This window comes from Meleagris gallopavo, chromosome Z (genome assembly GCF_905368555.1).
Source record: "Meleagris gallopavo chromosome Z, MGAL_WU_HG_1.1, whole genome shotgun sequence".
Lineage (NCBI taxonomy): Eukaryota > Metazoa > Chordata > Aves > Galliformes > Phasianidae > Meleagris > Meleagris gallopavo.
In genome coordinates this window covers 12,371,252-12,496,045 of record NC_139435.1, presented here as the reverse complement: position 1 = coordinate 12,496,045, position 124,794 = coordinate 12,371,252, and the positions used below count along the sequence as shown (strand labels likewise).

Here is a 124,794-nt window from a genome sequence, read left to right as displayed (position 1 = left end):
CAGGGCAAAGAGACACTCTCTCCAAAACAACAGCTGATTTAGACCCTCTTCTATCCCATTTGACAACCAAACTGCTTTCAAAATACTTCGATGGATGGTGGTTTCCCTATGCCTTCCATTTCACTGACAGTTTTTCATGACAGTAGAAAATAGAGCTGAGGTCTCATCCTTTCTAAAGTATTTGGGTAGACTTCGTGGGAAGAAAAAGTCAGAACAAAGAGAGTAATTACAAAGTCCTTACTAACAGTATAGAGATAGCAAAAGAAGCAATGATTTTTCTTAAACCTTTTTGTCTCATTCACTATTTTTTCTTCTCTTCCTCTTCAGCCCATTGTCATTCAGGATTTTACATATATCTAAAACCAATATAACGATACTGAAAATTAAGAAGGATTATTACTAACATTCCTGGGAGTGATAAAGCGTGACAAATCCAAATTGTTGTACCTCACTTAAGTTCAGAAAGCTAACATCTGTGTGGCTTGATTTATGTTTTTCTGTTTTTTTTCTTTCTTATATATGACTATGAAGAGCAGGCTGCAGCTGGGATAAATTGCACATTTCCACTCACTTTCACAGTGTTTCAGCAATTGCAGTCACCTAAGGCTCTCCTCTCAGCTCGTCCCTTGTACCAGCATTTCTCTGACTCCAAACAAATGGGAAAAACTTCTCCTGTATCTCCACACTAGGTTTTAAACCCTGAAGATTTATAGTTCAGGTAGCAACATTCTCTACAGTATATTGCAGAACCTTAGTAGATGTGCAAATGCTGCCACTATAATAATCTCATATTTGAGGAGACAAAAATTACAATCTTCTCGTTAGAAAATGATGGAACAAAGGCGTTTCTTCATGAGCCTCTGTCATGCAGAGGAGGAAATCAAAGTAAAATCAAAGGAGCTTTATTCCCCACGTGGGGATTAACATTTTTTTCTCTGCTTAATTATGGACAGTTAAAGACAAAATTAATAAATTAAATAGACTCCCTTATGTGGATAAATCTGTGACACAGAGAAGTCACTGGACTTCTGAAGACATTCATCACCTTGTATTCTACTCCCATCCCACCAAATCAACAAAACAGCTGTTCTGTGTTGCTTTGTTTTGTTTGCCCCAATGTTCCCTCTCCTTATGAGTTTACAAGTATGTGTAGAAAACTTTAGCAAGGAATCTAAAACAATTTTTTTTTTTTCTTGTGATCCTTCTCCCACATTTAATAAAATAAAGAACAGAAAGAAAATCTCCAGATCAAGATCTCAAAATGCCCTCTGGCAGGGTGAGGACTCCTCATACAGCTGTAACCATGGCATTTTAAGGGCTGTGCTTCCTTCCACAGCATGCTTTTTTATTTTCTTCTTGTGTAGAGCTCCTTAAATGGTAGTTAAGACTAGCACATCCTTGCTACTTTGCATTTTTTATATATATATATATTTTTTTTCAATTGTGGAAAATATTAATTACACTGCAAACTATCTTTCAGGTAGCTTTGTGTGTTCCTGCTCATAAGTGATATTGGGACATTATTTTTCCTGTCAGAATCAGAGACAATCTGTAATTTATCTGCACAACATCTATTTAATTGGGAAAACATGGGGAAGAAAAAAGAGAAAAAATAACAAAGAAGGAGTTCAGTGAAATATTTTGATTATCAAACAGTGTCTCCTTTCTGCAGGAACAAAATGTTAGAAGAGTCAGCTGGAGTTTAAATATCACTCCAAGTCTTGTGGTCCATGCTGGAAAGTGCTCTTTCATAAAGCAGTGTGTTAGACTGACTGTGTATCTACTAGAGAAGAATTAAGTGCTGTGTGTCGCCAGCATTTCACATGCAGACTACAGGTTCAAGTCCAACTCAGAAACTTAAGACCAAGTCAACGGTCCACGGTGCTTCAAAGCTGATGTGAAATCAATGAGACCCAGCAGCACCTCTAGCAAACAGAATGCAGTATTACTACCAGAAGCAGCAGTTAATTTAGCATTTTCAAGAGTTCCCTGGACATGAAATTTCAAAGGGAGCCCCTGAGGCATATTGATGAAACCATTAAAGCAAGTCTGCTACACTTTGGTCTTGTGTTAAGCATGAATGAGATCTTATTATTTCTACCTTTAAATTTTGAGGACCTGGAATCCATCAAGGACATTAGTCTCTTGTTTAATAAGCAAAAATTGAAATAGGAAATTGTTGAAAATGGCTTTTTAGACTAAATAAAGCTGTCATAATCCTATTAAAACAAGGTTCTCATATGTATATCATGAGCTGCAATGCCAGAAAGTTGAATGGAACGCCACAATCTCTCTGTGCTCTGGCTTTAGAGACAGCTACTTTTAGCCACCTAAGTCAGTATTAATGTTTAGAACACCAGTTTTTAGGGCGGTGATGTAGGATCTGAACTGAAAGATGACCCATGACTAGGAGGGAAAGCCAAAGCATTGAAACAGCAGCTGGAGCTGGTGAATCTATGCCTGTAGGGCCAATCCTGCACGTCAGTGTGGTCACTACTTTCGCGTCCTGTGAATCCTGGTGTGGGCCGTGTGTTGGGGGCAGCCTCTCAGTGCCAGGGCAGGGAGAAAGGTGTGCGTGCTGGCTGGGCTTCTGCATGGAAAGGACAAACGGCTGTAGGCAAATCTGCTGGGTCTGCGCAGGGCCTCCCTTCAGTGAAAGCATTTCACACACACACACACAGATTTTATTAACAAATCTCGAGGAAATAAACAGATCCACGCTTGAGACCGCAGAGACCCATTGCGACTGAAACAGAGCAAGGAAGGGATAATATTTTCCTTTTTGTTCTCCATTGCTGCGCACACCCGCTGTGCGCGCTGCCACCCGTCATCTTCCGAGCCACCACCGCAACACGGGGCAAGTGCAGCTCTAGGGACAGGAAAAGCGAGCAGGAAAACCTCAAAAAAAAAGAAAAAGAAGAAGAAGGAAAAAAAAAAATCAACAACCCAGAAACCCCCTCTCCTGAGGGCCTGGCCTGCCCCGTGAGGCTGTTGCTGACGGCGCAGGTCCCCCGCTATCCAACCCCCCCCCCCGCCTCAGCCGCCTCCGCGCCGCTCCCGCCGGCGGCGCGACGGGGGGTGGGGGAGGGGGAGAGGGAGGGAAGAGCGGGGCGGGGCGGGGCGGGGCGGAGGCGCCGTAAGCGGCCGTGGCGGCTCCGCGGGGTTTTTCTCGCGAGAGCGGGCGAGGTTTCCGGTGTTGTGACTGCGGGGCCGTAAACATGGCGGTGAGCCTCCGCGCCCGCTCGCTGAGGCACCTCCGCATTCGAGGTAAGGTGCCCGGCCGGGCGGCGCCGCCCGGTTTCCGGCGCCCCGCCGCCCCTCTCACCTGCCGTTCTCCCCCTCACCGCCTTTTTCTGTCTTCCCTCGGCTTTTTTCTCGCCGCCCGCCTAACGCTCTCTCCGCTTACTGTCCCCGTCCCCGCAGGTCGCAACGACAGCGGCGAGGAGAACGTCCCCCTCGATCTCAGCCGAGGTACGGCCCGGGGGCGCTGGGGGCGGGTCGCCGCCCGTTCTCTGGCCGTGTCCCGCCGAGGAGAAGCGGCCTGCAGCTCGGGGCCGGCCGTGGGGCCTGGCTGCCGCACCGAGGGGCTCGAGGAGCGGGGCGGGGAGAGCGGGGCGCGGCTGCGGGGGCTGCCGGCGGGCGTAGGGAGCGGGATCGGCCGTAGGCGGAAGCCCGTGCGCGGACCCGCACCCCGAGGAGGCGGCGGGGCAGACCCGGGGGCGCCGCCGCGGCCGCGGATAGAGATGCGGCGCAGCCTGGGACTGGGTGGGAGCCCTGGGGGAGCCCCGCTGTTGCTCCCGCGGCCGCGCGTGTGGGCTTGCTGCGGCTGAGTTGGCCGCTCCGAGGACCTCGCTTCTATGATCGGGACATTCGTCTGCCGCTTGTGTGCCGACATGCCCTGCTACCCGCTGCTCTCGGAAGTACGCGGGGGACGAGAGGAAGGAAACAACAGTAACGTGCTACACATTAACTAGTTCCCGCTTAGACAAATAACAGCTTGTTCTATACCTGAATGCATTGTCTTGCTGCGTGCCGGGCTCTCCCAAGATGCAGGATAAATGCAGGAAACAAACTGCCTTCAGCAGCAGCAAACCTCCTGTGGATAGAAGATCTGCACCTGAGGCAGGGGATAAAGTAGGAGCTTGCAGCTTTATTGCTCGGTGCCGAGGCAGCTGCTCTCATGAATAGGTTCATTTTGCAAGGAGCTACACAAGGAAGTAATGTAATCAGTGAGATGAAAGTGGGCTGTGAAATTTTGATATAATATACCTAGACTTCAGCAAAGTCTCTGACACCGTCTCCCACCGTTTTCTCCTGGCAAAGCTGGCAGCCCATGGCTTGGACAGGTACACTCTTTGCTGGGTAAAGAGCTGGCTGTGTGGCCAGGCCCAAAGAGTGTTGGTGAATGGAGTTAAATCCAGCTAATGACCAGTTACAAGTGGTGTTCCCTAGGGGTCAGTAGTGAGGCCTGTCCTGTTCAATATGTTTATTGATGACCTGAATGATGGCATTGAATGCACCCTCAGTAAGTTTGCAGATTACACCAAGTTAGGAGGAAGTGTTGACATGCCTCAGGCTAGGATGGTCCTACAGAGGGATCTGGACAGACTGGATTGCTGGGCTGAGGCCAATGGGATGAAGTTCAACAAGATCAAGTGCTGAATCTTGCAGTTTAGTCATAACAACCTCAGACAATGTTACAGGGTTGAGGCAGAGTGGCAGAGACACTGTATGGGGAAAAAGGACTTGAGGACATTGATGCTCAGCTGAATGTGAGCCAGGTGGCCAAGAAGGCCAACAACATCCTGACTTGTATCAGAAATAGTGTAACCGGCAGGAGCAGGGAGATGGTCGTCCCCACTACTCAACTCTGTTGAGTCCCCATCTTGAGTACTGTGTTCAGTTTTGGACTCCTCAGTACAAGAAAGACGTCAAGGCCCTGGATCATGTCTAGAGAAGGGCACCAAAGATGGTGAAGGCTCTGGAGCACAAGTCTTAGGAGGAGCAGCTGAGGGAACTGGGATCGTTCAGTGTGAAGAGGATGCTCAGAGGAGACTTTATTGCTCTATAAGTACCTGAAAAGAAGTTTGTGGTGAGGTGGGGGTTGGCCTCTTCTAGGTAACAGTGAAAGGATTAGAGGGAGTGGCCTTAAGTTGCACCCTGGGAAATTCAGATTAGATATTAGGAAAAACTTCTCTGAAACAGTGGTAGGGGCTGGAATGGGCTGTCCAGGAAGACGGTTGAGTCACCATCCTTGGAAGCATTCAGGAAACTTTTAGATGTGGTATTGAGGGATGTGGTTTAGTGGGCAGTGTTGGTGGTAGGTGGACAGTTGGACTGGATAACCTTGGCTGTCTTTTCCAACTGTAATGATTCAGTGTGTGATTCTGCGTAAAGAAAGTATCTATAGTGATTTCGGCTTGAAGTTAGGCTGTATCAACAGTTTCACCTCTAATTCTGTTCTCTTTTTTAACTACTGTTTATTTTTAGAATTTTATTCCTAAGTGGTTTTATGTTTTACCTTGGACTGAAAGCTATCTGTGCCTATATGTATCTTATTTAGAAATGCATTTAGTTCTTAGGAAAAGTTCTGAGTTGTTTCCAGTTTAAAGGAGCAGGTCTTATGTTCTACCTCCTCATCATGGTGTGGATACAATTGCTTTAGAGCAATAACATTAAAACCAGTGTAGCTTCACCAACAGAATGTGGCATGAAGGCCTAAACTGCCCAAACACATGACACAGCTGTTACTGTAAGTAGTGTTATCTGTTTGTGAAATTTACGGAATCAGGATTTTAATGAATGTGTTTAGTAACCTTTTTACATTGTGTAACACTGAGCTGTTCTGATGTGTATTGTTCTTATGCAAAATTTAAATGCTGGAGTGGTGACTTTTAGATCTGTTGGAGATCTTTTACTGAATTCATAAGGCATCTGTAGTATGGGTTTTTCTCTTCCATGAGGTGTTTTAAGCCACCTGTAGATCCAATGAGACTCTTATTGGTAACAATTAACCCTTACAAAAATTGAAGGATTTGGTTGGTTTAGACAAAAACACTGGCCAGTAATGATATGGAGAATTTTGAATATAAAGCTAAAATACGAATGAAAATGTCTCAGTGATCAGCTAATTAAGCTGATTTCCTGATGATAACCTGATTGCCTCACTGAACACAGAGTGAATGTTCTTTTTCTTACTGTTAGAATAGCTACATAAGCAGTTAGTTTAAATATTTTAAATTCTCATATTCCTGTATAGTTACACTGTTTAGATTGACTCTATTGAGCTGATGGCGTAGTTTTCCCACATGGCTCACCTTTTTAGTAACTTAAAATAATATTCTACTGTTTTTCGTTTTCCCAGCTTTGTGTAACCTGGAGTATCTGAGTTGGGTAAAGTAGAAAATTGCCATTAACAAATCATCAAGCATATATTTTAGCTACAGTGATCTCCTTATTATTATGTGAATTCTAATTGATGTTGCCTTGTATTAAGCAGGTTCTTGTGTAGTGAGGGTTTGAGGAAAAAAGACATGGCATACAAATCAGACCTTTAGTTGTCCATAGCTGTGGACTGTGTAAGGGGCCAGTGCTGTTAGTAAGTATTTCAGAACTAAGAACAGATGAAGGGAGGGTGCCAGCCTTGCTTATGTTGCTTTGAGTTTTGCTTCTTTCATTCTGCTTCTTTCTATCTCTTAGTGCAGAGTACTCCAGGAATACCTTGCTGCCTGCAGAGTTGGTCTGCCTTTTCCTTATCTGTCTGTTCCTGTCCACTGCTGTTGTTTGGGGATTACCAGTGCTTCCCAGAACGCACCATGTAGTTTGTTTATTATGTTATTTTTATCATGCCTAGTGTAGTGGATTTCATTCATTGGAGCTCTTTAGCATTCTGCATTTTCAAAAACAGTACTGTAATGTTTATGAAGGGTATTTTGTATTGTGGTGCATTGTGTGTTTGAGCTGTTAAACGTAGTGGTGTAAAGTTTGAGATTTGTTTGTTTTTTGAAAGTTTTCTGTCACTCAGGTCAGGCTATTCCTGTTTGTCTTTTAAGACAATTCTAATGAATCTTATGTGGTGGCAATGGTTTTCTTAACCTTTTTTTTCCTATAAAATCAGTTTTCTGAAAACATGGTCAGATCTGGAAAAATTATGATAAACTGGTTGTGTTTGACTTTTTAAGGCTATATATTGACTCATCTTTTGATTATAAAATTATTAATTGGGATTCATTGTACTCAACTTTTGGCCTTGTGTTATATTACCTTCTCAGAATAGAAAAGGAAAAGGAGGACAGATTCACCACTAGCGCAACTCCCATTGCAGTCATCTGGAAGGAATTAGTGATGGGATGAGGCAGACTGGTTTAATTAGACTCCTGAAATCAAACTCCTAACTACTTAAAGCCAGAGAGGACAATTGGGATTATTGACCAGGTTATCACATTCAGTAGGAATTCTTGCTTTGAGTCTGGTGTCACGTCTGTAACTGTACTGCAAGCATTTCATACTGTTAGCATAATTAATCTTAGTTCCTAACTATTTTGCAGGGGTTCCTAGCTGAACCCCTGAGCTCCTTTACCTCCCAAAGCCCTAGCCGTTCTGCAAGACTTGTGTAATATCTCTTGCTTTGCTCCTGTCTGTTACAGAATTTACTTACAAACTAATTTTGAAAATTGGTTACTGTTTCAGTATTGCCTTACACTGCTGTGACCCACACCCCTGCTTTGGGGCCTATCAACTTCTGTAAGAGCTCTGGCAGTTTGAATGAGAACTGTTCTTTATAGTGCCTTATCTGTAGGCAGCGTCCTTTTTTTGTGCTTTGTTCAGGAGAGCCCCATATTTGTGTGTGTTCCTGTAGTTCTGAGCCTGCAGTGTCTATCAGGAGCTTTCCAGAGGTCACTTATTCCCTGCTGTGTTTGCGAGATAGAAGGGTGCAGATAGAACTGCTGAGGACGGATGAGCCAAGTTCATGACTATCTGTTTCCTTCTTTTCAAGGGTAACAGTCTTCACTTTTTGACATTGTGCTTTTTAATTAAATGAAATGCACCTTCTGCATCTTCAGTTTATAATTGGTAAACATGCATTACAAGATGCTACTTTGATTTAGCGGCTTTTCTTGTACTGATTTGCTTTTGTGCTGAGTCTTAGTTACAGCAAGAGACAAGTATGAATAAAGTAGCTGAGAACTGGCTTTTTTTCTCCTTGAGAGTTAGCTTAATTAATTGGCATGTTGCTATCTGAAAAAATATCCCCCTTCTCCACCATTTCAATGTAACACATAGGAATTCTGTTTAACTTCACAAAATCTGACGTATTACCTTTCTTACTGTGCTTACATTACTTTAAACCGTGTTATATCTGATTCCACGTGCCCACATGGCAAATTACAATGCACCGAATGCAGGACAAAAGTCTCAGGAGGCTATTTGCAATTTGCTGTCCACAAAAATGTTGGGGGTTCGAGGGTTATTTGAGGGGTAGTTAAAGAAGGCTGAATGAATTTTATTTCCAAATTCAACTTGAGACTTGGTGACTGCTTCATTTCCAATTTCCTTCATCAATAAAAAGGAAGCAGGGAGGAATGCTGCCCACCTGCCTAATACTGAGAGCTTTAGTTGTGGGGGAGGGGGTGTGTGTGTGTGTGTGTGTGTGTGTGTGTGTGTTGGGAGGGGGGAATGATTTTGGAGTCCTTACAAGAAGGCAGTAAGGAAGATGTGGAGGTGCTGGTTGGTGTATTCTTTCTTGTAGACTCAGTCTTCTGCTTTAATGGCAAGACTGTTAGAGAGGAACTTCCAGTTCTTCTTTGCGCACAGTTGTGATACATGATCTGGCTTGAGGATATGGAAAAGCAGAGCTCCTCTGCCCTTAAAAACATGATTTTTAAAATACCCAAATAAAATGTATGAGCCCTTGCTTCACAGTCTGCCTTCATTGGTTGGGTTACTGTAATAGGATGCTTGTATTAGCAAATCACACAGAGCAAGCTGCTTTTTACTTCCTTTGAGTATCTGTAACAGAAGCTGTAATAGTAGCAAGAAGGTATTTAGCAACAGCTTTTTGCAGCTCAAGGATATGGAGAGTCAATCTAGGAAGCAGTTGAAGGGTTATCTTATATGCCTGGCTGTCTGAAAAATTCTCAACCTCATTGTTTTTGAATATAGCTGCTTTAATTTTTTTTAAAGCAGTTTAGACTTCAAGAGGGGAACTGATTACTAATGGCAACCTGATAGCTTTTTAGACGACATGTAACCTTTTGGTAGATTTTAAAAGCAGGGGAATTAGGGGGGCTCAGCATATACACTCCAAAATTAAAACATACGCTTAACTATCTACACATGTCCTTTGAGTTGCCATTGTTTTGGAATAATGCAGTAGCTTGGTTAGATTAATAACACTTGCATATTTTTGGCTGTACTTCCTAAAATATTACTGCTTTTACAGCTGTAAGATTTTTCAAAACTACTAGAGTGGTGTTTGCTTTTACAGTATTTTCACTTTCATTTCTTGAAAACAGGAGCTACATCTTCGAGGGGGGGAAAAAAATCATGAAAAGGCAATTCTGAAAACTTGATTTGCATCTATACTTAGCATTAAGGTATCTGCAGGAGCTCAGCATTTCACTGTCTTTGAATATCTCATGTTTCTTGAAAAGTTCTAGCATCACAAAATTTGTTTGTTTTTTATGGGTGGGTTTTATGTTTTTAGTGTGGTGGTTTAAATTGGTCTACAAATCTCAGCACTTTATTTCTGAAGGGCAGAAATTATAATTGCCATTCTAATAACTTGTGATTTCGTTTTGTATTTGACAAAAGAGATTGTTTTGAGATTTAAAATAGTATAAGTAAGTTCTTATGTATTTAAGCAATGCTGTGTTTTCACAACAGTATAGTCTGTTTATGGCCTTTTTTGGGTTTCTAGTTAGAGTCTTACCGAAATCTCTAGTCTGTTACCTTCCTGATAGGAGTGTTTTATTATTTGTCATCAATACTTTTCTGCCTTTCTTATCCTTGGCTTCCTTCCTTCTTTTAAACTAACACAGTGCTTAATTTCTGCTTTTTTTTTTTTGTCAGAACCTACTCAGGGTAGCTGCTATATAAAAAAAAAAAAATGCACAGCCTTCATCATAATTGCAGTAAATAAGGAAGCTATGTCAACAGTAGCCTTCCCAGGAAGAAATACATCGGACTTTTGCCCTATCTTGTAATCTTTAAGCAGTTTACCAATTAGGTAGCAAACTTGAAATTTTTTCCTTTTAAACTTAGAGGAGATGCTCAATATCAACATTAAAAGTGAGAAGAAGCAATTTATAGTTACATTAAAAAATGGCTCTTTACAAACTGGTTAGATCCCATACAAATTCCAGCATTGCAGTAAGGAATTGATGATAAAATAGTAGCTGACTAGTTTTGTGAATCTGCTGAAAAATTGGATATGCATTTTATCTTTCAGATCGAAATGTGCCGCTGCCTGCATCATATAATTTTTTAAATTACATGTTACCTACCTAAAAAGCAGGCTAGTTTTCTTAGAGCTAAGATATAAACATGCAGCACCAGGCTTTGAAAACTACATAATAGATTACATAAAATAAGAGGTCTGCTTTTCACTAGAAGTGTTTTTTTACTGTGTGCAGGTAGGAAGATGTTTATTCCACAACAAAGGTGATTGCAGACTGAGCAGCTCAGGGATGATCCCTTTCACTACAGAAGGGAAGATGTCACAGCTGTATACGAGTGCTGGCCAGTAGCTGACAAACTGCTTTAACTGGAACACTTGGAACTTTCAAAATAAAATGTTTTGATTTATTGTTGCTCAGAAATCTGTGCAATTAGTGTCTTCATTTATACTGCAGAAGCAATGTTGTTTCACTTGTTAACCATTGCTTTGGTAATGGAAAACTTGTGTGAATGGATCAGAAGAAGGAGTTAGCAGAACTTCAGAACATGGCTAGTGTAGAATATATTTACCAACTCCTTGCAGCTGTTAAAGAGGAAAAATGCTGGTAAAGAGGAGTAAATGAGAAAATGGCTTAAAATAAAGAAAGAAAAATCCTTCTTACAATTGTATTTTTGTAGTTGTATGACTGAATTATTTTATCTCTGTAGGACTCATGTTCTTACATTTTTGTTGTATTATTCAGTGGTGTACCAGTGTGCATCTAAATAGTTGCTTGAATATGTGTAAGTATGTATTATGACGAAGTCAATAATCAAAATTCTGGCTGAACAGCAATATTCTTAGAATCCAAATTTATTGATAATTTAGACTGAGTGATGGAGACTCCATGGAAGTTTCCTGAAAGGTGAGCTTTTGTGCTAGTTGCTATTTTGGCTGCATGTGATCTTTTAGTCAAGAAGGTGTTTTCCAACAGTTCAACAATCTACTTTTTATTTATTGTAGAAATTAAATATATTTAATTGCGTGAGACATAAACTAAAAACAACAAAGATTTTGAATCCCATTTCAGTTGGAGAAATGTGAAGTTAAGAAAATTTTAGGCTGCTTATTAGTGATAATATGAGTAACCTGGTGAGTCTTAAGAACAAGAGGATGTCGAAGTGGTGAGGATGGGTTGGGACACTTATCTACCCACAAAAAAAACAGACAATGGAATAAATCTGTGACTAATCTTCTTCCTTTATTACCTCCTGAACAGTACTGATATTAGAAGTGAGCTTTAGCAACCTCAAACTTAAAGAATTTAAAATGCGTTCAGCTCCTGTTATGCAAGCTGTATGTGGTTCTCATGGGTAGACTTACTGGAATTTTCTTTTGTGAAATAAAAAAAAGTGGAAAAAATGTTTATTTTCTGTTCCCATAGATTGGCTAAATGTAGTTTTTTAGGCTAGCAAGTTTCTTCAGCAAGATGGCTAAGATTTCACCATAGAAAAGTCTTTAAATTAGATGTCTTCTGTGCTTAAAAAATTTGTGCTTACATTTTCTTGTGAAATGTATAGTGTGATTATGACTTTTCCTGCCCTTTCTCTAAAAGTAACTGTTAAGAGAGAATAAAAGCTTTGAACAGTCAATCACAACTGTGATTAAATGTCCTCTCTGCAGTTTCTAACAGTCATCATCCTGTGTGCTATTTAGAAATCTTCTAGTTATAGTCTTCTGAGGAGGTAGTTATCACATCATATGATCAGCGTAGTGTAAAGAGTTCCTGCTGCTGTTGGTGCTGTTTGTGAATTACCTACAGTTTGCAGTTATTTACCTTTATTCATGTTTGGATTTGAAGTTAATAGTTTGCTCTTTCTCTGTATTGACAAGTTGCCTCATGTCTTTATCAGCAGATTTGGTGATCCCACCTCAGGGTAAGGGAGCTAAGTTATTGATAATTGCATGAGACCCTGTGGAGCAGAATTTTCTGGGGACAGAGGGTAGCTACAGGCACCTTGCAGTTCATCAGTAAGGGCCATTTAGCTGGACTACATTTTTGTTTTTGGGTTCTTGAACAAGTTAAAACGTTTGCAGACAGGATTAAAGTGCTGCTTGGGAAAATGTTCTTCGATATGATCGAGTTCCTCCCTTTCAGAAATTTTCTGCTAATATCAGTGATAGTATTATTAATCTGCTTGTTAGCTCAATAATATTCAAGGAAACACATGATCAAAATTACTTTGTGTAGTTTTGAAAGAAGATTTGCATGATATACAAACCAAACAGGAGTGCATGATGTGGAGCAGTCAGTGCAGATCTTCTTAGAGCTACTAGAAATTATGGCTGGCCTGAATTCTCCTTTCAGAATTCAGGAAAGAAGAATATTAGTTGGAGGGATTAAATATAAATTTCCAAACCAGTACAATAAACTTTTATTCCCCACTCAAATTGTTACATGATCTAGAAAATATTGATGTCAAGCCATTGAGTGCGGTTGATGCACCGGGGGGGTGGGTTATCATCCAGAGAGACCAAGAGAGCCTTGAGCACTGGGCTCAGGTGCACGTCCTGTGGTTAAAGAAATCCAAGTACAAGGTCTTGCACCTGGGTTGAGGCAACCCCCACTACCAATACAAGCTGGGGAATTAAAGGATTGAGTACAGTCCTACTGAAAAAAACAGGGAGTTCTGGTGAATGGGAAGCTGGACATGAACCAGCAGTGTGCCCTCACAGCCCAGAAAACCAACCATATCCTGGACTGCATCAAAAGATGCGTGGCCAGTAGGGTGAGGGAGGTGATCCTGCCCAGCTGCTCTGTGCTGGTGAGGCCTCACCTGGGATATTGTGTCCAGGTATGGAGTCCTCAGTACAGGAGATGCACCAAATCACGTCCAGAAGTGGACCACAAATGTGATCCAGGGGATGGAACACCTGTCCTAAGAGGACAGACTGAGAGAGCTGAGGCTGTTCAGCCTGGACAGGAGAAGGCTGTGAGGTGACCTGAGAGTGGCCTTTCAGTTTCTGAAGGGGAGCTACAGGAAAGAAGGGAACAGACATTTTAGCAGTGTTTGTGGTGACAGAACAAGGGGAAATGGTTTCAAGCTTAAAGAGGATAGATTTAGGTTGGATATAAGTAAAATCTCCTCTACAGTGAGGATGGTGAGGCACTGGAATAGGTTGCCTGGAGATGTGATTGTTGCCCCATCCCTGGAGATTTTAGCCCTAGTCAACCTGATCTAGCTGTGGATGTCCCTGTTCGCTGCAAGGGAGTTAGACTAGATGACCTTTAAAGGTCCTTTCTAACTTTAAGGATTCTATGAATCTATAAGACTAACTTGATTTCCGTATAACATAACCAATGTTACAGATCTGGCAAAGGGTTATCTTCCAGCTTCTTACCTTTTTACCAACTTTTCAACAAAATAGCTGTGGTACTGGGTTGTTCCTGCCTTGCAGCCTGCTTTTGACAGCAGATAATTGGTACAATAAAGAGAATAGGAGAGCGGGAGCATAGTCACCCTACCACTGAGGTTTTCCTGGCCTCCAGCAGTTCATGATTGAGTTTGGTTTTTCTTCTTTCTTCTTACTTAATATCTAAATTTCTGTGTGTTACAACAAGTTCTTTTAGACTGTAAGTGTATGTACTGTAAGAATTTATTTCAGTATTTTAATAGGAACTGCTAACATCAGGACTTTTGTTTGGAGTCTAATTTCAGCTTGATTTTAATAATTAGTATATTCATCTGTTACTGTAGAAAGATGAAAATGTTTTTCATGGGGGAGAAAAATATGCGGAATATATGAAGATTATATATACACCAGCAATGATTGGTAAGGCTCTTGGCAGTGACATCACATCTTCCTGATGTTTGAGAGCTACAGCAATCCTTCATGTGCTGAACAGACAAATTACTGAATGAATTTTGAAACCTATCTTGGTCCCTTATGTAGTTGTAACTTGAAACTTATTTTCAAAATTGATATTTGAGGAAACTTAGGCAGGACAATTGCTTGTATATTACTCTAAAGAATTTAAAGAATCAGCTGTTTATCAAAAACAAGTATTGGTTTTATCCTTTGGAATGGGTTTTCTTTGGTTATGTCTTGTTGTGTTCAAAGTTTAAAGGTATTTTAAGTTGTCTCTAGCAGTCCAAAATACTTCAGTGATGCAAAGCCTTCAGCTTTGTTCAGTGCTTTTGTTAGAGCAGTAATATTGTAGCTTTAGATGCTATGAATGTTGTTAACATTTTAACTATAAAACCTGTTTTTCTTGAGTTCTATTAGTAAAAGAAAACTGTCTACAAATGTGGCATACAAGATGACATACTGTGAATAATTAACATAGTCCAAGGGTGAGAATGTATGCTTAGGTTGAGTTTTCTACAAACATGATCTCAATGGGTTGGTTTGATGTATAATATTCTAAGAGGATAACTTGGAAAATAGTGCATTTCTTGAACTGCTCTCCCCACTTCAAGCTGAATGCAATGTGAGAGTTATTAAATGTCACAGTATACTTGGGAATCTTTTTAAAAAATATATTTAACTTGCATTAGTTTATATATTGCATCTTAAAGTCTGTACAATTACAATAGGCTCTTAAACTTTACTTGCTTGTTTACTTACAGAAGTATATGCAAAAAAATAAATATGAGAAGTTAAATTCATGAATGTAATCCTGATATAAAGCTATTTTGTTCTGAGATCCTCGCTTTTCCTAGATTCTACTTGTTATATGTTGTTTCTTGTATTGCTTTCTAGACACTTATAAATCTGAAGCTTAATTTCTCTCTGACTGATGCAGGTAGAAGAGCAATTCTTTTGCTTTCTTAGTATCTCTCTAATATCTCTTAATATCTCTTAATATCTCTCTAGATGTGCTTTCTCTATTGCTGTGCTGCTTTCATGTATTCTTAGCCTTCTTGAGCAGCGTGAGTGAAAATAAGCTTAGTACTTCGATTTTCTCTTTTTGTGATCTGGACTTTTGCATTCAAACTAGAGTGCTTTATGTATTGTTCACCTATGGAAAATATAGGAAACAACCTAAGTAAATTTGTGCTTACATCCTGCTAGAATCACTGCTTTTGGTCAACTCTACTTTTATGGGAATGTTCTCAGTTGTTAAACCTAAGGCTTGTAATAAATTGCTGTTTTTATTTTAATTTAAAGTTTTTGGTGGTAATTTAGCAACACTTGCATGTCACTTTATACCAGAGCAAAGCATATGGCACCTTGCAAATTCAAGTAATAGTTTTATCTTCGTTCATAGAGTGAGTCTGTATTTCTTTGTTTTCAACACAGTAGTATGTGCGTAATGTTCAGATGTAGAGATGATTCTCTGTAATTTTTTTTCCTTTAGATTGAAGGTATATTTCAGTATTACTGTGTTTTGTTTTTTGGAAGTTATAGGCTGAAAGTGTACCATCCATACACTAGCTTGTTGTTTTAATTCTGGCAAAGTTTGGTTCTCGTTGTGTCCATATCAATAATTCAGAAGTTATCTCTTTCCTTTCTTATATAGTTGTCATTTCTTCCATTGTTCTCAGAACTTCTTGTTTTTTCTTCTGTATAGTTTCCACATGTTGAATTAGGTGTAAATTAAAAATATTTCGTATTATTAGAATGGTTTACAATGGATGGATATAATTTCTCTTTTTTTTTTGATTTATGGACAAAAAGCATTTTAGTAGATTGTCATCTAGACTTGCATGGCACCACTAAGTAACAGATTCCTAATAATTCATTGCTTTAATAACTGATAACTCATGGTTATTTCAGTGGAAACAAAGAACAGTGTATTAATGTTCGTAGATATTTCCTTCATTTTGACAGCATGTTCATCAACAAGCCACTAAAAGCAACCTTGCAGCATTTGACTGTGTAGCAGTTAGTCTTAGAAAAAAAAAAAATCTGTACTAAACATAGAGGTGCAAGTTAAACAAGGTCATAGAATCATTTAGGGTTGGAAAAGATTGCGAAGATCACTCCCTTAGTATGAGGAAGGTATCTCCTGTGACATTGTTCTTACACAATTACTAAATGCTTCTGTTAAGTACAATTTCCTTCTCTAAGAAAAGTATTTAGCCAAATTTAGTCTCTTATCTCACTTCTTTTCACTTTGATCCTAGTATGTGTGATAGCAGCCATAGTGCAGTCTTTCACTTGAGTTTACTTGGTGTTATGTGTCGTGTTTTGTGTTCAGCCACTGACATAGCATCTCAGAACTAATGTGTATGTAAGCATACACTCTTCAGTTTAACTCATGCCTAACTTCAGAGTTACTGAATTATTTGTATGCTAAAACCTACTATTCTTGTTTGCTTGTTATTGACATATACATAACAGAATAGTAAATTGACATGTAGCTAGTGCATGTTGGTCAGCAATATCTGCCAGGGGAGAGAGGGAGGGAGTCGTCACTCCTGGTAACATAGCTGTTGCTGGTCTTGTTTCATTTCTGCATTGGATGGAACGTTGTTTTGTGTAGCTGGAGCTCTGTGGTGATGTTATTTACTCTCAAGAGAATGAGATCTGTCTGAATGCATTGCGTTTTCTCACTGAGGGGAAAAAAACTGTTACAGTCCTGAAGGGATGAAAAAAATGAGTCAGATGCTAAAAGACCACAGGAGTTTAAGAACAAACAGTAAAAAAACAACTTTGAAGACTTCTGATGTATATACATCTGTGAATTACTTTAAGGTGTAGAGTGGCTGAAGTGTTGAGGCTAGGGTTTTTAAAATATCAAGTATTGCTGTGGGCTAAAGACGATATGTACTGGACTTCATGCTGCACTGTTATTCAGTGCAAACAGCTATGGATTAAGAACTGTGTGCTTGGTGTGAGAATACCCACAACACTGAGATCTGCTACTTCCATAAAGGAAAAATGGATACGTAGAAAACCAGACATTAATGTTCATAAAGCTAAGCTGTAGCAAAACACAGATGGCCTGGCTTGGAAGTTTTGTATATATCAACAAGTTTTTTAGATTTGAGACAATGGCTTTCCATATGTTGATCAGAACAACTTGGCAAGTGTAGGAGCCCAGGTGAAAATACAGTGCCTGACTTATATCTAATGAGTCACTTCAGCTGAAAGGGGTATGTCTTTGTTCCACCACTGTCTGTGAGTGTCTTGGTGTCTGAGACTTGTGTAGCTTGTTGCATGACTTCAGGACTGGATCCAGTAACCCAGCAAAAAAACAATGCAACCAAAAGAATGAGAAGTAGACTGCAGTTAGTTAAGCAGAAGCATTTTTATGTGAAGCTGGCAAATGCCAGAGTAGTGTAAAGGATAAGGTGTATTATATAGTGGGACAGGGCAGGAGGAAAGAAGTAAGGGAAGGAGTTGTGCATTCTGTGCCTGAGAGGAGCTTTGATCGGCTCAGTCATTTTGCACAACTCCACCCTCAGAATCACCATGGGAAAGAATGTGAAGATATGTTGTTGTTGTTGTTGTGGGCTGACTCACAATGAGTCAGCATCTCAGTGATAAATGAGGTAAAGCCAGGAAATAATAGACTGCTGTGTGGGTCTTAAAAGTTTATAGCTTCTCTTCATCTTTTCCAGATAGAAAAGCAGGAGATACTGAAGGAGTAAGGAGAAAGGGTGCATTAATCAAATCTAAGAAATGTCTGCCGCAGTGGTCTGATAAGAGATATTAAACAAACAAACAAAAAAACCCTGTCCTTGCTGACCCCAACATGTACTGTTAAGCTTGATAATGAAGTATAAAGGCCAGGATATTTATTCTCTGGAGGTCATTCTCAGGCTGCGTGTCATGGGGCTTTTTTGTGTGTCAGGGCTAAACTGTGTTCTTTAGGGTTGTTGAATGATGCTTTTTGGTAATAAGGTGTGCAGTGTTGAGTCTGATCTTTGATAAATAGAAAGTACTGTTGCTTGTTTGAGAGAATCCAAAGTACTTTTTGTCTGTTTTCAAGTCCCATTAGAGTAAGGGACAAAACAGCAAAAAACTGTATCTCCACTGATAAAATCACATTATTTTGTTTAAATTTATGTCTACAATGGGTCTACCTATCTTCCTGTTGGTGTTATTTTTAAGTAAAAAACTTGTTGGAATATCTGAATGTACTTCCTACTTCTGGAAATGTATCATCTATTTCAAAGAACATGAAAAAATGGATGAATATCTCTTGAGTTTAAAACATCACATTCTTAGAAAACAAAACGGAAACAATTCTTCCCAAGTTTAAAGCAAGACTTCAGTGGATAAGTTTGACCCAAAATAATTCTGTAACTTTAGTTCATTCTGATGGAGTGTGTTTTTAAGGTGTGTTTATTTCTTTACTGTCTTGGTTTTTGTGGTGTTCTTCTTTTTCCTCCAGTGCTTTGGCTGTTGATATCGTCAAACTGTGAGCAAGATAACTTGCTGTATTAGTACGATCAACTTGATAGTACGAATGCCTGTTGTATTCTCACAATGTTGCAGATCTGTTGCTAGGGTCCCTATCTTGCTTCAAAGTATTTGTATGCTAGTGCTGTGTTCTGGGAAACACTTGGCTGCTCTGCTAAGCACTGCAGAAATGGTTTCCATCAAACCTTCCTGTCTGTAGGAGTTAAGCCATTTCAGAAAGAGAACGATATTAGAAAAGATACTTTAACTGCTCTTTTTCATATGTGTATAGAATAAAATAATTTTGCACATTTAAACTGGGCAGCTATTCTATAGGGGTATGTCATTGCTAGAGAGTTGTTATAATTGGACATGATGACATAATCATGTCCTAGCTTCTTCATTTCCACATTGTCTACTGTTTTGCAGGGCACATGTTACTTGGTTCCAAGTTTTGCCCACAACATCAGGCAACCAAGTAGAAATGTTTATTCCCAGTGGTACACCAGAAATTTACTAGGTGGTCTCATGTCTTTTCTGACCATATGGTAAGTTTAATTTTGGAGGTTTACTTTCCATGTCTAATCATCTGCATTTTCAAAATTTAAAATTACAGACAAGTTTCTACTAATTTAGGAAAGCTATTGTTTCTGCTTATTCTTCATAGAATGTTCTGGAGAGCTCAGAGACTGCTCTTTCTGATCTTTCCTGTGGCATAAATGGGGTTATGTTACAGGTCCAAACCCATGACAGGCCAAGAAGTGGAAATCAGCTAAACTATTTTCAAAGAAATCAACTTATGAAGAAGTTGTTTTCCTCTTTTGTGTTCCCTTGAAGTTAGGGGTTATGATATGAACTATTTGTACTGCTATAACTGTTCCAACCTGCTTATCTTTGACGTTTCTCTGTAAGACTTGATTTGTTGCAAGCAGCTGAAACTCAGTTAAGTTTCTGGAAAAGCAAGCTGTACAGAAGAATCCTATACTTGGAACAGACAGACTAAAAGTTTTTTTCTCTAATTGCTATGATTTTATTAAAGATTTTGCTGTCCCTCTTACAGAGAAGGAAAGGAGGGTCTGAACAGATACACAGAAGTATTCCAGTTGAAATATAAAGCTTATTGCTTAATTTCAATATGCATGATATTTGGAAAGGGAGGGTGGCTGTTCCTGACAGCTAACTGTGTGTTGCTGGTTTGTGGAAGAGGGTATTTTGTATAAAGCTGGTGATGCTTGAGGTTGATCCCCATCTAAGGAGCCTGTCATCTCAAAATCAAGCTGACCCTTTGTCTAAAAAATAAAAATAATGAAAAAAAAATCCTGATTTCGGGGTGCGATAGAACTTAAGTCATTGCTGTCGGTGTAGTTGAACCAATTGATTCATCTTACTCTAGAGAGAACATCTTGCAGCTATTTGAGTTAATATTTTTAGGATACAGTGGCTGATAGATGAGGTCTCTGTGGACTTCAATAGAGCTGTAACATCTAGAACAGGGTTACATACCAGAATCAAGGAGCTGTCATGTAGTCATCTGTCTTTTAAATAAATTCTGCCTAGTATTCCTGAAACCTCTTTGCTATTATGTTCCAAATACATCCTTCAGATTACTAGTTATGTCTGCTTCTTTAAACTTACCGATCATAAACTGGAGAAGATGGTAAAAAAAATTCAGCTTGCTGTGTAGGCAGGTAGTGAGAAGGTGCTTTCTTCCATATCTGCTTTTGGTTTCCTTTAGATACTGAAAAATATACAAATATGCTTGCAGAGTGAATGGGGAAGTATGAGAGTTTTATTAACAAACCACAACTTTAGTTGTAGCTGCCTATGCTGCGGTAGGAAGCAAGTTTCTTTCACTGGAAATTAGCACTGGGCACAACAAACACAGCTTTCCAGATGTTCAGTGTTTGGAGTCCTCTCAAAGCTTTTTCTTAAGAATGTTTTTTTTTTTCTTTTTTTGGCAACAGTAGATTTCAGTTGTTCATGTATGTAGTCTATTCTTTGTATTTTATTTCAAACTATGGTGGTGTTGACAACATTGTAGTGCTTGGTATCACAAAATACAGTGTCTAATCAAAGACTCCACAACAATCTTGCAAATTTTGCAAGATTGCAAATCAAGAAAATTGTTGAAAACTGTTCTAACTGGGTTCTGCTGAATACAAAGCTTACTGAGTTTGACATAGTAGATTTGTGTGTGTCTCTGTGACAGGCCTGTTCTGTGCTTTTTGTCCTACTGTGTGTATCCCCAGTCTTATTCCCAAAGACAGGAAAATATCATGTCTTCTCCCATGTTTGGTAGTCTACTCTACTACTCTGTTTCTCAGCAAAATATAGGACCAACAACTGGTGTCTGAATCCTGTTAATATGGAGAGCAGAAAAGTCTTGTCTTCCAAAAATCCCATTGACTCTATTTGGAGAGGGGGAGAAAATAAAGTCATGTGGTGAGGTAATAAAGTGTTGTCTTTTTACGTCAGTCTGTGAGTTTACTATTTGTCTTTAAAAATACAGAGGGAGTAACAATTAGTTAAGAGATGCTAAACTGGAGTTTGAGTCATTAAATAAATATTTTTGTAAACCTAAGATGTTGATTAAAATCTGCTGTGAAGAGGAGCAAGACTCCTATTATAGGCTTTATCACTTATTTTGAAAAACTTGGGTGTACCTGTCTTTGATCCTAGGCATAAATCCATCTGCTGCTTGAAGGAAAATGATCTGCATGTTTAGTTAGGAGGAGGAAAATACCATGCTTTGGAAACTGCATGTTGGATGCATGTTTAGATTAGATTTTTTTTTAATTGTCTACTAATAACATGTCTTTTTTTCAGAACCCTGTGATAACATGAGAGAGATTCTTCAGAATGTGGCCAAGTTACAAGGCGTATCAAATATGAGGAAACTAGGCCACTTGAACAATTTTACTAAGGTAGGTACTCATATGATGTCAGAGCAAGTGGTGAAATGGACAAAACACTTTGCATGTACTCTTTCAGATGTCTGTAAAATTCATCAAACAGTATAATAAAATAGTGCGTGAAAGTTTACAAGATTTGTGAGTGGGAAGGAATAAACAAAGACAAGCAAACAAATGAATACAAAGTAATGCTGAAATTTGTGCCTGCTGACTGACTTTGTAGTATTGTAATGCTTAGGAATCTGAATTGTCTCCTAATTCAGGGATTAAGTTGCTCGGATAGAGCTAAAGGATTGGTTCATGCTTCACAGGATTGAATAAAATATCTGAAATGTATGACTCTCTGGATGTTAACTGGCAAAGCATAGTGAGTGGGAGGGTTGTATTAGGGAGCATGATAGGGAGTGGCTTGAGCAGTATTAACAGTGTGAAAGCTGTCAACTTCCATTGTTGATAATGAAAAAGATTTAAAGGATCAATTTCACTAAGTGATCTATATTGCTGATTTTTTTTTAGGTGTTTTTTTTTTTTTTTCAAATTGAAAGTTCCTGATCATGGGAATATAAAAGATCTTTGTTTGAAAGTTTGATAAGTATGTTGGGAGATGGCAGGATTCAGTAGTTAATAACTGCAGAAGGAGATGATAGAGTGAGGAAAGAGACTGTGAAAGAGTCAGAATGAGAGCAAGTGTGATTACTTTTTTTTTTTTTTGATCGAAGAACAGCTTGCGTAAGTGGGCAGAGAAGACTGGGAGGTGAGGAGTGAGTTGGGAAAAAGATGTCTGCTGTAGGATAATGAATAGTTATGGCTTAATAGGTATTCCAGATATCAAGGCAAGAGAGAAATGTATTGCTTTAAGTGGGATAGGCAGCAATGGTGCTACAGTGTTTGTGTTACCTGAGCAAATGTACTGACACACAGGACTTGGTACACCCTTCTGGTAGTGTCACATTTAAGGCTGCATTCTTGGAGATGAAACCTATGTCTCAGCCACACAAGATGGATTCCGCAATTGGCAGTAACCAGGAAAGGAAATGGTAGTAGAGAATTTGTGGGAAAGCAAAGTTTAAATTATCATTGTTTCATGTGATAACATTAAGACAGCCAGGAGGCTACTTAACAGTTTTGAGGTGCTCAAGAATGAAAGATCAGGGGTAAATTTGGAGCCAATTGATATGAGAAGGACAAACATTTATCATAATCTTTCAAGTGGGCATGTTTCTTGGCTGTTGAAAGCACTCCTTATAAATTCTACAACACTCCAGTGATAGCATGAGATACATTTGGCAGGAGCGTGAGTGCTGTGAACAAACTTAAGATAGCAAGTAAACTTGTCTTTTAGTGTTCTAATAACAAAGCTTTAAGTACTTCATCGAGTTGCTTCAGAGTAAATGAAAATGCATATCATTTGCTGAGAAACTGCTTATTCACAGTAAAATCTTTTTGTCATTTTTTTAAATGGCATCTGCATCCACTAACTGACAATTGCTGCTACTGTTACTGAGATTCCAAACTAGGTCAAGAAAGCCACTGTTAAACTGCAGTAAAAGGCTCATGTGTGGCCAGTGAGGACTGAGGCAAAGAACTCATTCAGTACCTTAGCCTTCTCTTCATCCACTGAAGCCAGCTCTCCTTTTACATTTACCAAAGGACTTACATTCCCTTTGGCCTGTCTCTTCTGGCCACTGTACCTGTAGAATGTCTTCCTATTGTTTTTCACCCACCATGTTTCCATGGTAGCAACAAGGTCATAAATTTCCAAGTGCATCGTGGTTTCCAATTTGTCCTGCTTATTTCCCAGGCTGTGTGCATTGGTATAAAGGCACTTCAGCTGGGTTTTCCATCTCACCGCCTTTACAGAGGATCTAGGATCCCCTAGAACAGCAGCATCCTCAGCATCCCCCTGCCCTAGTCCATCCCTTTATACTCCACATTTTTTGCCCATCAAGCTTGGTATGAGCCCTCAAATGACCCACTCAACCCCAGCAGCCCTCATTTTGTCCCCTTCCCCCTTCACCTTTCAGTGAGTGCTGCCAGTTCCTTGGCTAAGATCCTATTACTCCTTGGAGACAGGCTACTTCCATCTGCATCCACTATGCCAGGTGCTGAGTAAATTGATGTGTGGTCAAAAAAAAAAAAAAAAAACAAAAAAAAACAAAAAAAAACAATTCCTGTGTTTGCGCCAACTTCTAAGCCATTTGTTTATGAGGTGGGTTTTTTGGATCCTCTCAGTATCCTTCTCTGCCATTGAAGATATAGAAGAAAACATACCTGCATGCCCGCTCCATCAACTAGCCCTCCCACCCCCCCAGTCCTCTGCAGTTTTTCTTGATAGTCCTTAGGCTTTTTTCAGCAACTTCATCACTGGCAGCCTGAACTATCAATAAGGGGTAATAATCAGAAGGGTGAATCAGTCCAGGAAGTTTCCTAGAAATGTCCCTGACCTGTACCCCAGGGAGGCAGCACACCTCCTTATAGGTAGGGTCAGGCTGATATATAGGGCCTTCTCTTCCTTTCGGCAAGGAGCCGCCTACGACAACCGCCCTTCTGTTCTTCTGGATGGAGGCTGTCTTGAGGTGTGGGGTTGATCACTTCACCTGAGGCAACCTCACGTGTGGACCTCCCTCCACACCCCGACTCACCTCTCCCTCGAGTTCCAGGGCCTCATAACTATTGCGCAGAGGCACCTGGGGAGCCGAGGATGGTTGGGATGGGGGATGCCCACTTTGCTGAGCCAGTATCCAATTTCCACTCCTCCTCTCTCAAATTGCCTTGCTCTGCTTGGCAGTGGCAGGGCAGGGGGTTCAGCACTGTCTGTTGAATATCACCCCAGTGCCTTTCTAGGGGTGTTACACTGCTTTTGCCACTGCCGTACACCCCCCAGTTCTTCACTGTTGTTGTTAGGGAGAGTGAGGACGGGGGCTCACTGCAGCACTGCCTGTGCGCCGGCTCCCCTCTACCACCTGTTTGCAGGGCGGCAAGGGGTGATGGTGCTCCATGTGAAGCCTCATCTGTGTGCCAAGATCTTGGGGCTGATAGGGACTGGCACCACCAATCAATCTCCCTCTCACAGTCCTTTATGGTCCTCAGCCTTTCCACCTCCTGCTTCCAGATGACCACAAAGCTGAGTAAGTCGTTTCGATGGTCACATCGTATACAAGTTCTGCCTCCATCACCTGGTACTGCGAAGGCCAGGCTCTGGCACTCATCACAGCCAGTGACCTGCACACTAGCATCTTGTGTTTGGACCTCAGTCTGGGTCTCCACATTCTTCTTGGCTGCAGTCTTCCTTTTATGTGAACATGGGACCTCTGTCTGGGTCTCTACAGTGTTTGTGGCGGTAGCCTTCTGCCAGGGTGCAGGCATGGCAAACCAGCAGGCTCACTAACACTACTAGACAGCCTTAATGGGGTGACTGATCAGTCCCGCCCTGCTCCCGGTAGTGCTGGCTCTGCCCTCGCCCCGTTGCCATGTCGTTAACAGGAGCCCCCGCACTTATCACTCTCTTCACAGTGATAACAACCTTCCTCGCTACGTAGTCCTGTGGATGGATGGCTTACAGTTTCTCCTCGTAAAAACAGCCCACGTGATTCCCACACCCCGACTCATCCTCTCTGTCCCGGAGGCACTTTCTAGGCAGAGGGTGTGGACGCAGAGCCGTTGCCCCGGCAACGCCCATGCCACATCAGCTGTTCTCTCGAGAGCTGCCCGGCTGCTCTGTTGTCTCAGGGATCCCTGGATGAGGGAACGACCGAACCCCCCCTATACCTCCCACTCAGTTGCTGTGGTTCTGGCTGGGACAGCTCTGAAGCAGCAAACCTCAATGATCAAACTGTCCTTGGTTTTTCATTCTAGTGGTTAAAAGTTTGGAGCCGGGGGGAGTTTTTTATTTCACTTCTGCACTCTCATCTGCTGCTATGAATTGACATAGTCTCAGTTCCTTGTTTGTGAAATAGAAGTATGTGGAAGGCAAAAGAATGTTTGATATGTTTGTTTGATAAGTTAACAGCTGAGGATGTCTGTATTCTGTCTTGAAATCTTACTGGTGTTGATGAACTTCGTTTGTCTGTGTATTCTAGCATTTAATGATCCATGTGGAAGTCTATAATAACAAAATAATAGAAAGGCTGAGGTTGACATGACCTCTGGGTCCATCTGTTCCCACTACTTGTTAGGGACTACCAGCAGGGTAGCCAAGATCATGTCTAAGTGGCCTCTGAAGATCTCCAAGGAGGAGAGTCCACAGCCCGTTTGGTCAGTCTGTGCCAGTGCTTTGGCACCCTGTATTTTTATACTGTGGGTAGCGAAAGTAACTCTGACATTTTTAATAGTGTATTTCAGAAAAAATAGTATGAAAAAGAAACCAAACTATAAACTCCAAACTCCTACTATGAATGTTACTACACTAAAAAAAGCAGCAAAATGGTTGAAAAATGTTAGCGTGAAACAATTGCTTCCTGCTGACCCAAATTTTTCCTTCAAAGACTGGGTAGCTGCTACATTTCAAAGTAGTACTGCCCTAGTCTTCTGGTCAGAGAGAGCAGAACACTTCTATTCAGGTGAAAACTAGTAACAAGTTAACATGACTTTCCTGGCAGACTTTGTGGTTGGCTTTAAACTTTGCATTAATTCAGTGGTATCTGAGATAAGTTTAGATTTCTTCCCATGAAAGAGACTAGATTTTCAAGGATTTTTTTCTTTTACTTGTATGTTATCAGGAGTACAAATACACAAAATTATTTTAAAGTTGTGTACTTTTATTTAAAGAATTATTGGACTCCCAAGATTTTATGCAGAAGTTAGATAACTGTTTAAAAAAAAAAAAAAGATTAAAATAATTGTGATGAGCAGTAAGTAGGATTTCTTTCTTTATTTCCAAGAATGATGGTTTAAGGCAGATACTTAGTGTGAAATTAGTGTGTCAGGGTTGGAATTATATTTCCATTTTTCTTTCCTTTCAAGAGAAGTGCAGCGTGTGTAATTACTGTGCGAAGTATGCTGGTATTTTATGGAAAGTTGTATTTCATTCATCAAATATTAGTTAGTATTACTAATTAGTAAAAGCCTTAGTGTTCAATTCCTTGACTTTTTGATTGCAGAACATGAAATATCCTCATCTTACAAGAATGTAACGTTTACATTTTCTACTCAAAACCGTAACATTCACGGTTCTGATTGATATTCAGAGTACTGAAAAGAATATTTTGTTCTCAATTTTTTTTCTCCTTTTCTGCTACTCATCAGCTAGTACTTGAAGCAGTGACTTTGAAGGTAAAATGATTTATGGAGGACTGCCTGGCCTGTACTGGGCAAAAACAATCACGTAACTTTCAAAATGCCTTTATCGCTATTTAAGTAATGAGAATTTTGACCTGAAAACTGAGGATTTGACCTTTTAATAAATGGACGGTTGCACCTGCAGTTATAATAGTGGTTTAGAATGTTATGTGCCTCTGGCTTCAGTGAGCTGTCTTTGCTTAAGCAACTTTGATTTATAAAGCCATCCAGAGAAGGCAACCGCCTTGTAGTTTCCCATCTTATACTGATTAATAACAAAACATGATGGTGCTTTCTGGAGGTTTTTTCCCACCCCATTGAGAAGTAGTAAGTGATGAATTACCGAAAACCAGAAGGAACAGTACAGTTGTATTTACCTACTTGAAAAGATCTTTTGTATTTGAAATATTCATTTAGAATCCTGCAATATATAAGGTTTATTTTCCTGTTAGCATTTGAGAGATTTATACTTTTTAAAGCTAACACTGTTTAAATATTAACAGGGAAAAAAAGAACAGAAACAGATTTTGAAGCACTTTTGTTCATTCACAGACAGTTTCATTTTTCAGGACAAATTGTAACATAATTCTTTTTATCTGGACCCTACCAGCTGAATTGCATAAATAATAGAAAAAAATTATCAGTCAGCTCAAAAACTTTTTGGTTTGTCTTCTAATGAGTCTCTCCTGCTCTGTGCATCTGCTAGCTTTTGAGCATGCTGTTGGATTTTGATGCAAAGTGGGCTGAGTCTGGGGGCTGTCCCAAAGTGTGTGTCTGTCTGATTCATGGACCATTGCATTGTCTTGTTTTTTGCTTCCACTGTCATTTTAGGGTCTTTGTTGTCCCAAAGATCATAAAGTCTGAATGCAGTAATTACTGACTGTAACATTTATCCAAATACCATTATGAACAAAACTTGGTACCTCTATAAAGTATGTAACTGATAGGGATATTTAGCTATGGAACAAACTTGGAAGAAAAAATGGGTCTAAATCAAGAATCTGTAGTTTCCATAAAGTTTTCTAGTAGTACTGTAATCTTCTAAGTGACCTCTTCGTTCATCTTACCATTGTGATTCAATCTGTATTTCAAAAATTAGTGTAATAATAGCATTTTGGACATATGGAATAATATCAAATTTTACTTATTAATTGCTATAGCTGTTCTGTCAGTTTTAAACATGGAAGAGTCTGTGCACTTAGTTTGTGTATGCTGTTGACCTCCTGTGGTTTTGTTTTCAGCTACTGTATCCAAGACATGTTGATGTGTTGCTCATATTGCTATGACTCATCCAAGTAGCATGAAAAACTCATGGCTGACAGTAAACATACAAAAAAAAAAAAAAAAAATCCTCACTGTAATTTAGTCACTGTTTGGCCTAGAGTAAGTATTGTTTCATGCTAGTATTAAATCATCTGTTCATAGATGTTTTGTGCTATTCCCATTAATTTACCATTATATCAAAAACTTTAAATTTTAGATGTAAGCAATTCTAGCATGCAAAATAGAGATTGTGTGCACATGTGTATATTTATATATATGTAAATATAAAAAACATGAAGTGTATTTGATTAATCCTAGGAATTTAAATGGTAGGATAATTTTTGCTGTTTTAGTGAACTGCAGCATTGTCAGGGTAAAAGAAGATGTTTAGTGTTCTGATGATGCTTGTGCCTACAAACTTGAATAAACTGTTAAGCGTTACAGTTAGGAATGTTTCGTAGAATCATAGAATGGTTTGGGCTGGAAGGGACCTTTAAGGTCATCTCCTTCCAATGCCCTGCTATAGGCAGGGTCACCTCCCTCTAGACCAGGTTGCTCAAAGCCCCATCCTGCCTGGCCTTGAATGCTTCCAGGGAGGGGGCATCCACAGCCTCACTAGGTGACCTGTTCCAGGGTCTTACCATCATCACAGTAAAGAATATCTTCCTAATATCTAGTCTAAATCTATCCTCTTCCAGTTTGAAGCCATTTTCTCTCATCCTGTTGCTACATGCCTTTATTAAAAGTCCCTCCTCAGCTTTTCTGTTGGCCTGCTTCAGGTACTGGAAAGCTGCTATAATGTCCCCCTGGAGCCTTCTCCAGGCTGAAGAGCCCCAGCTCTCAGCCTGTCCGTGTATGGGAGGTACTCCTCCCTCCAGCCCTCTGATCATCTTTGTGGCCCTCCCCTGGACCTGCTCCAACAGCTCAATGTCCTTCTTGTGTTGGGGGCTCCAGAACTGAACACAGTACTCAAGGAGAGGTAGTATCTTACAAGAACAGAGTAGAGGGGCCGAATTAACCTCTCTTGTCCTGCTGGTTGCGCTTCTCTTGATCAACCCAGGGTACAGTTGGCCTTCTTGCCTACATTGCAGACTTGTCTTTGTCAGGAATTGAGCCAAACTACAAAAATTACTGCATTAGGTCCAGATTCATTGATCTGCGTAATGTTATTTGAAAGTGAAATGGAAAGAAAGTAGAAAGATTTTTGCCTTAAGTGTATTTCAGACCAGACTTTTATAACCAAGCAAATACCCAAAGCATTCAGACCAGCTGACCAGTATCTTATTTATAGGCAGCCTCTGTAACTTTCTTCCCTTCTAAATGCATATCAATCCAGCCTTACTTTACAGGTATTTTTTTTTTTCTTAGGTAAATTAACTCAATGTATTTTCTATCTCCTACATATATTTTGCTGCTCCACTTGCTCCAGTGTGTCTAGTCTTGAAATGTGGAGCCCAACATTTTGTTCTTTATGCAGTTTTAAGAGCAGCCTGTGAAGCAGAAAAAAAAGTCTTAATCTCAAACGTGATATATGCCTATTGCAAAGAAAACACTCTTAATAGGACTATCTTATGTTCAAGATTAACGTTACCAGTTGTTTAGGTTATATACTACTGTAACTCATAAATCTCATAATTCATAAATTTGAATTCTGAACTTGCTGTTCATCTTTTAAATTATTTTCTAGCTGGTAATCCTGTAAGAGCATGATACTGTGCAAATTCTAAAGAGATCCAGTGCTTAAGTGATGGTGGCCCCTTGGAGTGAGAATAACTAGTAGCTAGTCTTGTTTACTTTTTTTTTCAGCTAGTTTTAACTATTAATTCTCTTGTGAGGGGTTTTTCACATGCATGCACACACTTCACATACTGATAACAATTATCATATTCAGAAATTCATACAGCAGTTAAACTTTCCTGAAGTTACAAAATAACGTCAGTTTTTATGACTGAGTTTCAAACTAAGATCAAACTGTTGAAAACAGTTGGTACCAAGGGGCTAATAGCCACACTGTAAGTGTTTGACAGAGAGCAGTTATTTTGCACTAGCTCTAGTCTAGTCTTGAGAATTGAGAACTGAGTGCATAGTGGCACTTCAGGATACGAGTTTCTCTGCAGCCTGCTGTTGTGCACACATCAGTTACAATGCTGTTTCTAGTTTATGGAAGAATATGGAAGAAAAAATTGAAATCTCATCCGGGTGTAAGGCTTGAGATTACCTGAAATGACAATCCAATGTCATTTTAAATGACAGGACCAGGACCAACTGCTTTTTAAATAAAATCTCTGCATTTGTAATTATAATTCCCTTTGCATGTTAAACAGAACTATGCCTCTGTAGGGGTATATTCTGAGGCTGGTCTGCAGAACCATTGAAATAAGCAGCTTGTTCATATGTCAGAATGTAGGGAAAAGGCTGCTGAAAATGGTCTGGTGTACGCTAAATTCAATTTTCTCATTTGTTAGTGGGGAGATTGAGGGGAGAGGTCTAGATATATAATGACTAAACCTGAATGACTGCTGATGAACTTGTCTGAAGTGAACAAGAAACTTTTTACTTGCTGTCTTCTCACACTGTTTTGCTTACACTCTGCCAGCCAATTTTTACAGTTCATGAGATATCAATAGAAATGCTAAGGCAGCAGTGGTGGCCTTAGGCAGTCCAGCAATATGGCATAAAAACAGATTGGCAGTAGGATTTCACATATTGTCACAACCAGTTAAGGCATGCAATTGCCTAGTTTTATTATTTAAAATTGAGAGGTGGGGGAAGCTGGTTGTATAATAACTTTCCATATGTTTTACTTTTGCTTATAGCTGCTGCTAAGAAAAATGGAAAATTGGCAAGATTACATTTAACTTAGATTATTAAATTGGCCTCGATCAGCTCCATCTTTTGGCTACAATACTCTGTCTCGCTAACAGCTTTGGTTTTCAGCATAGTTGTGCATTTTTCTCAGAATAAAAAAATATTTCTTAATACGTAATGTAATTGCAAGAACTTGTTCTTGTTGAGCATAAAATTAAAATGTCTTCATTTTGAATGACTGTTGTGCTAATAAAAATGAATTAATAGGAGTGTTTCTGTATTTTAATAATTCCTGTGGTATTCACTAGTTGCACAAACACTGACTTTCCTTATAGAGGAAAACTGTTAATACTTCTGTGACTTAGAATTCAATGAATAGCTCTTTCAAAAGAAAGGGACAAACTGCAGAACTATTGCAGTCAGTTATTAGTCACTTGAGTTTTTGGAAGTCCTTTACTTCTAGTGCTTTCACACTTGGCTATAGTACTGTTTTATTATTTTAGGAATGGGCAGTAAATAAGATGTCTAGGAACTTTGCTGCTCATATGAAGGAGAACAGTATCGGGTCTTCTTGAAGAAAATTTTTTTTTCTCAATATGTTAAAGCATGACACGGACTTGATTTGCTCCTTTTGAGACTGGTTACTGCCTTGAAAACTGCATTTATAAAAATTAAGCCTCGTGACTGACAAATGAGCTTGAAGTGTTTAGAAGTTCCTACAGCTTATAGGTATACATTCAACCTTTGCACTTATTTTAGAGGTACCAAAAATTGCAAATCCTATGTCAGGTCAGGCTAAATATCTGTTGAGGGACACATTTTCAGCTTCTCCTTTTTTGTGTGCCTGTGCTGCTGTGGACAATATGTGTCTAGCGCTGCTTCAAAACTGTTACCATATCTGTGTTTTTCAATGCAAATGTTTTACATTCTTCAGGCTTTCTAATCTCTGCTGAGGTTACCAGTTGCACAACAAGCACATGTTCTACAGATAGCCTGAGAGCAGCTGGAGGAAGAATCTGAAATATGGCATTTGAAAGTAGAGTTGAAAAATCTGTCAGTAGGCAATTTATACAGTTGTGCAAGCATTTCTCTTCTAAGAGGAGTATGACTTCTGTATCACATGTATATAGAACAGAATAGTGGCAGCAAAAATAATCAAGGAAGTCTGATTTCTGGTGTGCTTCCCCGTGTGATGAATGAAATTCCTTGCATTACTTGGGAAGTACTACCAAATATCTTACATTTTATGCAGTCATTTTTTATAGAGTTGTAAGTAACATATGCTCTTTTCCTTTTTTTTTTTTTTTTTTTTTTTTCAGCTTCTTTGTAATACTGGCCATGCTGAAGAAAAGCTAGGTTTTACGTATGACAGGATCATAATATGGTAAGTTATATGGAAAACAGGGATGCTACTAGAATACTTTGGTAAAACTATGATACTTTAATTGATTCAAGTGCAATTAAATAAACTTACTTTGTATTTTTGATCCTGATATTTTATAGCTCCAGTGTGTTTAAAATGTCATAACACTTTATGAACATTTTGTGTAAAAAATCAGAAGTAAATAATACACTTTCAGGCAAAGGGGAAAAAAACAGTAGTATGAGTATTTGTTCTATATTTTCTCAAATGCAAAAAGACCTTTAAATGTCTCAGTACTTGCAGGAAGACTTGTATAACAGTCTTTTTTTTTTTAAGAAATTTGGAGCGTACATACTCTGCATTTTGATCTCAGATTTAAAGGTGAACATTGTATTTTCATGTATGTGCATATGCTTTGCAGTGCCACTCAACTTGCTGCTAAGATACTGTGTGTATACTTTCAAGTGGAATTTTCCTATATTCTGTATCAATTTCTGACAGTTAAAAGTAACTACGTGCCTATTTCCATAGCTTCTGTGAATTTGTGTAGGCATTGGCAAATTTGCACTGAGGTTCAGTGTTGATGGTATAAAAGAAACAAGATCCAGTATTTAATGATTTTGTTCTTTCGAATGTAGTCTCCTAATTTAGGAGAGCAATTTTAGAGAAGCTAATCAGTAAAATCTAAGTAAAAGTTAAGTAAAATCAGTGATTTTTGTGCAGATGCTGTAGGTACTTTTGTTTTGTTAAATATAACTGATTTTCTCTGACTAAGCTGAATGTTATTTTAAATGCTCATATTTCTGTGGATGCATATTTAGCTGTTTAAAACTTCAGTACTTAATAATCTCCTCATTTCTTTTATCTGCTGTAGTGTTCTGCGTTGATACAAAACATCACTGGAGGGTATAGCTTCACAATTAAAAATTTACCACACATTTTTAAATACAAATCTGGAAAGGTTACACAAATATTGTTTGTTTTTATAGGAAAAAAAATTCTCAGAGATCTGCTAATCCTGACACAATTGGATAAAAATATTCTCAGCAGACAGAGAAAAGAAAAAAAGCTGTAAATGCTGAACTTTCTAGTGAGTGTAGGATGTGACCTTGAGCTAGGCTAAATACGTATATTCTTTTGGAAATAATTTAAGTTTGTAACTTGCTCTTCTGACATTCTTAACTTTGCCTTAGATTTTCATATGCTAATCTTGTAGTAGAGAACAAATTCATTTTGAATTCAAGGAGTTAATTGGATATAAAAAATGTTGTATGAGCTTCTGCACTTGTGGCGTATAAATGGTTAACTTTAAAACATTACACTGCAAGGGAATTAAAGATTTCAAGAAAAATCATACATTTCCTATAAAATTCTACATTTTGATGCCATTAATCCTGATAGAATGCTTGACAAATTTAAGGACATTTGTAGTGTGGACAGTAATCTGCAGTAAATACAGTTATTCTTGAGTTAGAAGATCTGATTTTTAGAACTCATTCTTTTTAGTTGGTCTAGGTACCTTACAGTTCTTTTCTGCCAGCAGATGGAGATAATAGTGACATGTTTTATTCTCTCAGTGCAGATCTTGCTGGTTTACAGAGCATCAGGCCATTGATAGCTTAGCAGAGATCTTGAGCCATGAAGAGCGTTTAACACTGGTAGGCCTCAAATTTTTGAGGTCTTTAACATACTGAGAGGCTTTGGCCATTTGAAGTTTATAATATGTACAGTTATCTGATGGGTTCAGAAACCTGTCAAAACCATAACTTTTTTTTTTACTGTAGAGAGTGGGGATGAGGCAGTTTAGGAAATAAGTCTTAGAATGAAGCCGTGGTAGGCAGCAAATATTCTTTCTACTTTTGTCCTTTGTTAGTCCTTCTGTACTTTTTGTCAGTATGGAAGTTTATCTGTCTTAAGGCTATCGTAGTAAGTTTTTAATTTCTCTAGTGACACTTAAAATACTGGAGTAAGTAGAATGCTGTTAAGTTTTTATCCCTTATATCATCATAATATCTCTTCAGCTTTTAATCAGATATGCGCATAGCGTGCAGCTCAGAATCACTTAGTTGATCCAATGGCTGCTTCAAAATCCTTTGCATTATCTCAAATTTAACAATCTTGAATTTTCATGATCTTGTTTTAGATACAGGTAATTGTTAAATTGCCTTGAAAATTATTATAGCCTTATCCTATTCTAGTTAACATAATGCTATCTATAATTTTCTCACAGTCTTTTTCCAAAATATGAATTGTGTATTAAATGCTGTTTTTCAAAGGAGATTGTGAATCTGATACTTAACAGAATAAAAATCAGGATAAAATTTGTCAGGACAGAAATCTTCCATTCATTCATCTTAGCTCTTTGCATTCATCCTGTTGATTTATGTGACCAGTTTTCATCACCCTAAAATGTATATCTCTTTCTTCAGTCTTCAGCAACTTCTTGTGTTAAAGTTGGGTTTGCTAACTTAGGGAAGTATTTCTTTTTTAATATACTGTTGTAGCAACTCCTTTCAAGTATTTCAAAAGATTACCAGAAGTCAGTTTGCATAAACTGTGTTTTTTTTTCCTCATGTGGTAAGCTAGTTTTCTTTCAAGAATATCTGAGGGTTGCCTGGATTATCTATGGAATCTTTTCTGTAGACAAGTTTATTATCTTTCCTCTGTTGTGATTGCTACTGTTTTATAATTCAATTCTATTGAATGCTAACAAATGTATGAAGATACTTCATGTAAATGTTCTTTCCAAACACTTCACGCTGGCCCATCAAACTTCATATCTAGTAGTTCCTAATTTCTTTCAGCTCTTCTACCGTTTTCATTTCTTATTCCAACAATTAGTATAATAAAAAAGGCAATAGGATAGAAATTACCTTGCAGAGCAGTGACTTAATATGAAGAAGGCATGTTTCTCGCAGACTTCTGTCCGTCTCATTTGCTTCATTCTTCTTCCTCTTTTGGTTCTCCAGTAGATCTGATTCATTTTTTAATTTTTTTGCATGAGAACACACAGACATGTTCATACACACATACATATATGTTTGTGTTATTTACACTCTTTCCCTCCCGATTTTCTTTTTCTTTTTTTCTTTTGTGATTATTGGCTTTAAAAGGTCAGATTTGTTGGTTTTGCCCAGTATGTTTTCTCAGGTCTTGTGGTTTGATCGTTGATCAGCTGGTGCCTTAGTTTCTTTATTTTGTTTTCAGTTGAAAGGTTTTGGTTCGGCCTTGTAGTTTTCTACATGTAATTGCTTTTATTGGAGCTTGATGGATTTTTAAAACCTCTAATTTAGGACTTTGTCAGCTAACTGTAAAGTGGCTTGGATTGGAGGGAACCTAAAAGATCTTCTAGTTCCATCCACCTGCCGTGAGTTGTTGCCACCCACTAGATCATGCTGACCGGGGCACTAGCCAACCTGGCCTTGAATGTCTGCAGTCATCAGGCATCCACAGCTTCTCTGGTGTCTCACAACCATCTGAGTAAAGGGTTCCCCCTTAAGATCTCACATAAACCTCCCTTCTTCTTGTATAAAACTTCTTGTTCTGTCACTACCTGTCTGTGTGAAGAATTGGTCTTCTTCCTGTTTATAAGCTCCCTTCACCAGGCTGAAAACGGATAGCTTCTATCACCTTTCTTTGTAGCTGAGGTATTCCAGCCCTCTGGTCACCTTCGTGGCCTTCCTCTGGACCCAGTCCAACTGCTCCATATCTTTCGTGAGCTGAGCCCAGCTTTGGTCTGAGCTCAGTTCTCCTCTTGGGCCTCGTGTGGGCAGAACAGATGGAGGAACAATCACCTCCCTTTCTCTGTTGGCCACTCTTTTGATGCAGCCCAGGATACGGTTGACCTTCTGGGCTGAAAATGTCCACTGCTGGCTCATGTCAAGCTTCTCACCCACCAGGAACCCAGAGTCCTCTGCGGGGCTGCTCTCAATGAGTACTTCCCCTAGTCTGTACATATATCTGAGATTGACCCACCCAAGTATGCTTGGCCTTCTTGAACCGATTAGGTTCAGGTGAGCCCACATGTCAAGCTCATCCAGGTCCCTTTGGATGACATCCCTTCCTTTTATATTAACTGTACCACTCAGTTTATTGTCTTTTGTAAACTTGCCGAGATTGCTCTTGATTTCACTATGTATGTTATTAATCATGATGTTAAAGTGTGCTAGTCCCAAGGCAGACCCCTAGTGGAGACTTCTTGTAGTTGGCATCCACCTGGACATAGAGCCATTGATGACAACCCTCTGACTGTGACCATCTAACCAGTTCATATTCTCTTAATAGACCATCTTTAAATCCACGTCTCTCTATCTTAGAGATGAGGATGTGGTGTTGGACCATATGCAAGGACCGTATCTTCCTTTGTCCCCTAATGTAGTCATTGTCATAGGTCACCAGATTGATTGGTCAGGCATGATTTACCCTTGATGAAGCTGTGCTGGCTGTCTCAGATCAGCTCATTTTGCACATCTTTCAGGCAGTCTGCATTTTCCATGCTTTGTCATTTTTTAAATAATGATATGCCTATTCTGCTTTTGGGTAACTTCATAGTGTTGTCCCTCATAGTGCTTTCACTGTTGGTAGTTTTTCGACTAATTCTTGTCTACAAATTAACTTTGTCTTTTCTTGTGAGTTGTAGAACAAACACGAGCATTATTGCTTTAAAAAAACTCTATGAGAAGGATTGTTGTTGTTCAAGAAAATTTTCCTCTCGAATATAGAAATGCACTTTTCTTGGGATAAAAATCTTGAAACAGTATTTGGCTGTCTTAAGATACATCATGGGTGGCAACAACGTTGTTTTCTTGAGAAATGCATACTTTCTCTATTAGAAGGAAACTCTGGAGTGTTCTAAACTGAAACATCCAAACCAATTCTAAATAGTAAAGTCCAAATAGAAGAGTATCATTTAGAAGAAGTGAGTTTTATGTGCTCCTCTCTGACTTCCTTCTCTATAAATCTGCAGTACTAGAAACAAAGGATGACTCATGACCTAAGAAATACCTATTATCTGCGTAAGACAGCTGAAGACTTGCTTATCCTTCTTTTTGTCTGCTTTGCCCGAGTGACTCTGGCAATAACTCCTAGTTCTGCTTTTGTACAGGAAGGATTTTTCCTAACATCACAATATTTAAAATCTGTTTCTTATTTCCTACTGACTGAGCTTAAAGTAAGCAAAGACAATTAGTAGCACTCGACTTCTATGTGAAAAATCATATTTGATTTTACAGTAATTATGGTCTTCCTGAAATAATTCCCTGCTGGATATAGAAAGTAATAATCAGTTCATCTTTATTTCCATGTGGTATGTCAGCCTTTCTATTTTGTCTAGATGTTTCATAGAGTAAATTACTGTTAAAATGACTTCTACATGGACTGACTAATTGATCTCTAGAAAGATCCAGAAGATCTTGGCCTCAAAATAGCTGATTATTGTGCATGACCGTTTTAGAATAAGAACAGGAAAAAAACAAAAAACAAATCTCTTAGTATAGGTTGAAATTCCATTTCACTGGCTGAACTGTTTACATTCTCAGATGTTTGCTGAAGCAGTCCTAGTAAAATATGTGGCTAAGAGTATTTTGTTCCTTTGTAGTTAAGGATAGTGGACAAATGTATTAAGGGCCTTCAGATGGCCTGTGTGCCACTTAGTACTATCATGCTGTATATCTGGAGGTCTTCAGAGCATTTCCTTCTTTAAAAAAAAAAAAACAAAAACAAAAACAAAACAAACAAAAAAAAAACCACCAAACCTGCTGTATTTACGATATGCACTGTGATGACAGTTATGTTTAGGGTAATTTATACTGGTGCAAGTAACACACTTTTTCAATATTTTCAAAATCTTTGTAGGTAAAAATGTGCTCTGGTTATTTGTTGAGATGCTTACAAATCTGTGCTATGTAACGTGTATTTTCATTTAATTTCATATTTCACACAAACATTTTCGTGCTATACTATCTTCAGAGATAAGTGTTTATTAATTAGTTAAGACACAAATTTGTCTCAGTTCAGTGTCGAAATGTTGTTTTGAGGATCCATGTTTAGGAGTTAACAGTGTAGAGAAGGAAATCTTGCCTACCTGTGTATCTTCCTGGAAATTTTAACTCATCTAGAACACTTTTTCAGGATTATTCTTGTATTCAGCTGCTTTGTTAAATAATATGTCATATACAGATCATAGTGATATGTTACTTCAGGGATGCAAGACTGATTTTAAAAGTAAATCAGTGTTCAGATTAATCTATTGTCTTCATCTTCTGGCAAGATGAGGGTTCAACTTCTGGATTGTGCAATATTTCAAAGACGGAAAATTAATTGAGGATATTGCTCTCTAAAAATCACACTTTATTTTAAAGGAATAGGTAGTACCTGTATGTCAGATGGTAAAATCTACCGACTACTATATAACTGTTTGCTCTCTTTGTTTTCTTTGTTGTAGCTTGCGGTTAGCTTTACTAAATGAAGCAAAAGAGGTGCGAGCAGCAGGATTGCGCGCCCTTCGCTATCTCATTCGAGACTCCAGTATTCTCCAAAAGGTGCTAAAGTTGAAAGTGGATTACCTGATTGCCCGGTAATTTTCCCTTCTTGTTGTAAATTGAAATTTTTTGAAATTTTACATTGTACGTTTTTCATGGTTGAGACAGTTGAGAATAGGTTTAGTATCTTCTTACATTCTTAATATGTAGTTTTACAAGTCTATTTATTTCAGGGTGAATAATATCCAACTCTTAAAAAGAGGACAGTAGTCAAAACTTCTAATGCAAGGGCAGTGCTGTTCAATATTTGATACACATGAATAATCTAAAAAATTAATAAAGATGTTCCTTGAATCACAAATGCTACTAATCAGAAATAAACCTGTGATATTATTAGTAGGTTGAAACCTTAGTAATTTTCATGTCTTCACTTGTTTTGGCATAGAATGATAGAATGGCCTGGGTTGAAAAGGACCCAAAGGTCATCTAGTTTCAACACTCCTGCTATGTGTAGCATCGCCAGTCTCTAGACCAGGCTGCTCAGAGCCACATCCAGCCTGACCTTGAATGCCTCCTGGGATGGGGCATCCACAACCTCCTTGGGCCACCTGTTCCAGTGCATCACCACCATCTGCATGAAAAACTTCCTCCTAATATCTAACCTAAACCTCTCCTATCTTAGTTTTAAACCATTCCCCCTTGTCTTGTCAGTATCAACCTATGTAAACAGCTGTTCCCTCTCCAGTTTGTATCTCCTTTCAAGTACTGGAAGGCCACAATGAGATCTGCATGGAGCCTTCTCTTCTCCAAGCTAAACAAGCCTAGTTCTCTCAACCCTTTCCTCATAGGAGAGGTGTTCCAGCCCTCTGATCATCTTAGTGGCCCTCCTCCAGACCCATTCCAAGAGCTTTGTACTTTTCTTGTGCTGGGGGCCCCAGTCCTGAACGCAGTACTCCAGATGGGGCCTCACAAGAGCTGAGTAGAGGAGGACAATCACCTCCCTCTCCCTCCTCACCCCTTTTTTAATGCAGTCTAGAACATAGTTGGCCTTCTGGGCTGCAAGTGCACACTGCTAGCTCATATCCAGCTTCTCATCCACAAGGACCCCCAAGTCCTTCTCCACAGGGCTGCTCTCAAAGAGATCTTCCCCCAGTTTTCATAAATACTTGGGATTGCCCCCAACCAAGTGCAGCAGCCTGCACTTAGCCTTGTTGAACCTCATTAGGTTTTCGTGCACCCTCTTCTCCAGCCTGTCCAGGTCCCTCCAAATGTCTTCCCTTCCTTCCAGTGTATCAACTGCACTGCTCAGTTTGGTGTTATCTGCAGACTTGCTGGGGATGCACTCGATGCCATCGTCTGTGTCATTGATGAAGATGTTGAAGAGCTCTGGTCCCAAAACAGACCCATGAGGGACACCGCTTGTGACTGGCTTCCATCCTCACACATAATAATTGATCACAACAGTTCAGCTGTGTGCAGCCAAACAATTCCTAATCCACTGAACAGTCCATCCTTCAAATCCATACTTCTCCATCCTTAGAGAGAAGGATGTGGTGAGGGACCATTTCAAAGGTTTTGCAGAAGTTCAGGTAGATGACAGCTGTTGCCCTTCACCCATCACTGATCTTTCAAATCCCTTGCCAACTTCAGCTCCATCTTTGCCTTAACTTTCTTAGTCCTATCTCTACACACGTGGAGAGCAGCCCTGTATTACCCCAGGCTACACAACCCTACTTGCACTTCCTGAATATTTCCCTCTTTTCCCTCAGTTTATGCTTCTGGTCCTTGCAGAGCCATGTCTGTTGCCTGCCTCTTCTGCTTGATTACTTCTTCTGGGGGATGGAGAGCCATTGAGCTCTTGGAAGGGTGTCCCTAAAGAGCTGCCAGCCCTGTTCTGTACCCATGCCCTTACGGACAGTTTCCCAGGGGATCCCACTCAGCAGTTCCTTGTACAGCCAGAATTTTGCTCCCCTGAAGCACAGGGTCCTAGCTCTACTTTTTGCTAGGCCCGCATTCTTCCAGATCACAAAATCCAGCAAAGCATGGTCATTGCAACCCAGGCTGCCTCCAATCTTAACCTTTCTAATGCCCTCCTCTTCATTAGTGAGCACTAGCTCCAGTAAAGATTCACCTTGGGTTGGTCCATCTAATACCTGGACTACAAAATTATGCTCAACAGACTCCAGGAATCTCATGAATTGTCTGCCACCTATCCCAGTACATACCTGGGTCGTTGAAATCCCCATCAGGACAAGAGCCTGTGAGCATGACCTCCTGCAGCTGAAGCAAGAAGACCTAGTCAACAGGCTCCCTCTGATTAGGTGGCCTGTAGCAGACTCCAACCGCTACATGCCGTTTATTGAACTGATCCTCAAGTTTAACCCACGAGCTCTCAGCCTGATCATGCCTGTTTCTCAGACACAGCTCTTTGCAATTTATTCACTTCCTAACATAGAGAACAATTCTCCCCCCCTCCTACCCTGTCTATCACTTCTGAAAAGTCTGTAGTCCTCAATCAGAGTATTCCAATCATGGATGGTCATGATGGACATGGATTCATCCCCCCATGTTTCCGTGATAGCAGTTAGGTCATACTTTCCCAATTGTGCCACAATTTGTAACTCCTCCTGTTTATTTCCCATGCCTTGTGCATTGGTATAGATGCACTTCAGCTTAGCTTTTGGCCTTGTCAGATTTATTCCAGTTTTTGTATTACCATTACCATAGTGCTTTAGAGGCCCAGTACAAAGTCAGGACAAAAAAAGTAGTTCAAGCCTGAGAATTTGTAATGTAAGCATAACCTATGACACCACAGTGATACTAAAGAGCAAACTAACAATGAGATGATAAGGCCAGCATGGTGACTAGATGTATTTACTATTATTTCTATTGCTTCCTTCATTAAAATTTCCAAGTTTGTTATAATGATACAAATGTGTGCGTGTTTCTGGATTAATGCACATACATATGCTCAGTTTTAGTGTGCTGTTAAATTCTGCTGGGCAAAGGCACTTTTCTGATCTGAAAGCACACAGAACATATTGATTTGAAATAGTACAAGTGCTCTTTTTTAGCCTTATTTGAAATGACAGGTGCAGGTAGTACTAAATTGTTCCTGAGGTTGTTATGCCTTGTCATTTGAAAGTATCCTAGTGATTTACTTAGGATAAAGATAACCAAAAATTACATAAACTGAACATAATCTACTAACTATGAGTATACTTGCTTAAAGGGAGGTTTTTAAACAATTATTCATAAGTTTTCTTCCGTTCATTTAGTTGTGTGAGTACTCACACAGTGTGCTAACTGTTAAGGTGAAAGTTAGTGCTATAAAAAAAAACCCACAATGAAACATGCTTTTATTTTTTGTTATTTTAGGTGCATTGACATACAGCAGAGTAATGAAGTAGAAAGAACACAAGCACTTCGATTAGTCCGAAAGGTAAAAATTTAACTGCGTATAGTCTTACTGCATCTGCCAGTCATCTATGCTGACTCCAGGGTTTCTCCATCAGCAGGTTTTTTTTATACACTCCTATGTTACTGTATGAGGAAAAAGACTGACTTTGATGTTAATCTTTTTGACTGAGAATCTTGAGTAAACTAGAAAATTCCTGCTGGTTTTTCATTGATGGAGGTAAAACTGAGCACAATTCTTTACCTTATATTTGATATCAAAAATTCCTGTGTTAAGAGAAGTATCATATACAACTTCAATGCATTCTTTCACTTATCATTCTTATGAAGGGGAAGAATAAAAAAGAAAGTGTTTTTGATATCTATAAAAAGCATTTATTGATAAACTTGTTTTAGAAAGTTTACAGGTTTAGGTAGTAAAATAAATAACAATTTCAAACTTCGTAAACGTTGGAGATTTTTTTTGTTTACTTGCTTTTTTGAACAGTTGGTACATTAATACTGTGTTTCAGTTATGCTCTATGGGAATGTTTTGTATTGAGAGCTTTGTAACTTATTAGTGTCTATAAGGGTAAAAATAAGTTGATTTAGAAAGTGTTTTAGCATTTAGACATTATATACCCATTCTGTTTCTAATTATTGTTTTATGCTGTTCTAAAAATGAGAAGCTATGTGGGTGGGGAAGAGTTTGGATTTTCTTCAGAGTGTTATCTTAAGGCTTCCTGTTTTGTGGGTAATAATGTTATGTATGACAAGAAGTTTCTCAAATGTGTCTTAAAAATAAACTTGATAGTGTTAAAATGTATTTCTTCTCACTTTAGCATTGCAAATAAAGAAAAACAATCCCCTTTGGGAAACAAATGTCTTAGACATCTCAGGGAACTGTAAGAATGAACGTATGACAAAACAATTTTGGAAAAGACCAGTTTTTAAAAGTCTTTTTTATTTTTGGAAAGAAAATAATGTGAAAGAAAATCTTAACAAACTGGCTTGAAAAATTTTGTGGATGTTTGGTGGCTGTTCAGCATTTTTTCATGTTGCATATTTTTCATTAGTAGAAAATGTGATACGATTGAGTGGACTTTAAGAAAATATGTTGTTCCCTTTTAAGCAGTCAAACCTATTTCCCCTTAGTAATACGTCTGTTTAACTTCAGTAATGCTCCTGTTCCATAGTACATAGGATATGTGTACTTAATTTTAGCAAACTGAAAGTATGTAAGTAGACAGTTTTTCAGCATCAATTAAAGCCTTATTTGGGATGGGAAATCATTTGTTTAGTTTGATTGTTTTTGTCTTTAATGTGTGCGTGCAGCCTTTCTCCTTAAAAGTTGTTTAAATTCTGCTGGTCTTAAACTAGCAGTTGAAGGTTTTGGCACAGGAGCTCTTAAGTAGCATGAAGGACCATTTACTGTTGAGGAAAAAAGCTCTTCTGTTTTATCTTAAATTTTGTTGCAAGTGTTTTTTATATCTTAATTTAGTGACTATTGACATATGAAACCAGATCTGGTTCCATCTGTGCTTTTCAATATGAAATGTTTAAAATCTGTAATTTTTTGTGCTGTAGCTATATAGCTTATGATAAAGGTACATTAGCTGTTACTTCTAAGATCAGATACTACGTGAGGGTTCAGGGGTGTATCTAGCAGTTGCCTTTCAAGTAGGGTATCAACATCTTTTGTTGACTCTTGTTTTTTTGTTGTCTACAGCTCTCTTTTCCTTTGTGTGAAGCAGCTGGCCCTAGAAAATGTGATTTTGGTTTTTGCAAATTTAATAGTTGAATAGGTATAATGAATGTTGTGGTATGGATTAATCTTACAGAAGAGTTTCTAATCTTCTGTCAGTAGGTATCTTTATTATGATGAAATAATTAAAAAAACAAGCAGGAAGAGAATGGCAAAGTAAATTCTCAAAGACTCTTCAGAATACTGTAAGAAGTTATAGGATTTGCAGGATATAGCCAAATTGTATGTGGAATTATTTGTACGGTTTTATCTAAGAAACAGTGCTGCTGAATCCGAATATATTTTGAAAAATAGTGTAACGAAACCAGATCATATTTTTTTTTTAACAGATGATTACTGTGAATGCTTCATTGTTCCCCAGTTCTATTACTAATTCTTTGATAGCAGTTGGAAATGATGGTCTTCAAGAAAGAGACAGAATGGTTCGAGCATGTATTGCCATTATTTGTGAACTAGGTAAGATAACTGAAGCTAACTAAGGAAAGTGAAATGGTTGTCATCAGTTTCTGAAGGGATTCTCTTGTATGTTCGTAGTAAATAGCTTTTATTCAAATAGTAAAGTGAATTATTTATTAACTAATGAACCAGAGTTTAAATGTTCTTAATGTCTATTTTGTAGGTTTAGTCACTAGCTTGATATTAAAATTAAAAAATAAGGGCTTTAAACTGAAAATCTCTTAAACATCAAAGATTCTGGGTACTGTGCTTTAGGTACTGTACTTTAATAATTGGCATTTTTGTGTCAAATATTTTCTTGAGACAGTTGATAATTTCTAGGATTAATGGATTGGAAGTTATAAGAACTCCATACGTGAGTTTCAGAGTATTTTCACCTTAACATTAATGCAAAATAACTTCAGCGTTTTCAAGACATAGTTTTCTGATTTAAAAAAATAATTAATTTGCTAATTTTTTAAGTTAAAAGTATCCAAGTTTTGTTTTCTGGACTGATCTTTTTGCAAGGAAACCTGAGCCTTACTATATGGAAACTTGGTTAGAAATATGGTAAAACATTGCTGCACAATGGTGGCTGCTTGACTGCTTGACCAGAATTTTAGTTGATAAAATTAATTAAAAATCTCAGTTCATTACTATGGTCTATCAGTTCCATTATAAACCTTACGTGTATCTCAGCAGTATTCAGGAAGGAAAGGATATATGTGCTAGAGAGACAAGTTTGTCATACTGAAAATCTTGAGATGTTTTCTATCACCTATTGGAATTATCTCTTTTTCGTGTAGCACTTCAGAATCCTGAGGTGGTGGCTCTTCGGGGTGGTTTAAGTACCATCCTGAAAAATGTGATCGATTGTCAGCTAAGCCGAATAAATGAAGCTTTGATAACTACCGTTTTGCACCTCATTAATCATCCAAAGACCCGTCAGTATGTGCGAGCAGATGTAGAGTTAGAGGTGAGTTCATTTTTACTTACTTAGTGACAGAAATTAAAGAATATATTGGTAATGAAGATGTTTAATTTTCAGTTGAGATCTCACACCTTTTGTTAATGCAAAATGTCAAAGCAATTAACCTTTAAACTAAGAGCATGATTTGTAAAGAAAGAATAATATGACAAGTTGTAGTGGGACTGATGAGAGGGCAAAATCCATTAATTGTTTTGTTACGTGAAAGTAATGCATGTCTTTCTTTTGTTCAGCGAATTTTAGCTCCTTACACAGATTTTCACTACAGGCATAATCCAGACACAGCAGAAGGACAGCTCAAGTAAGTGTTAGCGCTTCAACTTGTGTACATGGAATTGTAACTAAAGTATTTTTTTTCTCCTAAGTGACAAAACAAATCAGGGATCTAATGCTGAACTGTTTGAAGTTGAATGCAATAGCTAGTTAGAGTGGAAGTTTATAGAACATTGTTAGGAATTAAGAATTAAAAGATAAAATTATTTTTCTCCCGTAATATTTCTTTTACCTGGAATTATCACAATCTGTGTATCTTCTGGTACAGATTTCTTTTTGTCTTAAATATCTGCAATGTTAGTATGTTTGAGTTAGTTTCTGTTTGGTGGTTTTACGGTCAGGCTTGGTGGGCAGTGATTAAGTCATTGTATTGTGCCTGTGGTCGTGTAATAAGACTGGTACCACAGGGATTTAGTGTGAGACCTCTGCTGTTTAGCATCTTTATCAGTTCCCTGAAGCTGAGGATGAAGTACACTCTCATGAAGTTTACACATGATAGCAAACTGTAGAGCTGATAGAATCAAAAGACAGTGCTGGCATCCAGAGGGACTTCAGGCAGGAAGAGAGAGCCGAAAGAACATGATGAAATTCAGAAAGGGCAGATGCAGAGTCCTATGCCTGGAAGGACGTATGAGGTAGACTGTGAGCCTGACCAGATGGGAAACTGTTCTAGTAGACAGAATGCGTGGGGGGCAGACAAGATTGACAGTGTATTAGGCTACTTTTAAAAGTTCATAGCTAACAAGTTGGGGGATGTCATTTTTCTTTTCAATTTGCACTTGCAAAAATTCACATAAACCACTGGTTCTGGTTTTGGACCTCTCAGTTTAGGATGGTCAAGGAGCAGGAGCACATTGTGTGAGGGAAAGCTTAGGGAAGAGCCTTTCTAATACCTGTGCAAAGGTTATCAAGAGGAAGTAGTCAGTGGTGCATTGTGAAGATGTGAAACAGCAGAGAGAAACTGAAAAAAGAAGTTCCAACTTGAGAAACAAATTTCTGGGAGGTCACTCAAGTGTTGAAACAGGCTGTTCCAGATAAATGCTATAGCCTGCATCCTTGAAAATGTCTGAGACCTAACAGGATAAAGCCCTGATTATTATTACCTGGTTTGCTCTCATAGCCAGCAGCTTCTTTTTGTAGGAAATTAGGTCACAGAAGTCACTTTCAACCTCACGTATTCAGTGTTTTGTGATTTTTTTTAAATTATTATATGTGAGTAGATTATCAAATTTGGACAATGTCCAAGTCCTTAGGCCCCTGCTGCAGTCTTAATATCAGTGAAGACTTCGAAGTGATTACTCTATAGACTCTGATAGGTGTTTAATTTGTAATCTTTCAACTATAGAAACTCCACTGAAAGAGAAAGACACAATGATTAAAAATGGTAATCTTTGTATATGTGTACATATTCAATGAAATATATATGCGCACACAAAAATGTATGTATGTGAAAATTTTCTTACTCTTGATTTTTGTACCCTGTCCAGAATTTCAGTTAACTACCTGCTGTGTAAATAAAACAGTTTATTTTACAGTAATTAACTGTGTCTTGTCATATTTGTTTAATGACAGAGAGGACAGAGAAGCACGGTTCCTAGCCAGTAAAATGGGAATTGTGGCAGCATTTCGATCATGGGCAGGTAAAATTTCTTAATTTGTTTTATTTGTTGACTGACGAGGACTTTTCAGCGCAATGTAATGGTTTATTTAGTCACAGAATCTAACAATCTTGGTTTTTCTGTCACTTCCTTCCTGTAATGTTTTGGTATTGTCAAATTTAAGGACTCCTAAATAGTTTCTTTAGACTAACCCTGTAGATAGGATGCAGCCTTATTTTCAGTTCAGAATACTGTATCAGCTGTGCCTTAATGGTGATACTTGGTATTTGATGGGTGAACGAATGTTGAAAGTAGCACTGTGTCATAAGAATTTGCCTTTGAAATTATACAGTCAGTGTAATAAGAAATCTTTATCTATGCATAAGTTTTCATCAGAGTAGATTGATTAGCACCTGCTTTTACTAAATGGTGTAGTTGAAGATAAATCCCAATCTGGACGTAGTTTTGATCTTCTTGTGTAGAAGACATTTCTGAATCCAGAAAAGATTTTTCTATTTTTTTAAATCCTTTCTCTGTTTGATACTTACCATGGTAATAAGGCCTCATTCTTTTACTGAAGTCAGAGTCTTACAAATAAACTAAATCAAGTGATATGACCCCTACAGAAATTTTGGATAGGCACTGCACATGCTGTACTTAAGAATGATTTGGACTGTATAAAAAATTTTTGATTGTAAGACTATTTAAATTATTTGTGCAATGTTCTGGAAAATGATCAGGAATCTTAACATTGAGATATCCTTTCAAAAAACATCTTGTGTTCCCTTGATGATGAGGTGCAAGTCTGGAGAGTTTATGATAACCCTGAAGCAATTTATGTTAGGAATGTTACTACATTTTCTTTCATTCATACTGTTAGAACTAACACCATAATTTTGAAAATTTCAAGTGGCAATTGTTTTGTAATACATTATTTGCTGTGGTACTTTTAGAATTGCATGTTCTCTTATTTTGTTGGAGGCTAAGAAGGCATTAATGTTTGTGTAGTACGAAAGTGTCCTCACATTGTCATCCTTCCCAAAGGCCCTGTAGCAAAAAAGACTGAACATCTATTTGGTTTGGTTTTTGTCCTGGCTTTTCAGCTTTATTCTTCTTATTTTACCTGTCTGCCTTGTCTGTGCTCTTCTTTTCTGCTTTTCTAACTCTCTGGACTGAGTTATTCTTGAGAGTTTATTACTACATACTTTATCCTCCACTGCATTTTTCATCTTACAGATGAAATTGGGACATGTAGCAGTGACTGTGTGCACTGAAATCTATTCTTGCATTGCAGTGGGAAGGTAGCTGTTAAATACTCTTGGAAAAAAAAAAGATCTCTGTGGGTACATGAGCTAGACATAGGTATTTGTGACGTGGAAGTTACGAACTTGAGGATATCATTCCACATAAAGTACATCATAAAAGTTAACTAATTGTTTTTACTCGTACAATTTAAGTAGTTGCCTCATTTCATTTTTTAGTACTTCCTTCTGAATTAAGATTTATTTATATGTCCCAAGAACTGGCCCTTTTTTTATTCATGTGAAGTTATTTCTTGGATAAACTTCTTTGGTTTTAGAATAGTGTGTTACTGTAAGGTTTTTTTGTTTTGTAATGTGAAGAAAAATAGTAAGGAAATGAGCAAGGTTGCTGTCTAAAGAGCCACATCTTGAATGTAGAGATTTAAGTATAAACTGAGGCTGAAAATCAGAGTAATGGTTAACTTCAGGTGGTATTCAGTAACATTTAAAAACAGTTTAAGTGTTCATCCTTTTAGTGCTAAGAAATGAAACTTGTGTGAAAATACTGTAGAAGGACCAAGTATGAGAGAGGCTGTCAGCGAAATATATATATATGCGAAATAAAATAAATTGTTTTGAGAAGGTGAGCACTTCTTATTTGGAATAAGATGACTAAAAGTGATGCATAGAGAATGTTATTCTAAATATTTAAACTTGCTGTTCAGAATTCATCTGGGATTAAAAGGAACCTAATTACTGGTTGGGTTAAGACACAATTTTTGTTGCAGAAACTGCTAGTGGCTCTGCATACATCTTCTGGTCTAAGACTGATTTTTTGTTTATGATTTTGTTTATGCAGTTTCTTTGTGAATATTGTTTTTGTGGAGATAACTTAAAAATACTGTTCGCGTTAAAAAGGACAAAAGTAACTATATCTCTTAGTTTTGAAATTACTAGATTTTGTTAAAAATGATTGAAAATGAAAGATGACAATGCTGGTGATTAGTAACTTGTTGTCTGTACTTTTGCTCAAACTAGAAATCATTAAACGGTGTTTAATTTCTCTTTTTTTTTGGTGAGGTAACATTGTGTATTAATTTTTTCTAGGTATTATTAGTCTGTGCAAACCTGGAAATTCTGGGATTCAGTCTCTCATTGGGGTACTTTGTATACCAAATATGGAAATACGGGTAAGGGTTAAATATTTCATATTGGAATAGGAATATATTTGATGTTTTAGTTAATATGTTTACAGTTTTTTTTAAACAATTTAGTGGTCTAACAGAGAATCTAATTATGAGACCACTAGTCTTGAATTTATTTGACCCTTAAATTTCCTGTGTGATTTTTCCATGTGGCCAAGCTGCCTGCTCTTTCTGTGTCAGTGGAGTGTGAATCAAAGCTCACTCTGTCTGACAGGAGGAAATGGAGAAGGGAAAAGGGAAAAAAGTGTTAGACGTGAGCAGGTAGTAAACAAAATATTTGTATATGCGGGAATATTTTTGGCATTTGGAACTGATTTACTCTTATAATTTATAATCTTATTTTCTTTCGGTGTATTTGCTCTTAGTCTTAGTCTCTTTTCTTATTTTATATATGTCTTGAAATTATTCAATTAAAACAAATTTTAGAAATACGCTAAAATAGTGTGAAATTGGTGCTGTCAAGAAAAATATGCTTTCAACTGTTGTTCTTGGTTTTGAGTTTAGTTCTCATTCATATTTAATGATGTTTAATTACTACAGACAGAGCAGGCATTAAGAGAAGATCCATCATTTGCATGAATTCACATTATATCAGTATTGTGGAAGTAAATCAATTTTTGCTTTGCCGATAAGTCAAAGCAAATCTATAGTAGCTTTAATAGTGAGACAAAAACATAGAAAACACAGTTTGACACAAATAGAAGCATTTCTTCCAGATTACTTCCTAAACCAAGAAATTGCTGGTCACAGCAGTAACAATTCTAAAAATATATATATATATAATCTGAGGAGCTTATGTTTCTCTAGATTGCGGTGATAATAAGGCATCATTGTAAAGTGAGCAAAACTTCCCTTCTTCTCCAGATTCCTTTAGAAAACATGCTTATCCAAAAAACAACTCGAAATCAGATGCCAGTTTTAGCACTGTAAAAGTCAAACTTCAGTGCTAATTTAATTGTGAGCAAAAAGGCTGTATTTTCTAAATGTATCAAATTGCCTTTTTCTTTTTTTCTTTTTGGGTTTTTTCTGCAGCGAGGTCTGCTTGAGGTTCTCTATGACATTTTTCGTCTTCCTCTCCCTGTTGTTTCAGAAGAATTTATTGAGGCACTTCTTAGCGTAGGTAAGTATTTCGAACCAGTTCACACAAGAATTCTGTCAAATTCTTCTACATATTTGATGAACCCATTATCTTTCCCCTGGATTGTAAATTATATCAGTATTAACTTTTTCATCAGTGAATTCATGAGGTATTCTGAAGTCCTGTTTAAAATCCTTTTTCAACAAATTGGCAATGTTCAAACTACAAGTCCACTTTTTTTCTGACGTTCTTAATGTGTCGAAGTTTGATAGAAGATCAGTACACAAAAGACTGTACAATACAAGTTACTAGTCTTCTAAGTATTTGATGCATTTGTAGTGCAGAAGTGTTGGTGAACGACACAGAAAAGTTACTGAAAAGTAACTCTATATATTGAGTATATGCTAATTTTCCTCAGTGCATTTCAGGAAACTTTTCCTAGGGTAATTGTATATTTTCATGTCTACATTAAGAAAAGTTACTCTTTTAAGTTTCAAATTATTTATTTGCAAGCTTTAAAAATGTCCTCTACTTTTCTCTCACAAAAGTGTCAGCCTGAAGAGAGTAATTCTGAGTCTTTCATGTTCCATCATCCTCCAAATTCTAGTTACAGATGTCTGTCAAGGGCTTGATTGTAGAAGCTTAATCCTTGTTCTGAACTTCACTATTAATAAATCATTCTTTGTTGCAAACTTGTGACTTTGCTAGATATGCATGTACATTTAAAAATGTTACAGTGCTTTCAGTTGGATAAATTTCATGTGTTTCTGAATAGGAAAAATCATTATTTTGATATTTAAATGAAATATTTATCCTAGCTTTGAAGTTGGCCTCACTTTGTGTAGTAGTATGGATTAAATGACTTACTGAAGATCCTTTTTGACCAAAAGTTTTCTGTAATTTCAAACTTGAGGGTACACCTGCTCATAAAAAAACACTATTAAAATAACACTGAAATACAGAGCTATAATTGACATTGGTTTTGTTTGTTTTTTTGTAGATCCAAGCAGATTTCAGGACTGCTGGAGACTCTCTGATGGCTTTGTAGCTGCTGAAGCTAAAACTATATTACCCCATAGAGCCAGGTCAAGGTGGGTATTTAATAAACTCAGACTAAGCCTTTGATTTGTTGTGTATGAAAGAGTTGCTTTTCTCTTGCAGAAATAATTTGTAAAAAAAAATGTTTTTTCTAAACTGTTTCCCTATGTTTTTCTCCTTAGGCCTGATCTCATGGATAATTATTTGGCTTTAGTGCTTTCAGCTTTTATTACCAATGGACTTCTGGAGGTAACTGGTGATATTAGATTGAAATAGATGCATCCTACATTTCTCTTAAAAACATTGAAATAAGGTATGATATATATGCTCTACATTAAATACTGTAATTATTTTTTAACTTTTTTCCAGGGTCTTGTAGAAGTGATCACCAGTAGTGATGACCATGTATCTGTTAGAGCAACTATCCTTTTGGGAGAACTTCTGCATATGGTAAGTAAAGTTTCTTTCTGAGAGTAAATATTATTAGCAACTCATTGAAAATAGTTATTTTGTTAGTAAAGATTGGAATTTGTTTGGAACTTGGAACATCCACTTTCCATCAAACAGTAGGCTATTTTTTTATTTTGTAACACTTCATACATTAAAAGCAGCATGAATTGATAGGCTGTTCATCTCCAGCTCTCACTATTTCTCCACCTTGCTTCAGTAAAGCGTATTTTTAAGCTAAAGTTGTGCAAATTACTTGTCTGTTATTGTGTTTGGGAATAAAACTGCTACTTGTTTTAGCTTTTGTGTAATGGTACTAGTGACAGCATGCTTAGCTTTCTGCTTCACAAATGAAACTTTTGCACATTCAGCTGGAGCACTTCTTAATATTTATTTGTGCAACTCCCAGCTTGGATTGGTCTTCCCACGCTGCTGTTGATAACCTCTGAATAGCACAGAGAAGCTGAAGACACCTTGTTTCATGCCTCTTGCCTCTCTGTGTTTGAAGAAAATTTAATCTGTTTGTTCTTGCCTAGACATGATATTTTTAAATGCACATGCAAGTGCTACTTTGCAGCCTGCTGAGGAACTGTTAGTCAAACGTGAAGTGGTATGGTTTACATTTCTGGCCAAACAAGTGGTTTTGTTTTTTTGCACATCCTTTATTGACAGCAAGGAGAGTACATGCAGCAGAGCACTTTCTGTTAAGGTTCTGTGTGTATTTTTTGCTAATTTTTGTGTGTGAAGTATCTTTTGTTGTTTAAAATTATTGAATGGAATGCTAAAATTATATTTCTGATTTTATATATATTTTAGTACTCTCATACACATGACATAAAAGGATGACTGATACTTTTTGCATGTTTTTGCATGTTACCTCTTCCACCTACCTCCAAAGCAAAAAAAAAAAAAAATTAAAAATTTCAAAATGAAGTCCTACAATTTTTTTTTGGTTTCAGTTGTTATTCAGGTTGATTAATTAGATAAAATATTCAAAATTATGTACAATTATTGTTTGTAATATGTGAAAAAATTTTCATGAATTTGTGAAGCTCTCATGAGAAATAGTAGGTTTTTTCATATGCTGATCCTTCAGAGAAAGATAGAAATATTGTAATAAGTTATAATAACCAGACTTTTTTTTTTTTGTTTAGGCAAACACAATTCTTCCTCATTCTCACAGTCATCACCTGCACTGCTTACCAACGCTAATGAATATGGCAGCATCTTTTGACATCATGAAAGAGAAAAGATTGTAAGAATTCCAAGTTTCTCTAAAAACAAAAATAAATATATCTTTTCTTGTAATTGAATGAAAATCCACGTTATATTTCTTTGTTGCTTGAAATCATGGATATCTTTATTTACAAGCAAACATATTCATACAGAAATGATCAGTGATGCTAAGGAAATAATTTCTAGTAGATGATTCTGGAAGTGATACATTATAGAAAGAACTTAGAAATTCTGAAATCCAGAAAGAGAATTTTGATAGTCATTTTCAGAATACATCTGCAAATGCTGTGAGATTTTTTACACATCATTTTTCCAGATGAGCTATAAACTGTTGTTTGACAAAGAAACAGCTGAATCATGTTTCATGTATTTAACCTGTCCATTCTTTCATGTTTTCTTTTTGGCATTTTGATACAATTAAATTTTCCATCATAAGAATGCTTATGCCAATTTTTCTACTGATTTATAACAGTAATTGACCTAATTATTGAATCATTATTGAAACGAGCAAAAACAAAAATGCAAAATCGGTATGGAGCCATTTCTTATAACCTTTTCCTTCAGATGAAGATGGTCATTGTGTTAATAATACCTTTGTTAAAACTTTATGCAACTTCTTTTTGAAGTTTGCACTGTTAATTTTAACAGGAACTGGGAACTGGGAAAATTTCCTGTTCTTTTAAGTTCCATTTAACTATAAGAATGCATGAACAGAAACTGTGAATAATTAGTGTAACATACTGCATTAGTATGTCTGTTAAGCAGCCTTAGGAACTGTTTGGAACTCGTGCTATTCAAATGAGGTATATATAAGCATCTGACTTAAATACTTATAGAAATATTTTTTATTGCTCATTGAGCAAGAAAAAAAAGCTTGAACTCTAGTATTTTAAAAATTGGTGGGCTTTCAGTTATTTTTTAACCTGTTTTTAAAGAGTTTATACATCTACTAATTTTGCAGTTTAATCTGAGGTATTCCTCATTGTAAAATACCATCTCCTGAGTGCTTCACATAATTTAAGCTGTTTGAGGAACGCTGGGAAAATTTGATAGATCCAGTGTCTTTAAAATGTGTGCCCACTCAGGCACACAAACTCAGGTTTCTTACCTGTATTTGTTTTTAGAAGACTTTTTAAGGTGAGTATGAGTGGGAATGTTTCTTTTTCTTTACATAATAAGTTATAGAAAATCCTTCTGTTAATTTGGCGGTTATTTTTGCCATTCCTGGCTTGTTTGATCAGTATTTCGATAAATTATCTTCACATTTTGTTCTGTTGTATTGTCAGTGATTATTTACAGAAACTTTGCAAACTGCTGTTGTAAAATTGTAAGTGATGCTTGTAGATTGCTTCCCAGAAAGTTTAAGATTTTCTCTTTGTATTTCTGAAGATCCCTTATGCCACCAAAAGATTTTGGTATTTGAAAATATTTATCAAGAAAGACATACTATTTTGTAGACAAACATGTCTATTTATTGGGCTTAAGCCACAACACAAGCCTTTCTTTTGTTGCAAGTACTGTCAGTAGTTTGATTTTAAAAAAACAAAACAACAGTCTTCCAATACTGACCTAACTTGAATAACACTGAATATATATATTTGAAAAGTGCTAAGTATAATTATTATTATTATTTTTAAAAAATCATGTAATTTGAGTTGAAAACTATTTTTATTTCTTGGTATATACTGGTTTAAACCATTAGCAGAAAAATGGCTGTTGTGTATCTTTGCCTGAAACTCAGTTTGCAGGGTATTTTGCAGGGTATTTCACTTAAAACTCTGGGAGGAAAGGAAGAGGGAAAAGCAGAAGGGAGTTATATTTGTGAATTTCAGATTTTTTACTTCTTGGCATTCATGGATCTGATAGAATAGCAAGAAAACTTCTTTCTGTTTAAAAAAAAAAAAGATTTTATAGATACAGTGTTGTTATATTAGGCAATCTAAGTTTTTGTGAACACTGCAATTTTTCAGAACATAAAAAATTGCAAACCTCTGCACAGGTCTAGATTTGTATAATTTAGGTGAAAGAATCTGCATATATTTATTTGAAGATGTAAGAAATTAAGAATATTTCCTGTGCTTCGTGGGGAAGTGATAGGCTTACCTTCTCGTGATTATACTTTCTCCATGTGTTCAGTACTATTTTCTGCTAGCAGTATTTTCTGATATGTCTGTCCTTTGCTAGAAAATTTCTTACATGCTGCTGTTGAACTGTTAAGATGTAAAGAAGAAAGCATGCTGCTGGCACTGCTGATGCCCGGGTGTTTAGGGGCCATAAGGGGAGGAAGAAAATTGACAGGAATGCTACTTCAGACAAGTTGAATCTGATCCCTTCAACTGCAGAGTGTTGATCTACTGTGACGTTTTATATACTTTTTCAGCTTTAATCTTCGCAACATATTCTAGATGATCTCTATAGATCCCTTGCAATTGAATTGTTGTATTTTTCTGTGAAGTGTGAAGGACACCACTGGTTGTAAGCAGAAGAAAAGTTGTCAAGTTTCATTCTTCAGTAGAAATTCTGAATATTTTCTGTGTAATTTCACTACAAGACTAAAGCATGTGCATGTATGAAAACTTGCATCAAGACAAGCGTCTTTGGCTTCAGAATTGTTGGTGAAACCTTCCTTGAGCTATGCTAATTGAACTTAGTATATAGCACTAATTCTTTAGTTGGCTCTTAGTTGTCACACACTGATTACAATATCTTTTTTACTAGACGAGCAAGTGCTGCACTAAATTGCTTAAAACGATTTCACGAGATGAAGAAAAGAGGACCTAAACCTTACAGTCTTCATTTAGATCATATTATTCAGAAAGCAATCTCAACCCATCAAAAAAGGGATCAATACCGTGTGCAGAAAGACATTGTTATTTTAAAGGTATTATTATTAATCTTTCAGAATTTAATTTGAAATTATATTATGGATACTTAAATCCCACCCCATCCTACCCATCCTACCACCTCACTTTCTCTTTTAATTCAGGGTAATTAATATGATTTTTGTGGGTTTTTTCATTTAATATTTTCTTTGCCTACTTGTGGATACTTTGATATGTTTTCTGGAACTTGAGGGAGTGTATAATAATTCTAATGCAATTTAGGTCCCCTTATGGTCTCCTGCTCTTAGATTACTACTTCCACAGTAGTACAACCATGCAGTTTACTCTCAGGTACAAAGTACTGTGGAGCAAAGCCATTCTGATGTGTGTACATGAAAAGTAAGTGTATCATGTAACAACTACAGCAGTGATATGAGAAAACTTCTCATGTCGATGTTGCAGGATACGGAAGAAGCACTGGTCATGAATCTGCGAGACAGCCAGGTTCTCAACCATAAGGAGAATCTTGAGTGGAACTGGAATCTGATAGGGACCATACTGAAGGTGAGCATAAAAAGATGTAATACAATTTTTAGAAGCACCTGTTAGAAAAAAACCCTCTTTCTATTTCACATAAGAGTTTTATCATTTATTACTAACTCCATACTATATGCCATAGTTAAGTGTTCAGATGTTTTATTAAGGAACAGGGTTTAGTGGGGAAATACTGGTGACAGGTGGACAGTCAGACTAGATGTTCTTGTAGGTCTTTTCCAACGCTGATTTTGTGAAAGTCTTCTCAATTTTTGAAAGTTCGGAAATTGATTTAATTAATACATACAATATAAATAAATAATATATAAAACAGACAGTATACAGTATACCAATATACAGTATACTTTGTCTACAATTCGTAAGCTGCACAAGGGGAAAAGCACACTACAATTAGATCCACAGACATCTTTGTAAAAGCATGTTGAATTTTAATTGGCTTTATTTGAATAGAAATAGATTTGAAATATAATGATCTTAAAGTTACCAATACATTACACTTCTGTCTAAACTATATTGAAATATTACCTTGTTCAGTTTCTTAGCATAGTTGTGTGTTTGTTTACTTTCACATAGCATGAGCTGGGTTAGAGGTTAAGCTTTAGATACTTTGGCCAAGTTACTAGTAATGTGTAGACTTAACTAATACAGATTAATTTTATAAAATTAAATTCTCTTTATACGATGTTTAATAACAGGAGGGCATTTATCTCTTTCAGAGGATTACCTCTTTTTCAGCACTAAAATTCCTTTGAGCAAGAAAACTTTGAGTATTCAGTACATCATCTTAAAGACAAAGGAGCTCCTGTCATTCTGTGTTGCAAAACCATCCTTTTGTTACCCCCAGGAAATATTTTCCAATAGTCTTCGTTATAACTAGCTTGCTGTAAAATGGTTGAAGTACTGACATAATCAAGCTTACACTCAAAAACAAAATAAAAATGAACATGCAGGGAAACCTACCACAAAATATCCAAAATATTTGTATATTTTTAAATAGGCTGATTGAGAAAGCAAGAATTCATCTGCTATAAAGACCTAAAAATGTGTGTGTGTATATGTATATATACATATATATACATATATATATATACACATATATATAAATATATAGAGAGATATATATTTATATATGCGTGTATATGTATATTTATGTATATATATTTATGCATATTTATACACATATTTATATCAGAGTAGCTTTACTTCACTAAATTTTGCTTGTTTGCAGATTCTTACTGTAATTTAACTAACTTTATATCAGTCAGATATTTTACTCAGTAATTAAGGTATTAATCAAGAAGCCATTCTTCAAAGTATCAGATTTAGCTAGGCTGTGTAATATTTTGATCATGGATACTTTATAGGGATGACAACTAAGAGCTACTGTTTTCCTGAGCTGTTAAAGCAGAAAAGCTTCTAAGTAGAGCTGTCAGTTCCCCTACTATCTCAGGTATCCTCTGCAGTGTATTTTATAGTCTCTAGTAAAACAGATTTAAATGCCTCAAAATTAGGGACTTCTCTCTTTTACAATGAGTAGTCACTGTGCTTTCTGGTTAAGTTCTAACTACTTCAGTTCCTGCTAATGTTATCTTAATTTACATTGATGTTGTATAGTTTGTCAGAGCAGTCCATCTGCATCCAACTGCATCCAGATTTCAGTGTTTGGAGTTTATTATCGCATGTGGCTAAACACCTTCCTCCCACTCTCAGTCACAACCTTATGACTGTGGAGCATCATCTTTATTACCACCTCACTGCTTCAGTCTCATGTGGTCCCTTTCTGCCTTTTTACTTGCTCAACTTGCTGTTTAAATTGCTAAAAGAAGAACAGAAGTGCTAGTGGTCAGTATGGAAGAATGAAGACTGGTCTGCACCCTTAGTTGGGTGCTGTGAGTCCAGTGTTGCTAGTATTGTCAGTTTTACTGATCATTAACTATTGCACTGTCTTAATACTAATGTACCCACTGGAAATGTATAATTCTGTTGCTTAGATAAGAAAGAAAGGAGAGAAAAAAAGAGAAAGGTCCAGCAAAATGTACTGTGGCTTTTTGCAATCTTTTTTAGAACATCTTTCATACATCGACAAAGAAATTTGGCTCTGGGTAGCCTAGTCTAGTGGTTGGTGACCCTGTATGTAGCAGAGGGATGGAAACTAGATGGTCATTATGGTTCTTTCAAGTCAGGTCATTCTATGATTCTGTGAATTTAAATACCATTTTACTAGGTGATTTAAGTGAATGATAATTTTTAAAACAAATCAGATTAATAGTGAATTTTTTTTTTTAAAAAAAAAAGCAGTTACTGTTACGCATACTGAAATATGTTGTTTACTTTCAGAACAGATGCTGAGTAAGGCAGTTTTATTTACCTTTAATTAGCATGTCATAGTTTGTTGTTTTCATTAGGATTTTGGACTTCTGCACATAGCATACACCCAACAATTTCCACTTCTATCCCAGAAAAAATATAATAGTGGCGCGAGAAGTATGGGCTTTTCAATAAAATAAGGTAGTTTTTTTGGTTTCGTAACATTAAATGCAAGGAATCTTACACTTTAAAATATTAGCTGAATACAATAGAAATGAGTAAATATTAGTGATTAATATTCAGCTGATGTACAAGTTTCATGTAATGCTATATTTCTTATTTTTCTAGTGGCCAAATGTAAATCTAAGGAACTATAAAGATGAACAATTGCAAAGGTATGTAAAAATTACATAGACTTGCTTTGAAGAAAGGAATTGGAAAAACTGTTCTTTGTAATTTCAGTAAACTATCCTTGGAGATGTCAATTTCTAAAACTTAATCTGGACATAAGCAGCAAAACAGTAAATATTTAGGTTTCAATATTTGCATTAAACAAGCAGGGCTTTAAGATTTAGTGGTTTCTTTTCTGTGCATACTTCATATACCTATTTACTTAACAAGGATCATTCAAGTTTTACAAAACCCTATTTAATTTTAAATTTTATTACCTCTCTGTTATTTAATACAGTAATGTTTGATGGCAACAATTGACAACTTTTGATGAAATAGATCTGTGGTTGTGTAGTTGTACCACTACATCTGTTATCAAAATCTAAGAGGAAAATGTTTCTAGTTGCTACTAACACTGGAGGAAGCATGTACAACTTGAAACAATCAAATAACAAAAGAAAAGCAGACCAAGAACATAATACAGCTCTGGTTCCTTTCACATCTATTGACATTAAGATATTTACATTATTAGTGTGATTTTGTGGTAATTGCTCCTAAATAGTTTTCGGATGTTACTATTTACATGCATTCCAGAAACTGATTTGATTTAAATAAACTATTTGGAAGAGTACTTCTACATTGGTAGGCATGGAAAGCTAGTTGAAGGAAAACCTAAAACTGTAAAATCCTGAAAAGCTCATGCTGCTCCACTTTGTATTTTTACCTGAAAGTAATAAGGCTATTTTTATATGGTGTTTCTAACATTAGAGATACTTTCATTGTAATCATAATTTTAATTTGATCTTTTTCATTTGTAACTTTTTCTGTGATTTTTTTCCGTACTTAAACATAAATTGTTTGTCTGTACTGTGTGATAAAGGATTACTTGCCAAGTCTCTTGGCTTTCTAGTATTGCTTCTCTAAAGGTGTATCTGCAGTCCTGTCTGTGATACCCACCTCTCTACCTGCCTGCCTGAGACAGTGCTACTGTGTCCTCATTTTGCAGTGCAGCTGGGTTGCAGTTCAGTGAGAAAATGGGAAAATGTGGAGTTAAGATAGTATGGAACTTCTAAAGGGTTGTGGGATACATGTTTTAATGACTGTAAAATGCTGTTCCTTGTTTAATTAAAAGTAATTAAACTGCTAAATAGTTGTAGTTTCACTGCTGAGGATTTTTCCTTTAATTTTGTACTTTTGAAGACGTTTGATATATTTATTTTACTGTTAGCCAGCAAACATGACAGAAACACTATTAAAGGAAAACTGCAGTTTTTTTTTATATAGATTGCCAAATTTCAGATGCACAGTTCATGCAGTGTATGTACATGTGTTTATATATTTGCACTCATGTATAATAGGCCCATGTATAAATACAGGCACTAATACATACATTGCTAATAGAAAATAAATTACCTTTTATTTGAAAAAAAAAAAAAGAAATTCTCAGATTTCACATGTAAATTGGTAACTGGGATAGTTATCTACTCTCACTTTTTTTAACTAAAGGCAGTGCTGTATAAACTTCCTTAATGCTTGATTTATCTACCTTGAGATAGAATATTGTTCTTGTAAACATGCATTTATTTTTGTACTAATAAATGGTAGGGGGAAGCTCTGCTGAAGTTTTATTTCTGCAATGCAGAGGTGAAGCTTTTTTGAACAGTGAGTCTCTATTTGCTAGCAGGATTGCTAGCACTGTTTTGCTTCAAAAATGCTTAAGTGAGGTGAGTGAAAATACTGTCAATGAAGTCTTTTCCTAACAGAGCATAAGAACGTATTTTTCACAGTAGCATTGATTATTATAGCTGATGAAAAGTCATGTCACAAAAAAACATTCAAGACAGATACTACTTTTTTTTTTTTTTTTTTTTTTTTGCTTTTGGCACCAGATAAATTATAGCAGACTGAATTACATAAACAAGAAGTAAGCTGCAGTTTTTTAAGAGTGTAGAGATTTTGAGTTCCTTCGCATATTTTTAGGTCGTGACAGAAAATCCTTTGTAACTCACAGTACAGTGACATCTTTGAAATTGTCTGGATAGACCCAGTACTGTACCTGCTACTCTCTTTTAATGGCTTCTGAAAATTTATTGCCAAGAAGCAATAAGTGATAAAATACCTTTTATAGCAGCATCATTTTATACTGTTAAAAATTCCTTTTCTTACAGAAAAATAACACATTATTTTTTTACTTTCCATAGGTTTGTAAGGAGATTGTTGTATTTCTATAAGCCTAGCAGTAAACTTTTTGCCAATCTGGATCTGGACTATGCCAAGGCTAAGCAGCTCACTGTAGTGGGTTGTCAGTTCACTGAATTTCTTCTTGAATCAGAAGAGGTAAGAGATTTTCATTTACAAGGGAGAATGCATAAAAGGAAAAACCCTAAATTTGAGTAAAAACTTAAGTAAACTTTTCTGCATTAAAGCAAAGACAAACAGCATACCTAAGAAAAATAACTTAAAATCCTGAATTGTCCAGATGAGACTTGGGGGGAGATAACTAAGTTGTTTATTAAATGCATTTTTTTTATTATTACATTCTAGGGGGATTTTTTGTTTAGTTTTGTTGATTTTTGTTTTTGCTATATGCATCTGTCTTTTCTTTATGTCCTTTTCTCTGTACTGAAGGCTTATGCCTTGAGTCAGAAGTGCAGGGAAAGTGTCACTGAATAATCCTTTTCCTGGAACAACCAGAGTTGATTCTAAAATGTTTGGAACTTTTTTTTTTTAGTCTGAATTGTTTGCCTGTCAACATTTCTAGTTTGTATTGTCCTTGTACATTTAAAAAGCTTAAAATGGCAGATTTCAGTAAGGAGAGTACCAGGTCAGATTCTAGTAAATGCTTTTACTCTTTGTTTTTTTTTAGGATGGACAAGGTTATCTGGAGGAGCTGGTTAAGGATATTGTTAACTGGCTCAACTCTTCATCAGGAATGAAACCTGAACGAAGTCTTCAAAATAATGGGTTACTAAATACCCTTAGTCAGCACTATTTTCTGTTTTTTGGTACTCTTTCTTGTCACCCTCATGGAGTCAAAATGCTTGAAAAATGTAACGTGTTTCAGTGGTAAGTGTTTTTGTTCTGTTTGAATTGTGCTTACAGATATAATCATTACAGAACTTGTAAACTGTGTATGAGGGCTGCTATCTATAAAGCTAGAGACTTCAAAATTCTTGTGATTATATCAAATAGAAACTACCTGTTTGTAGGATGGATTTTTTTTTTTCTTTTTATATTTTTCTTGTTGGTAGGCAGGTGAAGGAGTTAGTTTCTATTTTGTCTTGTTGATTGTTCTTTTTTTAAGATAATGAAGTCCATACGGTTTTACAGTGTTTTAGAATGAAGGTTGTTAACAGTGCTTCATAAGCATTTATTTTTGTAATAATCACTAATTCAAAATGTGCTGACAAAACTATTACAGAACCATTTTAAAAGCTGGTTTGTTTTTTTTCTCTCTTGCTATTTAGTGCTTTATTCTTCTCCCCCTTCAACAGTTTTGTTTAAAGTCACTTCATAGGAACTTACTTTGAATTCTTTATTTATAGAAATAAAGGTTTATATTCAGAAGGCTAAGTTGAAATTGATGATTGAATAAGTGGATATTACTGGATTCAAGTACTGATATTTTCTTTTTCCCCCTGCCAGTCTTCTTAATCTTTGTTCTTTGAAGAACCAAGATCATTTGTTAAAACTGACTGTGTCTAGTTTGGATTACAGCAGAGATGGCTTAGCAAGAGTCATCCTTTCTAAAATTCTGACAGCAGCTACGGATGTAAGTTCTATTCAATTGATGTACCTTTTCTATTTGCCACTTTATTATCCGAGATTGTAACATTTTTAAGATGCTGTATAAATTCAGAAGAGCTTTGTATTTAGTAAAATAAAAGTCATATTCATGTAGCTCTTGTATTTACAATAGACTTCTACTTTATTTGCACTCAGTACTTAAAGTCATTCAAACAGATATCTCATACATGAAGAGAATTACTTTTTAAATGTGCGTACCAAGTGCGTTCCAAGGGGAATGGACCTGATGAAAACAGAGTTAGGAAATATTGAAAAAATGAAAGCTTGAATCTTTGTGCTGTGATAATATTAGGAAAAAAAAGGAAAATTTATTTTTTGAACCACCTAAATAGGGAAACTTCCTTTATTGACCTCTTGAGCACTGGATAATGGTAAAGCTGCTGTAGGGCATTTTGTTTCCTGATTAGCTGACCTGCTTGGAATTCTTAGAATTCAAAGTGACTTTGTTTTTTTGATCTGAAAGAGGCAAAATACAAATAAAACGGACTATCTCATCTGGAAGAAATGGATTCTGTCAACCACACATAATTTCATACATCAGTAATTTACTTCCTTTAACTCTTTTCCTGCTTTCTGTGTGCCTAGCCACATGCATTCTTACGGCAGTAACTGAACTGTTGGAATTTTGAGGAGAAAATTTCACTGAATTCTGCTTGGCCAAAAAGCAAAATGGGAACTTGTTGAAGAACCCTTTGGCAATACTGGTGTACAAATATTGTCAATACCATCTCTTAATATTTGGATCTACCAATTTTGTCTGATTTCTGTGATTGTTTTGGATCAGCTGTATTAACTGTATTTTAGTGGTATAGGTGATAGTTTTGAGCTTTTGTAAGTGCAAGACTGTAAGTCTCATCCAGAAACTGGAAGGAGTAGTCTGTTCTGGGAGAATAAGATGATTGAAAAGAATAAGGAAAATATTGAAGTGACATGCTTGCATGAGTTGTTCCATTAACTGAAGAGTAATTTGAAAGTAAATCTTTATCAGGTGTTAGGGAAGGTATTTGCCGTTTTATGGGTTTTATTATGTGGAACTCTGAAACACTGTCCAAGATATAGTACTCCTTTTGTGTTTAGAGAGCGTGATAGGGAGAAATGGAAACTTGTTCCACTTTATACTTCTCACTCTTCAGTACCATAGGGAGAATATATATATTCTAGCTGTACTAGCAATCTGCCATCTTGGACAGGCGAGTACTAAAATTAATTAAATCCAGTTCAAATAAGGCAAGTACAAGCTCTTCTACTTTGCCCATTTAAGGACTTTTGATGAGAACCTTGAAGAATGAGTACTGCCTGCGTAGCAAATAAACAAATGCCTGTGGAAGGATTTCTCTTTTATAGTCCAGATGTTAGATTGTGATTTTGATTTTGTGCTGTCTCTTGCTTCTAAATTAGGTTTAACGAGGCATGGAACTGAGCATAATTTATAAAAAGCTGTGCTTTGTAAGGGTAAAAGACAATCTCCGATAAGGCTTCTTCTGTTTCAAACTCTATTTCTCTGAGATGTTATCAATGAAGTATTTCTCATTTCATGAGCTAAAGATGTTCTTTTTCTTGCTTTAACTGAATATGTATAGATTAGACTTAGAAGGGACTTGGAAATATTGAATCCAACAGCCTGACCTCTTATGGGCTAACCTGAAGTTATACTGAGGGCATTACCCAAATGCTTCTTGAACACTGGCAGACATGAGGTATCAACCACGCTTATTGGAAGCTAGTTGCAGTGTTACCCTGGAATTTCTTGCTATGTCCAGTCTGAATCTCCCCTGGCACAGCTCTGTGCCATTCTCATCCTGCCATTTGTATCCAAGAGCAGAGCCTGGCACTTCCCTGTTTCCTTTCCTCAGGGAACTGGATTGGTTACCTCTTGGCTACCTCCAGACTGGACAGCTTGAGTGCCCTTAGCCTCTCCACCAAAAAAATAAATATATATTGAAAAGTAAAAATGTGCAAGTATTTGAAGATGAAATAATGAAACAAGATTTACAGTTCGTACTCTTTGTTTTTTGTGAAATCCCATTTATCAAGTATTTCAGGAGGAAGAGGACAGATCGTTCCAGAAGACAACTTACTTGATGTCCAGTCTGGACCAATTCACTTATCTCTGATAGTACAGATATTCACATATCTCCGCAGTACAGATCCTTTATAGTTTAGAAAATAGAAAATTTACTACGTTAGAGGTATCATAGCCTTAGAAGTATAAGAACATTAAAGACGTTAAGTAAAATTTGACACTGACCAAGTTATTAATGATCTCAGACTCAAATTTGTTGTTTGAATATAGTTCTGTAATGGACTATAGTTTCAATGCATAATGTGTTCATTACAGTTACTTTATGTAAAATATGGTGATTGAAAATGTATTTTCAAAAGTGATAAATCATTAACCGCATTGACTATGTTTCTTCCATTCAAAAAAATATTTATTTTCCTTGTTTTTGCAGAGCTGCAGGCTGTATGCAACAAAACATTTACGAGTATTACTGAGAGCAAATGTAGAGTTCTTCAGCAACTGGGGGATTGAGTTACTGGTGACCCAGTTACACGATAAAAACAAAACTATTTCTTCTGAGGCACTAGATATTCTAGATGAGGCATGTGAAGACAAGGTGAGCATCTTTTCCCTTTTCCATCTCCCTGTGGTAAGCAACTCTAAGCTGTTTTCCACCCCCTGCAGTTACAAAGGAGAAGTTCAGGAAGCTACTCATACTTTGCTCTCTTGATTGTCCTTGATAGTCTTTGTAATACTCTTTTCTTCATCATGCAGTTTACAAACTGCACTGTTGATAGCAATGAGAAGTAGATTATGCTTACTATAAATACTTACTCAGTCTTAATATATTTTATCATCATAATTGTTTTAAAAGAATTGCATATGTCATGACAGAAGGTAGCAGAAGTAGATGATAGAAGAATGAGTGCTGTTTGATACTTCCTTGTATGAAAACTTCACAGCATCGCTACTGGCAGGTTATTGTAGTTTTTAGAGGGTTATAATGCTCTGATAACTTACACATTTTTAATTATCTTAGGCCAATCTTCATGCCCTTATCCAAATGAAACCAGCTCTATCTCACCTTGGAGACAAGGGTTTGCTTCTACTCCTAAGGTAAATGTATTGAGTATGCTGTTGAAATTCACACTGTAGAAGTAATAAGCATTTGGTTTTTATTCATATTATGTGATTGAAATATGGTATTGACCATCTGATGTTACTTTGCAGGTTTCTGTCCATTCCAAAGGGGTTTTCATATCTGAATGAAAGAGGTTATGTAACAAAGCAAATGGAAAAATGGCAAAAGGTAAGATGAAAAATAAAAATGTGTGCTCACTTGGAATTAGGAAGAGGGAACGTATACGAACACATCTGAGAGGGCTAAATGTAATTTAAAATATTGTGAATTTACAGTTGCATTACTAATGCCAATACATATGTTCCCTCAGTGGCTTAAGAATTTGCTGATAAAGCTTGACAGCTTGGTCTTAGAGTTGCGTAACTCCTCTGTAGATGCGTACTCTTTACTCAGGGCTTTTATGTAGTTTTGCTTCTCCAGTTAATACACTGAGAGTAATGGCTTTCCAAAATAGGTTGTTTTAAGTCTTACCTACAGAAATGTGGAAAAGAATACTGCTTTTCAAGATGCTTGTCAACACTGCTAGTAGGTAATTAAAGTTATATCCAAATCTCATGAAGATGGAATTAGCCTATGCTGTTAGGAAGTAGATGGGAACACAAGATGCATTCAGAAAAAACCATAAAAAATATGAAGTGGCTCTGAAAGTAATGCCTCCTATTTTATTACGCTGTTTCACAGTGTCAGAGGCAGGTAGGTGGTGGTGGTATGGCAGTAGAGGTAGGTTGAGTCTTCCCAACAGTGTCCTGTTGCACTTTGTTGCTTTGGAACAGATGGCAGCAGAGAGGCAGTCTGACAAAATGGCATCTGACATGGAAGTACATAGGAAGCAAGGGTGTGTCGTTGAACTCCTCCACATGGAAAAAATTGCACCCATTGACACTCATTCACGCTTGTGGAACATTTGTAGAGACCAAACACTGGATGTTAGCACAGTGAGACACACAGCAGTGGGTGGTGTGTTACTGCAGTGTTGGCAGGGACGTGAAAGAAAAACTATTTTCCTCTTGGCTGTGCACAGCTGTCACACCACAGAATGGGAATTAGCTAATGGTGGTGGCTATGTTGAAATTAGTATTTTGTAGCTGAGAACTTGTTCTTTCTGTATGTTGTAGTTTCCATGAAAATAAACAAGAGGCATTACTTTTAGAAAAACATTCATACATTGTTGGCAGACTAAAAAGTGGTATTCATGCGTTATTTTGTTTTTGCAATTTTATGTTTATTTTCTTGAGGTAGTAGTTAATCATTTTGTTAATGGTCACAATTATATGGGCTGTTAGGCAATTTTTTGACTAATTTATAAACAGTATTAGGTATACTGAAATGTACTGTGGTCTGTTTAGATTTTTCAGGTTAAAGTCAAATGTGAAATATTTCTTTCCTTTTAACAATTTTTCTGAAACACTTATGGAATCAGCTGTTGATTTTCTGTGAAGTTGTATGATTATTTTGGAGAGTACCATGTTCAGATCATAAAGAAACTCAGCCTTAATTAAGAAGCACTTATGTTCCTTCTATGTAAGATACCATACAATAAAAAATAAACCACCTAAATGTATTGTGTCAAACATTACCTTCTTCTAGGAGTATAACTTAAAGTATGTTGAGTTGATTGAAGAACAACTAAATGAAGCACTTACAACGTATCGCAAACCTGTTGATGGTGATAACTATGTTCGTAGGAGCAACCAAAGGTAAACACTGTCCACAAGAATCTTCATCTGAAAAAAAAAAATTGTGTAACTCACTGCATTACACTTCAGTGTAATTTATTTAATAGATAATTTCAAAATTGCTGGGAAAGCGATTTTTTGGTTTGTTTTTTTTTCCCCCCACCAGATTACAGAGACCACATGTCTACCTGCCAGTTCACCTTTATGGCCAACTGGTGCACCATAAAACAGGCTGCCATTTATTGGAGTCTCAGGTGAGAGTTATAATGATTTATAACTTGAAGGATTTTAGTGGACAGTATCCCTTTTTTAAGGAATATGTTTTAAGAGATGTCAGTTAAACGCTGACTACAAAATAAGTAGATTGTAAATCTGAAGTGTTATTGAGCCATAATTTTATGAAGACAACTTTTACATCCAGATTCATGTAAAATTCTTTCCTTACCCTGAAATATCAGAGAAATACCCTGCAGTATTTTTCTTAAAATGACCAGTAAAAAAAAAAAAACAGAATGGGAATCAAATTGCTAGTTGTAATATATTTTAGTGCCTCTTCTAGTGCCAAAATTGTGCCTATCTTGTGTATCAAAGCATGGAGGTGAGGTAATAAAATGTTCTTTCTGTTAACTTGAAATTCTAAGAAATGCTAAAAAAGCCATTTAGTTATTATTTGAAATGATTTTTAAAGTGAATTTGCAAGAAGATGAATTGTATTGAAGTTTGAAAAATTTTGGAGTGCTTATGTTGTAATGTGTTAAGCGGAAGAAATTTGCCTTTATAACATCTGAGATAGTCTGATTCATTCAGTGGTGATATTAATTATTTTTAGCTACGTTACCATTCCTCTTAACTTACATTTACTATGCCAGGGCTACTGCTGTTCACAGTGAGATGCAGTTTTAGCAGACATAAAGCACTAATTCAAAAGTATGTAAGATAACCTCTTCAACTGAGATCTCCTTCTCATTTTCAGCTGAATATTTTTTCTTCTTTCTTTTTCTGTCAGAGTATTGTTACAGATCTGAGTTACACTGTTCGTTCTCCAATGCTGGATAAGTGGGAAGGAATTAAGCAGCTGAAAGCAGCCCTTTGGGCTTTGGTTAGTAACGGATTTACAACCTTTTTACATCAGTTTGGCTTCTGTTACAACTTTTTATTCTGAAGTAACTGAACAAAATCCTTTAAAACCATTGTTTATGAATTCTTCTCAAAAATGTGTGCTTCTTCCCTCTCAGTTGATTTTTTTTTTTTTTTTAAATATCATAACTGGAATATCACATGAAGTTTGTTCACCGTATCTGTTTTCTAAGTTTTATTGTAATTGCTTTGACTATTATTACTGTTTTTACATATTAAAAAAGAATAAATTTCAACATGTAGTGACTGTTAATATAGAATCAGAGGTTTCAACCAGCTGTGTTCCAAAATATAATGTTTCTACAGGAAAGCTTATTGCCATTTTTGAGGTTTGTGAATATAGTCTTAGCAACTCTGGCACTGGGGATAACATTGAGTAAAACCTAGTGTCTTTGCCTATCCAAGCTATAATTCTGAAGCTGTTTGATCAGCTTAATTGTTCACTTACCTGTTTCCTGTCTTCCTTAAATTTTCTTTTGTAATAGTCATCTTGAACAAATGTATAATAATGAAAAAATGCTTATTTAAGAGGCAAGTAAAGTAAGTAAACTAAGATCTTACTGCTGGCTGTAATAGAATTAGTATCCTGAGGAGTGTGTAATAGTTAGCTGCTAGCAGTTTTAGTTGTACATAGTATCCTGCATCCTTTACTGGATTTGCATGACTAAGATCAAAAAGGAGAGACAAGCTGTTCAGTTCTCTAAAACCTTTGGGAGGATGCTTATAGAAACCATACCACTGATAAAAGTGTTGAGGGCTTTTTTTCATTGGTGTTGCAGATCATATCAAAGTCAAAACTTTTTTGACAAACCATTTTATTTCAGGGTAACATTGGATCATCAAATTGGGGTCTTAACTTGCTTCAAGAGGAGAATGTAATTCCAGATATAATGGCACTTGCCCAACATTGTGAGGTTCTCTCCGTTAGAGGGTATGTGTATTTAATTATTGAACAAAATTTTTATATTACAGGTACAGAAGGTTCTCAAATACTCTTGCTGCATTCATGTAGATGTATTTTTGCCACTTGGAAATCAGCTGGAAATCAGCAATTAAGGGTTATTGGTAACAGATTTTGAGAAAATTCTCAAAATTATATAGGAAGTTCTAAAGTGTGAACAGTAGGCAAGTGGGGAAAAAAAAAAGTACATTCTGTCTCTTTTAAAAAGCAGTTAAAACTTATGTAGAACTTCTCTGGAATCAGTTTACCATTGCATCATTTATATTCAGCAACTTTCAAATCCTTAAAAGATAATGTCTTTGAAAGGATGTTCTTTTGCCTAATTGTGCGGCTTTGTTCATGTTTCTGCTTTTTTATTGTAATTGTTTTATTTTTGGATGCTAGATATTTTTTAATGATTTCAGATATTTTATTTCATTTTTTAGTTTTGTGTTAATTGGGACATGTGTTCATTTCAAATGAAAATTGGGAACAAAAACTACATGATAATTTTGTGAAGTTTCTACTGAATTATTTTGAAAGCGTTTCCTTCTGAAAAAGAAAAAAAGGTTTAGTTAAATTTGATGCTATTATTGCTCTTTTCTCTATGTATGTATTAAATACAGAACCTGTGTCTACGTGCTTGGTCTAATAGCCAAAACTAAACAAGGATGTGACATTTTGAAGCATCACAACTGGGATGCAGTAAGACATAGTCGTAGACAGCCTTGGCCAGTGGTTCCTGATGACATGGAGCAGCTCTGCAATGAACTTTCTTCTATACCCAGCACTCTTAGCTTAAACTCTGAGTCCACCAGTTCTAGGCATAACAGTGAAAGCGAATCTGCACCTTCCAGTAAGTGTAAAAAAAAAAAAAAAAAAAAAAAAAAAAAATTCAAACCAGAGAGCGAAACAAATGTTTTGTTGTTTCAGTCTTTTGCAAGGGTGATGTTAGGTAAGTAGTTTATAAGTGATATCAGCAAGGAAGAAGAGTGAAAGCATGGAGGTGATTCTGCTTTCAGAGAAATAAATAAGTGAGAAGAAAGAAAGCAGTACTTCAGAATTACATTTAATGTAGAGGTAAGAAACTTTAACATTAGGGTAAGCTAGTAATTCATAGTCAAGTCTTGGCAGCTTGATGTAATACTCTATAGAAAAGTACATGCTCTAGATGTACATTAACTTGCTTTTCCTCAAAGGAATATCTAGAAGTAAATAGATACACACATAGCGTCGTTATATTTAGTCTGTAGTGTTACTGATATTTTGAATTTGAATCCAGATATATACCATATTTAGATACCATTAAAGGAGTGTACCACATGTAATCTTAGTAGCTGGATGTATGCAGTGAAGTAAGATAGTGTGGCTTTCCTTTTAAAGCAAAGAAAATTTTAGCATGGGTATTCCTGAAGTTAGTTAATTCACCATACTAAGTTCTGAAGAAAAAAAGGTTCAATTGAAAATAAGCCAACAACACAACAATTTTAACTTTGTTCAGGAGCTTGTTTTTTTATTACTTACTTGATGCACATTGAAGGAATATCCTTTTTCATTAACAAGTTTCTCATGATTTCAGGTATGTTCATCATGGAAGATGATCGTTTTGGTAGTACTTCCACTAGTACATTTTTCCTAGATATTACAGAAGATGCAGAACAAATATTTTACGACAGACCTGGTCCTTCAAAGGAGAAAGACCGTAGTCCTTTTCCCTTTTTTTCATCTAGCAGAATTGTGAAAAATCGCATTCTAAACTCTCTTACTCTACCTAATAAAAAACACAGAAGTAGCAGTGATCCAAAAGGAGGAAAGCTGACATCATCTGACAGTAAATCAAGCCTGAGGCGAAATCGTACCGTAACAGAGCCTTCCTTAGACTTTCCTTCTGGAGAAGAATTCAACCCTGTTTTCAGAGTTCCAAAAATTCAGACTTTACCAACAGAAACTTCCATGTGTTTACTTCCAACAAAAGAGGATACTGATAGCACCCCAAGTATTGGAGAAAATGATTTGAAGCTGCCAAAAGGTCTTGGAAATGAAATTCACCGAGAAAACACAAGCAGAGAAAGGCTAATAGGGGATGGTACTACACAAACACATTTCAAGAGTCGTAGTTTAAGTTTTAATACAGATACAACAACAAGTGGCATAAGTTCAATGAGTTCTAGCCCTTCAAGAGAGACTGTAGGTGTGGACACTACAAATGTAGACACTGACTGTGGAAGTTTGAGTACGGTGGTAAGCACAAAAACAGTTAAACCTAGTCACTGCTCAACACCACAGTCTAACCATCTGCCTCTCTCAAAATCAAACTCTGTGTCCCTGGTACCACCAGGGTCTTCTCATACACTTCCTCGGAGAGCCCAGTCTCTTAAAGCTCCTTCTCTTGCTACAATAAAAAGTCTTGCTGACTATAATTTCAGCTACACAAGTTCTCGAGATGCCTTTGGTTATGCTACACTAAAACGCTTACAGCAGCAGAGGATGCATCCTTCACTGTCTCATTCAGAAGCTTTAGCATCTCCAGCAAAGGACGTGCTTTTTACTGACACTATTACCATGAAGTCTGGTAGCCTGGATTCTCGGCTAACCCCAAGCCGGTAAGAGATTATTCTGTATTTATTCTTTCTTCAAAGCTAAGAGAGCAATTGAATATTTTTTCCAACTTCACTTAAAAGTGACAGTTGTTACAGCATCCTTCAGCGTACTTCAGTACTGATATTAGGATTGTAATAAGCTAATGAGAAGTCTAGTACTTGTAAGTGCTCTAGGAGAAGCCCAACTTTCATAGCTGTCCTCAGTCTTTTAAATGCTGTTGGTAACAAAGGAGTTTACTTCCATCGTGTTTGCTTTCTGTTTGACTCTCATGATTTAAGTGCAATTACATGACTTGTTTGAAGTTGCAGTCGTGTAACATTGCCAATGCAGTCAAAGCTGTATTTCAGAAGATAATTTTCTTAATGTCACTTGGTAAGGTTTTAGGACAGCATGTCCTGCCAAAACAACATACTCAAGTTCATTGTGACATTGAACCAGAGGTGAAATAACTCTTGCCACTGATGTTAGTGTGCATTTAGCTTCTAGCCAGAACAAAGATTTTACTCATTGGGCTTGTTTTTAGACTGCAGTGTTATCTCCTTTATTTTTGAATTATATTAGGCGTCCTGAAAACAAATTGGATAGTTATATAAGATATCTAACTCATAACACTGACACTGTTTCCAACAGCTACAGTCAGTGCTTAACAACTTTCTCTTAAAGGACTTTCTTCTTCTCAAATTTTTGTCCTTTAAGATCTGTTTTTAACTAATGGGTTGGATTTTCAAGTAATCATTTGAAGGAAAAATACACGTTCTATCTTTTGTTTTTCCTAAACATCCTTTCTCACAGGAATGAAATGAGAGAAGTTACATTAGTCACCTCCTGAATGCACAGAATAGCAATTGTATTCCACACAACCAGCTTGTGTATATCCGCCTGCTTGTTACTGCTAATTTTCCTCCTGATTATGAATAATATTAATACGTTGGTATTTTCAGAAGATTCTGCATAAATGCTATAGAAGGGTTTTGTTACCTTTGATCAGTTAAGTTAGAAGTAGATTGAGTATGATTCTGAGGATGATTCAGTAAAGACGTACCGTCCTGGCAAACAGAAAGTGCTGTTCTTCACTCTGTTACTGGTATCCTGTGTAAACTAGGAACAAGTCAGTGCAATATCAGTGGCTTAACAGATTCTATTGTTGCTGTAGTCATGCTGCACCATTCCTTGCATTCATGCATTTGATATGCAAAATAAGCCTTGCTGAGATGGACTTCCATCTTGGGACTCGGCATGTAATGTAATACTTAACAGTATTCCTAACATAGAACTGCAGTGAATGAAGTGCTCATCTAAGAAAATTAAAAACTAGACTGGCATATTATGAAAGGTTGTTGGATTGTCTTAGTTACCAATTAATTGGAGAGGTTGGTCTATTTAATTTCTGCATATGTTACTGCCTCCAGTTAAATATGCTGTCCTGAACTGCTCTTTAAGTAGTAAAATGGGAAGAGATATTCTGTCCTGTTTGTCTTCTGAGGCCAACAAGCAGACAGTTGACTTTGGTGATCTTTTTAGCTGTTCAGTTCTGTCAGAAGGTAGACAAGCTTATTTCTTTAGCTTTGCAAAATAATGGATACGCATTTTCCACCTCGATCTTTAAAGACAAACAACAAATATTAAGGTGTTTATCTCAACTCCTACCATGCTCTCCTGCCAGTACCTACAGGCACGATTTTCCAGGATAAGCAGAGGCAAGTGATTACAGTTTATACTTTTCTGTAATTTTAAATTGAAAGCAATTATAGAGCATTTTATTATGAAATAAAATCAGCAGTTGTTAACTAATCTGGGTTTTCAAGTATGGCTTGAAACTTAATGCAGTTCTACCACTACTGTAATTAGCATTTGTAAGAATTTGTCAATAGTTGTCAATATAGGAAGAGTAGTGATGTCCTCATAGTCTTTCATTCGCATGGCCATTGCATAAATTTCACGTGATCAGAACACAATGGTTTGTTTTTATTTTAGTATAAATTTGTTACAGTCTTCCAATCCTTAGCAGCTCAGTTGCCCATCTAAACAACAGCAACAACAAAAGACCTACAACAATTACAGGAAATTATTTCCAGGACAGAATGTCAGTTTCAAAAAATCAAATGCTCACTAACACACTAGCTCCTGATGTGTAATAATCTGAGCACTCTAAGAAAACCTGTTCCTGAGAAATGTGTCTCTTTTGATGTTCAGAACACATTGTCACATTTGAAGCTTCTTACTCTTGAAGCTCTTACCTCGAGTCTCTCTGCTACTCTTGCTATAGTGTTTGAATGATAAATTTTCATACCAGTTCTCCATTGACAAAATACTAAATATTATCCTTTGCTTACAAATAGGGAAATAATGCAGAAGGTGTTGTTTGTCTTCAGTAACTCTTCAAACACATTTAGTATTTTCCTTTTAGTCTTTCCTTCCTTCTTCTGTTCTTAGTATTATGTAGAATTGTTCAAATCAGAATTTTAAATTGATGTCGGGATCATTCAGCTGCTGCGCAAATCAAATTTAAAACTTTGAAAGCATTTGGAGACTCTTGTGGAAAATTTCATTTTGCAAGTCTTTTTTATTAAAAAAAATCAATTTGTTCATCAATAATATCATATTTGTGTCTGAGTCAGGGATTAAATCAACTTGTCTAAATTCATTTTCCCATACTTAATCATTATTTTCTGCTTTATTTTACTCCATGCTTTACACTTCTGCCATGAATCAAGCTGTGCTCATGTGGACAATTTCTAGATCACTACATTCGATCTCTTTCAGTCTAGTGTAGTCACATACTGTGTGTTAAATAATGCATTGATTCTGGTGAACAAACACAGTTTTTGTGGTTAGGCTGTGATACAGTTACAGTGTTACACCATCAGGCAAATCAGCACCTCATGGATGCTCACTTATTGTCCCTAACTGGAATGGGAAGAGAATTAAGTAAAAGTACAAGAACTTCAGGGATAAGTTAAAGACAGTTCACAGATAAAGCAGAAGCCCAAGTGTAAGCAAAACACAATGAGGAATTTATTGACCCCTTCACATCAGCAGGTGGGCGTTCAGCCACTGCCTGGACACCAGGGCTCCACATGTGCAGCAGCTGTCACAAATATGAATGCCATCACTCCAAACATTCCCGCACCCCTTTTTCCCTCTTTCCTTCAGCTTTTATTGCTCAGCATGACACTTATGGTATGGAACATCCCTTTGGTTTGTTTAGTCAGCTGTTCTGGTTCTGTTCCCTTCCAGCACCCTGCATTGCCCCAACCCCTCGCTGGCAGGGCAGTATGAGAAGCTGTCCTTGGCTCTGCTCAGCAGCAACTGAGACATTGATGTTTCTATCAAATGTCGAAAGCACTTAATTCTACCCAAGCCAAAGCTATGGCAGCAATGTAATAATTTTTACGGCTCTGCATAGTAATTGGCATTTTTTTAAGCACTTGTATCTTCTTAACCTTTTCAGGTTTTTTTACGTAAACCTAAATAAGACTTTCTAGGTTTGGATATTTTTTTTTTTTTCCTTTAATTTCATTTTGTGGAAGAACAGTGATGAAAGCATAAGGCAGTCTTGTCGTAGTAGATAAGCTCTTATGCAGCTGTTGTGGAATGATAGGAGGTTTTATTTTACTTTGTAGAGATCTGCTTTTGCTTGAAGAAAGCACTTGTAGGTTTATAATTTCAATTAAATGAAATAAAATAAAATTTTATAAATAAAATGAGAGGTGGCCAAATGAGATTTTCATCTTCAAGACTCATAGCAGTACTGAGGGCATGTTCTTCAACCTCTGATCTCCTGTCTTATTTTTCCAACCTGTTACTCTCTTCCTCAGATTGCTTGTCACAGTCAGCACTGCTCACTGTGCAGCTTCACATTTGTTCTTTGTATTCTTCAGTTGAGCACATTCTTCTTCCACACCAAGATGCCCTTGGAGTATAGAAAAAATGTTCCATCTCTGGTTCCTAGCAGGTCCAATCTTTGCATTTGCAGTATTGTGCCTGAGATTTGAATTTATAAATAATCATTCTGTCTGTACATTTTGTGTACAGAAAAGTGCACTCAAATATGAGGCTTTTAGCAGTTTAAAAGCCAAAATCTGCACTGATTTGTGTCTGGGCTGTATATTTTCAGATTTAAGTTGAATAAAACTTGTGCTTATATGGGGTTGGCAGCCAATTAAGCAAAAGCTTTATCCAACTATTTTTCAAGTCCATGTCCTAGGGCTTCCAAAGAGATCACAAATTTTTCCCTATGAACTGCAAAGCAATGCAGTGTGACATGAGGCAGAACAGAAACAAATCTGTAGTTACAGAAGAAACAAGCTCTGGGTTCTACGAAGGAAAGATTAGGGTAGTCTTTGTGACTGACCCTTCTTATTTGTAATGTGCAAGGATGGCAGATTTACTAAGACTGCAATTTGTTTTATTGTTACAGGTTCATGAAAGCTTTAAGTTATGCTTCATTAGATAAGGAAGATTTATTAAGTCCTATTAACCAAAACACACTTCAGCGTTCTTCCTCTGTTCGCTCCATGGTTTCTAATGCTACGTATGGAAGCTCTGATGATTACATTGGCCTTGCTCTCCCAGTGGATATCAATGAAATATTTCAGGTATGTACGTGATGATATAAATGGGTTCATTTGCATTTTTTAATGAAAGGTAGTGAATTGTTACATTTGCATCAGAACAGAGTAGATTTACAGAAAGGAGGTAAACAGGATGTTGCACATTCAAGGAATGTATTATGGAAATATTCAAGACTGGCTTGGATATCTGTGCCTGCAACCTGCTGTAGCTTTGGTGAGGTGTTGGACTTGATATGTAGAGGTCCCTTCCAACTCCTTTGATTCTGTGGTTGTCTCTGTGTCTTACAGTTGCCTTCCTCTATCTGCTTAGTCAAAACACATTACGGTGTAACACACTGATAAATCACATAGTTTAGTAATCTGTTATGTAATTATCAAAGAGAGGATATGATCTATATCAAACATTAATCTGTGGCTTTCTTACCTTTAATTTACTTAGCTTTTGCATTTAAAATCTCATTCCTTTGTCAGAAATAACTAAAGCAAAGGCATGATCTCCTGTATTACCTTTCTGTTCTCCTTTGTGTGATTGCTTTGTTTTTCTTTCCTTCAAGATCTTTATGGTATATTTGTGCTGCTTCATTTCTTCTCTTTCATCTCTACATCTCACAGGCCATCACTATGTTTTTTCCACATAGTGACTGTTTTTAAGTCTTTATAAGTGTTTATACAGAAATCTGTTTTCTTGTTTTCATTGGCTTGTCTTTAGTACTCTTATTAGATCTTTCTGTTGTAGTTATCTTCACAAAATCTGTTCTTCTTAGGGTATAATTATCACCTGTGCAAAATTTGTTTGTCTCTTGAATGTTCCAGGTAAAAGAGACCCCATATTTCCAGAAGAAAACTACACCTCCATTTGATGACCGTGGAGCAAGAGTTTTTGCACCTGAGGCAGGAGGTATATTTTTTCTCTTTTGTAACTTCCTGTTTTTATTTGTATGTATGTTGGTTGGGTTTAATTGTTTGGGGGTTTTTCTGTCTGTTTACAGAAAAGGTTATTTTTAGTTGTTGAGCTTTGACAGCTATGTTCTGGTTTTTAGGATAGTAGATGATTAATTCAATTTTTTTTTTAATCCAGTACAAGGAAAGGTAGTGTAATTTCAGCGTAAACTCCACCCACCAGTTCATTGTAATATAATGAGCTAATGCTAACTGATGATGGGTAGTGATAGTGCATTTAAAAAAAAACACTATTTAAGCTTATATATATGTGTGTGTTTGTGTGTGTGTATAAAATATATGTATATTTAAGCTTATATATATATATGAAAGCTATGTGGAAATTTTACTCTTAACACATGAATTTATAGGAACTAATAAAGGGGGTAGATGTTCATTTCAGAAGTAAATAATATCTTTCTGTGATGTTTGTGTAACAGTTGATCATTGGGTGTGATGAGACGTGGTACACAAGAATTGCCATTACTTTACAAATGCCTGACTTGTTCTGGAAAGCATTTTCAAGAGCAGTCGCAACTTGTAGGGCATCAATGTGTGTTGTTGGTTTTTTTTCAGTAAGACAGTTAAAAACAATGATACTGGTCCCAGACTAGTGTAGTATAGCTGTTGTCTTGTTTCTCAATAACTGGAACTTTATTACAAGCACTTGAGGAGACAAATAAACACATCCTACTTACTCCTTGTCTTTCATGATTGTAGTGTAATATATAATGCTGATTTTTCCTGAAGGAATGTTGCTGTGGTTTGCTAAGTTGCAGTATACTTGGTTCATAACTTATTTGTTGATGTATTCTATCCAAGGAAGAACTCTAAAGACTGTCCTTTTCCTTCTTTATGTGACAAGCAAGGTTCTTAAAATGGCTTCTGTTTTTATTTGTGCATAGACAACGTATAATTTGGATATTTTGTATTAATCTTGTTTGATATTATGAAAATTTGTAGCATATTCGTGTTAGGGTGTTAGTTTTCTCTATGGATGTACTTTTTGGAGTTAACTGCATACCTTCTTACAGTGTATTTTAGAGATTTAATTCAGTCTTTTGCACTACTGTGTTATGTTTGGTAAGGTGGGGCTAATGCTTGATGTTTATTTCTAGAATTTTAACAGATTTTAGGGGTTTAAAATAATAAAATAAAAAACTAAAAAATTACTAGATCCTCCCTTAGCTTTAGAATAAGAAATTTAATTAAAATTGTGTTGTATTAACTGATGGTCTTGTTGTATTGCTTTTTCTGTTACCTGCTTATCTACAGGTCTTCCATCAGGCACTAGTGATGCTGTCAAAAGTCCTTTTCAGATGCTCCGACAGCAGATCAGTCTCACAGAAATAATGAATACCAGCCGTTCAGATGCCTCTCAGTTTTTAGAAAACACAGAGGATACTGGATTACAGGAGCACACAGATGAGAACTGCCTTTATTGTGTCTGCATTCAAATTCTGGGTTATCAGCCTAATAACAAAGTGAACTCTTCATATAATCGTACAGGTCTGTGTTCCTTGTGGGGATGCGTGATAAAACTGAATGAGAATACTGGATTTTATTCATCTTTAAGTGATGGGTCTTTATTTTTTTTCTTATTGAAATTAATTCTTATTAATAAACTTTTTATGCAGTTAATGGTATTTCTGTGGACATTGGTCTTCTCAATTTCTAGGGGCCTTAGTCTGACAAGTTGTTTGCATATTTTTTAGATATCTCTAAAAGCTTTTTAAACATGTAAAAGATTTAAAAACATTTTGAATGTAATTTGTCCAAAATTCAGCATCCAATTTCCAACTTGTTTCTATGCTGGCAGTTACCATACTAAGTGTGCTAGGGTATTGTATATTTAACATTGAAAAGAATCAGGTGAGGAAAAGTATGAATAACAAAGATGCAACATTTTGTTTCTGTCAGATTTCTCAGACATTCCATATACTGACTGGTGTGGGCAGACCATACACAATCACTTAGATGTGCATTCCTCCAAATTTTCTGGAATTTCAGGCTGTAGTGATGCAGTATCCCACGGTTCAGCCAGCAGCACCAAGAGTACAGAGCTTGTACTAGGTGAGTTTGAAAGCTTAGTACTATTAGAAGCTATAGTTCTTACAGTATTTTTAGATACTATGGAATTTTTTTTTTATGTACTGGAACAAAGTTATGTCTGTTATTTAAAATAAACCACTTTTGGATGCCCTTATCAATGAGGTAGTCCCAATTTATTGTCCATTATGATGTCAGATAAGAAAATGTATTTGAAAATTCTGCTTTGGTTGTATGGATTTTTGCAGTTAAACATCTCTCTATCTTACATTGTGATCAGGTTGACTTTTTTGTTCTTTTTAACATAATGCTGTAGAAAAAAAGTAAAAGATCTTTTTTAAAAAACACAGATTTTCTTTAAAGAGAGACATTTCAGTTTTTTATTCACTTTCTATTTTGAATTAATGTAACAACTTATGTAGTATCTCAGCCAGCAACATGCTTTTGTAATAGATGCAGTGCTGCAATTGAGTCTGTGTTTAGTTTTCATTTTTTCCAGTTGTCTCTCCGAATTTTTGAAATGGTAGTTTATCTTTAAAAAAAGCTTCCTGAAAATTATTTAAGTTTTAATGAGAATTCAAGAACATTGAAAATATATATGGAAGTATCTGTATGTGTGTGTGCATGTATGTGTATACGGAATTTCAAAAAAGGCTTACATGATGTAAAATTAGCACAATCAAAGTGCTTATTTGCTAATTGATTCATTTGTTTTTTTTAGGAGTAAAATCAATCCCAGATGATACGCCAGTGTGCAGAATACTTCTCCGGAAAGAGGTCTTACGTCTAGTAATCAATTTGAGTAGTTCAGTGGGAACTAAGGGCCATGAAACTGGACTCCTGACGTAAGTTAAATACAGTTCAGATGTTTTATCAACATTCAGTTGTTTATATTCTCTAAGTTTTGTGAGGTAAAGTTTGATCTTGCTTCTTAAGATAGCATCAAGCAGAAACTATTGGGGGTTATTGGAAATAGCTGAACATAGTGTAAAAGCTAAGCAAAGAATTTATCTTTTAATATTATTTGCTCTGTTTTTGTCTTTCTCTTCACATTCTTCTTCAAATCACTAATATAACAGTATAGAATTACAGAATTATTATGTTTGGAAAAGACCTCTAAGATCATCCAATCCAGCCATCAGTCCATCACTGCTGTGCACACTGAACTATGTCCCTAAGTACCATGTCAACATGCTTCTTGAATAGTGGCTCCACCACTTCCCTTGGCTGTCTCTTCCAGTGTATTATCATTCTTTACAGAGAAGAGTTTTTTCCTGATGTCCAAGCTGAGCCTGCCCTGATGTATCTCATCCTGTCAGTAATTACCTGGGAGAACAGGATAATTCCCATCTCGCTACAATCTCCTCCGAGCCTCCTCTTCTCCAGACTATAAACAATCCCAATTTCCTCAGCCGCTTCTCAAAAGATCTGTGCTCCAGACCAATCACCAATTTCATTTCCCTTCCTCTGGACGCAGTCCAGGGCCTTGATGTCTGTCTTGTAGTGAGGGGCCCAGAACTGAACACAGCCTCATCAGTGCTGAGTACAGAAACAATGATGTTTCATTGTCATTGTATAACCCATTTTGTCTTGAATCTTTTTAAAAAAAAAAAAAAAAAAGACAATTGCTGTGTTTATTTTTTGCCATCTGAGTTAAGTAGCCAAAATGGCAAAATAACTAATTCAGAAACACAAATCTGCTTGAAGGAAGGGTACTATTGCTGGCATTAATTCATTTTTGAAGGTCATGGTAAAAATATAGAATATAAATATATGGACTAAACACTGTAATAGAAACTAGGCTTCTGGACTGCTGGTGTTGAAAACAGGCATACAGCTGCTAGAAGAAAATTCAGTAGTGGTCATCCTATTTATAAGATATACATTATATTTTCTGTGTTTACTTGTTAGTACTTTTTATAGCAATACATGTGAATGCCTCTTTGCAGTTCTTTTTCAGTATCTGTTGTAGAGACTTGGTGATCTCAGATATCTATTCTGAAAGGTGTATAGAATATTCTATTTCATCTTTATAATGCAAGTTTCTTCCAATTTCATAAGACACAGTGCTGTCTGATCTGATTTTTCTTTGTCAGATCCAGAATTTATAATGCCTATTACTGAAGAGTTCTTGTTCATTAATTATGAAACTCAACACTTAATTGTACAGTTTTGAAGAATATCGTGGAAACCTTCTCTCAGTACTTGTAACTGTTTGTTTGTTTGTTGTTTTTGTTTTGTTTTGTTTTTTATTTTGTTTTGTTTTTTTTTTGTTTGCTGTTAATCAGAATTAAGGAGAAGTATCCTCAAGCATTTGATGACATATGCCTGTATTCTGAGGTGTCCTACTTGCTAGCACATTGCACATTTCGACTCCCATCCAGAAGGTTCATTCAGGAGTTGTTTCAAGATGTGCAGTTCTTACAGGTAAGAGAAGGGTTCAGATGGTTGGAAGAAACAAAAATGTGCCAACGGGGTGTAGGTTTCATTACATTGAATAATAAATGCTTCCTGGTATTTTTATTAAAAACAATAATTTTGTAATGTCATTCTTGTAAAATCTTTAATGACATTAATATATATTTTTTTTTCACCTGGCTTCTTCTTCCAGATGCATGAAGAGGCGGAGGCTATTTTAGCAACACCAACAAAGCAACCAGTAACTGATGTATCAGCTGAATCCTGACCTCTGTCTCACACAGTTCATTGCATACAGGCTTCCTGGAATTCTCAGACATCTTCCAATTGACCGGATAATAAAGTTTGGAGCATCACCTTTTAGACTGTTCCAGAAGCTACTGGTACCTGAAGAATGAACTGAAAAACTTTTTCTTCCTCAACCAATTACTGCCCTAGTCTATGGAGTCCCTTGGGGATTTATGAAACATTATGTAGTTCTAATAATAGTAATTATCAGTATATGCAAGAGCCGAGCACTGAACACCTCCACAAGTTTTCATTTCATTTTTTACCTTAAATTAAAAAAAAAAAAAAAAAAAAAAAAATTGAACAACACACAGAGACACCTATGATTGACTTCTAATTCTGTTCTGGAGAAGCAGAATTATGCCTTGCTTTTTTTTTTTTTTTTTTTTTTTCTTTTTTCTATTATAAAACCCCAGGAGTTGGATGAGGGTGCATTCCGTTGCCAGCAATGGGGAGCTGTGCTGTGATTGTGGACAGCAGGGGATAAATGTTAGATCTTTTCTGTTGATTTTTGTACTGTTTATAACACTACTTGGGGGGTTTGTAACTTCAGACAGAAAGAAAAGCCTCTGAATCTGAGGTTCCTTTAAGTTATTTTAATGTTACTGTAGTTGTAAGTCTTTTTATTAGCAGTCTCTCCATTTTCATTACATTTACATACATGTATCTTATCTGAACCAGTTAAGGATTTTCACTACAGTTTGATTTAAAAATAGCAAATCATTTAAAGTTAAAATGCTGAAGTCAAATCGTTTTCCCTGAATGATATGCATGCGTTTGCAGTTTCTACGCTCATGCTCATATAGTGTGAATGTTGGTCTTATTCTTAACTAAAAACCTTTAACAGGCATGATTTGTATCAGATAAATGAATATTGTATAAACTAGACTTGAAGACATTTAATCATTGCTGCTTTTGTGAGAAGGCATATGAGCGGTTTTCCAAATTCCATGAAAACAGCCTTTTGTAAAAACAAAGGTTTGGTTGAGTTTTCAGTGGATGAACGATCAAGCATCAGATAGTGCTAATAATTGTAGTGAAAAGCCTTAGTACCAAACTTTGAAGCAACAGAACTTAAAATTTTATACTGGTATTTGAGATTTGTGAAAGTTATATGATACAGTGACTGTTAATGAGGAAAACACATGCCTCTATCAAACTGGTGAAGTTTCTAAAGTAAAGAGTGCAATCCTAATGGAGAAGAAAAGTAAAGGAATCCCATCATTTTTATAACGCATCTAAAAAGTCAGAAGCCTTCAACAAGGGTAATATAAATATATGCAAATGTGTATATATACAGTAGCATGGCCACCTTTGTTAGAATGACTGTAATAGAAGGGGTTACCCTTTGATTTTGATATAGGTGAATAATTCAGCTGGACTGTATTAAGTAGAACGTATTTTTATCCATTCACTTTTACCATTTTTATAATTATCAGATTAATACTTAAGTGAAGATAAGTGAAATTTATAAGATAAGTGATACTCATAACCATATTCTTACTAGCTATGCTACTGGGGGTTTCAGTAAGTTGTCTTGTGAGCAGTAGAACATGAATCCTAATGACATTTTGAAACTTACTTGCTTTTGTTGAAAACTTCATCTTGCCACATAAGCACTGCTTTGCAGATATCACTTCACTGAGTTCTTATATGCACTGTGTACCATCAGGATCTCATAAAGCAGATCTGTAAGTTGCTGCTCATAGCCAAGTCTAGTTCCTAAGATTCTTCTCATGAGTTCCCACTGAAAGAAGGAGCAAATCTTCAAATTAAAATATTTGGTAATCGGTGACAGAAATAATGTATTAGTGTCAAGAAATGTTTTGAAATATTCTGAAAACATACCACACCAGTGATGGACTTCTCTGGTTGTAAGAAATCTTCTGTAAAACCAAAATGCCAACCACAGTAGACCAAATAGTGGTATAAACTCCAAAGGAAGTAATGTAATTTTCCCAAAAATGGGGCTGGCGTATCTTACACAGTAGTTTCAAACACTACCTCAGTTAGGCTAGAGTACAAGAGATTTGTTTTAGCAACTAGATGGGGTTACATCAAACAACTCCATGTATTTTTATTTTTTTTTCAGTTAAAGCAAAATAAACAAGTTTTATCACCTGTATTTAAATAAAACACGTGTTCATTTGTTACCAGCTTAATACATAGCACTTAAAGTAGAAAGCGCAATAGAAAGGCCTCTGATTATAGAAAAAGGTAAGCAAAGCAATGTCAATATACTTTTGAAAGATTTAGAATCTTAAATTTCCTAATATACTTGCTTGTATGGGGATCCAAGACTACAGAAACTTGATGTCTGTATTATTGCTGCAAACTTAGTTAAAATGATTTTTTCTAAAAGTGTGTGTGTCAGTAGATTTCAACAAGTAAGCATAAAGGTTGTAAAGTCTGTACATAACATACATTTCTAGAATTAATTTACATTAAGCTCATACTAGTGTTTTGTTTTAATTGGCAAATGAAGGGATACTGATACCTAGTTATAAACTGTGAATTTCTAATTCTATCACTTGCTTTTTTTGTTTGTTTTAAATATCCCTTTTAAAGTTCTTGGGGCTTTATTTGCATCGTAATAAAACTTCAAAAGAAAACTGTGGTAAATTTAAAAAAAAAAAAAAAAAGTGTGTCTATTAAATCTAATAAAGAGTCCTTCTGCTTTTCCTAGAAGGGGTAGAAAGGGAAGCTGACAGACCCACTTGTGTTTGGAATAGAGTCGAACAAATGGTAAAGCAGACAGCACTCATTGACACAAATTCAGTTTGCTGTGGCAAAGGAAACATCCTGACTGCTCACATGGGAAATACTCGGAACAGGTCTGAGGTGAAAGCCTTCGTGGGAGGGAGAGCCTGGCTATGAAACCAGGGGAATGTAGCCTACTAAATTATCTGACTCACTTTCTTGGTCATCTTTGGTAGTCACTGAAAAGGGAGAGCCCTTTTCAAAGGGCAGAGATGTAATTCCAGGGCTCTGAGTTATTTCCTGCTTATCTGCACTACACAGGGAGGAGGAGGAGGCTTTTGATGCCTGAAATTCGGGGATGCTGAATGCTTCCAGCTGTTGCGGTTGTCACTTGGAGCTGTAGATAGTCAGGCTTTGAGGTACTTTAGCTTGTATGCTGAATCCTTGGCATGTTGTGCTGCTGACAGATGCTTTTCCTAACCTGGCAGCTCTTGACCTGACATATAGGCCACAAGTGATTTATTATTTTTCCCCACAAGAAACAATAGCCTGTAGTTCAGGGTGCTGAGGTTGGCACATTGAGGTGAGCTGCCCTTAGAAACATCTTAAAAGGTAGTAGCAACAGTACTGGTCATTTTCTTCTCATTTTGAAATACATGTTGTGGTGTCTTGAGTGAGAGTTGTAATTTGCACTGAGAAGCTGAAGAAACGTATGGCACTTTCACTGCTTCACAGTGTCTGAAGATAGCTATGTGAGAAACATTTCAAAGATAATAGGTAATTGAATCCCAGTGAGAAATCAGAGAGTAGTTGCTGCTTCCTAATCTGCGCGCTTGTCTTGATGCCTGGCATTTTGGCCTTCAGGAAGGTTACGTTAACTTGTGAGTATGAGCTCAAGCTGAGGAATTGCGGGGAAATTCTTGCCATGCTTTGGATCTGCTCGCCTCCTGCTGTGCAGAAGTGCTGTTACTGGGGTTCTCTGTGGAGCCAGCTGGAAGCCAGTCCTGAACATTCTTTCTGTTACACTTTGTTATCATGTTCTTATTAAAGGTGTATACAAGGTGAGAACAGTACAAGTCCTTTGGGAACGTGGTAGAAACACTGTTTCTATCTTGGTCAAAGCTCCAGTCTCCCTGTTCTGGTTCTTCCTGTTTGGCTTAACTTGGTTCTGGTTTGCTGGACAGTTATTTTCATTGGCTTTTGTTTGTTCAGTAAAGAATGTGGATTTTCTTTGGGCTATTTTTGTGACATAGACAGATAGTAATGCCACAGCATACAGAAATTGCACATTTTGCTTAATTTGCTTTGTAAAACACAGTATTTTAATTTGAGAAATGTAATTTATGTCATAAAAGTATAACATGCCATTTTGTCACTGAGTTGGTTGTTTCATCACAAGATGCAATATCTTAGGGAGTAAAAGTAGACATTTTATAGGCTTAATTAAAACATTGTTCCAGTACTGGGCTGTCAGCATCCCTAAAACTGCATTAGAGGAGATGATGTAAATTAATCATTCTGAGGAGGGAAGGGATCAAGGAAAATCTCGAGACTTACTCTCCCTGCCCCACATTGTCTTTATTTAGTAATACGCTGCTACATATTTGGAGGTTCTATTGTTTGTAGGTCACTGAACAGACATTGAAATCTGATTTATATTGTATACCTGTAACATAGAAAGAAAAAGTATTTATATATTTTCCGTAAGAATATTGCATTGAGCTGTGTATAATTTAAAGAGAGGCTTGTCCCAAAATGGTGTTGCCACCTTGATTTTTGTGGTTTTTTCTTTTTCTTTTTTTTTCTTTTTTTTTTTCCTTTTTCTTCTTTTTTTCTTTTTTCTTTTTTTTTCTTTTTTTCTTTTTTTCTTTTTTTTTTTTTGTATAGTGTGTACAGTTCATGTCTATGGGCATTAAAAGCCTCCTGAAGCATAATCTTATCAAAGGGATGCATTGTTAATAAAATGTACTTAAACTTCTCATAGTTGTTCTGGTCTCATATGTACTTCTCAGTATTAGAAATGGATTCGAATTTTATTTATATTTGTATGTTACTAATTAACTAGAACAAGCTGAAGCTTTCCAAATAAACATTTTTTGTCAAAGTATATTTTACATTAATACTTTGTAAAATGTCCTGTAAAAATAGAAGGGGACTCCGTAGTATTTTGTACACCATTTTTATTTTAAAACTTGAGTACTGATACTGAGAATTAGTCACTTTCCATTATGTTATGCACAATTCAAGTGTTAGCATTTCAACAGCAGATGTGAAAGCTGAATTATAAACAAGAAATGAAACAAGAAATAAGTCTTTCAGTTTTGAACTCATTCAACCATTATTAATACAAGACAGATGTCTTAGAGGGAAGGAAAAAAAAAAGAAAGAAAGAAAGAGGCATTTACATGCCTCTCTATCCCCATGTGAAAAATACTTTTCTAGTGCCCTCACTATACCCTTCCACCTACACAAAAGCCTTATTCTCCTTGGAATAGTCTGTTCCTGCGTTTTATGATACAAGCTGTCACGAGCAGCCCACAGACAGGCAGAGGAGCTAACCTCTCAGGCTGCCAGGCAGGCAGGCCTGTACCTGCTGGTAAGCTGTTCTCTTGCTTCCAAATGACAAAATGCTTTCATTGGAAAGACTGTGGGAACCACCTTTGGAGCTGAGATGGTAGCTCCGGACAGGCCCAATACCTCACCCACCATCAGGAAGGCAGCACCAGCTGAATGACCACCCACAATATCCCTGCCACTTTGTGCTCAGCTGCTGCAGCCAAGCCCCAGCAATAGCAGCTCAGAAGCATGAAATAAGGCCTCATTAGAGCCATCCCTCTGCCATAAAGAACCTGCCCCACATCAAATATTACTTTCGTGGTTCGTGGGACAATCTGACTTTTTCAGAGCCCTATATGAGAGTTCCTTAGATACCTCACTCTTGATTTTAGTCTGCCTTTCAAGTTTTCTTTAAATAAGCCTTTTTTAAAAATGAAGGAGACAATCTGTTGTGCTTCCTTAAAAACATCTTTGAAAATCAAAAATGACCAAGTTCACCTCAGTATGCTGTTCAAATTCTCAGTCATCACAAAGTCACAGTGCTCAATTCATGTATCTACAAGTGCTGCAAGCTAAAATGTGCAAGTAACAAGATGAATGTCTTTTTCTGAGTTTCAAAATCACAGCCAGCAGGCCCTTCCTTCATTGCTAGCTGGAGGAAGACTATTTTTTTTAACATGCAAACAACAGTATCTGAAGATCTAGCTGATAGAGAGCCTAAATATGTTCTTTGCAAAGGGGATTAATATAACTGCATCTGACTCGTGTCTACTTACATAGTTGTCTGGAGTTTGCTATGTGCAAGGAGTAATGCCAAAAAAGGATATGAGCACTATGAGTGTGGTGGTAACTCCTCCACAAACAGCTGCCCTGGTGGGAAAATGGTTCCCACCACATATTACAGGCTGCAAAACATTGGCCTGCAAATTCTAAAGCCAGTAACTTCTGATCAAATGATAGCATGCAGTGTTCCACTGCAAAAACCTTGAAACTAGGCACCGATGTACAGCTTTGCAGGGATAACAGGAGTGGGACATCTGGGCTTGTGAAAACCTGTGTCAGAAAGAGAAGTTGCTGTGCCTTCAGAAATTCCTGTTTGTATTTTAAAATACAACCAATCGACAGACTTGGTCAAAGAGGGTACATCAAAGCCTCCTTCCAATGCAGTGCACATCAGTTTGTGATATGTATCTCAGATTGCTGTTCCTGCCAGCTGCTTCTCCAAGTGATGAGGTAGAAGCATCATTCAAAATATTGAGGTAGTACTGTGGCTGGTACAGCACTGCTGACACTTCTCCCTTGCCGGTTTCTAGTCTCTCTGGTGTTTCATAAGGATTGGTTTCAACTGCAAGATGAGAAGAATAAGCAAAATTTTCAAACCAAGTATGAGTCTGAGGTGTAGGTGTGGATGGAAAGCTTCTCTCTTCATTTTTGTTATGATAAACTGAGGAAAGATTCTGATCATCAATCTTATCTTCTGTTGGCATTGAAGACATCAGGCTCCGTGGAGGTAATTTTTTGGCCTCGGCCTTATTATCCAGTGCGAGGGTGTCAGGAATGCAGTCACTTAGCTTTAGTACTTTCTCAGTACCAATCTACAGGAGAAGCATCAAACAAAAAAAAGTGCTCAGTGAAAGAAGTCAAGAGTAAAGAAAAGAGTGATTAATTTAAATGCTTGTAAAATTGTCTTGATAAATTTTCTGAGTTTGGATTAAATGAACAGAAATTAATGAAAAATACAAAACGTTTGGTGAAAGCTGGATTTTATGTGAAATTCACAGAGCATCTCTGATACAAAAGGACAAAGCACTGGAACAGGCTGTCCAGGGAAGCGGTGGAGTTCCCATTCCCGGAGGTATTTTAAGGAACCAGCGGACATGGCAGTAAGGTACATATCCACACAATCCTTTGTATATTCACAGAATGGCTTGGGTTGGAGCGAACCTTAAAGCCCAACTAGGGGCAGGGGTTAGCACCCACTAGAACAGTCTTTCCAGGGCCTTGGGAACTTGGCCTTGAATGCCTCCATCCACAGCTTTTCTGAGCAACACGTGCCATCCTTTACTACCTTCTGAATAATGAATCTCCTCCAAACTTTTAATCAGAGTCTCCCTTCATTTAGTTTAAAACTAGTCCTCCTTGCTCTATCACTATCATACTCCATAGAAAGTCAGCCTCCACCTTTCTTACAAGCTCTCTTTAAGCACTGGAAGTCCACAGCGAGGTCTCCCATGAGCCTCCTCTTCTCCAGGCTGAACAATCCCAGCTCCCTCAGCCTGTCTTCAGAGTGGAGGTGCTCCAGCCCTATGATCCTCCCCGTGGCCCTTCTCTGCACCTACTCCATCAGCTCCATGTCTTTCTTGTGCTGGGGTCCCCAGGACTGGCATTACAAAGCAGAGCAGAGGTGTGCAATCACCTCCCTTGCCCTGCTGACAACGCTCTTGATGCAGCCCCTTTGCATATGAAACTAAGGCAGCAGCTCCTGGTTCACTGGACCTACAGGGGAAGCTTAGGGCCTTTTACCAATTCTTTCCTCACCATCAGACCTGGCAGAGTCCCACGCGTCCTCGCAGGATTCATTAAGTAGATCACACTCTTTCCTTCACATGACAGCATAAGGAACACATGCAGCCGAGGGATGGGCGGACACAGCAACAGGCTGCTTCAAAGTGCACCATCCCACAGTATGTTCTGTTATGTTCAGATAGCACTGCGTTTTGAATAGTACTGCTGGAAGAAGCACTCCATCAAAAAATTCCATTTGGTGTATAATTTTGCTTTAACTTTTAGCTGTGTTTAGCTATCACTAAGTTTTCCATGAAATAGGGATATTTGCATTCATTTCTGCATGTGAGAGTCACTCATGTTAAATGTAGCTAACACTAGAAAATATTTACTAATCAAAGAAGGAAAAATAAAAAGTACTAGACTTAAAGTGATCTTACTTTAAACTCTTTGAATGACAGCACTTTGCTCTTGTTAGGACTAGGTATCACAGGACAGCAGCAATTCTTCACCCTGGAAATAAGAAAGCAAAACAAGTGATGTTTTTTTGTTCTCTCATCAAAGCATATTCTGCCAGCCAAAGCCACACTAGATGTGTAGAGAAACAGCTGGAAATGATGAGTGTCTCAGAAATGCTGCAAGCCAAATACTTACAACATCCACACAGATGGACAGTCAAAGAAAAAATGAGCAAGGCTTTGTAACAGGCTGGAAGCAACAAGAAACAGCTGTGGTTTGTGAATTACACTACTTGCATTCTCTGGCTGCAAGAAGAAAATGTATGATAGCTTACCGCTTCATCTTCCAGAGGCAAACAGCCATTATTAGTGAAGGAACTACCACAAGCAGGACTAGAAGGTACAGCATGTCTGCTGTAAAAGAAAAATACTTCAAAATTTTGTTTACAACTTCTCATTTAATATAGCCTGAGATTCTGCAACAGAAACACAACCAAGTCCATGCAGGACATGAGCCACTAACTCAGCAGTGAAATTGCCTGTGATTATAAGATATTTTGGCTCTACGTTCTGGGATATAGCTGCATGTCTTTGGATATTGATTACCAAAATTGAAATATTGCTAGGTTCCTTTGTTTTGCCCTCACATTTACTTCTTAACTATAAGCAGACATTTCCAAAAGCTAGAAGTGTAGGAATCTTACTTAACAACTACTGGTTTCAGATTTCCTTACAGATCCCCAGAGGCAACATATTTTTTCAGTGAGACAAAGTTGACCTAAACTCTGTACCTTCAGTATGGATGGACCACACCAGGACAGACACTGTCAGTGTTCTTGTTCTGCTAGGATTTATGCAGATTAAGGATCTCGGTATTTTCACTCCTGGGTATAGTACATAGCCTCAGACTATTTTTCACAAATAGTTCAGACTACTATATGTAGGCCCTGACAAAGAACAAGTGTCCTCTGAAAACTTCCCTTGGCTGCTGCGCTCTCGTCCTGTGCCAGTCAGCTTGTGTGTCTCTACCACAACCCACAGCAGGAAATAAATAGTCACATTACATTCTCCTTTTTAGCTTTCCTAGGTGAATTATGTCAGTACAAATGTGTGTGCCTAAAGCAGGAGCATGGAACAAAGGTGCAGGATGCAGAACTGCCTCTCATTGGGTACCATGATCATTTGGGTCCTTTATTTAGTTAGTATAAAGCATGAAGTGTCCTTGTATAACCAACACTTCACCCTTTCCTCCCCCTCCACCCTTACCCGGGGCAAATTTTTCAATACTAGACATTCCAAATTTGGATCACAAATCTCACAGCTGACATTGCTGAATGGTATTTTCAAGAAACAGAACTAGAAGCAGGTGATTTCATGCTCTGATTTGGAGATCAAATCTACCCCATTAGTAAACTGCAGGGTTCAAACAACCCTGTTACTGACTTTTGAAAGAGTTAGCTTGACAATGGGTTTAAAGATTAATAAGAAAAGCAATCATAATTAGAAATTCAAAAGCCCATACAGAAATTGTCTATTTGCATACTGGTATTTAGTTTCTCCTGTATTATAATATGAATTAAACCCAAATACAATTCTTCAGTGATCTACCAAACTGGACTCCCCAGGCCTGCAAATCTGCGTGAATTATGGTACTTCTCAGAAGGATATGATATGCCTGTGGAATTCTTTTCATTCTAAAATAAAAACACAGCCACTTAAAAGCATCAAAATATCATATTGGTATAAATATTTCATTTTCAGAATTAAATGTTTTCCCTTGAGAAAGGAAGATTATTCTAGCATCCTCCCATCCTTCTGTGAGGAGAAAATTTCTTATTCCCAGTACTCACAGTCAAGTGGTGTATCTATGTATCTGAAGTTAACAATGGGATTTTCTCCTCCACCCGTATATGCTTTAATGGCTAGCTTGTATTTCGTGTTTGACGTCAGGTGTTTCACCGTGTATGTTTTTTCTTCTGGGTTTTCAATTGTGAATTTGCATACCATTGAACCACCTAGAATGAAACGTTACAAATAAGTGTAGCTACACCACTGAAATAACAGAACTTTTACACTTCACCTTCTTTGTAATCTGCGCACTTTCTTCTGAGAATAATGATGCATCCTGACTCACTGCCACTGTGCTGTGCTCACATCCCTTCTAGCTGGACTCTGACAGTGTAGTCTGTCTTGCAGTAGGCCGTCTGACGACTTGCTGTCAAGAAATATATCCCTATACTTCCATTTCCTCTGACTAGAGTTTAATTTGATGTTTTGCCATTTTCTTCAGAGTTCTGTAGCTTTTAAGCTTAGATCAAATTCTTTGAAGTTAATTGAAAGCAAGACATCTCTATCTCAAAATTATACTCTCTGTATTGTGCAACTCCCAGACCCCAGGGAGAGAAGGGTTAGCTTGTTTCTCATGTTCCCAGTCACACCTCCTATCTGCTAGCTCATGCAACTGGAAAGTAGCATTTTTTAACCAATCTAACTGTGATTACTTGCAGAACTGTGGTTCTTCAATGCTTAATTTAAGCATTGATTAATTTAAGATGGCTGAAACATCTAATCATTTTCCTTCAGTTCAGCCTTTTCATCCTGGTGCGAGTCTAATAGGGAGAGAGATCTGAGAGCAAAATGACTCACATGGAAGAAGAGATAAGGAGAAAAAATAACCTTGAACAACTTGGAAACACACGGAAATTTTAATGTACCAATGAGCAGTTTTGGACGTGAATCATTAAAACCAGAAATGAAAAGTTAAACATGGCTTTGTGCTACCCCACAGCTTAAGAACTGCCTTAAGAACTCCACTGGAGAGCAAAGCAACGAATACTTTCATTACAAAGGAATTCAAATGGGGAATTTCCACAGTGTTCCAATTCTGAAGGAAATAAGTGCTATTCCATCTGTTTCTAAAATACCTAGTAGAACTACCATGCTTCCTATGATTCTCATCCAAATAGATCACAAACAGATGTTTTGGAAATTCATCTGGAACTCAGATTGCAAGAAGCAGGAACGACTCCTCCTACAGTACTGAAAGAATCCTTTCTGTAGTTCACGCTAATGCTGAAGGGAGCTACAGAAAAAGGACAAGGAGCTATAAATCCTTATAATGCCAGGACCCTAATTCTGCCCAATAACACCTCAAATATTAGGAAGGAATCAAAAGAAGCAGATGTCAGACTTGCTGGCCCAATATGCTGGCCCCTTTTCAAGAGGGTGCAGTGTAGGCAACAAGGCCTCCCTCTCACCTATATTAATGACAGAACTTCCAAAACCCCAGGGCTCTGTTACCTGCAAGAACATGTTTTTTGGATCCTTTCAAATTGCAGTCCTCTTGCACAGGTGACACATAAATATGGTAACCTCTTAAGAAACCAGGGTGTATCTCATCCGTGGGATAAGAATCCCAGTACAGTGTTACTTCATGATAACTCAGTTCAACTTTTTTCACATCAGGGTCAAATCGAGGAGCTGGAAAAAAAGAAATTTCTATTAAACTTGGCATTACCTTCAAACACATTTATCTTCTCACTTGGAAAAGTTCTAATTTCCCATATGTATTTGTATCTCAATTTAATCTAAACACTGAACAAAGCAAAAGCACTCAAAAAAATCTGATGTGAGTATGTGAGTCTACGTAGCACACAAAGCATATATGCACTGCTCATCATAGTCTGATTAGCGTGGGCTTGACCTGGTCACAGCACTAGTATCCTCTATAAAAGGAATATACATTGTTTTACAACTTCTAAATCACATATTTCACAGATTATACTGAAACAATTTTACATTTTAATCTAGCTACAGAAGCAGGGCCAAAGAATTCCTCTGTTTGTGGCAGATGAATTCAGCAACTACATAAACTTGAAATGCATTCCCAACTTACGAAGCTCCTTGAGATAACCAGTCTTCTTCTCCAGTAAGGAGACTCTATTAGCAGCAGATGCATAGATGTGGAAATTGTATCTCACCCCAGGAACAAAAGCAGCTAGAAAATAGTACAACTGATTACAAAAAAATGTCAGGAGGTAGGTTCTTATGGTGTGATTTTTTTTTGGTTTGCCATTGCTGTGTGGGTTGTTTTTTGTGTGAGTTGCTTTTTGTCTTTCTTTTAATGATTGAGGTGCAATTTATTTATTGAATACTTAGATGTGCTCAGCCAAACTTTGATCATTTCATTTCAAAAGGTGAACTCTCAGTTGAGAGAGTCTGGGAAGGCTATATACCTTTATCTGCAGTAGTAGGCCATAGTGACTTTCAAAAGGCCAGAAAGGATTTGGATCTAATGGTCACTACCAGGGTAAAATCTGCACAATTGGTGAGGCACATTCTCTAGGGAACACTAAGAGCACTAAGCCTCTCATCGTGCAGTAGATGTTATAAAGTCAGTGTAAACTTCTAACTTGTGCTGCAGACAAGGCAGAGCTCCATTTTGCATCTCTATACTTACAGACAACATTCACTACACTCCTTCAAGATGTCACTTAAAGACACTCAGAAGATGTTTTGCTAAAATACTGCTCTGAATTCCATGGCTCAGTGGTGCTAACGTATTTACAGTGTCTATTTTAGCTGCTGGGCAAATCATTATGCCAAATGCTTTTACATAATTGTATGTGCACTGCACAAACTTCAATATTCCACAGGACATGCTTTGTGAATTCATTTAATGCCCACAGCATAAAAGAGTTCGGACATCAGAAAAAAAAAATACATTCTGCTTTCACCTGATTTGATCAGAGCACTGGAAGTGTTGGGTCCAAATCTCTTCCATTGTAAATCACAAGGCTGCAGCATTGGAAAGTTACACCAATCAATAATGTAGCTGTCAGATTTATCTCTGGGCTTCCAGTAAATCAAAATGCCACCATCTGTGCCATTAACATGTTCTTCTTTAAGCTCTGACTTATTGAGCCTCTTCTCTGTGTCTAGGAATGAATAAAAAAGCAGAGTTTCTGTTATTATCCTGCATAAGATCTGAATAAACAAGGATCAATACAGTTTCAATGCTAAGCTGTTAAAACCATAATAAACAGTTATGCTCCTTCATGATTAGACATATGAGCCCTCTCACATGCCCAAAGCCGACTGGTCGGAAAACATCCAGAAGTCATTACCATAAATCCAGAAAAAGAATCAACAGCAAGAAACTGGAGTCAAGAAAAGAAAGCCACAAGAGTCTAATCACATGCACAAGTTTCACTCAAGGAAGGCTGGGCTGTCACAGCACATGCTGCAGGTCTGATGCCTGGACTAAGGCTAAGCACGCTTTGCGAAGACTCTGTGGAAAACAGACTTTGTCTTATTCGGGACAGATCAAGGCCCTCATGTCAATATGCATAGAGTTACTGCCCTGTAGGCCGAAATATAGCAACAATTTCCAGATAGCCATGATTTCAGTTTTCAAGTCAGGTTAATTTATTCTCTCAAGATTATAAGTCATAGAATCATAAACTCACAGAATGGCTTGGATTTGAATGAACCTTAAAGATTAGCTAGGGGCAATGTTTATCCAGTTCCTGCCCCACATCAGCTCAGGCTGCCCCCCAGAGCCCCTGCCAACCCATCTTGAGCACTTCCAGGGATGGGTCACCCATAGCTTCTCTGGGCAGTAGAGAATTCTTTACTCTCTGAGTAAAGAATGCCATCCTAATATCTAAGTTATATTTCCCCTCTTTTAGTTTAAAACTATGTAAAAAGTCAGCCTCCCTCCTGCTCATGAGCTCCCTTTAAGTACTGGAAGGCTGCCATTAGGCCTCTCTGGAGCCTTCTCTTCCTCAGGCTGAACAACTCCCTCAACCTTTCATTGTAAGAATGATGCTACAGCCCTATGATCGTCTATGTGACCACCCTCTGCACCTGCTCCAACAACTCGATGTCTTTCTTGTGCTGGGGTCCCCAGGGCTGGACATAGTTCTGCAGGTGGGTCATCAGGACAGAGTACAGGGGGATGATCACCTCCCTCACCCTGCTGGAATTTTTTGATGTAGCCCAGAATACAGTTAACCCTGTAGGCTGCAAGTGTGAGAAATGTGGCTCATGTCAGCCTCAAGAGGCCATCTCTAACTTGCTCTGCTTTTACAGCGGGAGAGATTTTTCTCCCCTTACCCCTGCCTTAAGGTTCAGGGATGTGAGAAAAGAACTGGGAAGTTTGGCTGCCAGTGAGGACAGATGCAAAGAACTCACTCAGTACCTCAGTCTTCTCTACATGTGTTGAAGGAACTTGTCGCTTCTCATTTATCAGAGGGAGTACACTCTTCTTTTCTGACCAATATATATAGAATCTTTTGTTTTTTATTTATCTTGCCAGGTTTCCTCTTTGCTTTGACCTTACTGATCTCACCTCTGCACATTTGGATGGCATCCCTGCTCTCTTCCGAGGCCACACATCCCTGCTTTCACTTTTTATCTTAAAGCTTGACCAGGAGGTTACTCTCTCAGCCATGCTGGTCTCCTGCCTTCTCTGCTTGACTTCATGTGGATGGACAGCTATGCACTCTCAAAAAGGCAGCCTTAAACAGGTGCCAGCACTGCTCCACTCCTCCATCCATAAGGACAGCCTCACTTAATATCAGTGGATATAAAACTCTGGTAATGAAAAGCCAGTTTTAGCTGGAAAGATTCCTACTGTTACCTGTAGCTCCAGGGATGATCAACACTGAAGGATGTGAATAACCAACATTGTTCCTTGCCATGATACTGATTCTATAGGGATGATTACCAATGAAAATCCTTGTACTATTACAATCTGATGAAAGAGAAATGTGTTCAGGCTTAGATCGGCCTACTACTTTTTCCCAGGTTACTTCATATGAAATAATTTCACCATTTGCTTGAAAATCTGCTTCTTGCTAGGAAAAAACAGATACGTGGGTAAGCATCAATTACATAGAAAATTTTCCTGCAGAAAAACATGAGAAAAACAACTGGAACGTTAAATAATAACTCACATGCATTATTTCTGTAACAATATAAACTCTCATTTGCACAAAAGCATAAAAATACTGTTTTAAATGGAAATGCAGAAATATCAGTAATAGGATTTACCTTATTATAATACTTGGTAAAATAGAAGCATGCGTGTCTGAAACACCAAGATCATATAGCTAGAAACATCCTGAAACATGTAATATATAATATTTATCTTAGGCTCTTGCCATAAAGTGCACAGAGACTTGTTAAAGTTAATGAGAGAAGTTTCAAACCCATTTACAAATAGTTTTATTTCCATTTCTGTACCAATGTCTCACCTTCCAGAACAAGGTCACGTTCCGCCCCCACAGAGCTGGTGTAATTTTTCTCCAGACATCCAGTTTTCCTGATGGAGCTGGAGGAAATACAGCAAAACAAAGACGCTTCATTTGTCTCCATTTGAAGGCATAAACCCTCCACACTTCTCTTTCCCAATCACTCCTACGTCTTGCCAAAACAACCTTTAACTTCTTGCTGTATTCAGCTTTTACTTCTGAATGCTACTATGGCTCACTTCTCTAAAAATCCGTTCTTTGCTTTCAGTTCCCAGATGTTTGTTCCCACCTCTGCATTGCTTTTCTAGCCCTCAAAGAACGCTGTTACACTATCCATCTTCCTGGTCACCTGGATTTTCCACTGCCTGCAGTGGATGAAATTCCAGAGGCTGGTATGAAGAATGATTTAAGAAGCCACCTTCCTAAAGTTTGTTTAGTATGATTCTACTTTCATGAATGCAACAAGGACTCTCCTCTAGTGACATTAGTAGAAAAACATCATTCAAGATTCCTTTCTCTATAGACCAGACACACCTTTTTCCTTTGTTCTGAAAGTGTGGGCTTTGCTCCATTCACTCCACCTCCAGAAATACTTAGCTGCACCACAACGTACTCTAGCTGTGTAAGTGGTATAGGGCTGCAGTCCACCGAGGGTGATGCTGTTACGATATAGTTGTGTGTCTGAACTATTGTACTGCAAAACAGAAAAACAGACCAGTCAGAGCTTACTTTTGCTTCATGAGCAACAACAGGCTTTTGTTTGAAAAACTGATTTTGCCTCTGCTGGCCTCATACAGTGGCCAGTAAAGCTTGTTTTGGAAAAGACAAAAATTGAACAGCAGTCAGTAAAAAAAAAAGAAAAAAAAAGGAAAAAAAAGATAGTCACAAGTTCTAATGGGAGATGCAGAAAGAGTTGTACAACCTTGTTCAGTGCAACCATTTGAGTAGGAGACTCTCGCAGTGAGTCAAATGACAACTCTTCACATAAAGGCAGACAGAATTTACTGAGACCTTATCCTCGCTATTCCCAGGTCTCTTACTCAGCTAATTTAAGCAATATGCTGTTCTAGACATATACACAGCATGTATAGCTGCCTTTTCTTTCAATTTTCATATTTTCTTTTCCACACTCCATCTTAAAAGGTAGAATGAGTTCTTGCAAAAGTCACAAAGTGAGCATGCTCCTGTAAAGGCCAACCGCAGCAATGATTTAATCTGACAGCTCTTAGGCAATAGTAAAGACAGAACACAGGTTGCTTCTGATCTTCTTAATGCCTTTTCATACGTAGAAGTCAAGCTGTCCTCATAAGAAAAGGACAACAAAGAAACCACAGTAAATATGCAAAGTGTAAATCAAATTCAATGTTTGTGAAAGAACTGGAACACGATGACTTTACTGAAGAAATTTCAAGGAGGTTTAAGAGGAGAGAAAAACTGTCCTGGAATTTCCTCATTAGAAGCCATGCACACTACCATTAAGCACAGCCAATAGTGTAAAGGAGACTTCTGGACTAATATCAAAAAAGTGTGATTCTTCAACACACTTCTCTGCCATTTGCTTATAAGGTAATATGAGTTATAAAAGTATGGCAAACAAATGAAGATTAGCAATAGTTATAATAACAGCAATTAAAAGGCCTGTAAGTATTTTCATCTACTTCAGCAGATCTCAGAGACCATTTGGCAGAGGACAGAGTATATAGACCAGTCACACCATACATTTCAGTCAGTACTACAAGCAGTGTTGGAAGTATGAATTAACATTGGCAGTGGCCAGCCATAAGGACCACACAATAAGCATGGAGCCTGATAGCAAATAAAATCAGAAAAACATAAACAAATCAGCATGCTCACAAGACTTAGATTAAATTAAGGTTGCTAAAGAGTTATTTTTGCTTTAGAATAAATTCAGATTTCGTACTAGTTTTGCTTTCCCATCGGGTTGACACACTTCAGCTTGACAAAAGAGTTCAATATCCTTTTCCTTTTGTTCCCAATGTAACTCAATTTCTGTATCTGTGTATTCTTCCCACTGCTGGAAAGGTGGTAGTGGATAAACTACAAACGAACAGAGAACCTGAGTTAACTCTTGTAAAACATAAAATATATACAAATGTATTATAAGGTATTTTAGTTGAGCAATGAAAGAAATATTAAACACAGTGCAATTGTTTTCTGCTGCTCTAGGAGAAGTAGACATAAGTTAAAAAGTTAATTTCACAATGAAAATGTAATCCCATGATCTTGTGTAACCTCCTTGAAGAAGGGGGATTGGAACAGATTTCTCCAAAGGAAGAGATCCCTTCCAAATCATTCTATGATTCTATAAATGTTATACAAGTGGCAAACAAACAAGCAAACAAACAACAAAAAAATCGTTTGCTGATTTGGAGATATTTTAGAATAACATGCACTTAAATGCTGTAACATAGGGACTGGTGGAACCTCTTGAAGCAGGATAGTGAATAACACTCACCAAGTTCCTATACTCCAGAAACCTGTACCACAATCTTTCACAATTTTCATTTTAAATCCTACTAGCAGTTACCCTCTTGGTAAACATTACCAGTGTTACTTGTGAAAGACTTCTGAGATCTTTTACTGCTATGTAAACAGTACTCAGCAAGAGCAGCAGATTTCTAACTCTGCTATTATAGCTCAATCGAAAGGAATGAGACTTGGCAATGCAACTGAGTGATATGTGTCCAGCTTTCATCATTATACTAAAACTTGATAGAGCATAAATTACAATCTGGGGACTTCCAGACTCAAAGGAATTTGTGCTTTATACACAGCGTTCACAAGCAGAATTGGAAATTATGGATTCCCATTTTCCTTTATTTGCTTACACGAATATTTTACTCTAATTATTTCCAGGATCAGAGAAAACATTAAGAACTTTACTGCCATCACTACTTAAAAGACTGACTCATCATAAGTATTATATATCATTTCTGTAACTCATAACAATCACTAAAACTGGCAAAAGAAAACTGTAGTAAAAACTTGAATGTACGGAGCACATTCAGTGTTAAATATTCAAGACTGATTTCCCATGAAAACTAACTTTATCGCCATGCAATATCATACTACAACCTCCCAGTTTTTCTTTCTTCCTGCTCCATTTTTTCTTCCCTCAAAAAACTCAAATAATCAACTTGCTTCTATGAAATAAACTTTACAGAGAAGGATTTTTAACATATGAGTCATAAGAAAATAACGTGTCTAGTAAACCTGAAATGAGAGCCACTAAGGAAGTAAGTGCTGCCAGAATGCAAAAACTATGCCAGTAAACTCCTGGTCCATCAGCCTTTCCACCTCAGAAGCAGAAAAATCACAGGTTGCTTCCTGCTTCTTTAAACAGGCAAGAGAACTGAAGGAGCATGGCAGCACTGAGGAGGATGTGATGGGGTTAAAGGACACAAAGATGATTAAGAAGAACTGGAAAGACTGCTGGAAACACAGTAAATACACAAGTGTTTTAAGGTAGTAGTTAGGAAGCTAAGGGGGCACACAAAATAATACAGAACATGGAACCACAGTCACTACTATTTACAGAACTTTGCAAAGCTGAAACTGAAGAGAAAGCAGCTAACTATAGCACAGAAAACTAATAAATCCAGTGATTTCTACTTTAAGCTGGCATCCAAGTATTAAGACCAGGAGGAAAACAAGACCTTCCACGAAAAGCTTTCATCAAAGAAATAGGAAAGGACTTACTTCTGTGAGCTACATCAAAAACATCCGTGGCAGTTGCCTTTCCCAGTGGGTTTTCAACAGTCAGTGTGATATTATAGATCCTCTGCTTCCCTATATCCCAAGAACATGAGCACCTCTCAGAACAATTTACCGTGCATGGAACAGAAGATTTGGAAAACCTATTAAAGAACAGGGGGGAAAAAAAAAAAGAATAAAAAAACCCTTTTTTTTTTTTATATAGAACCAAGATAGATGTGGAAATCACCGGTGCCTAAACTAAAATACAGCATCACAGAAAACAAGGCTGCACGGGACTGTGAGAAGATACTTAGTTCTCTTCCTTAGCCCAAACTAGCACGAATATACTATTCTTACAATTAGAAGTAAGTTTTCTTTGAAGAAGACTTAGTTCATCCTTAGTTGCCAAAAAAGCTAAATTGCTTTTAGGTATTTCATCATGGGTTTGCAGATTTTTAAACAAGGGACAGGGTTTATCAATGATAAAGCATTTCCATGTCTATAGTTATATCTTCAAACAAAACAGCAGTTTCAGCGCATCTGCTAACCTTCCATTTTTAAAACATCATTATAGCTGAATGGAAGTGAATGATGGAGAGACCCTGAAGATGCCGTGATGACTGCCTTCTGGTAAAATTAGTTTTACCAAATCTGCAAATTAGTTGTTTTATGAGTTCTCTTCAAACTCTTTTCTTGCCCTAAAGCCTCACATCCCTTCCTCTCCTGTGAGTTTAAATGCCTCTGTAGCAAGAAGCCAGGGCCTGGGTCTGATTTGCCACAGACCTTGACCCAGACTGGTAAGAAAAAGCTGTGAGAAAGTCTACAGAGAGATTAAAAATAGAAGGGGAAAAAAAAAGAAACTAGAATTATAGACAGATGTAGGATTGTTGAGATAGCTTGAGAATTCAAGAAGGAAATGAAAAGTTACAAAAATCTTAAAGAAAAAGAGTTAATGAATCTAATGAGGCTAATTGGTGCCTAGCTGGGAATCACAAATTTTGATAGTCTTTACTGTCAAGACAGATCGTGAACAAAATGATATTCAACCTAGTAGTTCACTAAATCCTACTTATCTGTTGTGTGCATCATCCAACAAATTAGATTTTATTTGTAAGTTATAAATATCCTGTTTGCAGGTATCTTTACAGCTATTTAAAAATATCTATACAAATTAATACCAAATAATTGTTATAGCAGGCTTTATCAAACAGAAGCTGGTCTAATGAAACAACAACTTTGTTACAGGTCGTAGCTTAAATAGGCTGATAAGTGAGTTATAAAGAGTTAAGCAGCTAACTGCAACAAGGATAAAAACACTTCTATAGATTGTGATGGTCAGAAAGAATCTGTTTTGTACATCACAGGCTAGAGTTACTGTAACAATGAGGGGACTTACTGTTCAGACAACTTGTATTTTGATGAGTGACTTCCATAAAGGTAGGTGTCTCGTCCTTTGTCCCAGGTACATGTTATTTCTTTCATGTTCCGAGTTTGGCAGGAAAAATCATGAGGTGCATCAGGTGGTCCTTGTCAGAGGGAAAACCATAAAAAGCAACAGCATGGCAGTTAATGCAAAAAAATATATATATCAATAAACTCAATATATTAGCATACTAGAAATGATGGATGCTTACAAAGCCTGCTTTACTACAAATGTCATTATTTCAATTACATTTATTCAGTTATCACTCTGCAGAGATACCAGATTAACCTGTATTGTTGTGTTGTTGGGTTTTTTTTTTCCCATGCAAAACTTAATGCCACATATTATACCAGCTATATTGATATCATTAATGAGATGAATCTAAACATGTTTAAAACAAAGCTTTCCATTTAGTAATGTTTTCTACATGCATGCATACAGACCTTAAGTCAGAGTTTAACCTGAATTTGGCTAGACCTAAGAGGACAATGCCAAACTACAACAAGATATTTTTTTCTCTCCCCACATCCCTCACAGCCATTACTGATTTAATAGGAACAGGGAAACGTAATTGTAACAAAGCTTTCACTTACTACCCACAAAGAAAACTGCGTGCGCAAAGCAATTGTCTTCATAGCAAGACTCTCTACAAAGGACATGAGGCACTCCTTTAAACGTCACATTCTTTGCAATGAGAAGTCCAACTTGACTGTTTGTGCGATTGAAATAAGGAATAGGCGAATTTAAAAAAAATTCCTTTATGATTTGACCTTTCCTTCCAATGCAACAAAGACTGATGTCAAAGCCTTCCTCTATAATTTTTTCATCCGGAAAGATTTTTGGTTCACTGATGTTTGAAGTATCCAGACCTGTAAATTAATGCATAATAAACCATTTCAAAATTTTTTTATGGCAGGCAGGATCCTTACATAACAGAGCATTTACATGAAAATTTGCTACTAAATTATCATTCATGATCATTTATTTAATATTCTTCCTCATCAGAGATCAATTAGATATGTAATCATACGTGCATTCTGATAAATCCATCCACATATAATGTAGCACAACAAACAACCTAAGAGGCCTAACTCCATCTTGTTGCCTTTCACATGGGTGAAAACAAGTAGAATGCATTCAAGAATTGCCTTTACAGATGAACTCTGCCTCCTGGACCTATGAACAGATTGATGTTTACCACCAAAATGCCTGCTCTTTTTGATTTTGAGCAGAGGACTGAAAAAGCGACAAGCTCTGAATCTTTCACAGGTTCGACTAAGATAAGCCAACAATGAATGAATCAGATTGGTAAGGGGATATGGAATATCTATGGCTTTCAATGTTGGACTCCCTGATGGGGACAAAAATCAGTGGGATCTCGCAGGCTTTTACATAGGCTGGGGATACAATTTTCTCACTGGTTAAAAATCAGGAAGTTCTAAATAAGATCTGTAATGCAGGATCAGCTTATCACAAGCCTTTATGATTCCTACCTGATTTCAATTAAATACATAAAATCACAAAAATCTCACTACTGAGAATAAAATAGAAACTCTTTCATTTTATCTTCCATTATATAAAGTGAAGGAGATTGGCAATTTGCATACAATCTAAGCATATACTGATTTTCTACCAGGGACTTCTCTCATAACTAAAAGCCCTCGTTGATCCAAGCAAAAAATAGAATTTACAAAAACATAAATAATCTTTTTCCTAAAATAGCTGTACATTCTGTTTAAACCAAATTCTCTGGAAATCAAATTGCTTTAATTAAATTAAATTTAAGACATATGATGATCCAAAATTAAAACCTTCTTCTTTTTTTCTGATATCACTTGTTTATATTATTAGCTCATTTCTAAGTGACATAGGGAGCTGAATTACTCCTCATTCTCCGTGTCTTTAAAACTAATCAAAGCTATGATCCCAAGACAAAACAAATGTTGATGCATCAGGTGAAGAAGCAACCACAACAAAGCGCTTCCTCTCCTCTCCCTCAGCCAGCGCCAGTGCTGTGTCTGACCTGGTGAAAGCCTACTCTAAAAATAAGGCCATGACTAGTGCAACATATCGTATCAAGAAAGGAGGCCAACTTCTACTCAAATCCAAGCTGCCATACTACTCAACATACCACACTGTTTTAATGTATGAACAAGAAAAGTCCTAAAACTTTTTGTCCGTTAACTTATGAAGGTAGTCTGCAAATTAGAAGAAGGACAAAAAAAAAAAAAAAAAAAAAAAAAAAAAAAAAAGAAGAGTTGGTTAGTGCTCAGAGATAAAAAGAAGTTGAATGGTTTCTTAATTTGATGTTGTTTCTCCTGAGTTGGACTTTACCATTAAAGCCTAAAATCTAGCTTTGTACTGGAAAAATAAAGCCAATATTGCAAAGGCTCGTTGTGCTCACCCTGGATAGTCTCCCACAGACTCCACTGACTCCAGCTTTTTGATGCTTCTGCTTTGCTCCTGATTCTCACTGAATGTGACATACACTCCAAAGGTAAGTCTGAATCCCACATCCAGTGAAGAGGCTTTCTTGATTTATTGAGTGTGGTATTAACAAACTCCTGCAAATAAAGGCTGGTAAGGCAAATTACTGAAAACACAGCAATGTTTAGACACTTTAGAAGTATGACCAAGCAGAGAGCAGGTTCAACTACTTTTAAAAGATGAGTCTCTGAAATCCTACCTGCTGCTCATGTTAACTAATGGCTTACAAATCTGCACTAGCAATGGCAGAGAGGCAGAGACACTGGCAAGACTGCTTGGTTTTAACAACAGAGTTATTACTCAGGACATGTTCCACAAGAAACAGGTTAATCCTCAGGGACTTTCAGTGAGTTATTTGTGCCTGCTAATACATCAGTCTGCAGACACACTGATGCCCGCTGTGTACCTTGTCTTACGCTCTGTGTTACGTGTCTTTGGCTCTGAACTACAGCAGACAATTGCACTGGCCAGTAGGGAATTATGAATGTATTATCTTTTTATGGTTCTGATGAACAGCATCAGAAGATAGTACATCAGGCAGAGTAGGAAAACACCCACAAATTTCTCCAAAATGTTTGATTATTGTGCACATGTTGCATGTTTCTTGTGCATATGAAAGAACACATATAAAAGTATTGAGCTCCCTAATAACAGAACAATGACCTAACGTATAATGTGAAGTTCAAACACAGAGCAAAATGCTCTGCAACTTGTCAAACATTATTATATTGAAATGTATAAATGCAAGCCCACAGCTTGCAAGCCCACACAACAAATATAAAACATTCTGCTGTGTTCTAAGAGAAGGTATTGTATAAGTTTCTCATACCATACACATACTATGGACCACCTGGAAGCTGAATGGGCTATACTAGTACACAGCACTGCAACTCAAACTAAGCAGGGCACTATCACATAGGTAGGTCTCTCTGAAAGTAATGCCTGCTGTTTACTTCCATGGAAACTACAACTGATATCAAGAGCACAATAACACTATTTGATAAGGCAAATTCTCTGCTACAAAATGTATTTTTCAACACAGTCACCACCATTAGCTATATGAACAAGATTTTTCATGCCTCACTCACAAAAATCTGCACTAGCAGTGATGACTCTTTGTTTCAGAGTTGCTATGATAATGTCTTTGCTAGGAAAATGTTGCCCTACAGTACATTTTTCATCATTCTGAGCAAATGGAAGTCAAATCTATACTGTGGTTGTGGTAGGAGAGTCCAGACAAGATTGGCAACGTGTTCCATGGTCTTCAAAATAGCACAGGGCCTAGTGTTATCATGTTGCAAGAGAAAGGTGTCTTAGTCTCTGGTCTGACTTTGGTAGTTTGATCCCTTGGCTTAGGCAGCATCACAGTGTAGTTGTCAGAGGTGATGGTTTGTCCAAGCTCCAGGAAATCCAGATGGATCAACCCATTCCTACCTCAGAAGACAGTGCACATCACTTTACTTGCTAAATTGTTACATCTTGAATTTTTTCTTCAATGGGGAATTCCTATGTTGCTGCTCCACGGACTGCCATTTTGATTTTGGCTCATGTTGGTGATACCACCTCTTGTCACCAGTAATTATGAGGTCCAGGAAACTGTCACATCCAGCTTTGCATTGATTTAGCAGGCCTTGACAAATTTGCACATATATATATATACATATATACAAGCTCCCTGGCTGTAACCCTTTGATTCATACGGATGAGCTGATCAAGATACTCTTCATTTTGTGGTGTGACAGCTGTGCATGGCCATTCAGAACATGGCTTATCTTTCACATCAGCATTTCCACTGCTGAAAAGCACCACTGACAACCTCACAGTGCTGCTGTTCACTCTGTAAATGTTCCACATGCATCAATGAATGTCAAGGAGCATCATTACTTTCGGACTAGCCTTCATATTTGAGAAATACATTTTGCCAGTGGAAGGTGGGAAAAAATGTCTCAAAGATTGTATTAGTGCTTGTAATTATAAATACATTTTGGAACACAACGTGTATTTTAGTTCTCCTAAGAGTAATCACACCACATTCTCAGCATATAGATCCATTTTCAGTGAACTGGTTTGGAGCCCTGGCTCACCCTAACAACTAGAGAACTGTTCTCTATTACTGGTTTCTATCTGCAACACCAGGAATTTCATAATAGCACCTCTTGAAGAAGAATTTTGTAAATATTTTTAAATTTAATTTCTCGGTTACAGCGCTGAGTACTGCAGCCACTGCTTTGAAAGTTATATGGACTGTGCATGTGAGCCTGCCTACACCAAAGCAGAGTTTTTTTATTAGAAAAGTCTTCAGGAAAAAATTATAAACAAATACATTCCTGCGTGACAGTGACATCCAAAATATCCTGTTTATTTTCCACAACATATTTGTTATGAGTAACATTATAAATTCGGTTCCTTGAATTCAAAAAAATCTTTCTTTCTTCCAGTAAGTTAATAATTTGTTGGAGGAATAGTCCAAACTCCACACCCTCAACAATCCTCTCCTCCTCCCCAGAAATAACCACAACAATTTGGAGCAATAAAGCCCCAGTTTCCGACTTGAAAGTTAGATCTACTCATGAGATTCTACCTCACGTATCAAAGTTATCAAAATCTTCTAAACTGCATAGAGCGATGTGCAAACCTAAGAGAAAAAATACTACCAACTGGCTGATCTGAAGTAAGCCTTTTTCTGCTATACATCCTTTCTCACAAATAGCAACTTTAAATGAGTTAGAATAGTTTTCCAGTTTTACTAAGTCTTAACATGTGTATTTAATATCCCTCTATAGTTCAACTAGCAGATGACTCATAAAAAGCTATAATATCCCAAAGACTTGTGTTAAATTCCCAAAAGATTTTATCAGATCCAAGGAAAGGCAACTTCTTGGAAGACAAAAGTTCTCACGCTAAAGTCGAGGACTCAGAAGAAGTCAGAAGCAGACCTAAACAGTAATAATTTGGGTGATAAAACATGAGCCTTTTCAGAAAATCCTGCTGTTTCATGTGCTAAAGAAAATTAGCAGAATAGGGATTTGGCAAAGGAGATCCCACCACCTTCTTCTCAAAGTGGACAAGCTGGATACACGGTAATTGCTGGCAAGGCCAAATATTGGGCTTAAAAGGCCTCAGTCTTGCTGAGGCAATCCTGTTTGGTTCGTAAGATGAAAAGAGTTGCAGCAACACACAGCTCACGCACAATTTGTCTCTAGTAATGCTTAGCTATTACATTACCAAAAAACCTGTCTTCTAAAGTAAAATGATATTTTTCTTGGAGATTGTCTGTGAGACTTGCATCTTGGAAGGGAAATGTTTTAGAATCAGATCTTTTAAGCTTGTCTACTGCAGTCCCTCAATAAAGATATATATAGCATATATACATTCTTCTACAGGTAGAAATTACCTCTTCAATTGAATGATAATTTTATTTTCACAATATCTGGGCATAACATTAGACCAAGTCTGGCAACTACTGAAATATGCAGGTACTTTTATTACAACTTTTGAAATACTCTTCTGTAAATCATAAACTTATACAGCAAGACAATCTGCATATGCATTTGAACATTTTATTATTCTTTAGCTTCTTTCATATTGCAAGTATTTACTACAGCTATTTCTTTTTTTAGTGCACTTACTGTCCACACTTCATCTGCTCGACGGACTTGTATTTCAAAAGACATTACCAGCTCAGCATTGTGCGCTGACTTGTCAACATCCCATTCCACAAGCAGACGTTGAAGAGCCAAATCCTTGTGAACATTAAGATATGTTACTGGAAACACAAGGGATTCTAGGAGCACAAAAATTACACAAAAATATTAATTCTCAGGTATTATTTAGTCCTTTGAAGAGTATACTACAAGAGACCAAAAAATTTCCACATTAGTTTTTTCTGGGAGGCATAAGCCAAGGCAGTGAAACAAACTGGAAAAGTTTGAACACCTGGAAGCACTACAGTACTGGGCAGATAATGGAACACTGGCACAGATTGCCTAGAGGGGCTGTGGACTCTCCTGGGAGATCTTCAAAACCCATCTGGACATGATCCTGGGCATTCTGCTCTGGGTGTTCCTGCTTGAGCAGAGGTTGCAGCAGATGACCTCCAGAGGTCCCTTCCAACCTCAACCATGCTGTTTTTTCAAACAAGTCATAAGACATACCAAACTCTGCTCCCATCTCTAACAATGGCTCTCCCACTGCTCAACGGTGAACATAATAGAGAAGTTCAGTAAAAAAAACTGAGACTGTAAAGGAAACATTCTAATCCCATTAACATAATTACGAAAAAATTGAATTAGGCCACTGCTAAGAACTTTCTCAAAACCCATTCTGATTGTGCATCTTTCTCCAAATTTGTCTTGCATGTTCTTTTGTGCCTATCAATTATGTTTAATGTATTGTTCAAGCAGATCTGAAGCTACAGTAGAGGTTGCTTGGGAGAAGAGGCCAAACCCCTCCTCATCACAGCCTCCCTTCAGTAAGTTGTAGGGTGCAATGAAGTCTCCCCTGAGACTCCTCTTCTCCACACTTAACAATCCCAGCTCCCTCAGCTGCTCCTCATAAGATTTGTGTTCCAGACACCTCACCAGTTTCATTGCTCTTCTCTGGACACGTTCCAGGGCCTCAATGTCTTTCTTGTGAGGGGCCCAAAACTGAATACAGTACTCGAGGTGCGGCCTCACAAGGTTCGTAAAACTACTCAATAATCCTCAGTAGCCCCCTCACCATTGTCTTGGGTATGTTATTTAATTTCATTATGCTCTCAATTTACTAGCTACTTTATCAGTATATTTATCCTTAGTGGAGCTATGATTTCATTAAACAGTCCCCATCAAAGAGACGTCACTAGAATTGTCTTAGGATAACCAGCTCCATTTGATCTATCTGCCTTTCTTTGAGAGACTGTCCTTTGGGAGCCAGCATATTCCCCCTTTGGGTCTAGAGGTGGATGCCAAACCGTTCTCCTTGTAATCTATGCTTCTTAACTACAGACTAGAGAAGAGGGAGAACACAATATATTAATATTAACAGGGACTGAATCTCAGGAAATTCCAACATTCAGAAAGAATTCTAATAATTAAGTCAGAAAATCTAGACTTATTTTCATTCTTTGACCTAATGAAGATTGAGTTAGTTAAGGCAAATGGACTTTGTAGGTGTGGTTTTAACTCCCAGAAAAAATTACATTTTAAAAGTCAGATTAAGCTCCTTTTATTTGTCAGGAAAAAAAAAATCTCCTTGAGCAGCAGATTTTTTTTTGTAGGAGCACTAATTAGCTGAAAACCACAGATCGCCTTGTGAGTGGTTGTTCTTAGATGTGTGCTTTGTCACCATTCACAAACAACAAATCTGCCGATTTCTGGGAAGAGACAAAATATGAGAGAGAAAGATAGGTTTTACTGTCTCACCTCCTGGTTTCAGAAACTTGTGGTACTCCAAAAAATTTTCAAGGAAGTACACAAACATATATGCATGTGTACTTTCTTCCCCTATGGGCTTTCAAGGCAATACACATACATACATACATACATACATACATATATATATATATATATATATATGTAAATTAGAAAAAGATGAACATAAGTGACAGCAGAATTTGACAAGGCTTCTGTGAGGTAACTACAGAAATATTTTATGTGAAGAAATAAATTTTCTACTTTTCCAACAGTTGTGGCATTGTCTTTCAATCACTGATTTGCTGCTTGACACTTGCTTTTGATTGGAAAATAGTAAAACAAAACAAAACAAAAAAAGCCATCAGTTTTATAACTACTGTGATGATTTGCTAATGTCTGGAATGGAGTAAACAAAGCTGAGGGCCTGGGAAAAAAGTTCCACTTCCCTAAATGATGAGGGAATAGCAATTCTCTTACAGGAAAAAAAGAAATATTGTTAGATTCACTGCCAATGGCTGACCAGGCAGGGAGCCAGAAGAACCAAAGCAATGCAAAGAATGATACAATTAACAGTGGAAGCAGAACAGCTAATGCTTGTCAGAGAAGGTACGATGATCAATTTTGTATTCTCACATTCTCCAGACTCTCAACACCGAAACAAGATAAAGGCTGTTAAAATTCCTCTTATGCTAAGGAATTGGCAGTAATGCTACTCTTCTGCCGTATGTAATCTTAATTGCTCATTTTTTCATCAACTTTACCCGTACCTTCACCACCCTGCTAACTGAAGCACTACACGGCAAAAAAAATTGTGCTCATTTTGCGTACAAAAATTGGTGGCTGATCTGAATCTCTGTGTTTTAGGTCTACAGTACTGAATCAACAGAGGAAGACAGTTAATCCTTGCATAAAGAAGTAAATCTAAAAGGATTTGGACCTTCCAGACAGTTTGCAGAAACATGACCAAATGTAAATAAAGGATTGTAGGTGAGCAAACATTCAGAGAATGATTCCTCTCTGTTTTACCCTTTCCTGTGTCCTTTCAGATATCCTCCATAGGAAAATATTTAGTTCTCCTTCACAGAGTAAACTTAAACCTCATGACAGATCAAGCATCATCTATACAGAAAACACTGTCATGCTGGATGTACAGCGAAAAGAAAAAGAGTAAGAAAATGACTAATTTCAGATCTTACCAGAAGCCAAAAAGTTGCAAAACTAGGCTAAGCCTCTCTGTTTTGTGAGACTTACCAGTGGCAAATCAGAGCCAATTTCTTAGTTTACAAATGGGACAAGGAACAACATGGAAACTGAAGAGCTCCCCAGAAAAGTGCTCCAGGTGGATCTACATCTATGCACACTGTTAGCAGCTGTTTGCCTGTAACTTCACTTTATCAATAAGCCATGACCACGTCACGACTCAACATGACAACATGCTCCACAACTTCAGGACTAGATTTTATTCCCAGTGCATATGTATGCTGTTTACATGCTAATACAAAGAAACAAGTAAGCTTCTTAACTGAAATAGGATTTGACTAATCAGCGCAGGGCTAATATAGCACCTCATTTTCATTACTTTCCATAAAGGTTTTATTATTTTGAAATGCAAACCTTACAGGGACTCCAATTATCCAGAAATACATTTCACAGCCTTTTTAACTGAATTTTTCAGTTGAACTTGATGATGAATTTTTTCCTTTCTTCTCTACCTTTGAGTCTTTTCGTTCAAGCTAAAAATCTCATCCTGTTTCTCAATACTTAACTACTATGACAAAAACAAAACTCACTGGTTCCTGTATTTTTTCCACCTGTACAAATACCTCTTTTCTATCTTCTTCTAGGTGATATGTCATTTGTGACCTCATAGAATTTTGTTTTACTCAGAGCCTGGAATAAGAAGACCTGTATTAGTTGTAGGGGCTCATACACTTTACCAACGAAAAGCAGAAGCCACATAGCTAAGGATTACTTCTAGAGGTCAAGATCTCAAAGACAATGGAGTTACAGCATGGGAATTAAAGACTTCCGTTGTATAATATACTCATGTAGAAATATTCGTATCATTTACAGTTATTACCTACTCCTCCTAGGAAAATTAAACTATTTAAAACGAGGGCATCTTAAGACTTGTTTTACTTGAAAGGTAACTCAGGCTACACAAACAGCTTTATGAATAACAGCAAAGACTGTTACTCCTGAACAACTGCATGTGAAAACAAGTTACTAGGCTACTGTGATGCAGTAACTGTTTGGACTTGTCTGCATTGCAAATGTTTGCTACTCAAAGGATATTGGTAATAGAATCTCAAAATCAAGAAACTAGCAGCCTGAGTGAAAGAAGCGTGCAAATATGAATTTCAAGGATGAAGAGAGGAGGTAGGAAAAAAGTCTGAAATACATACATTATTTTTTTTCAGTATAGGATCAAGTACATTTGTACTAAATAAGTAAATAAATAAAGTAAGTTAAAAAACCTTCTTCATCCTTCACCACAGCTAGTGCAATGAAACTTCTGTAATGAAGACTACATATTGTTATGTTCTGCCTCTTGATGGTGGTCACAGATATGCCAATTAAAATTGTTCATTTTTCTTTTAATAGCATCATGCCCAGTGCTAGTGGCAGCAGCAAGAGTGCAAGCAATTCCCTTACTTTAAAATACACAGTCTTCTGGAAAGTTTTATTATATTTAACTACGTTCTCTCAGAATATGTATATACACTTTTTTCTTTGTATGCGGTGCATTCGTGAAGAGTAAGAGAATAAAACTGGTCCTGGATTTGAAGGCACAACCAGAAAACAGTCATCGTAAGTCCTAACATTTTCACAAATGAAACAAATGAAAGTAAAAACATAGAAAATCATGAACGTTTTCAGAGAAGTAAATTATTTGAAAGTGACAAAGTATAGATCAAGATGAGAGAATGGGAGCAGATCTACAAATACAGTCTGACCTCATAGCACTGGAAGTGATTGATTCAAAGGGCAACTTTGCATGATGGGGTTACAAAAAGTAATTTTAGATGTTGCTTCATCTCTTTAAGAAGTAGAATAACTTGACTGAGTGTGTAACATTGCTTAATCACAGGAGAGTTACAAATGAGCAACTCCAAAGCTCCATATGTCATAGCTTCCAAATGAAAAAAAAATATATTTACCTTGTGAGTATGCAGTGCACCAAGTCCTTAAGTGGAGCAATACTGCCAGAAACACGAAGTGATTCATCATTCATCTCCCTTTTCCTGCACACAATCTATTGAGAAATACAACATTTCCATTTGTGTGTTTCTTTTAGGATAAATGTATGTCAGATAATTGTTATTATTTTATTTAAGAATAAACTAACAAATGAAAACCCAGCCACACAACAACTCAGGCAGTTTAGGAGACGTTTGGAAGAATGGACAATGGGAAAAAAAACATCCTCTTGTTCTTAGGATCTTTTTACAATATAGAGGAAAACACATCATGCACAAAAAGTTCAATTCAATCTAAAGAAGAAAAACATTCAAATCTTTATAATTTTTCCACCAGATTTCCTAAGGAATATTAAAACTAGAGTCTGGCCTGATGCATTTTTCATTATCCCCCTGAACAAATAACAAGAGATCCACCCTAAAAAAAGGAAAAAGGTGACAAAGGTGCAAAAGGCATTGTGGATTCTGTTCCACTTACAGCTTGAATGATAAATCCTACAGACTTGACCAAGTATGGTTTCATCCTTTGCCAGTACAGAGGATAGCAGTAGATAGGGATAAAGTCAGGCTGGAGTTGAAATGCCTGTGTTAAAGTCTTAACAACTTTATACCTAGAAGAACTGTCATCTCAAATAACATCAAATTTTACGTGGCAGTCTGCTTACAGCTTTCACACTCCCAACTGTGGAGGGATAAAACTCTGACTCGCACATTTCAGCACTGTCCCATGGGACTGACAAGTCAAATTTCGTAACACATCACCACTTCAACATTCCCCCATGCAGAAGGAAGAGGTAAACATCCAGCAATGGTGCACTTAAAAGCACTCAGGCACGGAAGCTACAGGACTCCAAACAACAGGAACGGTATTATAGAATAGAGTTATCCTTGACTTCTAGTTTCTATGCTGTGCATTCCTAGAGCTGCATAGCTTTCTCCTCATGAGCCCAAATGCTTCACCTGGAGTCTCCCAGACATAAAAGGTGAATGTTGCCTTTCCTAATCCATAGGCTTCTGCAGTCTTTCTTGCCCAGGTAGCAATATCCTCAGAAGTGTTTGGACAATGCTAAAATTAACGTGAATAATTAACATAGTTTTGAAAACGTAGGTCTAGTTCATGTTCCAACTAACAGTCTGTTTCAAGAACTAAGTGCAATCAATATCTTCATGGTTATTCTATCTTTAGACATTTTTAAGTCAACTAATTTGATATATCTTGTCTGAAATAAACACAATAAAGGGCTCTTTGCTGTACAGTGGAATGGCAAGTGGAAGGAAAGAAAGTAGAAAGTTTTTCCAAAGATTAGGTTACAAATTCATAAAACTTCAGTGCATTGTTCTTATTTTGTATTACAGGAAATGAATACAAAGCCAAATCTTGCACACCCTTTCCCAGAGGTCCCTTCCAACCACTACAATTCTGTATTTCTGTGACGTATTTGTCATGTACCATTTATACATTAAAACTAATGGGAAAGTGTTGTGGCAGTCATGACATACTAGGCTATTTGCTTAAACTACTACTTCTCTGGAAAACAAGTCCAAAACCTTTTCTGCTCTACAGAGGTACTCTCAGCTACTGTATTGAAATTTCTGTCTAATTTAACTACCTCTCTGCAGCCATATATACTATTAGTTCTCTAATGATTTGTTCTATCTCATTTTTACTGCTACATGATACAACTACTGTACACTGCTAATGGGCAGTGTATTATAATAAGTGGTTATTTTAACTTTCATCAGAAAGTTAAAATGCTTTCATAATATGTTAGTAGTCTCATTTAATACTGTACAGTGAATTGTGATAAAGTGTAACTGTTAAACCAGTTATCATGGGTAAAATTCTAACAAAAGAAAATTTCAAAGAAAAGAAACATTATTAAAAAAATGCATTCCCTAATGTAGGAGCATTATTTTGATCTAAATAATCTTTATGCAGAGACACTTGACCACGTCTAACAAATTAATCATGTATTGCAATTACTACCAACTAAGTCAAGCACTTATTTGCAATATCAATAATTAAGTACTTTTATAATGCAATCAATTAGAATGTGTCTAAGTTAAAAAGATTAAAAGAGAGTCAGAAAATACATAATTGATATCATTTAAAAAAAAAAAAAAAAGGAATGCACAATGATATTAGATTCACAACATTCTTGCCAAAACTAAAAGCAACTGAACAACAACAGAAATGGAGTCAAACAGTCAGAGAAAGTTTTCAGGTAATTAAATTCATCACCCAAAATGAGCAAAGCAATATCTCCAATAACTATTACTTTAGTATCAAATGCCATAGGAAAAGTTGCAATATCAATCAGCAAAACAATCACTGTTTTACTGAACAGTTTGGTTGTTTATTTGTCAATCTGAAAAGATATGAAGTGATGCACTTTGAGAAGCACCACACCAATGTGCCACAGTTCTTCATCTGAGAGTTAATCACTGTCAACATTTTTCACAGCCTGAGAGATTGTGTTTTGTTACCATTCCTCAGCCTGGAAGGCCTGGGAGTTTTGTGTCCACAAACTCAAGGTTAAGAACAAGGTCTCAAGTAAGTGACTTGGAATACGGACAGCAGACATGCAATTTGAATACTTCTGTAATTTAAAAAAAAAATCGCAATAGCTTTTCTCTAGAATCACAGAGTCATTTGTTCAAGTGAGTTTTGAAAAACTCCAAAGACAGACATGCCACATCTTCCCTGGACAACTTTTCCCCTTTCTTAATAACCCTCTGTGTATATTCAAGCTGAATTTTCCTTGTTACAACTTGCATCAGGTTCCCCTCATAGTTTTGCAAAAGGCTTAGCTTTCTCTTCTCTGTAATTACCCATAAGTTAGGCAAGATGGTAGGTAGAGCTGCTTCTAACTTTCTCTCCTCAAGGCTAAATATGCTTCTATCTCAGACACACTTCCTCAATTGCTTCAGCCTGCAAGCCTTCACAACATCCTTCTCCAGGATTCAGCCTAGTCTGTCCATCTTAGTAAAGGGAGCTAAAAACTGGACACAGTAACATGGATGTGATCTCACAAGCATCAAATAAAAGGAAATAGTACTCTCTTCAACCTTCTGGATATGGTCTTGCTAAGATAGCTCCATAGGTAAGTTAGCCATCCTCGCCTAAAAATACACTGCTGGCTGTTTGGCAGTGTGACACATCCCAGCTCCCCAGCTGCACTGTTCCCTCCTATTCCATCCAACAGGACTTTACATTTATCTTTTTAAACTTCCCAAGATTTGTCAGCTAATTTCTTCCAGGTTGTTGAGGTCCCAACAAATCACACCCTTGCCTGTTACAGTGTGAATTGCTTTCATCTATTTAATGCAATCTGTACACTATTTAAAGATGTATTTCATTCCCTTGTCCAGAGTGTTGAAAGATGTTAAGCAGCACTGGTTCAGACATCGACCCCCAAGGAGTATCATTCTAAATGTTCACCAGATATCAACTCATCAGAGTCAATCTCTCTCCTTAAGCCTAATGGTCCAGATAGCTTTGCCTCCAAACCCCTAAAGTGATGGCTATGTGAAGGCAGTCACATGAATGCTTTCAACTAAGAACCACCAGGTCTAGCAGATGTTTAGATGAGGGAGGAAAAAAAAACAGAGACAGCAATACATCACTCAATTTAAATTACAGATGCAAGCCAAAAAGTAAGATGAAATCAGGCCCACTCCCCAAATACACACAGAATATTGCTGTTAGTTGGTTGGATTTTTTTTTTGTGTTGGGTTTTTTTGTTTTGTTTTGTTTTGTTTTGTTTTGTTTCTAAGTTTTGCTTTAATATAGTAAGAAGAGTCTGTGGTCCATAGAATGTGTGGCATTTACAAGAGACACAAATCAAAGTGAAACACATTACCTTGGGAAAAGATAAATTCTCTTTCTGCAGGTAATTTTCAAATAGTCTAAATAAATATCTTCAAGTAAACTGCTTCTTCTTCAGCACAAAATATAGACAATCACCGTAAGTCCTCTTCTGGCCAATGCTTTTGCTATTGCATGGAACAGAGGAAAGAGAAATTCTTGTTATTCATCTGATAAGTACTCCAAGATAAACATTTTGTCAAAACTCTCTCAAAGGCATAAAACTTAAACTGAAACTTCCTTCAGCATGACGCTCATGGTATTCATGAGCCAGCGGCTGGGAGTTGGATCTATATGGTGCACATAGTGCTTCAGTGTCTCCTATGAATATTTAGCATTAGTTATTGACAAAATTGATCTGCTTTGTACCAATGTTCCTCAAGTTGCATTTCCAAATCAGCCTTCATACAGTTCTTTTTCAGCACCCTTTGCTTACTTAAAACAGCTGCCAGCTGTACCCACATCCTCAAATGATCCAAAGCCTGAGTGCTTTTCTATGATCCAGAAAATTTCATTCACCTGAAGGACAGTGTTACACAGGGACACCGAAGTATGGATATTTTCAGACAAATTTTCCTAAATCAGATGTAGAAAAGAACTTTTTACCAGTGAGGTAAATACAGTAATAACAATCCTGTGGATTTACATGATATTTTACATCACATATTCTTATTCTCTCTTCTTCAGAGACAAACAGACCAAGGACAGGAACCACAATTCAGTTTCTCACCAGGCAACACTACATGTTGCCCAATAGCTAGCTATGTGCCAAAATGAGCTGGAATGCCCTTAGCCAAGTGATTTCTACAAAAACCCTGGACTGAAGCATATTGCTGCTCTTCTAACTCCTGCAGTTCCCAGTATTACATCTTTCCTTGCAAATGAGTGGTGTGGAACTGTCATCCAGCTGGGGTAACTTACTGCTCTTGAAGAAGGGAGAAGTGTCAAACCATCTGACACTCAGCAGGTTTTGGTAAAGAAGCAGCTGCCAAGGTATCTTGAAATTAAACACTCTCTTCAGCATTATGTCACACTGCTCATACAAAACATGATTTATAACAATTCTGAATTAAAAAAAAAAAAAATGGAGAAAAACAGGTGATAGATTGAAAAAGCAGCACTGCCCTAGGTCCTTGTGCACAGCCTCTGGGAGGATCCCAAGAAATATTAAAGATCATTCCCATCTACTTCACTAATTTACAGCAGAAATTACAGCTGTGTACAGACATTGAAAGCTGCTAATCCTTGTTGTCTAAAGGATAAAAAGGAATTTATAAAAGCTGCATGTGGACGAAAGGATTTTCCATAATTAAGTTCTGATTCACATGCAATTAATTGATTATTTAGGGATAGCTTTGTCTCCCAGTTTGTTCGTTTGTTTAAACAGAGAGAGAGCGAGCTCTTGGATGTTGATTTTCTAAAGAGCTTTTCCAAAACAGGAAAACACTGCATTTTTTGATCCCACGAGGGTTGGAATCGAAGCAAACAAACAAAAAAGAGCAATTAAGGGGCGCAAAAATGGGGTGGAAAAGATGTGAAGCACTCAGCGAAGTGAGTAAGTCGGAGTGCCGGTGCTCATCAACACGCAAACGCTACGAGCAGGAGGGGAGGAGTGGCATCCCGTGGTGGCACAGCACCGCGCTCTTCGTTCTGCGGGAACAACGTGGGGATCCGGGTTACCCTGCGGGAACTAGCTTGGCACGAGACACTTAAGTAAAAAGAGAGATGAAAGTCACATCCCGAACCGTCACACTCCACGGTACACAGGACCCGCACATGGCAGCGCTCGGCAGACTCCATCCGCGGGACGAAGCGCGCAGCCCCGCCCGGCTCAGCCGCCGCCCGCCGCCAGACAGCGGGGCGGGCAGGGGGCACGGCCGGCGCTGGGGGGCCGTGTGAAGGGGAGGGTGGAAAAGCGGGAGGCAGTCAGAGGATGCCAGCGGGCACCGCGGGGAAACAACGGGGAGTAAAAGAGCTCCGCAGAGCGCTTCCCAAGAGCGGACGGGAGCTCCTCTCAGCGAAGGCGCGGGGAGACAGACGGGTGAACGGGGCACGGGGGACCGGTCCGACTCACCTGCAGCCCGGCAGCTCTCTCAGGAAGCGGAGGAGGCACGTTCCCCCGGCGGCCGCGTCGTGCCGGCCTCCACGCTCGGTGCAGGTCAGGGCTGCGGAGCTCTGGGCGGCCCGGGCCGCCCCTCCTTTCCCGGGCGGGGCGGTGCCTCCCGCAACCCGCGGAGGACGGGTGAGGAGAGCCTCAGGAATTTTCTCCCAGTTCCGGGAAGCGTGGCCGGCTCCCTTGGCCTCGTTCCCGGGGAGTGTTATCACATCTCCTCGCTCCTCCAGCGCCGGGCTCCCGGGGCTCCCCGATTGTCACGGCCCGGCTGGTGCGGCCATCCGACGGAACTCGGACCCGAGAAGAGTTTGGTTGGCGAGGCCGGACGCTGTGCGCCTTCAGCAGCCCGATCCTTTGCAGCTGCGGTGCGCCAAGTGTTACCTTCCTCACTCCCTTGTTCTTCCCCTTGCTGGGCAGCGCCCTGCTGCTCTAGTTAGCTTTTCCATTTTCTCACGATGTGGCCAAGCAAATGATCTCTAACGAGAAGACAGTTTTATTGTTCGGAGTGTTATTCCAGAGAATTACATCTATGTCTTTCGTGGAGTTCTCTGCAGGTTGAGTCATGTAAACTCAAGGAGTGTTTCCTAGACGGTCAGTGGTTACTCATCGTGTGATGCCTGCCTACCTATATGAGGCACTAGCGCTATATATACACGTTTACTGCTCCCTTTCAATGCTCTCTTAGAATGCAGGGAGTGAGTACGTGAAAGGTCATGTAATTACGTCGTTTTAGTGAAAAATCAAGTCGCAGATGTCTGATAACAAGATGCCCATCTTTTGGCACGTTCCTTCTCTCACTTTTTCTCACTAGCAAATCACTGTAATGTATCAATGAGTTCTATTTCCCAAACTGTGTTTTAACAGTATAATTAGAAAATCTTACTGGAAGTCTATCATTTTCATATGGGAGAGTAGGATTTGAATAATGTGCAATTAATATTATATGGGATGTTCATATCTTAAAAAGTATGCTGGGGACAATGGCATATCACATAATGAAAAATAAAAGGAATAAACTAAGACAGCTTAGTTCTAGGGATTTAAAAATTTTGTTTGGGTGTAATTGAACTCCTTTTGTCCTTCTAATGTAAAGGCTGAAAATTTTTGCACTTGCTATTTTAAAGGTAATATTGAATCATTCCCTGCTTTCAGCCCCCCTTGCCTGTGTATGAAAGTATTTCCTCTTACACTTTTGCTGGAGATACCTGTTAAAAATCTGCTGATGTACTCAACAGCTTCCAGATCATTTCATGACTGAATTTTATCATTACCTTTGAGGAGCTGGTCGAAGGTGGTAACAGTGCAATGCTGAGAATCCTTTCCATTGAGCCACTGGAAATGACCCTTTCCCTTCTTGTTCACGCCTGCCTGCCCTGTATAGGCTTCTTTAGGACATTAACAAAAGTGTCAAGTATACTTATGCTTAGTCTAATAGCTCATTAAACAGCAGCTATGTTTGAGTGTGTGTGTGTGTGTTAGGCTTTATTTTGAATTATGTGTATTCTTTCTATAAAGTGTCTGCAACTGGCTAAAAGTACCTAAGCAAACTGACCAGAAAGGGCTAGAACCCTCCCATTCAAAACAGGATTTCATCTGTACAATAATTCTTCAGAGCCTCCAATAAATGCAATTTCGGAACCTTTCTAAGTGACCTGACACGACCCTTCTTTTCCCCTGAAATATTTTTCCTAATATCCAACCTAAACATCCCTGACCAAAATTTGTGGCTCACTTCTTGCTATCTTGAGGCATTTGCAATCACCAAGATACAATGCTTGTCCAGTTTGTAACAGCTGTTTAGATAGTTGCAGCCTGCCTTTGAGTGTTCCCTTCACCTCTTCTTTGGGAAACGAAGCAGGCTTGTAGTTCAGGCCGCTGACGGTCTTAGTGCCTTAGTGGTCTATCTTCTGTTTCTCAGCATCTCCCTTGCACAGATCTGGATGCATTATTACAATATCTTTGCTGGTGGTTAAAGGTACTACCATAGCCCTGCATCTGCATGCAAGGCTCTCTTATGCCTCCTGTTTATTCCCAGTGCCTAGTTCATTAGTGTAATATCACTTCAGGTGGGCATCCAGCCATGATAATTTCCTCCCAAAGTATGAGATCTTCTCCCATAATGCTGTCCTTTCAGCTTTCTCATTTGTGTGCATAAGCTTGGGGTGGCTGCCAACTAGTCCACCATTTCCCTCACTTCATTGTCATTCATCATCCCTCTCCTCAACACTCCTAGTTTGAAGTTCTCCTCAGAATTGCCAGCCTGTTGACAAAGAAGCTCTTAGTCAGGCAGATCTTATCTTCCAGCAGTCCTCTTTCCTCAACAAGGGTTCCATGGTCATATAATCTGATTCCTTCTAGTTGACACCAGCGGTGTGAGGATATGTTAACCTTCAGAATTCTCCACTCGTGGCTGACACATCTTCCCTTCTATGGCAGGATTGAGAAGGTACCATCTGAGCACCTGTGCCCTTAGGCATCAGTTCCAAGCCAGATTTTTAGCCTTTGCTGTCCTGAGAATCTCCCTTTCCCATCCCAATGCACACAGGTGCTACCTGCCCTTTCCTTCAGTACTGCTGATGATTCAAGTTCTAATATCTGTAGGATCTTGGAGAACATGAACAGGCCTCTTTCAAGTATCCTCTGTTTCAGAGTCAGCTAGAAAAAAGAATTTAAACCACCCTTTCATCAAGAACAGCTAGTAGAATTCCTTCTAAGTTCTTAGGCTTAGGAATTCAAAGAGTCCTGGAGCTATCTCTTCCTGGCAGACATAGGCATCCTGAAATTCTACAGAGTTCTCAGAAGTTCTCCAATAACCTAACAGATGTTTCCTTAAGATCTAGAAAATGTACATACGGAACCTAGAAAATGCTGTGTAAACTTCTGTATCTACTGTCTGCATTCTGTTAGCTCTCTTAATTAAGTTATTTTTGTTGTTGTTTGTTTTTCTGGTTTTTTTGGGGGGGAGGGTGTTGGGCTGTTTTGTTTTATTTTGCTTTGCTTCATGCATATGCTGATGTAAGCAAGTTTCATTAGTAGGAACTCTCAGGTGAAAAGTGTTGAGCTTATGATTTAGAAGGGATAATTTGGAAATCATTATCATTTAGGATAATATATCAGCCTACATTGAACTTGTGTAAGAAATCTTAAGAGGCAACAAACCAAAATTTGGATTTTAAACAGCAAGTCCATGGAACATATAATACTAGCAAAAACACAGCCATGCTATTTGCAAGATTAAATTCATCAGATAAAAAATCAAGGGCATGAAGAAATCCTCCTCTGTTTTTTTTTTTCAGTCTTTCTTCAGACAGGGATTGATAATAAGTGTTTGTCCACATCATCTTCCTCCCTGTTCAGACAATGTAGGGTTGCACTCACTAGGAATTCTTGTGGTTGGAATTCTGGAATAAAAAAGTAAAAATGTGCTGATGTTTGGCTAGGAAGAGAAAAATTACCTGCTTTAAGAAAGAAGAGTTTGATTAGGATTTTAATATCAAGTAGAAAAATAGTCAGGATGTTTAATCTCCTTGAGACTTGCTACAGATTTTGAGTCTCTTACAGAGAAGCAGTAACATGTATGAATAATCCTGAAGTCTTCCATTTGTAAATGTATATTTAAAATAGTGTGAATAAATCTTTTAGGCCAGCCTTAGCACTAAAGCACAATTAATCATACCTATAGCCTAATTCTCGTAACTTTTTCTTTAAAACTTCTATTGCTAGAATCTTCACTACCTTCGGGGCAGTCTTTAGTTAGGGGCTAATTATCCTTAGCAGTAAAGCATTCTCTAATGTATAATCTAAAAATAATTACTAGCTTTTTATACTCACCAATATCTGTCTAAAATCTCACAGATTTTTATTTTGCAGCAGCTTTTGAAGTATTGAAGATAAGTAACAGGATGCTGTCAGCCATCTCTTGGCTAAATAAGTTCAA

The 124,794-nt window shown here is 37.4% G+C and overlaps 2 protein-coding genes across 5 annotated transcripts; one reads left to right on the top strand and one right to left on the bottom strand.

The window, feature by feature from the left end:
• Positions 1 to 3,148: 3,148 nt before the first annotated feature.
• Positions 3,149 to 83,480, top strand: RICTOR (RPTOR independent companion of MTOR complex 2). The gene is made up of 38 exons (XM_085214540.1): positions 3,149 to 3,267; positions 3,424 to 3,471; positions 21,560 to 21,657; positions 32,313 to 32,377; positions 38,799 to 38,930; positions 42,214 to 42,277; positions 44,326 to 44,452; positions 45,238 to 45,407; positions 45,653 to 45,720; positions 47,265 to 47,332; positions 49,639 to 49,721; positions 50,769 to 50,856; positions 51,815 to 51,905; positions 52,035 to 52,101; positions 52,222 to 52,302; positions 53,454 to 53,554; positions 56,254 to 56,416; positions 56,820 to 56,921; positions 59,568 to 59,614; positions 61,811 to 61,946; positions 62,476 to 62,675; positions 63,255 to 63,381; positions 65,870 to 66,034; positions 66,458 to 66,534; positions 66,649 to 66,727; positions 68,147 to 68,256; positions 68,402 to 68,489; positions 69,242 to 69,334; positions 70,197 to 70,303; positions 70,939 to 71,168; positions 71,892 to 72,915; positions 77,334 to 77,511; positions 78,301 to 78,385; positions 79,702 to 79,935; positions 80,347 to 80,499; positions 81,197 to 81,320; positions 82,764 to 82,902; positions 83,087 to 83,480. Exons 1-38 carry the CDS (start codon positions 3,219 to 3,221, stop codon positions 83,159 to 83,161), a joined length of 5,136 nt encoding a protein of 1,711 aa, XP_085070666.1. The 5' UTR covers positions 3,149 to 3,218; the 3' UTR covers positions 83,162 to 83,480.
• Positions 83,481 to 88,044: 4,564 nt separating this feature from the next.
• Positions 88,045 to 120,959, bottom strand: LOC104914848 (oncostatin-M-specific receptor subunit beta). Of its 4 annotated transcripts, none has more exons than XM_085214541.1 (19): positions 120,819 to 120,959; positions 118,740 to 118,872; positions 114,838 to 114,932; positions 109,913 to 110,067; positions 106,201 to 106,360; positions 104,390 to 104,665; positions 103,770 to 103,899; positions 102,377 to 102,534; positions 100,578 to 100,714; positions 99,191 to 99,350; positions 98,660 to 98,736; positions 98,044 to 98,260; positions 96,137 to 96,337; positions 95,296 to 95,397; positions 94,701 to 94,880; positions 93,251 to 93,415; positions 91,736 to 91,814; positions 91,383 to 91,455; positions 88,045 to 90,032 (listed from the first exon to the last, which is right to left on the bottom strand). In XM_085214541.1, the coding sequence occupies exons 3-19, from the start codon at positions 114,905 to 114,907 to the stop codon at positions 89,583 to 89,585; spliced, it is 2,790 nt and encodes a 929-aa protein (XP_085070667.1). In that variant the 5' UTR covers positions 114,908 to 114,932; positions 118,740 to 118,872; positions 120,819 to 120,959; the 3' UTR covers positions 88,045 to 89,582. The 4 variants fall into 4 exon arrangements, with proteins under 4 accessions (XP_085070667.1, XP_085070668.1, XP_085070669.1 ...); XM_085214542.1 differs by having other exon boundaries at positions 91,736 to 91,811; XM_085214543.1 differs by having other exon boundaries at positions 109,961 to 110,067.
• Positions 120,960 to 124,794: the final 3,835 nt, after the last annotated feature.

Bases quoted from the DNA above. Each gene is read 5' to 3' on its own strand.
- RICTOR (XM_085214540.1), top strand. From the start codon at position 3,219: ATGGCGGTGAGCCTCCGCGCCCGCTCGCTGAGGCACCTCCGCATTCGA. The intron at 3,268-3,423 runs GTAAGGTGCCCG...CCGTCCCCGCAG, and splicing joins GAGGCACCTCCGCATTCGAG to GTCGCAACGACAGCGGCGAG. The intron at 45,721-47,264 runs GTAAGTGTTAGC...GTTTAATGACAG, and splicing joins ACAGCAGAAGGACAGCTCAA to AGAGGACAGAGAAGCACGGT.
- LOC104914848 (XM_085214541.1), bottom strand. From the start codon at position 114,907: ATGATGAATCACTTCGTGTTTCTGGCAGTATTGCTCCACTTAAGGACT. The intron at 96,338-98,043 runs GTAACAGTAGGA...ATTCATTCCTAG, and splicing joins GATCATCCCTGGAGCTACAG to ACACAGAGAAGAGGCTCAAT. The intron at 91,815-93,250 runs GTGAGTACTGGG...TTTCTTTTACAG, and splicing joins CATAGATACACCACTTGACT to CAGACATGCTGTACCTTCTA.